We start from the raw sequence: 122,472 nt of genomic DNA, 5'->3' as shown, positions 1-122,472 counted from the left end.
TTATTTAGAAATTTAACAGTAGCTGCTGCATTTCTCACCCTAGTCTTATACTTGAGTCAATAAGTTTTCCTAGTTTTTTGGGGTAAAATTAGGGGCCTCGGCTTATATTCGGGTCGGCTTATACTCGAGTATATACGGTAAATGATTGCACTCACAAAAGCAGTTTGATTGAAGGCATATCATGAATAGTGATGTATTGACTTCAGGACTTGTGGAGCATCGATAGCATGCATAGGGGGAAATAAATAAATAATAGTGCAGAGTATCCAAGTAAAAAATGACACACTTTATTATCAGATACACTTACAAGATAGAAGTGTCAAATAGGCACATCAAGCTCAGATGAAAAAGAATCCCAGTAGCAGGGTCCAGAGGAGCAGGAAAGCCGGATGGAAAATAAAATAAATAAATAAAAAATACTCTAAACACTAAAAAACAAGCCCTACGCGTTTCGTTCACTGGTGAACTTCTTCAGGGTTTCTAACAAGATACTGTCCATATGCATAAAATGAAATAACAAAACTTCTCCCTTTTAAATCCGTCCGGTTTTGGCGCGAAGAAATCAGCTGGATGGCATACTTCCGGGTTCGGACTCCAAAGTACTTCCGGTTGTGTCATGCGTTCCGGGATTGCTAGCCAAGCCTCACTTTGATCTTCATTCAAATGGACGGCGGTCAAAGGGGGAGTGCGTTCCACTTGCGTTCCAATGTTCATAATTGAACATATAAGTCCATAATATATGATAAATAGAACGAATATCATACAAAGGTTAATTATCAACATATCCCACATAAAAATAAAAAACAATAACATTAAAAAGACCTCTATCAAATAGAAGGACACTGAAGTGGATAATGTAATAAAATGAAATATAACAAAATACAAATAATAAAAAAATAAATATAAATAAAAGTAAATAAATAAAAATAAAAGTAAAAAGAGAAAAATAAAATTTATAAATAAAATCACAAAAAACAAATCAAATCAAAATCCACATTCAGACCCCTTGGTTTCATGTTTTTTAATGTATGGATCCAGTAACCCTCTCTTTTCCTTAAAGCCATCATGAGGTCTCCACCTCTTTCATTCAGGCTTACAGCGTATTAAAATTAAATAAGGGACAGTTGTTACAGTGCACTGGCACTGACCCTTTTTGATATTATTTCTATGTTCTTGAAGTCTAATTTTTAATTTTCCCCCAGTTCTCCCCACATACTGTATCCCACACCCACAGGTGAGAAGATATACTACATGGGTAAAGGAGCAGGATACCTTATTTTTAATTTTAAATTTCACTTGTGTTTGTGTACGAACGAAATCATACACAGTGTTAAATTGATGGCCACAGCTTTTACAATTTCCGCATGTATAGAAACCTCCCACATGTTTGGTTTGGTCCTTCTCAGATCGAAAGGTACTGGGTGCAAGGATCTGTTTCAAATTGGTGCCTTTTCTAAAGATGACTTTCGGAGCCTGAGGAATTTGTTTACTTAAAAATTCGTCTTCAACTAACAGTCCCCAATGTTTTCTGGTTATCCTCTGTACATCAAAAGCTCTTCCATTATATTGAGTGTTAAAAGAAAAATCAAAAATAAGATTTCTAGTCATATCCTTTTTCTTATTTAAGAGTAAATTGTTATGACTAATCTTCCCAACTCTATCAATCTCTGAATCTATAAATCCAGAAGAATAGCCCTTCTCCAAAAAAATGTTTTTTAAGAACTTCTGCTTGGTTTTTTTTAGTGTTTAGAGTATTTTTTATTTATTTATTTTATTTTCCATCCGGCTTTCCTGCTCCTCTGGACCCTTTTACTGGGATTCTTTTTCATCTGAGCTTGATGTGCCTGTTTGACACTTCTATCCTGTAAGTGTATCTGATAATAAAGTGTGTCATTTTTTACTTGGATACTCTGCACTATTATTTATTTCTTTCCTCCTATGCATGCTATCGATGTTCCACAAGTCCTGAAGTCAATACATCACTATTCATGATATGCCTTCAATCAAACTGGTTTTGTGAGTGCAATCATTTATATTTATAACCTATATTCTGCAACATTATTGCACTATGTCCGTCTCTATTATTTTTTGTATTGTAGATTGCCATTTTATGGTACTTTGTCATTATTGTCTTGAGGATATAAGAGGAATCCTTTTATCTGCAATACAGTTAATTAAGGGTAATTCTTTGTGTTTTTCCACTAAGTGTGTTTTCTATCTGCACACGGGTGAATTTGAATTTATTGTTGCTTGCTGTTTATTCAAATTATAATTGTAGTGAATGCTCACAAATATAGAGCAGGCAAACTGCTCTATGGACAAGGAGCCGGAGGTATGATCCCCACCTAGGTTTTTATTTGGAGTAGTCAGGAGGTAAATAGGATAAGAAAAAATAATTTAAAATACAAATCCTTTGTTAGATAAAAAAAAACAAAGTATATATGGAAATTATTACTTTCTTGATTTTTTATGAACTGAGAAAGTTCCACTACTGTTAAAGACGCCTTCCAACATACTACTGCAACTACCAATATACCCACACACAGGGATTATACCGTCCAGGCGCAAACATCTGGAGTCAAACATAGGCTCCAGAAAATTGGAAGTATCTTTAGTACACCAAACTCCGCTCCCTTCTCTTATATCCTATATAGGCTCTCCCCTATCTGGATCTCATGATATTCCTGCATTTCTTTTTCTATCTACAACATTTCCAGAAAGAAGAGACTCTGGTTTGGGAAGCTCAAGCTGCCACAAGTATTACAAAACAAGCGCCAGAAGTCCTATCCTTTTATCTACTTCCTGTAAAGAGTCATCTAATGTTTGCACTTCCTTTATTACAAATTCTGTTTAATTTAGAATTTCTTAATTCCTGCTCTGTTAATAGCTTTTATAACCCTGCAGGAGTTTACTGTATGTAAATTAAAGTTCAACTTACAGAGCAGGAGATAAAAACGATTATAGCAAGTTAACATCTGATTGATATGAAACCATTTTGTTTTCATGCTGGCTGTCAGTCAGAGCCAGGGGGTGTGGCTAGGGCTGCATAAACATAAAGGGATTTAACCCCTTAAGGACCAAACTTCTGGAATAAAAGGGAATCATGACATGTCACGTGTCCTTAAGGGGTTAACTCCTAAATGGCAGAAAATTGAGCAGTGAATCTTCACTCCACACCAAAACTGCTTCATTCAGCTAAAGCTGTTTTGGTGATTATAGTGTCCCCCTAGCTGAATTATATACATTCTCTGCTATTTATGCCTCCAGTTCAGCTACTTTGTGATAATATTCAAAACTCACTTTGAATGTCTGACAATTCCCCCTTTATTGAATAACGGTATTAGATTGTAAGCTCAGCGAGCCAGGTTTTGTGGTTTATTCAAATTGATTTGTAGTGAGGCGGTCTAGGACGTGAAATGTGAGGTAAACCCAGGCTGCTGTCATGTTGGAGACAGTTCTCATATTTTCTGCCATGTTGGAGACATTCTCACATTTATATATGTGAGAGATAAATCGATGTATGTGTGTAAACATTTATATTGTATTTTTGTAATATTGTATGCTATTGTAACAATGTAATAATTTGTGGAGTCAGGACATTCTTGAAAAGGAGAGAAATCTCAATGCATCCTTCCTGGTAAAATACTTTATAAATAAATAAATTTTCCGACATGTTGGAGCCATTCATTTTCTGCCATGTTGGAGCCAATTCTCACATTTTCCGGCATGTTGGAGCCATTGTCCGCCATGTTGGAGCCATTTCTCCCATTGACCGCCATGTTGGAGCCATTCATTGTCCGCCATGTTGGAGCAATTCATTGTCCGCCATGTCTCCCATTGTCCGCCATGTTGGAGCCATTGTCCGCCATGTTGGAGCCATTCATTGTCCGCCATGTTGGAGCCATTGTCCGCCATGTTGGAGCCATTTCTCCCATTGGCCGCCATGTTGGAGCCATTCATTGTCCGTCATGTTGGAGCCATTCATTGTCCGCCATATTGGAGCCATTCATTGTCCGCCATGTTGGAGCCATGTCTCCCATTGTCCGCCATGTTGGAGCCATTCATTGTCCGCCATATTGGAGCCATTCATTGTCCGCCATGTTGGAGCCATGTCTCCCATTGTCCGCCATGTTGGAGCCATTCATTGTTCGTCATGTTGGAGCCATTCATTGTCCGTCATGTTGGAGCCATGTCTCCAATTGTCCGCCATGTTGGAGCCATTCATTGTCTGTCATGTTGGAGCCATTCATTGTCTGTCATGTTGGAGCCATTCATTGTCTGTCATGTTGGAGCCATTCATTGTCCGCCATGTTGGAGCCATTCATTGTCCGCCATGTTGGAGCCATTCATTGTCCGTCATGTTGGAGCCATTCATTGTCCGCCATGTCTCCCATTGTCAGCCATGTTGGAGCCATTCATTGTCCGTCATGTTGGAGCCATTCATTGTCCGTCATGTTGGAGCCATTCATTGTCCGCCATGTTGGAGCCATTCATTGTCCGTCATGTTGGAGCCATTCATTGTCCGTCATGTTGGAGCCATTCATTGTCCGTCATGTTGGAGCCATTCATTGTCCGCCATGTTGGAGCCATTCATTGTCCTCCATGTTGGAGCCATGTCTTCCATTGTCCGCCATGTTGGAGCCATTCATTGTCCGTCATGTTGGAGCCATTCATTGTCCGTCATGTTGGAGCCATTCATTGTCCGTCATGTTGGAGCCATTCATTGTCCGCCATGTTGGAGCCATTCATTGTCCGCCATGTTGGAGCCATTCATTGTCCGCCATGTTGGAGCCATTCATTGTCCGCCATGTTGGAGCCATTCATTGTCCGCCATGTTGGATCCATTCATTTTCCTCAAGCTGCCACAAGTATTACAAAACAAGCGCCAGAAGTCCTATCCTTTTATCTACTTCCTGTAAAGAGTCATCTAATGTTTGCACTTCCTTTATTACAAATTCTGTTTAATTTAGAATTTCTTAATTCCTGCTCTGTTAATAGCTTTTATAACCCTGCAGGAGTTTACTGTATGTAAATTAAAGTTCAACTTACAGAGCAGGAGATAAAAACGATTATAGCAAGTTAACATCTGATTGATATGAAACCATTTTGTTTTCATGCTGGCTGTCAGTCAGAGCCAGGGGGTGTGGCTAGGGCTGCATAAACATAAAGTGATTTAACCCCTTAAGGACCAAACTTCTGGAATAAAAGGGAATCATGACATGTCACGTGTCCTTAAGGGGTTAACTCCTAAATGGCAGAAAATTGAGCAGTGAATCTTCACTCCACACCAAAACTGCTTCATTCAGCTAAAGCTGTTTTGGTGATTATAGTGTCCCCCTAGCTGAATTATATACATTCTCTGCTATTTATGCCTCCAGTTCAGCTACTTTGTGATAATATTCAAAACTCACTTTGAATGTCTGACAATTCCCCCTTTATTGAATAACGGTATTAGATTGTAAGCTCAGCGAGCCAGGTTTTGTGGTTTATTCAAATTGATTTGTAGTGAGGCGGTCTAGGACGTGAAATGTGAGGTAAACCCAGGCTGCTGTCATGTTGGAGACAGTTCTCATATTTTCTGCCATGTTGGAGACATTCTCACATTTATATATGTGAGAGATAAATCGATGTATGTGTGTAAACATTTATATTGTATTTTTGTAATATTGTATGCTATTGTAACAATGTAATAATTTGTGGAGTCAGGACATTCTTGAAAAGGAGAGAAATCTCAATGCATCCTTCCTGGTAAAATACTTTATAAATAAATAAATTTTCCGACATGTTGGAGCCATTCATTTTCTGCCATGTTGGAGCCAATTCTCACATTTTCCGGCATGTTGGAGCCATTGTCCGCCATGTTGGAGCCATTTCTCCCATTGACCGCCATGTTGGAGCCATTCATTGTCCGCCATGTTGGAGCAATTCATTGTCCGCCATGTCTCCCATTGTCCGCCATGTTGGAGCCATTCATTGTCCGCCATGTTGGAGCCATTGTCCGCCATGTTGGAGCCATTTCTCCCATTGGCCGCCATGTTGGAGCCATTCATTGTCCGTCATGTTGGAGCCATTCATTGTCCGCCATATTGGAGCCATTCATTGTCCGCCATATTGGAGCCATTCATTGTCCGCCATGTTGGAGCCATGTCTCCCATTGTCCGCCATGTTGGAGCCATTCATTGTCCGCCATATTGGAGCCATTCATTGTCCGCCATGTTGGAGCCATGTCTCCCATTGTCCGCCATGTTGGAGCCATTCATTGTTCGTCATGTTGGAGCCATTCATTGTCCGTCATGTTGGAGCCATGTCTCCAATTGTCCGCCATGTTGGAGCCATTCATTGTCTGTCATGTTGGAGCCATTCATTGTCTGTCATGTTGGAGCCATTCATTGTCTGTCATGTTGGAGCCATTCATTGTCCGCCATGTTGGAGCCATTCATTGTCCGCCATGTTGGAGCCATTCATTGTCCGTCATGTTGGAGCCATTCATTGTCCGCCATGTCTCCCATTGTCAGCCATGTTGGAGCCATTCATTGTCCGTCATGTTGGAGCCATTCATTGTCCGTCATGTTGGAGCCATTCATTGTCCGCCATGTTGGAGCCATTCATTGTCCGTCATGTTGGAGCCATTCATTGTCCGTCATGTTGGAGCCATTCATTGTCCGCCATGTTGGAGCCATGTCTCCCATTGTCCGCCATGTTGGAGCCATTCATTGTTCGTCATGTTGGAGCCATTCATTGTCCGTCATGTTGGAGCCATGTCTCCAATTGTCCGCCATGTTGGAGCCATTCATTGTCTGTCATGTTGGAGCCATTCATTGTCTGTCATGTTGGAGCCATTCATTGTCTGTCATGTTGGAGCCATTCATTGTCCGCCATGTTGGAGCCATTCATTGTCCGCCATGTTGGAGCCATTCATTGTCCGTCATGTTGGAGCCATTCATTGTCCGCCATGTCTCCCATTGTCAGCCATGTTGGAGCCATTCATTGTCCGTCATGTTGGAGCCATTCATTGTCCGTCATGTTGGAGCCATTCATTGTCCGCCATGTTGGAGCCATTCATTGTCCGTCATGTTGGAGCCATTCATTGTCCGTCATGTTGGAGCCATTCATTGTCCGTCATGTTGGAGCCATTCATTGTCCGCCATGTTGGAGCCATTCATTGTCCTCCATGTTGGAGCCATGTCTTCCATTGTCCGCCATGTTGGAGCCATTCATTGTCCGTCATGTTGGAGCCATTCATTGTCCGTCATGTTGGAGCCATTCATTGTCCGTCATGTTGGAGCCATTCATTGTCCGCCATGTTGGAGCCATTCATTGTCCGCCATGTTGGAGCCATTCATTGTCCGCCATGTTGGAGCCATTCATTGTCCGCCATGTTGGAGCCATTCATTGTCCGCCATGTTGGATCCATTCATTTTCCTCAAGCTGCCACAAGTATTACAAAACAAGCGCCAGAAGTCCTATCCTTTTATCTACTTCCTGTAAAGAGTCATCTAATGTTTGCACTTCCTTTATTACAAATTCTGTTTAATTTAGAATTTCTTAATTCCTGCTCTGTTAATAGCTTTTATAACCCTGCAGGAGTTTACTGTATGTAAATTAAAGTTCAACTTACAGAGCAGGAGATAAAAACGATTATAGCAAGTTAACATCTGATTGATATGAAACCATTTTGTTTTCATGCTGGCTGTCAGTCAGAGCCAGGGGGTGTGGCTAGGGCTGCATAAACATAAAGTGATTTAACCCCTTAAGGACCAAACTTCTGGAATAAAAGGGAATCATGACATGTCACGTGTCCTTAAGGGGTTAACTCCTAAATGGCAGAAAATTGAGCAGTGAATCTTCACTCCACACCAAAACTGCTTCATTCAGCTAAAGCTGTTTTGGTGATTATAGTGTCCCCCTAGCTGAATTATATACATTCTCTGCTATTTATGCCTCCAGTTCAGCTACTTTGTGATAATATTCAAAACTCACTTTGAATGTCTGACAATTCCCCCTTTATTGAATAACGGTATTAGATTGTAAGCTCAGCGAGCCAGGTTTTGTGGTTTATTCAAATTGATTTGTAGTGAGGCGGTCTAGGACGTGAAATGTGAGGTAAACCCAGGCTGCTGTCATGTTGGAGACAGTTCTCATATTTTCTGCCATGTTGGAGACATTCTCACATTTATATATGTGAGAGATAAATCGATGTATGTGTGTAAACATTTATATTGTATTTTTGTAATATTGTATGCTATTGTAACAATGTAATAATTTGTGGAGTCAGGACATTCTTGAAAAGGAGAGAAATCTCAATGCATCCTTCCTGGTAAAATACTTTATAAATAAATAAATTTTCCGACATGTTGGAGCCATTCATTTTCTGCCATGTTGGAGCCAATTCTCACATTTTCCGGCATGTTGGAGCCATTGTCCGCCATGTTGGAGCCATTTCTCCCATTGACCGCCATGTTGGAGCCATTCATTGTCCGCCATGTTGGAGCAATTCATTGTCCGCCATGTCTCCCATTGTCCGCCATGTTGGAGCCATTGTCCGCCATGTTGGAGCCATTCATTGTCCGCCATGTTGGAGCCATTGTCCGCCATGTTGGAGCCATTTCTCCCATTGGCCGCCATGTTGGAGCCATTCATTGTCCGTCATGTTGGAGCCATTCATTGTCCGCCATATTGGAGCCATTCATTGTCCGCCATATTGGAGCCATTCATTGTCCGCCATGTTGGAGCCATGTCTCCCATTGTCCGCCATGTTGGAGCCATTCATTGTCCGCCATATTGGAGCCATTCATTGTCCGCCATGTTGGAGCCATGTCTCCCATTGTCCGCCATGTTGGAGCCATTCATTGTTCGTCATGTTGGAGCCATTCATTGTCCGTCATGTTGGAGCCATGTCTCCAATTGTCCGCCATGTTGGAGCCATTCATTGTCTGTCATGTTGGAGCCATTCATTGTCTGTCATGTTGGAGCCATTCATTGTCTGTCATGTTGGAGCCATTCATTGTCCGCCATGTTGGAGCCATTCATTGTCCGCCATGTTGGAGCCATTCATTGTCCGTCATGTTGGAGCCATTCATTGTCCGCCATGTCTCCCATTGTCAGCCATGTTGGAGCCATTCATTGTCCGTCATGTTGGAGCCATTCATTGTCCGTCATGTTGGAGCCATTCATTGTCCGCCATGTTGGAGCCATTCATTGTCCGTCATGTTGGAGCCATTCATTGTCCGTCATGTTGGAGCCATTCATTGTCCGTCATGTTGGAGCCATTCATTGTCCGCCATGTTGGAGCCATTCATTGTCCTCCATGTTGGAGCCATGTCTTCCATTGTCCGTCATGTTGGAGCCATTCATTGTCCGCCATGTTGGAGCCATTCATTGTCCGCCATGTTGGAGCCATTCATTGTCCGCCATGTTGGAGCCATTCATTGTCCGCCATGTTGGAGCCATTCATTGTCCGCCATGTTGGATCCATTCATTTTCCTCAAGCTGCCACAAGTATTACAAAACAAGCGCCAGAAGTCCTATCCTTTTATCTACTTCCTGTAAAGAGTCATCTAATGTTTGCACTTCCTTTATTACAAATTCTGTTTAATTTAGAATTTCTTAATTCCTGCTCTGTTAATAGCTTTTATAACCCTGCAGGAGTTTACTGTATGTAAATTAAAGTTCAACTTACAGAGCAGGAGATAAAAACGATTATAGCAAGTTAACATCTGATTGATATGAAACCATTTTGTTTTCATGCTGGCTGTCAGTCAGAGCCAGGGGGTGTGGCTAGGGCTGCATAAACATAAAGTGATTTAACCCCTTAAGGACCAAACTTCTGGAATAAAAGGGAATCATGACATGTCACGTGTCCTTAAGGGGTTAACTCCTAAATGGCAGAAAATTGAGCAGTGAATCTTCACTCCACACCAAAACTGCTTCATTCAGCTAAAGCTGTTTTGGTGATTATAGTGTCCCCCTAGCTGAATTATATACATTCTCTGCTATTTATGCCTCCAGTTCAGCTACTTTGTGATAATATTCAAAACTCACTTTGAATGTCTGACAATTCCCCCTTTATTGAATAACGGTATTAGATTGTAAGCTCAGCGAGCCAGGTTTTGTGGTTTATTCAAATTGATTTGTAGTGAGGCGGTCTAGGACGTGAAATGTGAGGTAAACCCAGGCTGCTGTCATGTTGGAGACAGTTCTCATATTTTCTGCCATGTTGGAGACATTCTCACATTTATATATGTGAGAGATAAATCGATGTATGTGTGTAAACATTTATATTGTATTTTTGTAATATTGTATGCTATTGTAACAATGTAATAATTTGTGGAGTCAGGACATTCTTGAAAAGGAGAGAAATCTCAATGCATCCTTCCTGGTAAAATACTTTATAAATAAATAAATTTTCCGACATGTTGGAGCCATTCATTTTCTGCCATGTTGGAGCCAATTCTCACATTTTCCGGCATGTTGGAGCCATTGTCCGCCATGTTGGAGCCATTTCTCCCATTGACCGCCATGTTGGAGCCATTCATTGTCCGCCATGTTGGAGCAATTCATTGTCCGCCATGTCTCCCATTGTCCGCCATGTTGGAGCCATTCATTGTCCGCCATGTTGGAGCCATTCATTGTCCGCCATGTTGGAGCTATTGTCCGCCATGTTGGAGCCATTTCTCCCATTGGCCGCCATGTTGGAGCCATTCATTGTCCGTCATGTTGGAGCCATTCATTGTCCGCCATATTGGAGCCATTCATTGTCCGCCATGTTGGAGCCATTCATTGTCCGCCATGTTGGAGCCATGTCTCCCATTGTCCGCCATGTTGGAGCCATTCATTGTCCGCCATATTGGAGCCATTCATTGTCCGCCATGTTGGAGCCATGTCTCCCATTGTCCGCCATGTTGGAGCCATTCATTGTTCGTCATGTTGGAGCCATTCATTGTCCGTCATGTTGGAGCCATGTCTCCAATTGTCCGCCATGTTGGAGCCATTCATTGTCTGTCATGTTGGAGCCATTCATTGTCTGTCATGTTGGAGCCATTCATTGTCTGTCATGTTGGAGCCATTCATTGTCCGCCATGTTGGAGCCATTCATTGTCCGCCATGTTGGAGCCATTCATTGTCCGTCATGTTGGAGCCATTCATTGTCCGCCATGTCTCCCATTGTCAGCCATGTTGGAGCCATTCATTGTCCGTCATGTTGGAGCCATTCATTGTCCGTCATGTTGGAGCCATTCATTGTCCGCCATGTTGGAGCCATTCATTGTCCGTCATGTTGGAGCCATTCATTGTCCGTCATGTTGGAGCCATTCATTGTCCGTCATGTTGGAGCCATTCATTGTCCGCCATGTTGGAGCCATTCATTGTCCTCCATGTTGGAGCCATGTCTTCCATTGTCCGCCATGTTGGAGCCATTCATTGTCCGTCATGTTGGAGCCATTCATTGTCCGTCATGTTGGAGCCATTCATTGTCCGTCATGTTGGAGCCATTCATTGTCCGCCATGTTGGAGCCATTCATTGTCCGCCATGTTGGAGCCATTCATTGTCCGCCATGTTGGATCCATTCATTTTCCGTCATGTTGGAGCCATTCATTGTCCGTCATGTTGGAGCCATTCATTGTCCGCCATGTTGGAGCCATTCATTGTCCGCCATGTTGGAGCCATTCATTGTCCGCCATGTTGGAGCCATTCATTGTCCGTCATGTTGGAGCCATTCATTGTCCGTCATGTTGGAGCCATTCATTGTCCGTCATGTTGGAGCCATTCATTGTCCGCCATGTTGGAGCCATTCATTGTCCGTCATGTTGGAGCCATTCATTGTCCGTCATGTTGGAGCCATTCATTGTCCGCCATGTCTCCCATTGTCCGCCATGTTGGAGCCATTCATTGTTCGCCATGTTGGAGCCATTGTCCGCCATGTTGGAGCCATTTCTCCCATTGTCCGCCATGTTGGAGCCATTCATTGTCCGCCATGTTGGAGCCACGTCTCCCGTTTCCCGCCATTTTGTGTCGGTGCAGGTTTGGTTATGGTAACTTTATATTAATGTGAGTGGCGCTCTCTCTCTCTGAGAGCCCCGGGCTGTGTATAGTATACCGCGCTGGGCGGCCCCCGGTGGCTGCGAGCAATGCATGTTGGGTACTCACAGGAAGCACGTGATGCAATGGCTCAGTAACACGAGTCAGCGCCTCCCCGCGGAGCATGCCGGGTAATGTGGGCGGTGATTGCGGACACGGACTACAGCTCCCGTCATGCTGTTCGGGTCAGTCTGGGCCGCTAGCGGCGCTGTGACGCCCGTTGCATGCCGGGTAATGTAGTCCCATGGTGGTGACACCGGAAGTGGAGGAAGAGTTTCCGGTTGGTATTATCGGCCGGCTCTGCGCATGCGCGCTCATTCTTCGGCCTTCCCAGCCAGCCAGGCCCAGCGTGCGGCTCCAGGAGGTGAGAGATAGAGAGAGAGACCGGGGCCACAGCGCGCTCACTGATAGAGGGGGGAGACCGGGGGGAGAAACCATTATACTGACTGACTGAGAGACACTATACCAGCGTGCGGCTCCGGGAGGTGAGAGAGAGACCGGGAGGGGGGATACAGCATACTGACTGAGAGGAGGGAGCCGGGGGACCCGCCATGCTGCTTACTGCCAGGGAGGGATCGGGGCTTCTGGGGCCCCACATCCTAAATCACTGACCCCAAGAGCTGGCAATCTATAGTCATTTACTGAGAGGGTCCCATCCCAGTATACTGACCCCAAGAGCTGGCAATCTATAGCCATTTACTGAGAGGGTCCCCAGTGCAGATGCAGCTACCCCATCCCAGTATACTGACCCCAAGAGCTGGCAATCTATAGCCATTTACTGAGTGGCTCCCAGTGCAGATGCAGCTACACCCATCCCAGTATACTGACCCCAAGAGCTGGCAATCTATAGCCATTTACTGAGAGCGTCCCAGTGCAGATACAGCTACACCCATCCCAGTATACTGACCCCAAGAGCTGGCAATCTATAGCCATTTACTGAGAGGGTCTCCAGTGCAGATACACCTACCCCATCCCAGTATACTGACCCCAAGAGCTGGCAATCTATAGCCATTTACTGAGAGGGTCCCCAGTGCAGATACACCTACCCCATCCCAGTATACTGACCCCAAGAGCTGGCAATCTATAGCCATTTACTGAGAGGGTCCCCAGTGCAGATACACCTACCCCATCCCAGTATACTGACCCCAAGAGCTGGCAATCTATAGCCATTTACTGAGAGGGACCCCAGTGCAGGTTCAGCTACACCCATCCCAGTATACTGACCCCAAGAGCTAGCAATCTATAGCCATTTACTGAGAGCGTCCCCAGTGCAGATACAGCTACCCCATCCCAGTATACTGACCCCAAGAGCTGGCAATCTATATCCATTTACTGAGTGGCTCCCAGTGCAGATACAGCTACCCCATCCCAGTATACTGACCCCAAGAGCTGGCAATCTATAGCCATTTACCGAGAGGGTCTCTGGTGCAGATTCAGCTACACCCATCCCAGTATACTGACAGAACATACACATATTGGCGGTAGTCAAGGTTTATGTTTCCCATTTTGCATCACATGAAATCCTTGTTTACGTCTACAGACTTCATTGGTGACCAAACTTTTCATAAAATGCCTGAGGTATTAGTCAGCCACTCTGACTGGAACCCCACATTTCTTGTGATATATTAGTGACCAGTCTCGCCTCTGATACAGATATTCACCACTCTCGGTCAGTGAATGGGGTTCAGAAGAGGGTTATCCTGTCCTATGATATACTCACTGGGAAACTGGTGGAAAGCCATTTTTAGTCACTAAATAGAAAGTTACTTATCAGTTCATCGCTTGGCTTAGCCTTGCTGCATGGGTGCGGCTATCTTTAAGTCCTCCTTGGTGGGAAGCATAGTGACAAGGCCAAGCACATGATATCCAAAAAGTATTCTCTGAGCCAGCTTCATTCGTTTTACAAAATGCCGCGACCCGCTCACATATATTGCTTTTCAGCAAAGAGGGCACACAGAGGGCTACTCCCATGGCTACAGTTTTATATTTCAATGGTTTATGTAAAATAAGATGTTGTGCACTCAGTTGATGATTTGGAGCTCAGCGTGGTTGAGTGCGAAGGGGATGTATTTGCTAAACCCTGGAGTGAATATACAGCCATCTTGGCTCTCAGTTTAGAGCAATTAGTTTTGTAAGTGGACCGTAAAGCTCTGTTTCAGTGGGATGTAGTATGCTGCTTTGGGTACATGGTCAGCTGTTACATTGCATCAATGTGTGTGTTGCCCTTTTTTATTTCTGTTTGGTAACCTGCTTTTTGTGGTGATGAGGGATATTCTGGGATTTTGCTGTAACATTTTTTTTTTTTTTTAAATCCACACCAATTACTTTGCTCACCATAAGGAACGTTACCTGTCCTATTATCCGACACACAGGCTGAAGGCTGGGTCACTGTGCCCTATTGATCTGCTTCAAGCAGATCTGATGCTTTCCAGTATTTCATAAAGATATAGAGGTACTTACTAAAGGGAGGTACTTACTGAGGGGGAATTCAAAGTGAGCTTCAAATTTAAGGCCAAAGTAGCCGAACTGAAAGACTAGCGAACTTGGAGAAATATTCCTGTTCAGCTAGTTTGAATGTAAATTGGAAATTCACTTTGAAATCTCACGTTAGTGAATAACCCTAATAATCTGTATGAAATATTAATTAAAGGAATAGTTTAGTCACCATAACACATTTAACTAAATTAAGTTGTTATGGTGTCAGAAGGATCCTCTGGTGCACTGTTACCTTGAGGGATTAAACCCCAAAGTGAGCCTTCAGTGCCAATCTTCAGGTCTTCTGAAATTTCAGGTTCAGTAAGAGCGGAGTGCCGCTGGGCAGGGGCGCCTCTGTCTGAGAGCGGTCAGCTGATGTTTTCAGCCGATTAGTGACTTCTCATTCATAAAACTGGCTTAAAAAGGGTACGTCTCTTTTCTAACCAGTTTTGTAAATGGGAAGTCACTGATTGGCTGAGAGCGTCAGCGAACCACTCTCAAACAGCGGTGCTCCTGCCCGGTGGCACGCCCAGGTTCCTGAAAGGTTTAGATGAGGTTATGGTGCCCGGAGTGCCTCTTTAGAAGTGCATTGGAATTCCAATGAAATCCTAAGTAGGGAGTACTTTGCCTTTTGGCAAAGCTTGGGTTTCAGCTGTGGGTTTCAGGCTTTGTTTATGGAGGGTCTCATTGGATCCTTCCTAGCCCTCAGTGTTGTTCTCTCGCGGCTCCTGGCAACTGAAATGACAAGAGCCAAAGGGCACCTGAATAGTGAAAATTGCTTCAGCCACGGGGCAGCCGGAGATAAGTAAAACTCCCCTCCCCAGCATCCTGTGGCCACCAGACCCCAAGTGGATCTGTACGTTTCTGTTTCTATGAAATATGCAGACACATCCAAAATTGGTAGATCCACTTTAAATATACAGTATAGCCCTAATCGGATGTAGCTGTGCTGCGTTGTTTTATGTTAATCTAAGATCAATGTTCCATAGTGTGTGTTTGACTGTTACACATTGTAATCGTCCACATATAGAATGTGACGGCAGATAAGAACCATTCGGCCCATCCAATCTGCCCAATTTTCGAAATCCTTTCATTAGTCCCTGGCCTTATCTTATAGTTAGGATAGCCTTATGCTTACACTCCTTCACTCTGTTAACCTCTACCACAGGCTTCACCAAACTCTGGCCATCCATATGTTGCTGAACTCCAACTCCCATGATTCTATGAATGAAATAGGCTGAGAATCATGGGAGTTGTACTTCAGCAACATGTTCAGGGTCGGCGTTTGGGGAAGGCTATTCTATATGACCAGAGTGTTTGAACTGCTGTTGTAATTCTTTACTTCATGATGTATTTTAAACGTTGCAAAACGAACGATACACACTTTAAATGTGTCTGAAGTTTGCTTAGCTGACATTGGTTTCCTTTATACTCTGCCCCCACTGTTGCCCCAGATTACTGAGATTTGCTGAGCTTGGCATTGTGGGAAGGCACGGGTACCTATTCTTTTGTGCTGGATTTTTTTTTTTCTAAATCTCTTTTCATGACCTAAGCGACAATATGAACTTTTAAAATTTAAACAAAAAGTGTTATCTTTGCATAAAAAAAAGATAGTATCACAGTCAGTGTTTGCTGTTATTTGTCTCAATATCGTATTTTTGTTTTTCTATAACTGTTATTTTCTTTTCTATATTGACAAAGTATTCATAACTTCCTTTACATTATCTACAGGTTTGTGTGACCTCAAAAAGACTTCAATATGTCTCGATTTTTCGCTACTGGCTCAGACAGTGAGTCTGAAGAATCCGTTTCTGGAGATGAGATTCTTCCTAAGCCAGTGGGAGGCACCTACGGCAAGCAGTGAGTGTCTCCTTAATATTACACCTAGCACAGGACCTAAAGGCAGGCAGAAACTTTACATACCGTTTATTATTCATAACGCGCCAACAAATTCCGCAGCGTTGTACAATAAGTGGACTCACAAACAAGTAGTTGCAACAAGACGTGTTACACATGCAGGAACAGAAGGTGCAGAGGACCCTGCTCAAACAAGCTGATAATGGCACTCAGGGAAATGGCAAACACTCTTATATTTGGTGTTCAGTATAATTTACAGATATATTTTATGTTAAGTAAAAATGCGAATATATCCAAGAGACTTAGAATTGCTTGCAGTAAAGATTTAGTTTTTAAATGTTGCCTTTTTTTTTAGTAGAAATATGTGAACACTGTAGCAATAGTTTTTCTGCCCTGGTTAGATAATCATGCTTTTCTCTTCCCTGTCTCATTCTTCTTTACGTCTTTTCTTCCAAACCCGCAGGCCTCTCCTCCTCAGTGACGATGAAGAGGACACGAAGCGAGTGGTGCGCAGTGCCAAGGATAAGAGGTGGGTTCCCTTATTCTGCCCAGGCTGTGATTTAGTTTCATCTTTGCCTCAGCCAGACTATTTCGTAGACCTCTAGTTTGAAATCAGTTGTGTCTACATATGTCCCCGTTGCTCAGTGTCTTAGAACAAGGATGTCAAACAGCCCTTCTTATGGCTGTCAGGGAATTATGTCAGTGGTACGCCAACAAATTGTAAGGTTTTGGAACTTTCTATATTAGAAAAGGCCATCTTTGTGCTTACTGGATGACTTGTAATGGCTAAAAAAAATATATTTTTGCCGAGGTCTGATGAGATTTCCTATGATGTCTTTATATAATAAATGTAGGGAATTAGGATCTGACTGGCAAACTCTATGGCAACCGTAGCATGTTTGGAAAAATTCTCCTTTACTATGGTCAAAACTTGGCTTTTACAGCCTACATTTTGCTGTTCAGTGTTATTTGTAAATGTGTTTCTATGTTACTGGGGGTTACATGATTACAGGTGTGGCCCATGGTTTTCTAATAGTGTCTGTCCTTCCTAGATTCGAGGAGCTGACAAACCTTATTAAAACCATCCGCAATGCTATGAAGATTCGGGACATGACGAAATGTCTGGAGGAGTTTGAGCAGCTCGGCAAAGCCTACGCAAAGGCCAAGAACATTGTGGATAAGGAGGGGGTTCCCCGCTTTTACATCCGCCTCCTCTCTGATTTGGAGGATTATTTGAATGAGGTGAGACCCAGCTGTTGGGCTTAATGTCGGGTCTCATTCAGCTTTGCACAGTGCATTTGAGCTTTATAGTTTCAACACACAGTCCCATTTCCAGAACTGAGGGTATAATCAGGCTGATTACTGCCGTGGTATGGCCGCTATCATGTTACTCACTATATCTCACAACCTCATGCTGGCCAGGAGTCTATGGGACTGGAACAGACCACAATGACTGAGGTTTGACTGTAGCTTTTGTTTATTTTATGCATTTTTATATAATGCACACCACCTCCAGCATGGAGTGACCTGAAGCTAGGATTGGGTAAACTGCGATGCTCCCCCTGCTTCTCTTGTTTTTTTATTTCACTGTGGTCCATCCGTTCCTAAGCTTGCCATTCCTGGTTGCAAAAACCTGTACATATTATCAGTGATACTGAGATATGTATAATTATCCTGACTCTGATCCCAATTTATCTGATACATAATTGTTTATCCATAAGAGAGAGGAACGTTGTAACCAGTGCTGATGGGTGTTACTTGTTTCACAGCTATGGGAGGACAAAGAGGGAAAGAAGAAGATGAATAAAAACAACGCTAAAGCCCTGAGCACACTGCGTCAGAAACTGCGCAAATACAACCGTGACTTTGAGACATCAATCAGTGCCTACAAACAGGTAAGGAACCAGGTCTTGTGTATTATACACCTTTTACACTATGTGAAAATGCCATTTTTAATGATTGCTTCTTGTAAACTGACTGGTGTCATTCTGTACTCAGTAAACCATTATTTTGTCTCTCAGAATCCCGAAGAGTCGGCAGATGAAGACCAGGAAAAAGATGATGATGATTCAGATGGTGAGAAATCTTTAAATTCACTTTAGTGTTGTGTTTAGGGTGCAGAGGTTTAGAATTTTTTCCATGTAATATATTTTTCTTGGGAGATGGACATTTTAAATGTGTTCTGTTTTGGGGTTCATTGGTAAACTGCATCATATGGGAAAGAATGCTGTCGTAATGTGACTGGCATCTATGTCAAGCCTAGAGTCTCTTCGCTGTCACTTTGAATGATGGGGGTTATTTTTTTCTTTATAATACAAACATAATTATCGCTTTTGTATCAGCTTCATCTTCCAGTGATGACGACGACGATGACGATAAGGATGAAGGGATGAGTGCCAGCAAGTTTCTGAAGAAGGTGGAATCTGCCCCGCCTGATACTCGCAATAAATTCTTGAAGAAAGCAGAGGTAGGCCAGATTCTCCTGCGCTAGCGTCTCTCTTGCTTGTTAATCTTAGATTTACCTCCTCCTTTCACGCTTATACACGGTCATGTCTTTCATCTGCAAAAGTTAATTACTTCAGTACCCTCATAACCACACTCTCCTGCCAACCCAAACTACTATTTCACACTTCTAACTCTCCTCTTAGCCCGGTTGCTCCTCCTACTGACTTAACAGGTACGAACTTTGCTGACAAGATCTCTGCAATCAGGGAAGAGATCTCTTCTCTCTCCTTCCCCTTACCCTTACAAAACTTCCCCCAGCCTCACTCCCTCTGCTGTTTTATGTTCATTCACATCCGCTACAGCGGAAGCGGTTTCTGCTCTGCTCCAGTCCTCCCGCCCCACCACCTGCTCCCTAGATCCAATTCCCTCGCATCTCATTCATACTCTGTCTTCTTCTCTTTCTCCACCTCTCACTAAAATTCTCAATCTCTTCCTCTCATCTGGCATATTTCAATTACCCTTCAAACATGCGAATATCACCCCGATTAAAAAAAAAAAAAAAAAAAAGCCCAACCTTGACCCTAAGTCCCCGTCCAACTATCGTCCTATCTCGCTACTGCCTTTTGCGTCCTAGATCCTTGAAAGAGTTGTGTATGCGAGATTGACAGACTTTGAGTCCGATTCTCTGCTAGACCTGCTTCAGTCTGGTTTCCGCGCTACGCACTCTGTGGAAACGGCTCTGACCAAAGTATCCAATGATCTACTCTCTGCAAAATCTCGTGGTCACTACTCTATCCTAATTCTCCTTGACCTGTCTGTGGCTTTTGACACTGTTCATCAGCAACAGCTTCTTCTCATCCTCCGCAATATCGGTCTACAAGATATTGCTCTCACCTGGTGCTCCTCCTATCTCTCCCAGCACTTTTTTTTTTTATTGTCTTTCTCTGGCTCTGCCTCTTCCTCCCAACCTCTCTCTGTTGGTGTCCCTCAAGGTTCAGTCCTTGGTCCCCTACTTTTCTCCATCTATTCTGCCTCCCTTGGTAAACTCATCAGCTCCTTTGGCTTCCAATATCACTTCTATGTGGATGACACGCAATGACACGCAAATCTATCTCTCCTACCCTGATCTCTCCCTGTCCCTCGTGACTAGTGTCTCTGACTGCCTCTCTGCTATTCCTAACTGGGTGGCTGCCCACTTCCTTTAAGCTCAACTTGTCCAAAACAGAACTTCTGGTCTTTCCTCCCTCAAGTGTTGCTACTCCCGTTTCTGTCTCCCTTCACGTTAATGGTGCTACCATCCGCTCCACCACGCAGGCTCGCTGCCTAGGTGTTCTCTTTGACTCCGACCTCTCCTTCACCCCTCATGTTCAGTCGATCGCCAAATCCTGCCACTTCCACCTCAAAAAACATTGCATGCATCCGCCCCTACTTAACGCCAGATGCGGCTACGGTGCTGGTCCATTCCCCTGTCCTTTCTCACATTGACTGTTGCAATCCGCTTCTCAGTGGTCTTACGTGCTCCCAACTTGCCCTGGTACAGTCTATAATGAATTCGTCGGCAAGGCTTATCTTCCTGTCCGCCCACGCCTCATCCCTCTGTCAGTCCCTATATTGATTTCCCATAAAATATAGGGATCTACATAAAATTCTGGTTCTTGCTTTCACATCTCTACATAATGCTGCTCCCACCTATCTATCCTCCCTAATACACAAGTATGTCCCATCTAGGCCCCTACACTCTGCCGAAGACCTACGTCTATTCTCTGTTCGTACTCCCACCTCTGCTCGCATTCAAGACTTCTCTAGGGCTGCACCGTTCCTGTGAAACTCCCTTCCCTTTTCCATTAGATGCCCACCCAGTCTCCACTCCTTAAAAAAAAAAAAATAACGAAAAACCCCATTTATTCACAAAAGCGTATCAAACTGTTAATGGCACCAAAAAAAAAAACCCCACACTAAGTCTTCATTGAATAATATTCTACCTACTTCCCTTACCTTTTGTGTCACTTTACCTCACTCCCTCTAGCAATGTAAGCTCATGCACTCAATCCCTCTGTTTCTGTGCGTCAAACTTGTCTGATTACAATTTCATGTTTGTTAGTCCACCCATTGTAAAGCGCTACAGAATTTGTTGGCGCTATATAAATATAATAATCAAGCCATTTTTTTCTTCGTTTGCTTGTGTATCTTAATGTTCCTTCCATGGCCCCACTGGTAACTCACGTTCCCTTTCTACAGGATGAGGAAGATGAGGAGGAATCGTCAGATGATGAAGATTGGGGTTCAGATTCTGAAGACTCTGACTCAGAGTCAGAAGATGATCAAGGGAATCGAACATCCCTGGCTTCAAAATTCCTTAAAAAGTGAGTAGCGCAACTTGCATTGGCCAAATATCCAAGATTAACCTGTTGAATGTAGAAAGGCCATGTTAACGCAATGAAGCGCTACTTTTTCATCCCTCTGGTGTTTTTCATATTCACATTTGGCTTCAGTTTAAGTAGACCGTCCCGTTACTTTATTCAAAGGCTTTTCTGTGTGGTGTCCATAAGTTTCTGTAGAACGCCTTCCACTACCAGGGTAATGTCTATAATCTGGTCTGTGAATTTAGTTATTTTTGTCATGAATTACAAACATTCTAGTTCGGGTAGTTGGTCGCTCTCACCCCCATAATTAATTTTGATTGTGCCATTTCATGATTGTAGGGTAGCTACTGAGGGTGACCGCCAGGCTCAAGAGAAGAAGAAAGAGGACAAAGCCAAGAAGAAGCAACATCGCAAAGTAAAAAGCAGAGAACATGAGGATGACATAGAGGAAGAGGATAATGAAGCAGGTGGCGAGTGGGAGAAGGTGAAAGGAGGAGCTCCCATGGTCAAGGTAAGCGAGAGCCTGAATCATGCCCTGACCTTTCATGTTCTTTTGTTTCCACACTCATTCCTTTCCATCTCTCTCTTCACAAGGAAAAACCCAAGATGTTTGCTAAAGGCACAGAGATTACACCAGTGATTGTGGTCAAAAAACTCAATGAAATTCTGCAGGCCAGAGGGAAAAAAGGCACTGACAGGTGAGCACCGATGGAAAGTAAGTTGCAAATTGCTGGGGTCTGATTTATTGCAAGTTTTCACTAAACTTTGACTTTCCTCCTCCAGAGCTGCTCAGATAGAGCTCCTTCAACTTTTGGTGGGAATCTCCGAGGAGAACAACCTGGGTCAGGGTATCTCCATCAAAATAAAGTTCAACATCGTTGCCTCTCTGTACGATTATAATCCCAATCTGGCTGCCTTCATGAAGGTATATAGATTGTCTACACACTGTCACGACTGACTTGATTCATTGAATGCTTCGTTGTCTCATTAATGGACATGATGGTGGAATTCCTGGTGGCCAACTGATTTTTTTTTTTTTTTTCTTGAATTTTCAGGCTGACATGTGGAAGAAGTGTCTGGAATGTATCCATGATCTGCTTGACATCTTGTTTTCCAATCCCAATATTTTTATCGGGGAGAATATTGCTGAAGATTCAGAAAACCTTGCAAACCTAGATCAGGTATTAATATAAACTAATGAAAAGAAAAAATTACCTGCGCTCTCTCCTTAATCCCTATGTATATTTAGACAAATGGAGGTCATTTAGTTGCTCCAATGGCCATTGGAGGGAATGCCCGCCTGCCAACGTAAAGGCAGACCCCCCTAAGCGGGTCCTACACTGACCCTTCAGCCTGCTTCCTTGAGCTTCTGGCAAAGATATCTCTGAGACAGAGAGGGGGTATTTTTTATATACACCCCTATATATTTATTAACCCTTAATAGGGAACACATGGGATGGGCGGCAGCATTGTAACCAGGCTGTGTGATACTAAGTAAATACAAAAAGAGAAGTCCTGCGCTCACTCCCATCACTAATGGGCCGGCAGCAAGGACTACAGTACACATCAGCCCCAATATATAGTAAAAAACAAAGAAAATAAAAATGTACCTGCGCTCTTTCCTTAATCCCTATGTATATTCAGACAAATGGAGGTCATTTAGTTACTCCAATGGCCATTTAATATAAACTACTTTATTGTGATTATCTTCTGCCTTCAGGTATCATACACCACTACGATATTGCCTACATGGCGATTCTGGATACAGTATATAACATTTATATTCTAATTTGTCTGTTATGTATGCCTAGAAGCAGACAAATTGCTCCCAAACCTCTCTGGAACTCCGGCCTGCAATAATGGTGTATTATTATATAATATATATATATTTTTTTTTTTAGCCCATTCGTGTGCGTGGCTGTATTCTCACATTGATTGAAAGGATGGACGAGGAGTTCACTAAAATCATGCAGAACACGGATCCACATTCTCAAGGTATGCTGAAAGCCCCGTTCTAGGTGTGCTCCGATCAGGCAATGGGTGAGAAGGGCCAGGAGAGTTTTTATAACTTTATTTTTACAGACGTGTTTTAAGGAATAAGTAGAAACGAATGCAGCCTTTCCCTACGCTTTGCTTCCTTAATATCAATGTTCTCGAAACTTTTGCACATGCCCTTGTGTCACTGTCAGGCTTTATATTTCAAAATAATATATTTCATGATGGTTAGGTTTTAACACAAGGGATAATGGGCATTATAATTAATCGTAGCAAGCCAGATTTTGCAGGCTTTGAGCATTTAATTTGCTTTCGGTTGGTGATGGGCCTTCCCAACATGTGCTATGTTTATACATTTCTTTTGCCTGTCAGATTGAGTGCCCTGGCAGGCTCTGTGAAATCGTGCTAAGAGCTAACCTCTTCTCTCCAATGTCTCTCATGCAGAGTACGTGGATAATCTGAAGGACGAGGCTCGGGTGTGTGAAGTGATCGAGCGGCTTCAGCGTTACCTGGAAGAGAAAGGAAGTACGGACGAGATCTGCAGGGTCTACCTCCGCAGGATCATGCACACTTACTACAAATTCGACTACAAAGCCCACCAGAGGCAAATGAGCAGTGAGAGCGATTCTAAGGTAACCTCCCCACTACTCCTGGGTTCTGTCAGGCTTTATCCATCATAACTTGTTTGGGACAGGAACCAGAAGTCAAACTCCCCATTTCTGAATGATCCCACCAAGCCCTGGCAGACTCCATCCGTCCTCGCGTGTCTGGTTTAGAACTGGAGTTTGACATAACCTTTCCCTATATTCCACCAAGCTCTATCTTAATGCGAAGAAGGATAAAAGCACATTTTATAGAACACTATTACAATACCAGCTCTCCACGTGTACCTATTGCCTTGACACATGCCTGCCTTCCTTTGCCAATAATAATAATCTGGTTCCACTTAGTTGTAAAATAAAATGTCTGTCACCTGTGTCCACGAGTTGACATTCCCTGAGGACTGTGCATCTGATTTTGTTTTTTTGATACAAGAAACAAAAATTGAATTAAAGTGGGCTGAGAGCCTTTGCTCTTAGCAGCAAAATCTAGTGTAACTGCTGCCACGGAAAACCAGTTCCATGTTGTATTGAAGTTTTGTTTGTGTTTGCAGTCTGAGCAGGACCAAGCTGAGAACGAGGCAGAAGACAGTGCCATCCTCATGGACAGACTCTGCAAGTATATTTATGCCAAAGACAGAACAGACAGAATTCGAACCTGTGCCATACTTTGCCATATTTACCACCACGCTCTTCACAACCGCTGGTTCCAAGCCAGAGACCTGATGCTCATGTCCCACCTACAGGACAACATCCAGCACGCAGACCCTCCTGTGCAGGTACTGGGCCATTATATGGAAGACAAAACATTCACATGAATTCAGAGAGAGAATTGTCAGGATGTACATTTTTGGCTTGTTTTGAAAACTTTTAGAGAGTTAAACAAGTGAGTTCCAGTAATTGAAGCGATGGCTCCTAACAGACGGAGTTTGATGTGTTTCTTGGGGGGGGGGGAGACAAGGGGGGGTGAGGAAATGCCAGATTATCAATTCTGTAATTGGAACTCTAACCTTTATCAAGCTAAAGCTTATGTATGTTGTAAACTGAAGGAGTAAAAAAACACATTTTTAAACTGCAACCTGTCCATTTTGGCCTGAATGTTGCCACTAGGTTTTCAGTTTAACAAAATTACTGTATAGAAAATTAACCTTCATTATAGACTGCTTATGTTATATAAACACGTGTTTGTATTTAATGCACTAACACTACAACATTTTACTTCGTGATTTTCTAAGGATTAGTATTTAAAACGGTCAGGATTTTAAGCTTAAATAGTTTGTGTAATACTAGCAAATCGAGCAGAACTTTAAATCTTGTGAGATGTACTTTTGGTTTATTTAATTTATTGTATTTCAGCTCTGTGAAAGAAATCTGTGTTAGTCATGTTTAAATGCTAATGTTGCATTTATTTATTTTTTTTATAACCCAATTTATTTCTTATATCCTTCTAGATTTTATATAATCGAACCATGGTGCAGTTGGGCATATGCGCATTCCGGCAGGGAATGATTCGAGACGCCCATAATGCACTGCTTGATATCCAATCCAGTGGACGAGCCAAAGAGCTCCTGGGCCAGGGATTGTTAATGAGGACCATGCAGGAGAGGAACCAGGAGCAGGAGAAGATCGAGAAGAGGCGACAGATCCCATTCCACATGCACATTAACCTGGAACTGTTAGAATGCGTGTACCTAGTGTCTGCAATGCTGCTGGAGATCCCATACATGGCCGCACATGAGTTTGATGCACGCCGGAGGATGATCAGCAAACAGTTTCACCACCAGCTGCGTGTGGGAGAGAGACAACCTCTACTGGGTGAGGAACAGGGCTGGAAAGCAAGGTCCAGGGCTGTGTACGCAGCAGTATTAATACAGTCTTCAAAAAGAAACGGAAAAGTTTATGGTTCACATTTTTTGGCATTTAAAATAAAAAAATGGTTGCTCTTCACCTGTTCGTTTCTGGAGTTCTCTTGGGTTCTTCAGGCGATATTGGCAGTGTAGATATTAGATTTTGACTTTTTATTTTATTTCTTTTTAGGACCTCCTGAGAGCATGAGAGAACACGTGGTGGCTGCCTCCAAGGCCATGAAAATGGGAGATTGGAAGACCTGTAAGAACTTTATCATCAACGAGAAGATGAATGGGAAGGTGTGGGACCTGTTCCCCGAGGCTGAGCGAGTGCGGAACATGCTCATTAGGTGAGGGAAAGGGGTCTTCACTGAATGGCACTGCTGTTCTGGATTGTGGGGGGACAACGACGACTTTTAATCTGCCTTATTTTATTCTAAAACATATTGCATATTTAAATGTTTCTTCTGCAGGAAGATACAGGAGGAATCGCTGCGCACTTACCTTTTCACCTACAGCAGTGTGTATGACGCAATCAGGTAAGACTTTGGAATCCCTGGTTTTGTTGTTGGCCATATTTCCTCCACACTCTGAGCTGTAAAGTTAAATGATCTGTATCTCTTGCAGGATGGGGATTTTAGGGGAAATGTTCCAGCTGGAGATCCCGACTGTACATAGCATTATCAGCAAGATGATCATTAGTGAGGAGCTTATGGTGAGTTGGACTTCAGTGCCCAGCAATCTTTACAGGACTTTTCTGGTCCATTGTTTGGGGAGATTCGTTCTTTTTCAGCTGACTGTTACTTACTCCATGCTTGTCCATTTAGGCATCTCTTGACCAGCCCACCCAGACTGTGGTGATGCACGGCACAGAGCCCAGCTCCCTACAGAACACGGCACTGCAGCTGGCTGAGAAGCTTGGCAACCTGGTAGAGAATAATGAAAGGGTATTTGACCATAAGCAAGGCAGCTATGGTGGATACTTTAACAGAGGTGAGGATAACTGCTGGTCTCCTGCCTTTTTAAACATCTTCTCATCTCCCGAATATTTGACTTGCTCTAAAGGATACGCCATACTGTCTGATATCCTGTAAGATCCTCTCTTCCATACTTTCTGATGTCCTTGAAGAGCCCCCTCCCCCATACTTTCTGATGTCCCGAAAGACGGCCCACCATAGATACTGGTGGCTTGCAGGTGGTCTCCCCCATACTACTGTCCTCTTTACTATTAATTTGCTTGTTTTGCTTGATTCTAATTGTATCCAAATGCATATAACTCCTGCAATGCTGTCTTGTCTTCTCTTTTCCAGACCAGAAAGATTCCTACCAGAGGAAGGAGGGAGGCGGCGGAGGTGGATATGGCGGTGGAGGATATGGTGGCGGCGGAGGTGGTTACGGTGGTGGAGGACATGGCGGAGGTGGTTACGGTGGTGGAGGACATGGCGGAGGTGGTTACGGTGGTGGAGGACATGGCGGAGGTGGCTACGGTGGTGGAGGACATGGCGGAGGTGGCTACGGTGGTGGAGGACATGGCGGAGGTGGCTACGGTGGTGGAGGACATGGCGGAGGTGGATACGGTGGTGGAGGACATGGCGGAGGTGGCTACGGTGGTGGAGGACATGGCGGAGGTGGCTACGGTGGTGGAGGACATGGCGGAGGTGGCTACGGTGGTGGAGGACATGGCGGAGGTGGATACGGAGGTGGAGGATATGGCGGTGGTGGAGGTGGATACGGCGGTGGAGGATATGGAGGCGGTGGATACGGGAGGAGAGGATACAACAGACGTGACCAGCAAAAGTCCTAGACTATGCTACCATTTAGATGGTGTGATCAGCGCTTTCTGTTCCAATTTCTATATCAATCTTTATTTAGTAAATAAAGGGATATGGCTGTAAGTTACAGACTTATGTCTTTGCTGTCTGCCTATCACAGGCTGTTTTTCCAGATCCTTCCAAGTCCTCGCTCTGCCTGGCTCTGTTAATGTTTATTTTCGAGATCCTTAATCTCTTTGCGATTCCTGTTTATTGCTTTGAAGATTAAACTCCCAAATAGTGAATTTTAACGGAGATGTTCTTCATTTCAATAATGTCAAATGGATCTGAGGTCTACGAGCTCTACAATCACCGTGGAAACAATTGGTTATGAATGTGGTTTTTGGCCCATTTTTTCGTCAATCTTGCTATTCTACATCTCCCCGATTTTATTTTTTTAAAAGGCCTTGCCCTTCCATCTCCAAGCTTGCCAGATCCACAACCTTTTATAAATGGTTTTAACAGAAAGTATTTTGTTTTCATTCGTTTATTTACAAGTCTGTAATTTGCATTCTGTGCTGCTTCAGTTCATTTTGAAGATGGTTGGCAGATTTAAAGAGGAAACACAATGTATTTTTTCACCTTTAAAAAATAAGACTATAATTACTGCAGATCAGTAGGCTGTGGGTAGGAGCACTTCCTTTAGATTACCCTAACCCTCAAAGAGTAACAATGAGAAGTGAAACATGACTAAAAGTGCTCTGCAAACCCTGGGGTCAAGCAATCTTGGGTAATTGCATTATTGACCTAAAGTCAAAGGGCTTCTGCACACAAGTAAAGTGTACGTATGAGCTCTGTGGAGAGGAAGTCCGCTGCCCACCTGAAATAGCTCAGTAGTAGAAATCCAAAGGCATCACAACGCAGGTTGTAATCCATCAAAGGACCAAAAAATATACATTTCTTCCAGAGGGCATTGATGCATTTTTGACATTCCATAGAATAGAACAAGTTTAGTATAGTGTTCTCTGTCACGGGCCTGAGGCTCTGAGTTTTGAAAACCAGAAAAAGTGGTTCTTTATCGCTTGTGATTCCAGTTATGGTGAATTTTGGTTTACTACAGCGACGCGTTCACACTGACATTGTGCACACGCAGCGACGCGCTCACACTGACATTGTGCACACGCAGCGACGCGCTCACACTGACATTGTGCACACGCAGCGACGCGCTCACACTGACATTGTGCACACGCAGCGACGCGCTCACACTGACATTGTGCACACGCAGCGACGCGCTCACACTGACATTGTGCACACGCAGCGACGCGCTCACACTGACATTGTGCACACGCAGCGACGCGCTCACACTGACATTGTGCACACGCAGCGACGCGCTCACACTGACATTGTGCACACGCAGCGACGCGCTCACACTGACATTGTGCACACGCAGCGACGCGCTCACACTGACATTGTGCACACGCAGCGACGCGCTCACACTGACATTTTATACTCTACTTCAATTGCGCTCACAGACAAACATAAACACTCTTACACAAACAGCCATGCTCTGACACATATTGTACACAAACTATAAACAGAGGGAAATGTCTAATATTGGGCATTCCGTGTACCTATTCATGTTTGTTATGAATGTCTAATACATATACAAAAAATAGATTTGCTCTTCAGTACCGTGAGAAGTCTGGGATGTGGGTGTTTAATGAGAAGATTGAGGGACTTCCTATGTGGTTTTACATATGTATTGCTACCTGCATCTTGAGTATGTTTTATAAAGAACGTCCGATTACTTATTAATAATTGTGGGGGATAAGTATATTATGACGAGCTATTAAAGGGATACTATAGTGCCAGGAAAACAAACCAGTTTTCCTGTCACTATAGGGTTATTAGGTCTCACCCGTCCCGCAAGGCTGAAGGTGTTAAAACCCCTTTAACCTACTTACCTGAATCCAGCACCGATGTCCCTTCGCGGGGGAGACCTAATGCGCATGAGCGGGAATGGCCGCGCACCCATTAGACCTCACCATAGGAAAGCATTATTCAATGCTTTCCTATGGTGAGAAAGTGACGCTGGAGGTCTGTGAGTCTGTGTAAAAAGGGTCAATTAGCCGAATTGGTCTGGGTGCCTACAGTGTCCCTGTAATAAAGGATCTATTCACAAAGACCTTCCAGTCACCTTTAACATACACATAATTATCACAGTTAGTGCTCCTAGCCAGGATTTATTTTATTTTCTGGTATTTTCACACTTTTTAAAGGTGAGGGAGGGGAGGAGAGATCAAATTACTCTTTGGAAACTGCTTAAATTTGTGAACGTAGCTGCTGGAGAGGAAAAGAAGTTAGTTTGTGAGAGGTGACTGTAGTTATTTTCTGCACCTGAGAAAAGGATCTTATACAGAAAAAAAAGCACAAGACACAACGTGAATTCTGCAAGCAAGCACGTGACACATGGGAGACCGTCCAGAGTGAAATCCACAATGCGCAGCTGTATGAGTGAAAGCAGGCCGTAAAATGTATTGTGAGTAATAATGGACTTTATTACTGATATTGCACAGCAAAGTAGTGAATAGCAGATGTTCAGATGGTGAACTGTTGGCTAGTTTGCATGATCAATGTAAAGAAGCAAATGCATTGATCAATTATTTTGTGTAAGTAAAAAGAAACCCAAGATTAGACATGTTTTAAAATTAACATTCAGCGTGATTTAAAACGGCAGTAGATGTGCAAGATTTAAATAGACATTTAAGATAAATCTGTGTGTAATTGTGACTTTGAAGAGCAGTTGAATCTAAAACTTACAAAGCAAGTGAAAGCATGGTGTGGGATTACAAGGAGCGATCATAATTTAATACCAGAACCAGATTGTCACAGAAATTCAATGTGGACATGAACGAGGTAAATTAACCCCTTAAGGACCAAACTTCTGGAATAAAAGGGAATCCTGACATGTCACACATGTCATGTGTCCTTAAGGGGTTGAAGGAGATGGAGGCCGGTGAGATCGCTTAGCGAGCTAATACATCATCAGTAGAATCTGTTTCCATTTCTTGGGTGTTGTAGGTTCAAATCCTTTTAGGATACATTATGGTTTTCCCAACATTTGTTCTATCACCATGATTTTTATCCTACGCCTTTTCTGTGGGTTCAATCTGTTCTTAAGTCTCTTGCTTCTTTAACCAGGCTAGCGGTATTCCCGAGTGTGACTCGGGGTTAATTTTCGCTGCCAGAAGCGGTAACCCCGAGTCACGCTCGGGGTAGATAACAGAGCTGGCAGCGGAGTCTCCTTATCTTCTCCTTGCGATCCAGCGATGTCCCTGCGCTGTGATTGCCGGGGAGAGCCCCGGCGGATGCCTCCATCTGACTTCCTGGTTCCGTCTCTGTGAGCCGCAGAGGCTCATGGGGGCGGAACTGGGCGGGTAATTCAAATGTTTCAAGCATAAAAGTGACACACACACATAAAGTTAGGTGATACAGTGAAATCCTGTCAGATTACTTTGTATCACCTCAGATTTGAAATTTGATCATCCTACACTGCCTTGCCTGCCCTTTTTGCTGTAATTTCTGCCCATAAAATAAATTTTTTACCATGGCATCAAAGCGTCACTTTAGCATCTCCAAAGCGGGTTTGGATCAGATGAGTGACAGCGGCAGCGACACAGAGCCCCTCGCAGAATTGAGCGACTGCGATAGCGATTTGTGGCAAGATTCGTCATCCGACTCTGACAGTGACCAGAGAAGTGGCGACAGCGACGATTCTGCACCCGAGCTCAGTGATGTGCGCACTTGGTGCCTTATTGATTGCGGTATGGATGAGGTACCGCCGCCAAGATTTCCGTTTACTGGATCACCTGGGATGAAGGTAGACGTTGAGCACATTGATCCTTTGGCATACCTAAAATTATTTCTCACAGATGACGTCATTGAAAAGATTGTCACGGAGACAAATCGCTACAACGAGCAGCAATCAGCTACTCTGCATAGCAAGTTTTCCAGGAACATAAAATGGGAACCGGTATATTATTTATTAGATTATAATTCATGATTTTATGTTTCGAACTTTATCACATCTGAGAGTACTTTTGGTCAGGTTTAAGAAAGTAATTACTGGCCTACAATACATAACACCAAATTTCCATGCAAAAAAATGGTACCGCTTTTGGTACAAAATTCCTGACATAATCATACCGTCAGGGAGGTTAAAGATTGGTGTACGCATATTTTAATTAAATGTAAAATCACAATACCGTGAATAAAATAAACTTCCCACATAATAAACGCTGGCCTTACTAGGACCCCTGTATGCCATAGCTGGCCCCCCAGCCTGATCATAGACAATCCCCTATGGTTGATATGCTGTGCTGCTATGTCCATGTTCCATGTGAAGGGGTTTGAACGGTCTATTGTTTGTCTGCTGTGAGAACCACGCAAGCTGGTCGCTGTCAGGAGACAGGTGGAAGGATTCTCATAGCCACAATGTGACCCTGACCTGCCACGGCTCTGGGCCACATAGAGGCTGCCGGGTGGATGGCTGTATACTCTCAAACCATCACTCAGTATGAGAGAGGGAAAATACCGCCGTCATCCGTTTTCCATTTTGTCCCATAGTAGGGGTTCACTAATTAAACTGATGACAAATAAGGAAATGACCCTAGTGGAAACATGCTATTACTCGGCTAGTTTAGCTTGTACATTGCAGTTCCACAAATCCCAATATAGTGAATACTCCATACTGCCATGTGAGATTAATTCCCACTTGTGTTGGTGAATGGTGCCCCCATACTGCAGATGGAATTAGAATATAGTCTGTTTTAGCGTGTTTCATTCATTAGAAAAGCCCTAATAATAACAAATAATAACAAAGTATTTAACCAGGAAAGGTACATTCAGATTTCCCTGGTTTCCAAGTCCGTCCTGGGGAAGTTACTATTACCCAATTTAATGGTATTCCATTTATCTACCTGGGAAGGATGAAGGGCCTAATGAGTGTTTGCTGTGTAGGTTTGTTTGTTTCCGTCTATTAATTCTTTTCTCAATTAGTAACAAGTGTTTTGTTTTTTCTTGGCTGGGCTTTACACAAGATGTTGTCTCCTGGGTAAATTATAAACTCAGTCTTCTACATCAGCACATTATGAGTTAACTAATCCTGGTTAATAGAAGATTGTTCTCAGGAGATCCGTTAGTACTTTAGTCTGTTAACCCTTGCCTGTCTCTGGTGAGCCGTGCACTGTTGTGTCTGCCTTTTGTAGATTATAGAACATGTCATTGGGTCCCACCAGGATAATGTGCTTATCGCAATGGTTGAACAGTTAGGGGTCACCGACCTGTGTACTCAGCAAACAGCTGGTGACTTGCCTGTCTCTCCCAATCTGGGTGTTACCTCCTGTAATTGGTCGCCCTCCTCCTTTACCTGTTTTCAGAACCAGGTTATCTGAGTTGTTCGAGAAGAGTTGGGCAGAACGAAGAGTTCAATATGACGCTGTTGTGCAAATGTTTCCGTTTGGCTTCTCGCCCTTCTCAGGCAGTATGGGCCCTCGGACAAACCTGCAGAGCAAGCGCCACTCACAGACCTTTAGCCCAGGAGTTGGAGGGACCACTAAACTTTTCTGATGGCAAAGTCTTCAAGCTTAAAAGTGGATGGGAGGTTGTCCGAGGTCTTCTGATATTTAGGATGTGCTCCTTCCCAACTCTGGTGAAACACTCTGAAAAGGTGAGTGAGGGCATATGGAAAGTATAAGGACATTTTAGCCCCCAGTAAACTGTTTTTTGCTTTTGTGTAGATCTCAAATGGCACTTATTACATAGTAATCAAGGTTCATGAAGTTTGGCTTCCCAGATGTCATTTAATAATTGACTCTGAAAAAGGAGAAAATAAACAATGAGAATCTTTACTAATTTGGTTTCAAACATTTAAAAAAATCCTCATAGAATCCTATGTAGTAATCTGGTTAATTGGCCAATGACATTGCACTGTATCATCCCAATCTGGTACAAGGTGACCCGATGCCAATACGGAATGTTCAGATCCATCGTAAATTCCACAATGTGTTCCATACAACCCCGGGTAACGCTGAGTAGAATATACGGAGAGAGAACAAGGCAAATACTGGGATATTCGAACCTATATAAGCAGCTAAATGTATGTCGTGAATCTTGTTAATGAGCCTAATTCAAAATACTGAATGAGGTGTACAGGATATGTAATATGCAGAATAAGACCGTAAAAAAAATATATTTAATAAAGTCCTACTTATTGAAGTGTCATGGGTCTGATCCGGAAGGGGTGCTGGCCATAGCCTGTAACCCAAAATGCAAGAAAACAAGAATACACACAATCAAGACAAAACACAAGTGTATTATTATTTAGAAGAAACAGATAACTGCATTGGAGAAGGAAGCAGGACCTCTGGATACAGGAGAATCAGGATAGCAGCTTGCTCAGGAACACCAAGGGGCTGCACAGGAACACCGAGGGGTTGCACAGGATAGCGGCTTGCTCAGGAACACCGAGGGGCTGCACAGGATAGCGGCTTGCTCAGGAACACCGAGGGGCTGCACAGGATAGCATTTTACTCAGGAACACATAGGGGCTGCACAGGATAGCAGCTTACTCAGGAACACCGAGGGGCTGCATAGGATAGCGGGTTACTCAGGAACACCGAGGGGCTGCACAGGATAGCAGTTTGCTCAGGAACACCGAGGGGCTGCACAGGATAGCGGCTTGCTCAGGACCACCGAGGGTCTGCACAGGATAGAGGCTTATTCAGGAACACCGAGGGGCTGCACAGGATAGCGGTTTACTGAGGAACACCGAGGGGCTGCACAGGATAGAGGCTTATTCAGGAACACCGAGGGGCTGCACAGGATAGCGGTTTACTGAGGAACACCGAGGGGCTGCACAGGATAGCGGCTTACTCAGGAACACCGAGGGGCTGCACAGGATAGCGGCTTACTCAGGAACACCGAGGGGCTGCACAGGATAGCGGGTTACTCAGGAACACCGAGGGGCTGCACAGGATAGCGGTTTACTGAGGAACACCGAGGGGCTGCACAGGATAGCGGCTTACTCAGGAACACCGAGGGGCTGCACAGGATAGCGGGTTACTCAGGAACACCGAGGGGTTGCACAGGATAGCGGGTTACTCAGGAACACCGAGGGGCTGCACAGGATAGAGGCTTACTCAGGAACACCGAGGGGCTGCACAGGATAGCAGCTTACTCAGGAACACCGAGGAGCTACATAGGATAGCGGGTTACTCAGGAACACCGAGGGGCTGCACAGGATAGCAGTTTGCTCAGGAACACCGAGGGGCTGCACAGGATAGCGGCTTGCTCAGGACCACCGAGGGTCTGCACAGGATAGAGGCTTATTCAGGAACACCGAGGGGCTGCACAGGATAGCGGTTTACTGAGGAACACCGAGGGGCTGCACAGGATAGAGGCTTATTCAGGAACACCGAGGGGCTGCACAGGATAGCGGTTTACTGAGGAACACCGAGGGGCTGCACAGGATAGCGGCTTACTCAGGAACACCGAGGGGCTGCACAGGATAGCGGCTTACTCAGGAACACCGAGGGGCTGCACAGGATAGCGGGTTACTCAGGAACACCGAGGGGCTGCACAGGATAGCGGTTTACTGAGGAACACCGAGGGGCTGCACAGGATAGCGGCTTACTCAGGAACACCGAGGGGCTGCACAGGATAGCGGGTTACTCAGGAACACCGAGGGGTTGCACAGGATAGCGGGTTACTCAGGAACACCGAGGGGCTGCACAGGATAGCGGCTTACTCAGGAACACGAGGGGCTGCACAGGATAGCGGCTTACTCAGGAACACCGAGGGGCTGCACAGGATAGCGGGTTACTCAGGAACACCGAGGGGTTGCACAGGATAGCGGGTTACTCAGGAACACCGAGGGGCTGCACAGGATAGAGGCTTACTCAGGAACACCGAGGGGCTGCACAGGATAGCAGCTTACTCAGGAACACCGAGGAGCTACATAGGATAGCGGGTTACTCAGGAACACCGAGGGGCTGCACAGGATAGCAGTTTGCTCAGGAACACCGAGGGGCTGCACAGGATAGCGGCTTGCTCAGGACCACCGAGGGTCTGCACAGGATAGAGGCTTATTCAGGAACACCGAGGGGCTGCACAGGATAGCGGTTTACTGAGGAACACCGAGGGGCTGCACAGGATAGAGGCTTATTCAGGAACACCGAGGGGCTGCACAGGATAGCGGTTTACTGAGGAACACCGAGGGGCTGCACAGGATAGCGGCTTACTCAGGAACACCGAGGGGCTGCACAGGATAGCGGCTTACTCAGGAACACCGAGGGGCTGCACAGGATAGCGGGTTACTCAGGAACACCGAGGGGCTGCACAGGATAGCGGTTTACTGAGGAACACCGAGGGGCTGCACAGGATAGCGGCTTACTCAGGAACACCGAGGGGCTGCACAGGATAGCGGGTTACTCAGGAACACCGAGGGGTTGCACAGGATAGCGGGTTACTCAGGAACACCGAGGGGCTGCACAGGATAGCGGCTTACTCAGGAACACGAGGGGCTGCACAGGATAGCGGCTTACTCAGGAACACCGAGGGGCTGCACAGGATAGCGGGTTACTCAGGAACACCGAGGGGTTGCACAGGATAGCGGGTTACTCAGGAACACCGAGGGGCTGCACAGGATAGCGGCTTACTCAGGAACACCGAGGGGCTGCACAGGATAGCGGCTTACTCAGGAACACCGAGGGGTTGCACAGGATAGCGGTTTATTCAGGGAAGCAGCTAGCTCTGGGACACCTAGGATAACAAGCTCTGGAACACGGAAGTTTACGCAGGACAGAAGGACTAAACCAAAACCAAAATGAATGAACTGGCAAACAAGAAGGGGTGAGACTAGACTAAATAGGGAGATGATAATTGCAAGGTTGGGCCAACTGGGAACAGAGTCAGACCTCTCAGTCAGGGAGCAGCAGCCTACAACAGCGCCACAGTCAAGCAGTGGCAGTGTGAGGTACTGTACCAGACTAAAGAGAGAAAATCGTGACACTAAGAGCCTCCGGGCAGATATCCCCACTTTATAGAAGGCGGATAACCCCACTTTATAGAAGGCGGATAACCCCACTTTATAGAAGGCGGATAACCCCACTTTATAGAAGGCAGATATCCCCACTTTATAGAAGGCAGATATCCCCACTTTATAGAAGGCAGATATCCCCACTTTATAGAAGGCGGATAACCCCACTTTATAGAAGGCAGATATCCCCCACTTTATAGAAGGCAGATATCCCCCACTTTATAGAAGGCAGATATCCCCACTTTATAGAAGGCAGATATCCCCACTTTATAGAAGGCAGATATCCCCCACTTTATAGAAGGCAGATATCCCCACTTTATAGAAGGCAGATATCCCCACTTTATAGAAGGCGGATACCCCCACTTTATAGAAGGCAGATATCCCCACTTTATAGAAGGCAGATATCCCCACTTTATAGAAGGCAGATATCCCCACTTTATAGAAGGCAGATAACCCCACTTTATAGAAGGCAGATATCCCCACTTTATAGAAGGCAGATAACCCCCACTTTATAGAAGGCAGATAACCCCCACTTTATAGAAGGCAGATAACCCCCACTTTATAGAAGGCAGATATCCCCACTTTATAGAAGGCGGATATCCCCACTTTATAGAAGGCAGATATCCCCACTTTATAGAAGGCAGATATCCCCCACTTTATAGAAGGCAGATATCCCCACTTTATAGAAGGCAGATATCCCCACTTTATAGAAGGCAGATACCCCCACTTTATAGAAGGCAGATATCCCCACTTTATAGAAGGCAGATATCCCCACTTTATAGAAGGCAGATAACCCCCACTTTATAGAAGGCAGATATCCCCACTTTATAGAAGGCAGATATCCCCACTTTATAGAAGGCAGATATCCCCACTTTATAGAAGGCAGATATCCCCACTTTATAGAAGGCAGATATCCCCCACTTTATAGAAGGCAGATACCCCCACTTTATAGAAGGCAGATATCCCCACTTTATAGAAGGCAGATATCCCCACTTTATAGAAGGCAGATAACCCCCACTTTATAGAAGGCAGATATCCCCACTTTATAGAAGGCAGATATCCCCACTTTATAGAAGGCAGATAACCCCCACTTTATAGAAGGCAGATATCCCCACTTTATAGAAGGCAGATATCCCCACTTTATAGAAGGCAGATATCCCCACTTTATAGAAGGCAGATATCCCCACTTTATAGAAGGCAGATATCCCCACTTTATAGAAGGCGGATACCCCCACTTTATAGAAGGCAGATAACCCCACTTTATAGAAGGCAGATATCCCCACTTTATAGAAGGCAGATATCCCCACTTTATAGAAGGCAGATATCCCCCACTTTATAGAAGGCAGATATCCCCACTTTATAGAAGGCGGATATCCCCACTTTATAGAAGGCGGATACCCCCACTTTATAGAAGGCAGATAACCCCACTTTATAGAAGGCAGATATCCCCACTTTATAGAAGGCAGATATCCCCACTTTATAGAAGGCGGATACACCCACTTTTTAGAAGGCAGATAACCCCACTTTATAGAAGGCAGATATCCCCACTTTATAGAAGGCAGATAACCCCCACTTTATAGAAGGCAGATAACCCCCACTTTCTAGAAGGCAGATATCCCCCACTTTATAGAAGGCGGATATCCCCACTTTATAGAAGGCAGATAGCCCCACTTTATAGAAGGCAGATATCCCCCACTTTATAGAAGGCAGATATCCCCCACTTTATAGAAGGCAGATATCCCCACTTTATAGAAGGCAGATAACCCCACTTTATAGAAGGCAGATATCCCCCACTTTATAGAAGGCAGATAACCCCCACTTTATAGAAGGCGGATATCCCCACTTTATAGAAGGCAGATACCCCCACTTTATAGAAGGCAGATATCCCCACTTTATAGAAGGCAGATATCCCCACTTTATAGAAAGCAGATATCCCCCACTTTATAGAAGGCGGATATCCCCCACTTTATAGAAGGCAGATATCCCCACTTTATAGAAGGCAGATATCCCCCACTTTATAGAAGGCAGATATCCCCCACTTTATAGAAGGCAGATATCCCCCACTTTATAGAAGGCAGATATCCCCCACTTTATAGAAGGCAGATATCCCCACTTTATAGAAGGCAGATAACCCTCACTTTGTATAAGATTTGCACCGGCAGATGCCAAAAGGAAGATCTGTGAGAGAAAATGGGGACAATCGCTCACCTTGTGCAAGCCCCGTGCCAGAACCTCTCCTCCTGGTCCAGGAAAGCTGCGTCTCCCAGGAGTGTCTGGAGAATCTCGCTTGACCCAAATCAGTTGTCCACCATCCCGCGCAGAATGTGGACACGCTTCTTCTGTTCTACTAAGAATAACTTGCCAGATTGTTCCCCAGAATGGACCGTAATAAACCTATTTGTTTAATATGGGGTTTGGTTAAACAAACACTATTCTTTCCCCACAATTATTGTAACATATATCAGACCGCAATGAAGAGTAGCAAGCTCTGTGAATACAGATTGAGGAGACTGATGGGAGTTGCCATTCATGTGTTGGGAGAGGTTACTCGTTTACTTGCAGTGTATGTTAGTGTCTTACCTGCTGCAATGTTACCATCTGATTCCTACCTGGAAGACTCCTATCCAGGAAAACCGAAGTCCGAAATGATGATACAATGTATCCCAAGACACGAATCTAAATAAAAAGTGGCATTGCCCCAACAGTGGACTATTCTTTCTAAGCATGTGTTTTCTCTTCACTGGTCTCGTTTCTCTGTTCTCTTATAGTTAATGTCACTGTCACGCAGACTGCTAGGCCGCCGTCTCTTTGAGTTGGGTATGAGACGGTCGGTTTATGGACAGTTTGTGGCCGGGGAGACAATTCCTGAGATCAAAGATAGCGTCAGTCGGCTGAGAAAGATGGGGATTCGTCCCATGTTGGCAGTTCCCATTGAGGAGGACCTGGGCGAGAGCAAAAGCGGGTGAGATTGGGCACAATGTTTGTATTTCTAACACAGTCTGTCTCCATGTATTGGGATCAATCCCACTATACACACAAAGGGGGGAAGCAGTTTGTGCAGCCCTTAGAAGGGTCACATGACTCACACCATCTACCTTATCAGAGTATAAAGTAAATTCTAATAATTAAAGGGACACTTCAGACCTGTAGAGCACCTGAGCTTTCCGAAAACCTTTATGTGTGTACTCTTTTTTAATTTTGCAAAAAGTGCAGATTTCAATAGAAATTGAACCTTGTTACACCCCCCTGGCTGTCAGTCAAAGAACCGGACCTGTTATTTCCTGGTTTGGTTAGCTGAGTGTAACTAAACTCAAGAGGCAGCAATTGCCCAGAGCACCTGCCTTGCAAAGACTTCTCATTGAGCTGCATTGGGAAGTCTCTGATTGGACAGCCACAAAAAGTCTGGGCGGGGTTAGAGGGGGAGGGTTTCTAAAAGCTGCAGACAAGAGATCTGCATGTATTGCATGCTCTTTTCTGATATAGCCTAATGAAAAAAAATGCATATTTAAATGCATGCGTTTGCTTTTGGGGTTTATCTACTAAATGGTGATTTTGTAAAAGTTATTGTGCATTTGGGCAGTGGAGTGTCCCTTTAAGGTAATCTCATTAGACAAGAACGACAAGAACGTAGGCTTGACGCTTTGCCAGCATTATTTACCCAGAGCTCATCCAACTATCAGTATCGATAAGTTAAGAAGTTTGTGCAATGCGATATCTAATACCCGGTGAGGCCGGAATCAGCAGTAATTCCTGTAACACTGAGTTCATCACTCACAAGGTTTTGAAGAATTATGACCCATTCTTCTTTAAAGACCCGTTTCATTTCAGTGACAATTACTTTATTCTATACTAGTTTATACTATGAGAATTGGGAAGAAGATATCATTTTATATATTTCAGGCCAAAAAAGCTGAACGCGAAAAATGTTCTCCAGTAAAATCTAATTGCCCAATTCTGGCCCTAAATTTCCAGACTTCTGGTTTGAAGAAAAGGGGAAAAAGTTAGTTTGAAATATTATAACTGGAAACTTGATAAACATAAATATAATTCTCAAAAGATTATTTAAATCTGTTTTTATTTAGCAAAAACATTCAAAAACATAAATAATCCTCATGAGTCTTCTGTTATTATGTAGATAAATGAAACCTCTCGAGTGAATGGCTTTCTGCTAGACGCCCTTTGTAAGATATTGTTGCCCTGGTCAGGATGTTTCTGTGAATCTCTGTCGGAGTCCTGTCTTCTCTCCCCTCGCAGAGAGCGCTGGTATGAGCTAAACGAAGAGGTCATGCGGGACTGCGTCAATCTCTCGGCTGCTGGTGGAGACCGACCCATGATGCAACTCAAAATCACTGCGCTAATGAGTGCCGACCTGTGTGTGAGTGAGACGGGAGGCAGCTGGAAAATGAGCAAACACTCAGACACTGAGATGGGTGACACACGGGGTGACATTACAGGATTTAGAATAAGGAGAGGGAATGGTGAGATACAAAGAAACCTGGATAACAATAATTATTAATAACATACACCTATAGAGACACCGCTGAATTGAATAGAAATATGAATTTACTAGGACGGAGCAGAGGTGACTTCTGAAGGTTTGCTTCACATTTCCCTGAACAAAGCTTCAAAATCTCTCTAGGCTAAGCGTCCGTCCTGCTCAGACAAGGGGTTTCTGGGACTTGTAGTTTTGTTGTCAGATGTCTACTCATAAAAACTACAAACTCCCATGAACCTTTGCTGTGCTTCCTTTTGACATGCTATGTTATTGGACAGTACAGCTTAGGAGGGTGGGACAGAAAGTTAGATGTACATCGGTACAAGAGCCAGCAAGAAGGAAGTATTCTACCACGAGGAAGGAGAACAGAGGAGGCGGGTCTAGCATACAGAATGCTGAAAAACATTATTTCTTTATATAAGACTAGACTAGCATAGAAAATATTTGAAAACTGATTGGGATGTGTATAGGGCAAACACAGTCAAGCAGGGTTGCTCAAAAGGTACATCCGCAGATGTTGAAGAACTACAACTCCCATGATGCTTTGCATGCCTTCGAATGCTTTTTAAAATGACAAAGCGTCATGGAAGTTGTAGTTTTAAAACATCTCGGGATCTACCCTCTGGGCACCCCTGCAGTAAAGGGATTAAAGAATGTTGCCTTATTTCTATTCAGTTGTATAAATCCTGTTTTTTCTCTTCTGTTTCTGGATCCCATCAGAAGCGGCTGTCTGCGTGTCTATCTGACCCGTCGCTTGAAAGAGAACTCAGGGTGCAGAGAATTGTCTCAGTCATGGAAAGGGAGGTGAGTGGGCACTGGAATTAGCTATGATCTCTTATTGATCTTGTGCCACTCTGATGCCCTGAGTTACCATGTGTCATGGCCGCCTCCATTCGATGGCCCCCCATTCCTCCCTTGACTTGTCTTATTTGATTACAGGACTCTTCTTTCCCCTTTCTGTCCGAGGAGCAGAACTTGCACCTGCAGAATGCTGTGCGCAGACTGAGCCGGATTGGGAAGGTAGGTTCTGTCTAGCTCGATGGATTACAGAGGAAAAAATATCACACCACTTTGTTACTTTGGCTTTAAGCAGAAAGATAACATTAAAGCTTCTGTCTGCTGGCTCTTTGTGTTCAGACCTCGTTTATCACAGAATTCTACGTTGGATAAATATACAAGGTGCAACATATAACAATAAACCCTGAAACGCCAATGTAGACGAATATGTATGTTGATAACAGATGATATGAACTACCTCTCTGCTGCTCAGAAATTAACGCAGACATTTCTCACATTGTGGCTGACTGAACATCACAGGAACACAAACATCTGGGATGCCCATCGGTGACCAAGGCCATTAAATGGCATCCGTGTGACTAGAGGGACATGCATTTTTTTATATACAGTATCTCACAAAAGTGAGTACACGCCTCACGTTTTTGTAAATATTTTATTATATCTTTTGATGTGACAACGCTGAAGAAATGACACTCGGCTACAATGTAAAGCAGTAAGTGTACAGCCTGTATAACAGGGTAAATTAGCTGTTGCCTCAAAATAACAACACACAGCCATTAATGTCTAAACCGTTGGCAACACAAGTGAGTACACTTGGACATTTAATCAGCTCCTGCACCGTGCCGGCTCAGAATGTAAGATAATTATATCTGTAAGGTGAAATGTAATTTCTATAAGGAAATGGTTATATATCGTTTAATGGTTTCCTCTCCGCTAGTCTGATTTATTGCTGTTAAAATCCATTTATTATGTGATTTATGTTATTTCAGACATTGCATGGTGAGGGTCATTCTCTATAAACGTATTCCTGTGTAATACATGACCAATGATGGTGTCTTTTTCCCAGCATGCTAGAGCCAGCCGGGTCTGTGTTTTGGTGGATGCAGAATATACGTATATGAACCCTGCCCTTAGCCTGGTTACCATGGCGATGATGGCTCAGTGTAATGAATCCGAACCGTGGATATGGAATACATACCAGTGTTATCTGACGGTATGGACCTACCTTCCTAATGACGTCCACACACACTACATGCCCGGTAACAACCAACACTCAGTCATCTCACTTTACCCCATGTCCTAATGAGGGTCCCACTGAATGCTGAAACCTGGATGTAAATAGAGGTTTATAAACTGCACATCTTCACTCTGACTTACAAAGCACCCCAGAAATCTCTGGGCGACAGGAAGGAACCATTATTCTAGAGTTAGGAAAGTGCTGATATTTCTTCCCTTTGAGATAAGTAAGACGAGTGTTTTCCCTGTATCCCGGCTATCGGCCTTGTTAATCTCTGACAATACTTCTCTCATTTGTGTGTCCTCAATCACAGGAGACTTTCTCAAACCTCTCCCATGATTTGGAAGTGATCCAAAGACTGGGTGTGTGTTTCGGAGTCAAGCTGGTACGCGGCGCCTACATGGACAAAGAACGTAGGTTGGCACGAGAGAAGGGTTACAGTGACCCCATACAGCCAGACTGGGAGGCTACCAATCAGAGGTAAGTGGCCAGCAACAGGAATCTCTACACTACCATACAAGGTACATATATAAGTCTCATCGTCTTCTTATCCATGCCAAAGGAGGAGAAGGGAAGCAGAGCATTTAGAGGCAGTATTCTAAGAAGGGATGGGGGAGAGAGTCAAGATATATATCTGGGAACCCCAAAATCTGACCCTTTATCGTATCTTATCACCCCAGTTACCAGCGGGCACTGGACAAAATGCTGGATCTGATCGGAAAAGATGGGAAGAGATATAACCTCATCATCGCCAGTCACAACGAGAATTCTGTTCTGCACGCCACTCGGAGGTGAGTGCAATAATCTAGGAAGAATATTGTATAATGGAACACGGTGTATACCGAGTCTTAAAACTTACACAAATGGATTAATTACTAGGTATCTTTTTATTGTTTATTGGTATTGGCCCTTACAGGATGGCAGAACTGGATATTGATAAGGACAGTGGAGCTGTGTGCTTCGGACAGCTGCTGGGCATGTGTGACCACGTGTCCCTTACTCTAGGTACGTGTCTGAAAAATGTCAGAAATGTTTCGAAATCAGTCCTAACTGATTTAAAAGTTCAGGTTTTCCAGGTTAACCAACTTTCTCGAAGTGAAAATATCAATAAAACATTCCATAGATCCGTGCGGACTGGTTTGGGATCTGCGGCTCTAAAACATCTTTCTTTGCATTACATCACTCTCATACCGTTATTTAATCAATACTCTCTAATTAATACGTCTCCCAATGCTGGACATACTGTTATTTAATTAATACTCTCTAATCAATACTTCTCCCAATGCTGGAATACCGTTATTTAATTAATACTCTCTAATCAATACTTCTCCCAATGCTGGAATACCGTTATTTAATTAATACTCTCTAATTAATAAGTCTTCCAATGCTGGGCACCAAATTATTATTTAATCAATACTCTCTAATCAATACTTCTCCCAATATTCTACATACCGTTATTTAATTAATTCTCTCTAAACAATCCTTCTCCTAATGCTGGAGATACTGTTATTTAATCAATAAATAAGGAATGGTAGGTTTCTAGTGCTTGTAGTTGAGTTGCAAAGGTAGCTCAAACATCCCAAACCAGAGTCTCTCTTTTCCGATCGTCGATAAGATGTACAAAGATAAAGGAGGGTGCAGCGCCTTGTAAAGTCCTCGGGTATGGGCATATATGCAACGAGACAAAGAGATAATACAGCAGGTATTTAGTGTAATATGCCAACTATTGGTTGAAGATAAAATAAAAGGAGGTATACTTACAGTGTACAGAGCTATCAGTTTGTTTTTCTTCTGTACGCCTGTGGGTATAATCCCTGCCTAAGGAAATGCGGCGTGTCCCTGGGTCCGGTGGTAGGTGATCCGGAAGGTATGCAAAATAGACATGATATAGTGTAGTATATTTGGTGTTATAAGTAGGGTAAATGCATGTGTGAAAATGCACTCACATACTATGGAGCCTCCTACTGGCTCCCAGTAAACAGTGTATGTGATACGTGGCTGAAGTTCTCACAGTGGTCATATGTGCATAAAAGAAGAAATAAAATATATTGCTCGCTGTAGTATAAAAAGTGTAAATTAAATTGGAAAAGTCCTCACTGGTGTAGAACAAAATTACGGTTTTGCTCTATCCTCGAGGAAATTGGTCTAGGGTGTTGGAGTGTTATTTGAATAAACTAACTGTTTATTCAATAGACCTCTTATTTTCTGCTTGCCACAGACTAATTATTTTTTAATAAACTTTTCAAATTATTTAATATTTTAAATCAAACTTTGAAATAGATTTTTTTTCTTCAAAATATTAAAAGATCTAATAATATATCATATATAAAACATATCAAATAAGCAAAAAATATCCAATCATTTGAAAAGCTTATCAAAAATATTAGGTTGAGGCCCAAGATTGCAAAATGACCTTTAAACTATCAAACATCGTGACTCCATGCGCCCCTCCCACCCCACAGTGCCTGCCCTTTAGTAGTTTAGTTGGGAAATTATGGTGAGTTTTGGATTGTTGTGTTTTCACCCATCTGATATCCAATCTTGACCTCCATTGTGTACAAATATCTCCATTTCTTCTCACTCAGGTCAGGCAGGTTACCTCGTGTATAAATCAATTCCCTACGGGTCCGTCAATTCTGTGCTGCCATATCTGGTCCGAAGAGCGCAAGAGAACCAGAGTGTCCTTCAAGGGATTAGAAAGGAGAGGGAACTTCTACGCCGAGAGCTGAGGAGGCGATTGCTTGGCAAACGATAGACAATCTGCAGTCTAGGCCAAAGGCAGAAGAGGACTTCAGGCTGATGTTCAAATCACGGCAAAGAGAAGAGTCAATATCTCCAAAACAACGTCTAGAACAATACGTAGACGGACATTTAATTGGAAGAGCATATAATGTGCGAGACCCACCAAGGTCTCCGAAGACAGAAAAAAATATCTACATTTTTAACAGTGTCTGGAATAAATAAAATTTTATTAGTAAAAATCTGTGTCTCAGAAACAAATAACATTTATAGTATGATTTAAATTTAAAACATACCGGTGGGATATAATATATAGGGATAATATGTCTAACACTTATAATATGATCTAAATATTAAAACATACCGGTGGGATATAATATATTGGGATAATATGTCTAACATTTATAATATGATCTAAATATTAAAACATACCAGTGGGATATAATATATTGGGATAATATGTCTAACATTTATAATATGATCTAAATATTAAAACATACCGGTGGGATATAATATATAGGGATAATATGTCTAACACTTATAATATGATCTAAATATTAAAACATACCGGTGGGATATAATATATTGGGATAATATGTCTAACATTTATAATATGATCTAAATATTAAAACATACCAGTGGGATATAATATATTGGGATAATATGTCTAACATTTATAATATGATCTAAATATTAAAACATACCGGTGGGATATAATATATTGGGATAATATGTCTAACATTTATAATATGATTTAAATATTAAAACATACCGGTGGGATATAATATATTGGGATAATATGTCTAACATTTATAGTATGATTTAGATTTTAAAACATACCGGTGGGATATAATATAATACATTGTGGAATAATATGTCTATATAACTGGTTTCAGCCAGAGGTCCATTGGTAATGGCTGAGTGCCTGTCCTGTGTCCTGATATAGTACAGGAATGTGCTGACCTAATAGACAGTTCACATCACATGGCAGCCAGAGAGGGAGTCAGTCAATTGTAGGGAGTAAAATAAGAGAGAAGGGGCGGGCGGTGAATGAAAGGGGGGTGAAGTAAGAGGGAGAAGGGGGGGGGGGGCAGTGAATGAGAGGGGGTGAAGTAAGAGAGATGGGGAGCAGTGAATGAAAGGGGGGAGAAGTAAGAGGGAGAAGGGGGAGCAGTGAATGAAAGGGGGGTGAAGTAAGAGGGAGAAGAGGGGCAGTGAATGAAAGGGGGGGAAGGAAGAGGGAGAAGGGGGGCAGTGAAAGAAAGGGGGGTGAAGGAAGAGGGAGAAGGGGGGCAGTGAATGAAAGGGGGTGAAGTAAGAGGGAGAAGAGGGGCAGTGAATGAAAGGGGGAGAAGGAAGAGGGAGAAGGGGCAGTGAAAGAAAGGGGGTGAAGGAAGAGGGAGAAGGGGGAGCAGTGAATGAAAGGGGGTGAAGTAAGAGGGAGAAGAGGGGAGCAGTGAAAAAAAGGGGGTGAAGTAAGAGGGAGAAGGGGGGCAGTGAAAGAAAGGGGGTGAAGTAAGAGGGAGAAGGGGGGCAGTGAATGAAAGGGGGGTGAAGGAAGAGGGAGAAGGGGGGCAGTGAAAGAAAGGGGGTGAAGTAAGAGGGAGAAGGGGGCAGTGAATGAAAGGGGGGTGAAGGAAGAGGGAGAAGGGGGGCAGTGAAAGAAAGGGGGTGAAGTAAGAGGGAGAAGGGGGGCAGTGAAAGAAAGGGGGGTGAAGTAAGAGGGAGAAGAGGGGCAGTGAATGAAAGGGGGTGAAGTAAGAGGGAGAAGAGTGGCAGTGAATGAAAGGGGGTGAAGTAAGAGGGAGAAAGGGGGGCAGTGAATGAAAGGGGGTGAAGGAAGAGGGAGAAGAGGGGCAGTGAATGAAAGGGGGGAGAAGTAAGAGGGAGAAGAGGGGCAGTGAATGAAAGGGGGTGAAGTAAGAGGGAGAAGAGGGGCAGTGAAAGAAAGGGGGGTGAAGTAAGAGGGAGAAGGGGGAGCAGTGAATGAAAGGGGGTGAAGTAAGAGGGAGAAGGGGGGCAGTGAATGAAAGAGGGAGAAGAGGGGCAGTGAATGAAAGGGGGAGAAGGAAGAGGGAGAAGGGGGGCAGTGAAAGAAAGGGGGGTGAAGGAAGAGGGAGAAGGCGGAGCAGTGAATGAAAGGGGGTGAAGTAAGAGGGAGAAGAGGGGAGCAGTGAAAAAAAGGTGTTGAAGTAAGAGGGAGAAGGGGGCAGTGAAAGAAAGGGGGTGAAGTAAGAGGGAGAAGGGGCAGTGAATGAAAGGGGGGTGAAGGAAGAGGGAGAAGGGGGGCAGTGAAAGAAAGGGGGTGAAGTAAGAGGGAGAAGGGGGGCAGTGAATGAAAGGGGGGTGAAGGAAGAGGGAGAAGGGGGGCAGTGAAAGAAAGGGGGTGAAGTAAGAGGGAGAAGAGGGGCAGTGAATGAAAGGGGGTGAAGTAAGAGGGAGAAAGGGGGGCAGTGAATGAAGAAGGGGTGAAGGAAGAGGGAGAAGAGGGGCAGTGAATGAAAGGGGGGAGAAGTAAGAGGGAGAAGAGGGGCAGTGAATGAAAGGGGGTGAAGTAAGAGGGAGAAGAGGGGCAGTGAAAGAAAGGGGGGTGAAGTAAGAGGGAGAAGGGGGGCAGTGAAAGAAAGGGGGTGAAGTAAGAGGGAGAAGGGGGCAGTGAATGAAAGGGGGGTGAAGGAAGAGGGAGAAGGGGGGCAGTGAAAGAAAGGGGGTGAAGTAAGAGGGAGAAGGGGGGCAGTGAATGAAAGGGGGTGAAGGAAGAGGGAGAAGGGGGCAGTGAAAGAAAGGGGGTGAAGTAAGAGGGAGAAGGGGGGCAGTGAAAGAAAGGGGGGTGAAGTAAGAGGGAGAAGAGGGGCAGTGAATGAAAGGGGGTGAAGTAAGAGGGAGAAGTGGGGCAGTGAATGAAAGGGGGTGAAGTAAGAGGGAGAAAGGGGGGCAGTGAATGAAAAGGGGTGAAGAAAGAGGGAGAAGAGGGGCAGTGAATGAAAGGGGGGAGAAGTAAGAGGGAGAAGAGGGGCAGTGAATGAAAGGGGGTGAAGTAAGAGGGAGAAAGGGGGCAGTGAATGAAAGGGGGTGAAGGAAGAGGGAGAAGAGGGGCAGTGAATGAAAGGGGGGAGAAGTAAGAGGGAGAAGGGGGGCAGTGAATGAAAGGGGGTGAAGTAAGAGGGAGAAGAGGGCAGTGAATGAAAGGGGGTGAAGTAAGAGGGAGAAAGGGGGCAGTGAATGAAAGGGGGTGAAGGAAGAGGGAGAAGAGGGGCAGTGAATGAAAGGGGGGAGAAGTAAGAGGGAGAAGAGGGGCAGTGAATGAAAGGGGGTGAAGTAAGAGGGAGAAGGGGGGCAGTGAATGAAAGGGGGAGAAGTAAGAGGGAGAAGGGGGGCAGTGAAAGAAAGGGGGGTGAAGTAAGAGGGAGAAGGGGGAGCAGTGAATGAAAGGGGGTGAAGGAAGAGGAAAAAGGGGGGCAGTGAAAGAAAGGGGGTGAAGTAAGAGGGAGAAGGGGAGCAGTGAATGAAAGGGGGTGAAGTAAGAGGGAGAAGTGGGGCAGTGAATGAAAGGGGGGTGAAGGAAGAGGGAGAAGGGGGGCAGTGAAAGAAAGGGGGTGAAGGAAGAGGGAGAAGGGGGGCAGAGAATGAAAGGGGGGTGAAGTAAGAGGGAGAAGAGGGGCAGTGAATGAAAGGGGGGAGAAGTAAGAGGGAGAAGGGGGAGCAGTGAATGAAAGGGGGTGAAGGAAGAGGGAGAAGGAGAGCAGTGAATGAAAGGGGGTGAAGGAAGAGGGAGAAGGGGGGCAGTGAAAGAAAGGAGGTGAAGTAAGAGGGAGAAGGGGAGCAGTGAATGAAAGGGGGAGAAGGAAGAAGGAGAAGGGGGGCAGTGAATGAAAGGGGGGGTGAAGGAAGAGGGAGAAGGGGGGCAGTGAATGAAAGGGGGGTGAAGTAAGAGGGAGAAGTGGAGCAGTGAATGAAAGGGGGGTGAAGTAAGAGGGAGAAGGGGAGCAGTGAGTGAACTCTAGGGGGTGGGGGAAGTTGCAGTAAGAGAGGGGGAGAGAGGGGGGCAGTGAGTGACCTGTTATGCAGACAGACAGAGGGTGAAGTTCACACATATACAGAGAAATACGGGAGGGGGAGGAGACGGAGAGACAGAGTTAGACTGACATTATTGCTTATACAGAGAGAGAGAGAGAGGGAGAGAGAGGGAGACCCCATTTAATTCGCCATCTACATCACCCAGAGGAAAGGGGTCACCATGGAGGACAGGTAAGTACCCCAGAACTCAACTCCCCCCCTCTCTTGACCCTGTAACTCCTGGGGTGCACCCCCCCCCCTCTGTTGATACTGTAACTCGTGGGGTGCACTCCCCCCTCTATTTATACTGTAACTCCTGGGGTGCACCCCCCCCCCCCTCTATTTATACTGTAACTCCTGCGGTGCACCCCCCCCCCCTCTCTTGATACTGTAACTCCTGGGGTGCACTCTCCCCCTCTGTTGATACTGTAACTCCTGGGGTGCAGCCCCCCCTCTGTTGATACTGTAACTCCTGGGGTGCACCCCCCTCTGTTGATACTGTAACTCCTGGGGTGCACCCCCCCTATTGATACTGTAACTTCTGGGGTGCACCCCACCCTATGTTGATACTGAAACTCCTGGGGTGCACCCCCCCTCTATTGAGACTGCAACTCCTGGGGTGCACCCCCTTCTATTTATACTGTAACTCCTGGGGTGCACCCCCCCCCCCTCTGTTGATACTGTAACTCCTGGGGTGCACCCCCCCTCTGTTGATACTGTAACTCCTGGGGTGCACCCCCCCTCTGTTGATACTATAAATCCTGGGGTGCACCCCCCCTATTGATACTGTAACTTCCGGGGTGCACCCCACCCTCTGTTGATACTGAAACTCCTGGGGTGCACCCCCCCTCTATTGATACTGCAACTCCTGGGGTGCACCCCCTTCTATTTATACTGTAACTCCTGGGGTGCAACCCCTTCTATTTATACTGTAACTCCTGGGGTGCACCCCCCTCTATTGATACTGTAAGTCCTGGGGTGCACTCCCCTCTATTGATATTGTAACCCCTGGGGTGCACTCCTCCCCTATTAATACTGTAACTCCAGGGGTGCACTCCCCCCCTCTATTAATACTGTAACTCCAGGGGTGCACTCCCCCCTCCCCTCTCTATTGATACTGTATCTCCTTGGGTGCACTCCCCCCTCTCCTCTCTATTGATACTGTAACTCCTGGGGTGCCCTCCCCCTCCCCTCTCTATTGATACTGTAACTCCTGGGGTGCTCCTTCCCTCTATTGATACTGTAAATCCTGGGGTGCACCCCCCCTATTGATACTGTAACTCCTGGGGTGCACCCCCCCCTCTATTAATATTGAAACTCCTGGGGTGCACCCCCGCCGCCTCTGTTGATACTGTAACTCCTGGGGTGCACCCCCCCTCTATTAATATTGAAACTCATGGGGTGCACCCCCGCCGCCTCTGTTGATACTGTAACTCCTGGGGTGCACCCCCCCCCTCTATTGATACTGTAACTCCTGGGGTGCATCCCCCCCTATTGATACTGTAACTCCTGGGGTGATTCCCCCCCCTCTATTGATACTGTAACTTCTGGGGTGCACTCCCCCCCCTCTATTGATACTCCTGATGTGCATGACACTCATTCCACCACAATAACTACTTATTGAATAAGTCCTTCTATTTGAACCTCTCTTGTGCCCCCCGTTACATTAACATTTAATTATCTCAGCCCACCACCCCGTGAACGCTATGTGTCCGCCATGTTGCTGAGCGGCGCTGGAGATGCTCTGGGGTACAGAAACCAGCTCTGGGAATACTGTAAATCCGGACCCCAAATCCACACTGAACTGCACGAGTTGGGGGGGCTGCCAAATATAAAGGCTGCCCTTCCTGATTGGCCGGTCAGTGATGACACCGTTCTGCACCTGGCGACGGCGGAGAGTCTGGCCACCGGTGAGGATCCATTTATTCCAGATAACCGATGTTTAATATTGTGTGTGTGTGTATTATATAGGAACAGCCAGCACTTTGTTTGAGGCTGTGTTTGGGGCTGCTTTATATTGGGGTGTACTATAGATTCATAGTGGGGTTCTGTTTGTTTCTGTTGATGCAGGGAAGGTGGAGGAAGAACTGTACCATGAACTCGCTACAAGATACATATCAGCAATGTCCGATATGGAGGGGAGGAAACCTGGGCCCACCAGCATTCTGGGTAAGTAGGGGGCCACTTCATGGATAGGGGAGGTTCATTGTGTGTGGCAGAAAGTCCAGCTATATATCCTGGCGGGAGTACTTCACATAGACAGTAAGTACAGCTATATATCCTGGTGGGAGTACTTCACATAGACAGTAAGTACAGCTATATATCCTGGTGGGAGTACTTCACATAGACAGTAAGTACAGCTATATATCCTGGCGGGAGTACTTCACATAGACAGTAAGTACAGCTATATATCCTGGTGGGAGTACTTCACATAGACAGTAAGTACAGCTATATATCCTGGTGGGAGTACTTCACATAGACAGTAAGTACAGCTATATATCCTGGCTGGAGTACTTCACATAGACAGTAAGTACAGCTATATATCCTGGTGGGAGTACTTCACATAGACAGTAAGTACAGCTATATATCCTGGTGGGAGTACTTCACATAGACAGTAAGTACAGCTATATATCCTGGTGGGAGTACTTCACATAGACAGTAAGTACAGCTATATATCCTGGCGGGAGTACTTCACATAGACAGTAAGTACAGCTATATATCCTGGTGGGAGTACTTCACATAGACAGTAAGTACAGCTATATATCCTGGTGGGAGTACTTCACATAGACAGTAAGTACAGCTATATATCCTGGTGGGAGTACTTCACATAGACAGTAAGTACAGCTATATATCCTGGTGGGAGTACTTCACATAGACAGTAAGTACAGCTATATATCCTGGCGGGAGTACTTCACATAGACAGTAAGTACAGCTATATATCCTGGTGGGAGTACTTCACATAGACAGTAAGTACAGCTATATATCCTGGTGGGAGTACTTCACATAGACAGTAAGTACAGCTATATATCCTGGCTGGAGTACTTCACATAGACAGTAAGTACAGCTATATATCCTGGTGGGAGTACTTCACATAGACAGTAAGTACAGCTATATATCCTGGTGGGAGTACTTCACATAGACAGTAAGTACAGCTATATATCCTGGTGGGAGTACTTCACATAGACAGTAAGTACAGCTATATATCCTGGCGGGAGTACTTCACATAGACAGTAAGTACAGCTATATATCCTGGTGTGAGTACTTCACACAGACAGTAAGTACAGCTATATATCCTGGTGGGAGTACTTCACATAGACAGTAAGTACACCTATATATCCTGGCGGGAGTACGTTACATAGACAGTAAGTACAACTATATATCCTGGAGGGAGTACTTCACATAGACAGTAAGTACAGCTATATATCCTGGCGGGAGTACTTCACATAGACAGTAAGTACAGCTATATATCCTGGCGGGAGTATGTCACATAGACAGTAAGTACAGCTATATATCCTGGCGGGAGTACGTTACATAGACAGTAAGTACAACTATATATCCTGGCAGGAGTACTTCACATAGACAGTAAGTACAGCTATATATCCTGGCGGGAGTATGTCACATAGACAGTAAGTACAGATATATATCCTGGCGGGAGTACTTCACGTAGACCGCAAGTACAGCTATATATCCTGGTGGGAGTACTTCACATAGACAGTAAATACAGCTATATATCCTGGCGGGAGTACTTCACATAGACAGTAAGTACAGCTATATATCCTGGCGGGAGTACGTTACATAGACTATAAGTACAGCTATATATCCTGGTGGGAGTACTTAACGTAGACAGTAAGTACAGCTATATATCCTGGCGGGAGTACGTTACATAGACAATAAGTACAGCTATATATCCTGGTGGGAGTACTTCACGTAGACAGTAAGTACAGCTATATATCCTGGTGGGAGTACTTCACATAGACAGTAAGTACAGCTATATATCCTGGCGGGAGTACTTCACATAGACAGCAAGAACAGCTATATATCCTGGCGGGAGTACTTCACGTAGACAGTAAGTACAGCTATATATCCTGGCGGGAGTACGTTACATAGACAGTAAGAACAGCTATATATCCTGGCGGGAGTACTTCACGTAGACAGTAAGTACAGCTATATATCCTGGCGGGAGTACTTCACATAGACAGTAAGTACAGCTATATATCCTGGCGGGAGTACGTTACATAGACAGTAAGTACAGCTATATATCCTGGCGGGAGTACGTTACATAGACAGTAAGCACAACTATATATCCTGGTGGGAGTACTTCACATAGACAGTAAGTACAACTATATATCCTGACGGGAGTACTTCACATAGACAGTAAGTACAGCTATATATCCTGGTGGGAGTATGTCACATAGACAGTAAGCACAACTATATATCCTGGTGGGAGTACTTCACATAGACAGCCAGTGCAACTATATATCCTGGTGGGAGTACTTCACGTAGACAGTAAGTACAGCTATATATCCTGGTGGGAGTACTTCACGTAGACAGTAAGTACAGCTATATATCCTGGTGGGAGTACTTCACGTAGACAGTAAGTACAGCCATATATCCTGGCGGGAGTACTTCACGTAGACAGTAAGCACAACTATATATCCTGGCGGGAGTACTTCACGTAGGCACTAAGTACAGCTATATATCCTGGCGGGAGTACTTCACGCAGACAGTAAGTACAGCTATATATCCTGGCGGGAGTACTTCACGTAGACAGTAAGTACAGCTATATATCCTGGCGGGAGTACTTCACGTCGACAGTAAGTGCAGCTATATATCCTGGTGGGAGTACTTCACATAGACAGTAAGCACAACTATATATCCTGGTGGGAGTACTTCACGCAGACAGCAAGTACAGCTATATATCCTGGCGGGAGTACTTCACGTAGACAGCAAGTACAGCTATATATCCTGGCGGGAGTACTTCACATAGACAGTAAGTACAGCTATATATCCTGGTGGGAGTACTTCACGTCGACAGTAAGTGCAGCTATATATCCTGGTGGGAGTACTTCACATAGACAGTAAGCACAGCTATATATCCTGGCGGGAGTACGTTACATAGACAGTAAGTACAGCTATATATCCTGGCGGGAGTACTTCACATAGACAGTAAGTACAGCTATATATCCTGGCGGGAGTACGTTACATAGACAGTAAGTACAGCTATATATCCTGGCGGGAGTACTTCACATAGACAGTAAGCACAACTATATATCCTGGTGGGAGTACTTCACGTAGACAGTAAGTACAGCTATATATCCTGGCGGGAGTACTTCACGTCGACAGTAAGTGCAGCTATATATCCTGGTGGGAGTACTTCACGTAGACAGTAAGTACAGCTATATATCCTGGTGGGAGTACTTCACGTAGACAGTAAGTACAGCTATATATCCTGGTGGGAGTACTTCACGTAGACAGTAAGTACAGCTATATACCCTGGCGGGAGTACTTCACGTAGACAGTAAGAACAGCTATATATCCTGATGGGAGTACTTCACGTAGACAGTAAGTACAGCTATATATCCTGGCGGGAGTACTTCACGTCGACAGTAAGTGCAGCTATATATCCTGGTGGGAGTACTTCACGTAGACAGTAAGTACAGCTATATATCCTGGTGGGAGTATGTCACGTAGACAGTAAGTACAGCTATATATCCTGGCGGGAGTACTTCACGTAGACAGTAAGTACAACTATATATCCTGGCGGGAGTACTTCACGTAGACAGTAAGTACAGCTATATATCCTGGTGGGAGTACTTCACATAGACAGTAAGTACAGCTATATATCCTGGCGGGAGTACTTCACGTAGACAGGAAGTACAGCTATATATCCTGGCGGGAGTACTTCACGTTGACAGTAAGTGCAGCTATATATCCTGGCGGGAGTACGTTACATAGACAGTAAGTACAGCTATATATCCTGGCGGGAGTACTTCACGTTGATAGTAAGTGCAATTATATATCCTAGCCGGAGTACGTCACATAGACAGTATGTGCAACTTTATATCCTGGCGGGAGTACTTCACGTAGACAGTAAGTACAGCCATATACCCTGGCCGGAGTACGTCACATAGACAGTAAGTGCAGCCATATACCCTGGTGGGAGTACGTCACATAGACAGTAAGTGCAGCCATATACCCTGGTGGGAGTACGTCACATAGACAGTAAGTACAGCCATATACCCTGGTGGGAGTACTTTACACAGACAGTAAGTACAGCCATATACCCTGGTGGGAGTACGTCACATAGACAGTAAGTGCAGCTATATACCCTGGTGGGAGTACGTCACATAGACAGTAAGTACAGCCATATACCCTGGTGGGAGTACTTTACACAGACCGTAAGTACAGCCATATACCCTGGTGGGAGTACGTCACATAGACAGTAAGTACAGCCATATACCCTGGTGGGAGTACGTCACATAGACAGTAAGTGCAGCCATATACCCTGGCGGGAGTACGTAACATAGACAGTAAGTGCAGCCATATACCCTGGCGGGAGTACGTCACATAGACAGTAAGTGCAGCCATATACCGTGGTGGGAGTACGTCACATAGACAGTAAGTACAGCCATATACCCTGGTGGGAGTACGTCACATAGACAGTAAGTGCAGCCATATACCCTGGTGGGAGTACGTTACATAGACAGTAAGTGCAGCCATATACCCTGGTGGGAGAATGTTACATAGACAGTAAATGCAGCCATATACCCTGGTGGGAGTACGTCACATAGACAGTAAGTGCAGCCATATACCCTGGTGGGAGTACGTCACATAGACAGTAAGTGCAGCCATATACCCTGGTGGGAGTACGTCACTTCCATGTGCAATAAGTGCTGCTATATACCCTGGCGGGAGTACGTCACATAGACAATAAGTGCTGCCATATACCCTGGCGGGAGTACGTCACATAGACAGTAAGTGCAGCCATATACCCTGGTGGGAGTACGTCACATAGACAGTAAGTACAGCCATATACCCTGGTGGGAGTACGTCACATAGACAGTAAGTGCAGCTATATACCCTGGTGGGAGTACGTCACATAGACAGTAAGTACAGCCATATACCCTGGTGGGAGTACGTCACATAGACAGGAAGTGCAGCCATATACCCTGGTGGGAGTATGTTACATAGACAATAAGTGCTGCCATATACCCTGGTGGTAGTACGTCACATAGGCAATAAGTGCTGCCATATACCCTGGTGGTAGTACGTCACATAGGCAATAAGTGCTGCCATATACCCTGGTGGGAGTACGTCACATAGACAATACGTGCAGCCATATACCCTGGTGGGAGTACGTCACATAGACAGTAAGTACAGCCATATACCCTGGTGGGAGTACGTCACATAGACAGTAAGTGCAGCCATATACCCTGGCGGGAGTACGTAACATAGACAGTAAGTGCAGCCATATACCCTGGCGGGAGTACGTCACATAGACAGTAAGTGCAGCCATATACCGTGGTGGGAGTACGTCACATAGACAGTAAGTACAGCCATATACCCTGGTGGGAGTACGTCACATAGACAGTAAGTGCAGCCATATACCCTGGTGGGAGTACGTTACATAGACAGTAAGTGCAGCCATATACCCTGGTGGGAGAATGTTACATAGACAGTAAATGCAGCCATATACCCTGGTGGGAGTACGTCACATAGACAGTAAGTGCAGCCATATACCCTGGTGGGAGTACGTCACATAGACAGTAAGTGCAGCCATATACCCTGGTGGGAGTACGTCACTTCCATGTGCAATAAGTGCTGCTATATACCCTGGCGGGAGTACGTCACATAGACAATAAGTGCTGCCATATACCCTGGCGGGAGTACGTCACATAGACAGTAAGTGCAGCCATATACCCTGGTGGGAGTACGTCACATAGACAGTAAGTACAGCCATATACCCTGGTGGGAGTACGTCACATAGACAGTAAGTGCAGCTATATACCCTGGTGGGAGTACGTCACATAGACAGTAAGTACAGCCATATACCCTGGTGGGAGTACGTCACATAGACAGGAAGTGCAGCCATATACCCTGGTGGGAGTATGTTACATAGACAATAAGTGCTGCCATATACCCTGGTGGTAGTACGTCACATAGGCAATAAGTGCTGCCATATACCCTGGTGGTAGTACGTCACATAGGCAATAAGTGCTGCCATATACCCTGGTGGGAGTACGTCACATAGACAATACGTGCAGCCATATACCCTGGTGGGAGTACGTCACATAGACAGTAAGTGCAGCCATATACCGTGGTGGGAGTACGTCACATAGACAGTAAGTGCAGCCATATACCCTGGTGGGAGTAAGTCACATAGACAGTAAGTGCAGCCATATACCCTGGTGGGAGTACGTCACATAGGCAATAAGTGCTGCCATATACCCTGGTGGGAGTACGTCACATAGACAATACGTGCAGCCATATACCCTGGTGGGAGTACGTCACATAGACAGTAAGTGCAGCCATATACCGTGGTGGGAGTACGTCACATAGACAGTAAGTGCAGCCATATACCCTGGTGGGAGTACGTCACATAGACAGTAAGTACAGCCATATACCCTGGTGGGAGTACTTTACATAAGACAGTAAGTACAGCCATATACCCTGGTGGGAGTACTTTACATAGACAGTAAGTGCAGCTATATACCCTGGTGGGAGTACTTTACATAGACAGTAAGTGCAGCTATATACCCTGGTGGGAGTACGTCACATAGACAGTAAGTACAGCCATATACCCTGGTGGGAGTACGTCACATAGACAGTAAGTGCAGCCATATACCCTGGTGGGAGTACGTTACATAGACAGTAAGTGCAGCCATATAGCCTGGTGGGAGTACGTCACATAGACAGTAAGTGCAGCCATATACCCTGGTGGGAGTACGTCACATAGACAGTATGTACAGCCATATACCCTGGTGGGAGTACGTCACATAGACAGTAAGTACAGCCATATACCCTGGTGGGAGTACGTCACATAGACAGTAAGTACAGCCATATACCCTGGTGGGAGTACGTCACATAGACAGTAAGTACAGCCATATACAGTGCTGGGAGTACGTCACATAGACAGTAAGTGCAGCCATATACCCTGGTGGGAGTACGTCACATAGACAGTTAGTACAGCCATATACCCTGGTGGGAGTACGTCACATAGACAGTAAGTACAGCCATATACCCTGGTGGGAGTACGTCACTTCCATGTGCAATAGGTGCTGCTATACATATCCTGGCGGGAGTACTTTAATAGGTACAATTCATGCTGCCGTACTCCCAGACGGTAGTGCATACTGTGTGCAGTAGATCCTGTAATATTCTCAGATAAGAGTTCTTTACTGACACCGTTAGTAATGATCTTACCATTAACACAATAATTACAGCGTTGGATAACGACAGCGAGATGTGTCTGAGCGCTCTCTTTGCGCAGTTCTAATGACTCGTTCCCTCTGTGCAGGAACCTCCCAGCTGCGCCCAGGAGAGCCTGGAGGGTACCGAATTCCTTTTAACCCCACGGGGACTGGCTGTGGGGCAGCAATGCGCTCTATGTGTATCGGGCTGAGGTATGTTCTGATTGTGGAATAATGTGCTGGGTGCTAGAGTTATGTGAGGTGGTTGTCTCTAGACTGAAAGGTACTGCCCCACGTTGCGGTGGCAGGCGTGCTATTACCTGTGATATACTGTCTCCAGGTATCCACGGCCCTCGGAGCTGCCTCTTTTGGTCGCTGTCAGTGTGGAAAGCGGAAAGATGACCCACAATCACCCTACAGGTCAGTCTCTCCAAAATGTAATCCGTCCTCGTAACTCGGCTTATAATATCCTTTACTTATTAAATAGCAGCATCAATTATAGGCAATGTCTAAATATTCACAATGGGAAAGTCTGTGTCCTCATGGCTTATAGCCGATCCTATATATAATATAATATGATATAAAGCTAACAACGCGTCTGATATCTACAAAACAAAGGCCAATCTTACTGGTGGACGCAATAAAAACTGTACTAAGCAAACTATATTTCGTGTTTTTAAGAATGATTTGTTAGATTATGAGTGCCAATCATTTAGATTTGTATTATGGTCTATAAACCAGACTAGACCAGAAGTATATGCACCATATTTCATATATTGAAATCTTCCCTAATGTGTTTTCTATCCTGGATACACAGCCTAGAACGGGCGCTCTCTGATATGGAGATTTGCCATTTCTAACACACTCTGTTCAATCTGTCATCATGTCTCCAACACGGTCTCATCGTACACATTATTTGTTTAACATATTCTAGCTGCAAAGCATTGTCATTTGTTTTTCTCAGGGTACCTGGGCTCCCTCGCCTCTGCTCTGTTCACTTCTCTATCTGTGCAGGGGGTCCCCCTGGAACTTTGGGGTTCCCGCTTGCTGGAGTCTCTGCCACTTGCTTTTGAATATGTAAGCTGTACTGAGCCTGGCGTACAGTCTCACTTGGACACATGGGACTACTTCCGGGAGAGCTGGGAGAGGTGAGACACATCCCCCACAAATTTACCCCAATTCTTCAAAGTTACATTGCTATTCATGGCAGGAAGCTGAGATATTCTTCTGCCTAGGTACCTGAGGGAGAGAGGGCTTCTCCAGGGATCTGGGCCAGCAGTCTTTCCAGCTCAATATGGACCTGCGGAGAGAGATGCAGAATATGCCAAGTGGAGCTTGGATGGTTGGGCAGGAAGGAGTGGGCACGATGCACCGATTATTGCCTACGATGCATTGCTAGGAGCCGGAGACTCCTGGGAAGAGCTGTGTAGCCGTGCCATGTTTCATGGGGGTGAGTTGGACAGAAGTGAAAGTCAGCTATGAGATCCTTGTTCCATTAAACACTCTGATACTCTGTATGTTCCAATGATCTATCTTTATGTTTGTTTCCCTTTTCTGAGCAGGAGACAGCGATTCGACAGGTGTGATTGCTGGCTGCTGTTGGGGTGTTCTCTATGGTCTTGCTGGGGTCCCTAAAGGGAACTACAATGAACTGGAATACAAAGAACGTCTGAAAGCTGCTGCAGAATCCTTACACAAGCTGGCCTGGAAGGGACATTAAATATGGATTCAAAGTGTTACAATTTCATCTAATCTGTACCGCCACCTGGATGGGCCTGTACCGCCACGTATACTGTCAGCCACCTGGACGGGTCTGTACCGCCATGTATACTGTTAGACACCTGGACGGGTCTGTACCGCCATGTATACGGTCAGACACCTGGACGGGTCTGTACCGCAACGTATACTGTCAGCCACCTGGACGGGTCTGTACCGCCATGTATACTGTTAGACACCTGGACGGGTCTGTACCGCCATGTATACTGTTAGACACCTGGACGGGTCTGTGCTGCCTTAAAAACTTTACTTGCTGGATGATATCTCCTTGGAACAATCACATTGCTGATAGACTCCCCTGTCCTGGGTGGATCTTTACCTCCCTAAAACCTTGACTAGTAATAGCAGAGTCACCTGGAAGGATGATTTAATAACACATTAATTATCAAATTCCCAACTGAATGAAATCGTTCAAGAACCGCAGTCACACTGTACACCTTATGTGAATACTGCCACCATATGAACGGCTTATCCCAGTGCCTAAATCCTTACTCTGTTGGCCACATGAGTAAGCAGCCTTGTTTTCTAAGCTGAAAGCTAGGTGCAGATGCCATAAATTTACTAAAGGTTTACTGAATAAAGAGCATATTGGAATAAATCTCCTCCTAGATTGTCACAGCTTGGCTATTCTAGCCTCAGTTTTGCAGTTCGGCTTATGACACTTCATTTTAGAAAACGCCACTCTGTCTCATAGATCGTAAACTGCACATAACCAAAATGGTGGGTTATGAACCCAGACAGCAGACTCAGCGTTTATTGCCAGGTAACAATGGTGGCCAAGTTCTTTAGATGTACAGCTCCTCCTCCTAGTGGCCTGAGTGAAAAAAAATTCATTATCTTTGCAAACTTTAATAAATCATGTACAGTGTGACGTCAGCCAAGAGTTTTTTGCTCTATAACGGTTTATGGTGATTAGGAAGGAGAAATTGTTACTTGTTCAGAAATATTTTTGTGTTTGTCTCTAGTGTCCAGGTGAAATCATATATTTGTTTACTAAATGATCTCATTGGTCACTTTCCGTGTCCGTCACTGAGGTTTAATAGAGAATTAAAACTCCCATTTTGGGGTCCTTGTCTGATTGCGGGCCCCTGTTAGTTATCTGCCTTTACCTCCGTGATGACTATTGCAGTGAAGTTCTCGGTGTATTTCTTCCCAGCCCTGATTGACACTGAGCAAACTACAAATTACTCTTTGAGAGTGAAGGTTCCTGGGGAGCTTCATCTCTTAACACACACAAAGCATTGTTTGTAAAGTCCTTTATTGGTTTCAAACCACATGGAGATACATTTACCAGGGCAATAAATAATGGCTATTCGATGCAGATCTTGCTCCAGTCCTGGATGCTTCCTCTATATGGGATTCTCCTCTGACGAATAACTAAAAAAGGAATCAGTGCTAGTGGCGTTAACTCTTAGCGTTGAGCGCAGCAGGAAGATGCTCTGACCAGAGGTCACCGCTATAAGTGGGGAGACTGTGGGACTGAAGGAAAAGACATCCATGCTGTAAATCCCGCTTGGTAGGTCAATCAAACGGCCTCGAGTCTGCAGGATAGAAAGAAGATAAACACAATAGACGCAGAACTGGGATAGTAAGACATGGGGCTTCAGGAAGGGAGAAGGACATCTGGGGGCAAATAAAACGTCATAAGTACAAAATGTTTAGCAGTACTAATACATATCACATGACACATGGCAGGGAATGCACTTTATTCCACTAAAACCTTGAGAGTCGGAAACTATTAAGTAACCTTCGTTGTGGCAGGAACATGACAGAATCTATAAACAAGGTGGACATACCAAAAAAGAATTGCAATCAATAATTCGGCACATGTTGATGTCACTTCCGGCTGCAATCATGTGATCAGAGCCAAGCCAACGACAGCTGTATACCTTAGAGACAAGATATAATAATTGTAGACATAAAAGGCAGAAATAAACAGAGCGGGTACAGGAGTCAGAAGAATTTAGTTTTCATAGAATTAAGCAATTTTCTCAGACCAGCTATGCTCACCCTGCAGGGACCCCTGTAATCATCAGGCACGGTGCTAATTTTCTGTCCAGTGGCATAATCCCAAATCTGATGGAACAATATAAGAGAAAATAATATAAATACCTATAGCCACACACACATATACGTCCCAGCACTCAATGCTCCGGTGCTGTCTCCAACCAAATTGTATACGATACCAGTAGAGAGCACTCAGGAGTCTTTCGAGGTAAATTTCATCTGCTGCTTTATTGAGCAATTACAAATTCACACAACGTTCCAATCGACGTTTCAGAAACGTTGTGTGAATTTGTAATTGCTCAATAAAGCAACAGATTAAATTTACCTTGAAAGACTCCTGAGTGCCCTCTACTGGTATCGTGTGTATATATATATATATATATATATATAGTAAAACACTTCTGCGCTGCTACCTCCAGCCTAGACGATACCAGGTGCCCAGCCACACTGTGATATAAAAGTAGATAAATACCGGCACTCCTGGATTTGTACAGCACAACGATTTATTGTCACAAGTCAGTCCTGGAGTGCCGGTATTGATCTACTTTTATATATATGTATATTGTAAGAGACAGCAACTGCTACGTCTTGGTTTGACAAATAAATGAAGCGGAAATAACTATTAACATGCTCCAAAAATCCACCTGATTACAATAGTAACTGGTTATAGCTGCAAGTTTCCTCTCTGCCTTTCCCCATGGGTTCAAATCACTAATGCACCCATTGACGTCCTCGGATTTCCATTCTGCAATCTGTCCGTCCTCTGGTTTCCATTCGGCAATCTGTCCGTCCGTCCTCTGGTTTCCATTCGGCAATCTGTCCGTCCGTCCTCTGGTTTCCATTCGGCAATCTGTCCGTCCGTCCTCTGGTTTCCATTCGGCAATCTGTCCGTCCGTCCTCTGGTTTCCATTCGGCAATCTGTCCGTCCGTCCTCTGGTTTCCATTCGGCAATCTGTCCGTCCGTCCTCTGGTTTCCATTCGGCAATCTGTCCGTCCGTCCTCTGGTTTCCATTCGGCAATCTGTCCGTCCGTCCTCTGGTTTCCATTCGGCAATCTGTCTCCCTCCCTTTATTTGTGATCATTACTCTATCTGATCCAATCCGACTTACCTGTAGATTTTCCGCTTTCCGCCAGGATCCGATTAGGATCTGATTGGTTACTGGATCAATATGCAGAGAGTCCCCACAAACATGAGGGCCGCAGATTTTTCTGATAGGAAATAAAGAAGATTTTAAAACCCAGGGTAATAAGCAGTAAGTAGAGCAGCATTCAGTAGAAATAAACATATTACCGCAGTGAATGTTGTTGGTGGATGTTCCAAAACTGGAAAAGTTAAAGAAATAGTTTGAGTACATGAAGGGCTTTTCTAACTGAATCTCCTGATAATATAATCTGAAACTCACCTGTATAGTGTCATCCCAACCTCCAGATATGAACTCTTCTTCACTGTTTGGGTTAAAGCTCAAGCCGAAGATACGAGATCGGTGTCCGTCCATAACGGACAGAGAGGAACTGAGGGTGACAAGGGGAGCAATTAGAAAAAAATATTAGGTCTAAATGTTCTATCAATCAATCTATCAATCTATGGCGGACACCCCGATGGGAAGAGGGTTTTTTTTGCCCTTAGTGTGAGTAGAGCTGCGATAATCCTAAAACGTAGTGAAATAGCTTTTATAGCTGTTCCCTACAAGCACGAGACAAGTCTGTGTTGAGGGTAAAACTGGAACTAATTTATTGGTAGCCACAACTGGCCTTGTATGGCAGCTCCCAATGCAAGGGGCACTCACCCCTGGACCTGAGAGTAAACCACAGTATAAATAAATACACAATTACATTGGCTTTCAGGTCCAGGACATTCCCATACATAATGAGACAATCCCTCCTCTGTGCCTGGGACACAATTGGATCGGGAACTGTATTAATCTAATCCAATTATCTCCAAGCACAGAAAAACACTTTTTTCCCAAACACCCCAAAAGTACCTTAAAAATATATAAAACCCCACAGTTCCATCCCCTGATAGCCCTGATCTGGGTGACCAACATATCCAAAAGTCATCCATATCAGTTCAGGAATTTCCTGGAAGTCATTTATTTGACCGACCGAACGCATGGTCCCATGCCCAAAACAGTTCCATAGAATCAGGGCTTGCGGTCGGTCTAGTTCGGTATTTTAAAAAGTGAACAAACTACCGAACGGAATCCATAGTTCTACCCTGGAGCTTGTTCACCTTATTCATACGGACGATTCCACCGAACATTGTCGTCCTAAGTGTTATAAAACCGAACACAGGTGATCATGGAAGTCAAGCGGTGTTCGGGAGTTTCAGTGTCCAAAAATAGTTCCATGAACTCGACGACCAAACACCGCTGCCTGTTTTCATGTGAACAAGATGGCCGCCACCTCGTGGTCGCCCATAGGAATTGCGGCCAACCAGACAAACACTTATAACACTGCGGTGGAAATGTTAAACAGTATCAATTAGGCTTAACAAGCTCCAGGGTTGTCTCCGGTTTGTTGACAACAGGCTCCTCCAAAAGCCTGTGGTGAGGTTCTGTTCGCCACACTATCTATACTGTATCTATCCATCCATTATCTATGTATCTATCCATACAGTATCTATCGATCTATCTCTACAGTATCTATCGATCTATCCATCTATCTATAAATAAAAGATCCATGTGCTGTAAAATTTACAACTAGACTAAAATTGTCCTACAACATTGTTTAAGAATGCAATGAGATGGATTGTTTAAGTAAGAATTGGAAAGACGTGGAGTGTAGACGACCAGTCAGACCTTGGTTGGCAGATGTTCACGCATGTCATAGACTCTGTGTCATACACAAGGATATCGTCACTGGAGCCTGCCGTAAGGAAGTGGCTGCCAGATGGATTGATGGCAATTGTGAGTGTCTGTCTGTCCTCAGAGAGGGTACGGACGCAGCTCTGAGTGGGTATGTGCCAGAATTTCACATGGCCCCCAGCATCTGTGAGTGGAGAACAAACAGCAGGAGAAATGAAATACTCAGTGTGTAAGGATAGACAAGATATGGAATTAGGAGGAAACAGGATGCAAAGAGTACGGGATGAGACAGAGAGAGTTGGGATCAGATACAAGACTAGATTCAATAGGCGACACTCGTCCCTTGTCATTGAAATGAATGTTTCCCGTAGAAGTTATCAGAATATAGAATCTAGCTCTTAGACTGAAGGTGGACAAACATAGTGAACGTACATGAGGCGAGTAGCAGGTCTCCCTGAGACATATGACGGTGGGGTAGAAATCGAAGGGCAGTGACAGCTGTGACCGACTGATCATCCTGCAAAGTGTGCACGCAGGTCCCATCAGACACTGAGTATACCTGCAGAGACAAAAAGTGTTATCTATTGCTCTCACCTCACACAGAGTATACCTGCAGAGACAATGAAATACTCCCACCTGCAGAGACAATGAGATAATCCCACCTCACACTGAGTATACCTGCAGAGACAATGAGATCCTCCCACCTCACACGGAGTATACCTGCAGAGACAATGAGATCCTCCCACCTCACACTGAGTATACCTGCAGAGACAATGAGATATTCCCACCTCACACGGAGTATACCTACAGAGACAATGAGATACTCCCACCTCACACTGAGTATACCTGCAGAGACAATGAGATCCTCACACTGAGTATACCTGCAGAGACAATGAGGTACTCCCACCTCACACTGAGTATATCTGCAGAGACAATGAGATCCTCCCACTTCACACTGAGTATACCTGCAGAGACAATGAGGTACTCCCACCTCACACTGAGTATACCTACAGAGACAGTGAGGTACTCCCACCTCACACTGAGTATACCTGCAGAGACAAAGAGATACTCCCACCTCACACTGAGTATACCTGCAGAGACAATGAGATACTCCCACCTCACACTGAGTATACCTGCAGAGACAATGAGATATTCCCACCTCACACGGAGTATACCTACAGAGACAATGAGATACTCCCACCTCACACTGAGTATACCTGCAGAGACAATGAGATACTCCCACCTACAGGGACAATGAGATCCTCCCACCTCACACGGAGTATACCTACAGAGACAATGAGATACTCCCACCTTACACTGAGTATACCTGCAGAGACAATGAGGTACTCCCACCTACAGGGACAATGAGATCCTCACACGGAGTATACCTACAGAGACAATGAGGTACTCCCACCTACAGAGACAATGAGATACTCCCACCTTACACGGAGTATACCTACAGAGACAATGAGCGTTATCTACTACTCCGACCTCACACCGAGTATACCAGCGTGTCTTATATACAGCATTATACACCAGTCAGATCTGATACTGGGACCCCCCAGTGACCCTGATGAGGTTAGACACTGGAGGACATTTCTAATTCAGCTATTTTGTTATAAAATGTGACTTTACTTGAATTATGTAACCCAGTGAGTGATACAGCTGTACTCCCATCTTATACAGTGTATAACCACAGAGACAATACTCCACCTCATCGCTCCTCTAGAACAGGCATTCTGACCTAAAATATAAAATCCCAATTTAGTAAATAAATCTGACTCTCCCACCCAGAACATATTCTCTGTATTTAGCTCTGCTCCATTTGGCGCTGCATGTTACCTGTATTAAGCCATTGATTAGTCCAACAGCTAGCATGACCCCAGACGGGTTAAACTGGCAGCTCAACATCTCCTTCCCACATTCACTGAAAGAAAGAAAATCCAGCACGTCAAACAAGGATGGAAACTAAGAGAGTACAAATGGAGTGTCAGACAGAACGATATTTATCAGGTAAGAAAAAGTATCAGTGTTACAAACTAACCTGGGACACAGTATCAGACAGTACTAGCCTGGCACAGAGTATCAGACAGTACTAACCTGGGACACAGTATCAGACAGTACTAACCTGGGACACAGTATCAGACAGTACTAACCTGGGACACATTATCAGACAGTACTAACCAGGCACAGAGTATCAGACAGTACTAACCTGAGACACAGTATCAGACAGTACTAACCTGGGTCACAGTATTAGACAGTACTAACCTGGCACAGAGTATCAGACAGCACTAGGCTGGCACAGTATCAAAGAGAGTTACAATCTAACCTGGCACAGAGTATCAGACAGTACTAACCTGGCACAGAGTATCAGACAGTACTAACCTGGGACACAGTATCAGACAGTACTAACCTGGGACACAGTATCAGACAGTACTAACCTGGGACACAGTATCAGACAGTACTAACCAGACACAGTATCAGACAGTACTAGCCTGGCACAGAGTATCAGACAGTACTAACCTGGGACACAGTATCAGACAGTACTAACCTGGGGCACAGTATCAGACAGTACTAGCCTGGCACAGAGTATCAGACGGTACTAACCTGAGACACAGTATCAGACAGTACTAACCTGGGGCACAGTATCAGACAGTACTAACCAGGCACAGAGTATCAGACAGTACTAACCTGAGACACAGTATCAGACAGTACTAACCTGGGACACAGTATCAGACAGTACTAGCCTGGCACAGAGTATCAGATAGTGTTACAAACTAACCTGGAACACATTATCAGACAGTACTAACCAGGCACAGAGTATGAGACAGTACTAGCCTGGCACAGAGTATGAGACAGTACTAGCCTGGCACAGAGTATCAGACAGTACTAACCTGGGACACAGTATTAGACAGTACTAACCTGGCACAGAGTATCAGACAGTACTAACCTGGGACACAGTATTAGACAGTACTAACCTGGCACAGAGTTTCAGACAGTACTAACCTGGGTCACAGTATTAGACAGTACTAACCTGGCACAGAGTATCAGACAGCACTAGGCTGGCACAGTATCAAAGAGAGTTACAATCTAACCTGGCACAGAGTATCAGACAGTACTAACCTGGCACAGAGTATCAGACAGTACTAACCTGGCACAGAGTATCAGACAGTACTAACCTGGCACAGAGTATCAGACAGTACTAACCTGGGACACAGTATCAGACAGTACTAACATGGCACAGAGTATCAGACAGTACTAACCTGGCACAGAGTATCAGACAGTACTAGCCTGGCACAGAGTATCAGACAGTACTAGCCTGGCACAGAGTATCAGACAGTACTAACCTGGCACAGAGTATCAGACAGTACTAACCTGGCACAGAGTATCAGACAGTACTAGCCTGGCACAGAGTATCAGACAGTACTAACCTGGCACAGAGTATCAGACAGTACTAACCTGGCACAGAGTATCAGACAGTACTAGCCTGGCACAGAGTATCAGACAGTGTTACAATCTAACATGGCACAGAGTATCAGACAGTACTAGCCTGACACAGAGTATCAGACAGTACTAGCCTGGCACAGAGTATCAGACAGTACTAGCCTGGCACAGAGTATCAGACAGTACTAGCCTGGCACAGAGTATCAGACAGTGTTACAATCTAACATGGCACAGAGTATCAGACAGTGTTACAATCTAATCTCCACTTGATAAAGCCTAAGGGCGAAACGCATTGTGGGTTATTATAATAACAGTGTTGTTTTAATAAAGGTATTTTGGCCACTTTCTTACTGTGAGTTAGCCATTTTACTTTTTTTATTCTTTTAGTATCTTATTACTATTATCACCATCCTTTTTAACTGGTACCAGAAGTTTTTACTTTCCAGTTAGGATATTACTCCAAAGAATCCTAGGTGGGGATTATACCACTCAAGCTGTATTAATTGCGCAGTTAGCCTGCTCAATTAAATGTGAGTAACCAGTTGGTATTTTATTCTCTCACCTCTGGCTTTTTTTACTTTGAGCACTAATGCGTTCTGTTTTTATTCCCCATATGGTTCCTAAATCAAGCAAGACTACACAGACCTCACGTATCCCATAAGTGGAGATTGTACCACTGTACGTTATCAACACTAGAGCTAAGTTCAAAGCTCTATTAAATGTGAGTAGGACCACATATCTTTTATACTGCACTCTACCCCTTTTTTGTGACATACTGCACCATCAGTTGTCAAAGACTGTACCATCTTCCACAGAGAATACCCTGGTATTGGATTTATCCACCATACAGACTTTTTACCATCAACTTTTAGTTTCTATCCATATATTCTCTGTTATCTCTTAGCCTGTTTATGCTATATATTTATCTCATTTGGTTTTTAGTGGCGCTACCTTCTCTTTATCTGTTTTTAGTATTTCTGCTGTAGGTCCTCTTAGAAAGACCTATTTTAGGTGTGCTGCCATGTTTCATCTATTTTGTTGTGTATTGTGTAGATAGAGAGCGCAGATCCTTTTTTCTGTTTTCTTTTCCTTTTTTCCAGCGTTACAATCTAACCTGGCACAGAGTATCAGACAGTACTAGCCTGGCACAGAGTATCAGACAGTACTAGCCTGGCACAGAGTATCAGACAGTACTAGCCTGGCACAGAGTATCAGACAGTACTAGCCTGGCACAGAGTATCAGACAGTACTAGCCTGGCACAGAGTATCAGACAGTACTAGCCTGGCACAGAGTATCAGACAGTACTAACCTGGCACAGAGTATCAGACAGTACTAACCTGGCACAGAGTATCAGACAGTACTAGCCTGGCACAGAGTAACAGACAGCGTCACAATCTAACCTGGCACAGAGTATCAGACAGTACTAACCTGGCACAGAGTATCAGACAGTACTAGCCTGGCACAGAGTATCAGACAGTACTAGCCTGGCACAGAGTAACAGACAGCGTCACAATCTAACCTGGCACAGAGTATCAGACAGTACTAGCCTGGTACAGAGTATCAGAGAGAGTTACAATCTAACCTGGCACTGAGTATCAAACAGTGTTACAATCTAACCTGGCACTGAGTATCAGACAATACTAGCCTGACACAGATTATCAGACAGCGTTACACAGTAGTGAAGCACAGGGAGGGTAATTAGCAAGTGATAACGGGATTGGAGTATGTGCCACTAACATGACTTTGTGAATTTGCAGGTTCCCCTCGGTGCTTGGCTGAGGAGGGGGTTCCTGGGAATCTCCAATTTCTTCTGGGAAGGAGATAAAAGTGGACACTCTGCGCGGTATACCCTTCCATTGCGATTCCACCAGCAACCCAGACATCTTCTGCCAATGTTTCTTCTAGAATATGGTTCCCTTTAAATAGTGAGAAGAGTGAATTACATACTGCTATATAAACACAGTGGGTGCAAATCCCTGTAACTAGTGAAACAAAGATACAGAGGGCTTTAATCACTAAACAATGCAGTGTCACAAATGAACAACTGACATGTAATATGCAGACTATAGCGGGGTGGCTAAATGGGCGATACCTTGCAATATAATTTCAGCCCACCAGGAGTTATTTACTAAGAGGAGAATGGCTGGGAATTCAGTAGATAAAACAGAAATCGAAACAGAGCTGGATGGAATGTTTTACCTGATTGGACTAAAATAAAGTATACAGATACAGAGCAATGCCCGGCCGGGGATATCGTATGGTTATTTAATAATACTATATATTTATATACAGAGCAATGCCCGGCCGGGGATATCGTATTGTTATTTAATAATACTATATATTTATATACAGAGCAATGCCCGGCCGGGGATATCGTATTGTTATTTAATAATACTATATATTTATATACAGAGCAATGCCTGGACGGGATATGGTATTGTTATTTAATAATACTATATATTTATATACAGAGCAATGCCCGGCCGGGGATATCGTATTGTTATTTAATAATACTATATATTTATATACAGAGCAATGCCCGGCCGGGGATATCGTATTGTTATTTAATAATACTATATATTTATATACAGAGCAATGCCTGGACGGGGATATGGTATTGTTATTTAATAATACTATATATTTATATACAGAGCAATGCCTGGACGGGGATATGGTATTGTTATTTAATAATACTATATATTTATATACAGAGCAATGCCCGGCCGGGGATATCGTATTGTTATTTAATAATACTATATATTTATATACAGAGCAATGCCCGTCCGGGGATATGGTATTGTTATTTAATAATACTATATATTTATATACAGAGCAATGCCTGGACGGGGATATCGTATTGTTATTTAATAATACTATATATTTATATACAGAGCAATGCCCGGCCGGGGATATCGTATTGTTATTTAATAATACTATATATTTATATACAGAGCAATGCCCGGCCAGGGATATCGTATTGTTATTTAATAATACTATATATTTATATACAGAGCAATGCCCGGCCGGGGATATCGTATTGTTATTTAATAATACTATATATTTATATACAGAGCAATGCCCGGCCGGGGATATCGTATTGTTATTTAATAATACTATATATTTATATACAGAGCAATGCCCGGCCTGGGATATCGTATTGTTATTTAATAATACTATATATTTATATACAGAGCAATGCCCGGCCGGGGATATCGTATTGTTATTTAATAATACTATATATTTATATACAGAGCAATGCCCGGCCGGGGATATCGTATTGTTATTTAATAATACTATATATTTATATACAGAGCAATGCCTGGACGGGGATATCGTATTGTTATTTAATAATACTATATATTTATATACAGAGCAATGCCCGGCCGGGGATATCGTATTGTTATTTAATAATACTATATATTTATATACAGAGCAATGCCTGGACGGGGATATCGTATTGTTATTTAATAATACTATATATTTATATACAGAGCAATGCCCGGCCGGGGATATCGTATTGTTATTTAATAATACTATATATTTATATACAGAGCAATGCCCGGACGGGGATATCGTATTGTTATTTAATAATACTATATATTTATATACAGAGCAATGCCCGGCCGGGGATATCGTATGGTTATTTAATAATACTATATATTTATATACAGAGCAATGCCTGGACGGGGATATCGTATTGTTATTTATTAATACTATATATTTATATACAGAGCAATGCCCGGCCGGGGATATCGTATGGTTATTTAATAATACTATATATTTATATACAGAGCAATGCCTGGACGGGGATATCGTATTGTTATTTATTAATACTATATATTTATATACAGAGCAATGCCCGGCCGGGGATATCGTATGGTTATTTAATAATACTATATATTTATATACAGAGCAATGCCTGGACGGGGATATCGTATTGTTATTTATTAATACTATATATTTATATACAGAGCAATGCCTGGCTGGGGGACATACTAAAAGGAATGACCGATTGGAATGCACATAGACTTTAACAAGGCAGCAATGCCCATAGACAATAATGGAAGTGAAAGGAATGCCCATAGAGAATAATGGAAACAAAATATTTCGATTAGAGACAAAACTATTAGACATATGAAATAAATATTTTGCAGTAATAATACTCTCCAAATTCAGTGGCAATTTTTAAAATTAAGATTAATTGGGATTATCAATGTTTTCTATGGAATGACAAGGGTGAATGACTAAAGAGTATAATGGGAGGTAACGCATAAACTCATTTGCAGGCAAATCTGTGTTCAAAGGTCAGCAGATGGTGGTCAGATAGAGGAAATAGAACATTGGAGAGATTAGAGGTAGTACAGAGATTGGTGAAGATGAGGTCAAGAGTGTTTCCTGCTAGCCAATGCCTCCCGGGGCAAGCACAGCAGCTATGCAGGCAGTCACAGTAAGACCGGCCTAACCAAGAAAAGTCCACCTGGGCGGCACCACAATATACCAACACAACGACGGGCCTGAGCAGGGGTGCCACATGACCACACAGAACAGACCAGCTGATACAATACTCCCACTACATGGACCAAAGCCCACAGGGGACACTGCAATACCACCCCAAGCAAAGCTAGACGCTCAAAAACAAAACTAACACAGGGACCCATCACCTGATTAGTTTAAGGTTCACATGGTTATGTTGAAGTTTATAAGTTAAAAAGTTAAGTGGTAACAAAACAAAACGGGAAGCTTAGCAACAGACCCACAATTGGGTAAAACACACACCAGAGCGAGACGCTATCAAAGCTATACGACAACACACAGAGGCTCACTACAAAACCACAACCTCTACCATGGCAAACTCTACCCCCACCATCTCCCTAACTAGTCAATCCACGCACCCCACCACTCCGTAAACCCCCCCCCCCCCTTTCCCCCGGGGCTCGGACAACTGACACAAACAATAGGTAGGACATGCACGCACCTCTCACTCCACAACTCCCGGACTCAATACACCGGCCTACATCGGCAGATAGGAGTCCCCCACCCACTCACCAACTGGCCAGATAAATAAGCCCAGTTAGTATTCTAACCACAACCTTTATGGCGCCGCGCCCCGCGCACCTGGCCTGACCGTAGCTTACATGAACCCACCCTCCCTCTCCCCACGCCCCCCATCCCCTGCAAACCGATAACACTACAGTCTCACCTTCTGCCATCGCCCAATCTCTACCTCCCCTTTACCCCAACGCCCGCAATTTCCTCCTACCGAACAACCCACAGCGCAGAGATAGCCGACTCAAACCGAGAAATAACACTACCGGCCCTCAACCTCCGGAATCACCTCCATAAACGCGAAAGGCATCAACATCCCCGGCAAACGCCACGGCATACTCAGATGGGTGAACCACATAGGAGCAGACATCATCCTGACCCAAGAGACGCACTACACTTACTTATCTTCACAGGACAAATAGGCACCCACAAACTATCAATATGCTCCATGTACACCCCAACTACCCCAGAGACGTCTGTTTGAAACCTATTCAAAACCCATCTAAGCTGCATACCAGCTAAACACCAGATAATAGGGGGAGACTTCAACGCGACCCACACCCCCACCATTGATCGGAGAACGCAAGACGGCCGAACGCCAACCACAACGAGTAACGTCAAACTCAGCCAAATTTTAAGAAACCACACCTCTACTAGACGCCTGGAGGACCCAGCACCCCCAACAAGGAATTACACTTTCTTTTCTCACACACATCAATCCTACTCCAGAATCAACGGTTTTCTCATCTCACCCACGACACAACCCTGGTGCACCCAAACACAAATAGGCAACATAGGATGGTTAGACCACGAGGAGGTCTCCTTGACCATAACAATACCCAACATAACCCAACCCTGGGCATGGCGCCTCAACCCCATGCTGCTATGGGACTAGACAACTATCCACACCCTCACGGCACACATTCAAGACTACTTTGAAACGAACGCAATAGGAAATGTCTCACCAGCGATAATGTGGGCTGCACACAAGGCGACGATCAGGGGCCGACTGATATCGATAGCCACTTCTCACAAAAAACAACGCCTCTGGGACCTGACCAAGACCTTAGCCGAACTGCACAGACTCGAAACGCGCCACAAACACCAACCAACCGAAGCCCTACAGGTCCATTTAGCAACTACGAGGGACCAACTGAAAACACTATCGGCGACCGACATGGCACGCAACCTCATGTGGACCAAGCAGAAGTTTTACGAAAGAGGTAACAAAGCCGACTCCCTACTGGCCCACTGCCTCAAAAAGCGACAGGAGGAAAAGAAAATCTCCAAAATCCGCACACAAATTGGAGAAACAACCGACCACCCAGATAAAAATCGCACAGGAATTCCTACGATACTACACCAACCTATCTAACCACTCCCCAGAGATACCAGCCTGGGAAGCAGAACACCCCCAGCGGATATATGCAATGGCCATTCCCTCACTCCCATTATTCTCTATGGCAATTCCCTCACTCCCATTATTCTCTATGGCCATTCCCTCACTCCCATTATTCTCTATGGCCATTCCCTCACTCCCATTATTCTCTATGGCCATTCCCTCACTCCCATTATTCTCTATGGGCATTCCCTCACTCCCATTATTCTCTATGGCCATTCCCTCACTCCCATTATTCTCTATGGCCATTCCCTCACTCCCATTATTCTCTATGGCCATTCCCTCGCTCCCATTATTCTCTATGGCCATTCCCTCGCTCCCATTATTCTCTATGGGCATTCCCTCACTCCCATTATTCTCTATGGGCATTCCCTCACTCCCATTATTCTCTATGGGCATTCCCTCACTCCCATTATTCTCTATGGCCATTCCCTCACTCCCATTATTCTCTATGGCCATTCCCTCACTCCCATTATTCTCTATGGCCATTCCCTCACTCCCATTATTCTCTATGGCCATTCCCTCACTCCCATTATTCTCTATGGCCATTCCCTCACTCCCATTATTCTCTATGGCCATTCCCTCACTCCCATTATTCTCTATGGCCATTCCCTCACTCCCATTATTCTCTATGGCCATTCCCTCACTCCCATTATTCTCTATGGCCATTCCCTCACTCCCATTATTCTCTATGGCCATTCCCTCACTCCCATTATTCTCTATGGCCATTCCCTCACTCCCATTATTCTCTATGGCCATTCCCTCTCTCCCATTATTCTCTATGGCCATTCCCTCACTCCCATTATTCTCTATGGGCATTCCCTCACTCCCATTATTCTCTATGGGCATTCCCTCACTCCCATTATTCTCTATGGGCATTCCCTCACTCCCATTATTCTCTATGGGCATTCCCTCACTCCCATTATTCTATATGGCCATTCCCTCACTCCCATTATTCTCTATGGGCATTCCCTCACTCCCATTATTCTCTATGGGCATTCCCTCACTCCCATTATTCTCTATAGGCCATTCCCTCACTCCCATTATTCTCTATGGCCATTCCCTCACTCCCATTATTCTCTATGGCCATTCCCTCACTCCCATTATTCTCTATGGCCATTCCCTCACTCCCATTATTCTCTATGGCCATTCCCTCACTCCCATTATTCTCTATGGGCATTCCCTCACTCCCATTATTCTCTATGGGCATTCCCTCACTCCCATTATTCTCTATGGTCATTCCCTCACTCCCATTATTCTCTATGGCCATTCCCTCACTCCCATTATTCCCAATGGGCATTCCCTCACTCCCATTATTCTCTATGGGCATTCCCTCACTCCCATTATTCTCTATGGACATTCCCTCACTCCCATTATTCTCTATGGGCATTCCCTCACTCCCATTATTCTCTATGGGCATTCCCTCACTCCCATTATTCTCTATGGGCATTCCCTCACTCCCATTATTCTCTATGGGCATTCCCTCACTCCCATTATTCTCTATGGGCATTCCCTCACTCCCATTATTCTCTATGGGCATTCCCTCACTCCCATTATTCTCTATGGCCATTCCCTCACTCCCATTATTCTCTATGGGCATTCCCTCACTCCCATTATTCTCTATGGCCATTCCCTCACTCCCATTATTCTCTATGGGCATTCCCTCACTCCCATTATTCTCTATGGGCATTCCCTCACTCCCATTATTCTCTATGGCCATTCCCTCACTCCCATTATTCTCTATGGCCATTCCCTCACTCCCATTATTCTCTATGGCCATTCCCTCACTCCCATTATTCTCTATGGCCATTCCCTCACTCCCATTATTCTCTATGGCCATTCCCTCACTCCCATTTTTCTCTATGGCCATTCCCTCACTCCCATTATACTCTATGGGCATTCCCTCACTCCCATTATACTCTATGGGCATTCCCTCACTCCCATTATTCTCTATGGGTATTCCCTCACTCCCATTATTCTCTATGGGTATTCCCTCACTCCCATTATTCTCTATGGCCATTCCCTCTCTCCCATTATTCTCTATGGCCATTCCCTCTCTCCCATTATTCTCTATGGCCATTCCCTCACTCCCATTATTCTCTATGGCCATTCCCTCTCTCCCATTATTCTCTATGGCCATTCCCTCACTCCCATTATTCTCTATGGCCATTCCCTCACTCCCATTATTCTCTATGACCATTCCCTCACTCCCATTATTCTCTATGGCCATTCCCTCACTCCCATTATTCTCTATGCCCATTCCCTCACTCCCATTATTCTCTATGGGCATTCCCTCACTCCCATTATTCTCTATGGGCATTCCCTCACTCCCATTATTCTCTATGGCCATTCCCTCACTCCCATTATTCTCTATGGCCATTCCCTCACTCCCATTATTCTCTATGGCCATTCCCTCACTCCCATTATTCTCTATGGCCATTCCCTCACTCCCATTATTCTCTATGGCCATTCCCTCACTCCCATTATTCTCTATGGCCATTCCCTCACTCCCATTATTCTCTATGGCCATTCCCTCACTCCCATTATTCTCTATGGGCATTCCCCCACTCCCATTATTCTCTATGGCCATTCCCTCACTCCCATTATTCTCTATGGCCATTCCCTCACTCCCATTATTCTCTATGGCCATTCCCTCACTCCCATTATTCTCTATGGCCATTCCCTCACTCCCATTATTCTCTATGGCCATTCCCTCACTCCCATTATTCTCTATGGCCATTCCCTCACTCCCATTATTCTCTATGGCCATTCCCTCACTCCCATTATTCTCTATGGGCATTCCCTCACTCCCATTATTCTCTATGGCCATTCCCTCACTCCCATTATTCTCTATGGGTATTCCCTCACTCCCATTATTCTCTATGGCCATTCCCTCTCTCCCATTATTCTCTATGGCCATTCCCTCTCTCCCATTATTCTCTATGGCCATTCCCTCACTCCCATTATTCTCTATGGCCATTCCCTCTCTCCCATTATTCTCTATGGCCATTCCCTCACTCCCATTATTCTCTATGGCCATTCCCTCACTCCCATTATTCTCTATGACCATTCCCTCACTCCCATTATTCTCTATGGCCATTCCCTCACTCCCATTATTCTCTATGCCCATTCCCTCACTCCCATTATTCTCTATGGGCATTCCCTCACTCCCATTATTCTCTATGGGCATTCCCTCACTCCCATTATTCTCTATGGCCATTCCCTCACTCCCATTATTCTCTATGGCCATTCCCTCACTCCCATTATTCTCTATGGCCATTCCCTCACTCCCATTATTCTCTATGGCCATTCCCTCACTCCCATTATTCTCTATGGCCATTCCCTCACTCCCATTATTCTCTATGGCCATTCCCTCACTCCCATTATTCTCTATGGCCATTCCCTCACTCCCATTATTCTCTATGGGCATTCCCCCACTCCCATTATTCTCTATGGCCATTCCCTCACTCCCATTATTCTCTATGGCCATTCCCTCACTCCCATTATTCTCTATGGCCATTCCCTCACTCCCATTATTCTCTATGGCCATTCCCTCACTCCCATTATTCTCTATGGCCATTCCCTCACTCCCATTATTCTCTATGGCCATTCCCTCACTCCCATTATTCTCTATGGGCATTCCCTCACTCCCATTATTCTCTATGGCCATTCCCTCACTCCCATTATTCTCTATGGGCATTCCCTCACTCCCATTATTCTCTATGGGCATTCCCTCACTCCCATTATTCTCTATGGCCATTCCCTCACTCCCATTATTCTCTATGGCCATTCCCTCACTCCCATTATTCTCTATGGCCATTCCCTCACTCCCATTATTCTCTATGGCCATTCCCTCACTCCCATTATTCTCTATGGGCATTCCCTCACTCCCATTATTCTCTATGGCCATTCCCTCACTCCCATTATTCTCTATGGCCATTCCCTCACTCCCATTATTCTCTATGGCCATTCCCTCACTCCCATTATTCTCTATGGCCATTCCCTCACTCCCATTATTCTCTATGGCCATTCCCTCACTCCCATTATTCTCTATGGGCATTCCCTCACTCCCATTATTCTCTATGGCCATTCCCTCACTCCCATTATTCTCTATGGGCATTCCCTCACTCCCATTATTCTCTATGGGCATTCCCTCACTCCCATTATTCTCTATGGGCATTCCCTCACTCCCATTATTCTCTATGGCCATTCCCTCACTCCCATTATTCTCTATGGCCATTCCCTCACTCCCATTATTCTCTATGGGCATTCCCTCACTCCCATTATTCTCTATGGGCATTCCCTCACTCCCATTATTCTCTATGGCCATTCCCTCACTCCCATTATTCTCTATGGGCATTCCCTCACTCCCATTATTCTCTATGGGCATTCCCTCACTCCCATTATTCTCTATGGCCATTCCCTCACTCCCATTATTCTCTATGGGCATTCTCTCACTCCCATTATTCTCTATGGGCATTCCCTCACTCCCATTATTCTCTATGGCCATTCCCTCACTCCCATTATTCTCTATGGCCATTCCCTCACTCCCATTATTCTCTATGGCCATTCCCTCACTCCCATTATTCTCTATGGCCATTCCCTCACTCCCATTATTCTCTATGGCCATTCCCTCACTCCCATTATTCTCTATGGGCATTCCCTCACTCCCATTATTCTCTATGGGCATTCCCTCACTCCCATTATTCTCTATGGGCATTCCCTCACTCCCATTATTCTCTATGGGCATTCCCTCACTCCCATTATTCTCTATGGCCATTCCCTTACTCCCATTATTCTCTATGGGCATTCCCTCACTCCCATTATTCTCTATGGGCATTCCCTCACTCCCATTATTCTCTATGGCCATTCCCTCACTCCCATTATTCTCTATGGGCATTCCCTCACTCCCATTATTCTCTATGGCCATTCCCTCACTCCCATTATTCTCTATGGCCATTCCCTCACTCCCATTATTCTCTATGGGCATTCCCTCACTCCCATTATTCTCTATGGCCATTCCCTCACTCCCATTATTCTCTATGGCCATTCCCTCACTCCCATTATTCTCTATGGGCATTCCCTCACTCCCATTATTCTCTATGGCCATTCCCTCACTCCCATTATTCTCTATGGCCATTCCCTCACTCCCATTATTCTCTATGGGCATTCCCTCACTCCCATTATTCTCTATGGCCATTCCCTCACTCCCATTATTCTCTATGGCCATTCCCTCACTCCCATTATTCTCTATGGCCATTCCCTCACTCCCATTATTCTCTATGGCCATTCCCTCACTCCCATTATTCTCTATGGCCATTCCCTCACTCCCATTATTCTCTATGGCCATTCCCTCACTCCCATTATTCTCTATGGCCATTCCCTCACTCCCATTATTCTCTATGGGCATTCCCCCACTCCCATTATTCTCTATGGCCATTCCCTCACTCCCATTATTCTCTATGGCCATTCCCTCACTCCCATTATTCTCTATGGCCATTCCCTCACTCCCATTATTCTCTATGGCCATTCCCTCACTCCCATTATTCTCTATGGCCATTCCCTCACTCCCATTATTCTCTATGGCCATTCCCTCACTCCCATTATTCTCTATGGCCATTCCCTCACTCCCATTATTCTCTATGGGCATTCCCTCACTCCCATTATTCTCTATGGCCATTCCCTCACTCCCATTATTCTCTATGGGCATTCCCTCACTCCCATTATTCTCTATGGCCATTCCCTCACTCCCATTATTCTCTATGGCCATTCCCTCACTCCCATTATTCTCTATGGCCATTCCCTCACTCCCATTATTCTCTATGGCCATTCCCTCACTCCCATTATTCTCTATGGCCATTCCCTCACTCCCATTATTCTCTATGGCCATTCCCTCACTCCCATTATTCTCTATGGCCATTCCCTCACTCCCATTATTCTCTATGGCCATTCCCTCACTCCCATTATTCTCTATGGCCATTCCCTCACTCCCATTATTCTCTATGGCCATTCCCTCACTCCCATTATTCTCTATGGGCATTCCCTCACTCCCATTATTCTCTATGGCCATTCCCTCACTCCCATTATTCTCTATGGGCATTCCCTCACTCCCATTATTCTCTATGGGCATTCCCTCACTCCCATTATTCTCTATGGCCATTCCCTCACTCCCATTATTCTCTATGGCCATTCCCTCACTCCCATTATTCTCTATGGCCATTCCCTCACTCCCATTATTCTCTATGGGCATTCCCTCACTCCCATTATTCTCTATGGGCATTCCCTCACTCCCATTATTCTCTATGGCCATTCCCTCACTCCCATTATTCTCTATGGGCATTCCCTCACTCCCATTATTCTCTATGGGCATTCCCTCACTCCCATTATTCTCTATGGCCATTCCCTCACTCCCATTATTCTCTATGGGCATTCCCTCACTCCCATTATTCTCTATGGGCATTCCCTCACTCCCATTATTCTCTATGGCCATTCCCTCACTCCCATTATTCTCTATGGCCATTCCCTCACTCCCATTATTCTCTATGGCCATTCCCTCACTCCCATTATTCTCTATGGCCATTCCCTCACTCCCATTATTCTCTATGGCCATTCCCTCACTCCCATTATTCTCTATGGGCATTCCCTCACTCCCATTATTCTCTATGGGCATTCCCTCACTCCCATTATTCTCTATGGGCATTCCCTCACTCCCATTATTCTCTATGGCCATTCCCTTACTCCCATTATTCTCTATGGGCATTCCCTCACTCCCATTATTCTCTATGGGCATTCCCTCACTCCCATTATTCTCTATGGCCATTCCCTCACTCCCATTATTCTCTATGGGCATTCCCTCACTCCCATTATTCTCTATGGGCATTCCCTCACTCCCATTATTCTCTATGGGCATTCCCTCACTCCCATTATTCTCTATGGGCATTCCCTCACTCCCATTATTCTCTATGGCCATTCCCTCACTCCCATTATTCTCTATGGCCATTCCCTCACTCCCATTATTCTCTATGGGCATTCCCTCACTCCCATTATTCTCTATGGCCATTCCCTCACTCCCATTATTCTCTATGGCCATTCCCTCACTCCCATTATTCTCTATGGGCATTCCCTCACTCCCATTATTCTCTATGGGCATTCCCTCACTCCCATTATACTCTATGGGCATTCCCTCACTCCCATTATTCTCTATGGCCATTCCCTCACTCCCATTATTCTCTATGGGCATTCCCTCACTCCCATTATTCTCTATGGCCATTCCCTCACTCCCATTATTCTCTATGGGCATTCCCTCACTCCCATTATTCTCTATGGCCATTCCCTCTCTCCCATTATTCTCTATGGGCATTCCCTCACTCCCATTATTCTCTATGGGCATTCCCTCACTCCCATTATTCTCTATGGGCATTCCCTCACTCCCATTATACTCTATGGGCATTCCCTCACTCCCATTATTCTCTATGGCCATTCCCTCACTCCCATTATTCTCTATGGGCATTCCCTCACTCCCATTATTCTCTATGGCCATTCCCTCTCTCCCATTATTCTCTATGGGCATTCCCTCACTCCCATTATTCTCTATGGGCATTCCCTCACTCCCATTATTCTCTATGGCCATTCCCTCACTCCCATTATTCTCTATGGGCATTCCCTCACTCCCATTATTCTCTATGGCCATTCCCTCACTCCCATTATTCTCTATGGGCATTCCCTCACTCCCATTATTCTCTATGGGCATTCCCTCACTCCCATTATTCTCTATGGCCATTCCCTCACTCCCATTATTCTCTATGGGCATTCCCTCACTCCCATTATTCTCTATGGCCATTCCCTCACTCCCATTATTCTCTATGGCCATTCCCTCACTCCCATTATTCTCTATGGCCATTCCCTCACTCCCATTATTCTCTATGCCCATTCCCTCACTCCCATTATTCTCTATGGCCATTCCCTCACTCCCATTATTCTCTATGGCCATTCCCTCACTCCCATTATTCTCTATGGGCATTCCCTCACTCCCATTATTCTCTATGGCCATTCCCTCACTCCCATTATTCTCTATGGGCATTTCCTGTTAGAATGTCTCCTGGCTGGGGATAATTCTAATAATGATTGACAGGAGCAGCCGTGGTTGCTATGGTAGCGGTAGGTGTGTGTGTGTGTGAGGCGGTAAGTACCCCCCGGTAAGTGCACAGAGAGCGGTACCTGGAGAAGGTGTCGGACTCGGTAACCAGCAGCGTCCCAGTGTCTCCTAGCAACCGACCGGAAACACGTCACACGGCAGCTACAGGAAGAAGGGCAATGAGGCCGGAGGGCGGGGCCTCAGTTACCATAGCAACACTCACTGTAACAACCTACCTACCTCACTGTAACCACCTACCTCACTGTAACAACCACCTACCTCACTGTAACAACCTACCTCACTGTAACAACCACCTACCTCACTGTAACCACCTACCTCACTGTAACAACCACCTACCTCACTGTAACCACCTACCTCACTGTAACAACCACCTACCTCACTGTAACAACCTACCTACCTCACTGTAACCACCTACCTCACTGTAACAACCACCTACCTCACTGTAACCACCTACCTACCTCACTGTAACCACCTACCTCACTGTAACAACCACCTACCTCACTGTAACCACCTACCTCACTGTAACAACCACCTACCTCACTGTAACCACCTACCTACCTCACTGTAACCACCTACCTCACTGTAACAACCACCTACCTCACTGTAACCACCTAACTCACTGTAACAACCACCTACCTCACTGTAACCACCTACCTACCTCACTGTAACCACCTACCTCACTGTAACAACCACCTACCTCACTGTAACAACCACCTACCTCACTGTAACCACCTTCCTCACTGTAACAACCACCTACCTCACTGTAACCACCTACCTCACTGTAACAACCACCTACCTCACTGTAACCACCTACCTACCTCACTGTAACCACCTTCCTCACTGTAACAACCACCTACCTCACTGTAACCACCTACCTCACTGTAACAACCACCTACCTCACTGTAACCACCTACCTCACTGTAACAACCACCTACCTCACTGTAACCACCTACCTACCTCACTGTAACCACCTTCCTCACTGTAACAACCACCTACCTCACTGTAACCACCTACCTCACTGTAACAACCACCTACCTCACTGTAACCACCTACCTACCTCACTGTAACCACCTACCTCACTGTAACAACCACCTACCTCACTGTAACAACCACCTACCTCACTGTAACCACCTACCTACCTCACTGTAACCACCTACCTCACTGTAACCACCTACCTACCTCACTGTAACCACCTACCTACCTCACTGTAACCACCTACCTACCTCACTATCACTGACTGTAAAAAACTACCTACCTCAGAGGGTCACTTACTGTCTGGTTCACTCAGTGCAGAGTGTCACTTGCTGTCTGGCTCACTCAGTGCAGAGTGTCTCTCGCTGTCAGTCTCACTCAGTGCAGAGTGTCTCTCGCTGTCAGTCTCACTCAGTGCAGAGTGTCTCTCGCTGTCAGTCTCACTCAGTGCAGAGTGTCTCTCACTGTCAGTCTCACTCAGTGCAGAGTGTCTCTAGCTGTCAGTCTCACTCAGTGCAGAGTGTCTCTCGCTGTCAGTCTCACTCAGTGCAGAGTGTCACTTGCTGTCAGTCTCACTCAGTGCAGAGTGTCACTTGCTGTCAGTCTCACTCAGTGCAGAGTGTCTCTCACTGTCAGTCTCACTCAGTGCAGAGTGTCTCTCACTGTCAGTCTCACTCAGTGCAGAGTGTCTCTCGCTGTCAGTCTCACTCAGTGCAGAGTGTCTCTCGCTGTCAGTCTCACTCAGTGCAGAGTGTCTCTCGCTGTCAGTCTCACTCAGTGCAGAGTGTCTCTCGCTGTCAGTCTCACTCAGTGCAGAGTGTCTCTCACTGTCAGTCTCACTCAGTGCAGAGTGTCTCTCGCTGTCAGTCTCACTCAGTGCAGAGTGTCTCTCGCTGTCAGTCTCACTCAGTGCAGAGTGTCTCTCGCTGTCAGTCTCACTCAGTGCAGAGTGTCTCTCGCTGTCAGTCTCACTCAGTGCAGAGTGTCTCTCGCTGTCAGTCTCACTCAGTGCAGAGTGTCTCTCGCTGTCAGTCTCACTCAGTGCAGAGTGTCTCTCACTGTCAGTCTCACTCAGTGCAGAGTGTCTCTAGCTGTCAGTCTCACTCAGTGCAGAGTGTCTCTCGCTGTCAGTCTCACTCAGTGCAGAGTGTCACTTGCTGTCAGTCTCACTCAGTGCAGAGTGTCTCTCGCTGTCAGTCTCACTCAGTGCAGAGTGTCTCTCGCTGTCAGTCTCACTCAGTGCAGAGTGTCTCTCGCTGTCAGTCTCACTCAGTGCAGAGTGTCTCTCGCTGTCAGTCTCACTCAGTGCAGAGTGTCTCTCGCTGTCAGTCTCACTCAGTGCAGAGTGTCTCTCGCTGTCAGTCTCACTCAGTGCAGAGTGTCTCTCGCTGTCAGTCTCACTCAGTGCAGAGTGTCTCTCGCTGTCAGTCTCACTCAGTGCAGAGTGTCTCTCGCTGTCAGTCTCACTCAGTGCAGAGTGTCTCTCGCTGTCAGTCTCACTCAGTGCAGAGTGTCTCTCGCTGTCAGTCTCACTCAGTGCAGAGTGTCTCTCGCTGTCAGTCTCACTCAGTGCAGAGTGTCTCTAGCTGTCAGTCTCACTCAGTGCAGAGTGTCTCTCGCTGTCAGTCTCACTCAGTGCAGAGTGTCTCTCGCTGTCAGTCTCACTCAGTGCAGAGTGTCACTTGCTGTCAGTCTCACTCAGTGCAGAGTGTCTCTCACTGTCAGTCTCACTCAGTGCAGAGTGTCTCTCACTGTCAGTCTCACTCAGTGCAGAGTGTCTCGCTGTCAGTCTCACTTAGTGCAGAGTGTCTCTCACTGTCAGTCTCACTCAGTGCAGAGTGTCTCTCGCTGTCAGTCTCACTCAGTGCAGAGTGTCTCTCACTGTCAGTCTCACTCAGTGCAGAGTGTCTCTCACTGTCAGTCTCACTCAGTGCAGAGTGTCTCTCGCTGTCAGTCTCACTCAGTGCAGAGTGTCTCTCACTGTCAGTCTCACTCAGTGCAGAGTGACTCTCGCTGTCAGTCTCACTCAGTGCAGAGTGTCTCTCGCTGTCAGTCTCACTCAGTGCAGAGTGTCTCTCGCTGTCAGTCTCACTCAGTGCAGAGTGTCTCTAGCTGTCAGTCTCACTCAGTGCAGAGTGTCTCTCGCTGTCAGTCTCACTCAGTGCAGAGTGTCTCTCGCTGTCAGTCTCACTCAGTGCAGAGTGTCTCTCGCTGTCAGTCTCACTCAGTGCAGAGGGTCTCTCACTGTCAGTCTCACTCAGTGCAGAGTGTCTCTCGCTGTCAGTCTCACTCAGTGCAGAGTGACTCTCGCTGTCAGTCTCACTCAGTGCAGAGTGTCTCTCGCTGTCTGGCTCACTCAGTGCAGAGTGTCTCTCGCTGTCAGTCTCACTCAGTGCAGTGTGTCTCTCGCTGTCAGTCTCACTCAGTGCAGAGTGTCTCTCACTGTCAGTCTCACTCAGTGCAGAGTGTCTCGCTGTCAGTCTCACTCAGTGCAGAGTGTCTCTCGCTGTCAGTCTCACTCAGTGCAGAGTGTCTCTCGCTTTCAGTCTCACTCAGTGCAGAGTGTCTCTCGCTGTCAGTCTCACTCAGTGCAGAGTGTCTCTCGCTGTCAGTCTCACTCAGTGCAGAGGGTCTCTCACTGTCAGTCTCACTCAGTGCAGAGTGTCTCTCGCTGTCAGTCTCATTCAGTGCAGAGTGTCTCTCGCTGTCAGTCTCACTCAGTGCAGAGTGTCTCGCTGTCAGTCTCACTCAGTGCAGAGTGTCTCTCACTGTCAGTCTCACTCAGTGCAGAGTGTCTCTCACTGTCAGTCTCACTCAGTGCAGAGTGTCTCTCGCTGTCAGTCTCACTCAGTGCAGAGTGTCTCTCACTGTCAGTCTCACTCAGTGCAGAGTGTCTCTCGCTGTCAGTCTCACTCAGTGCAGAGTGTCTCTCACTGTCAGTCTCACTCAGTGCAGAGTGTCACTTGCTGTCAGTCTCACTCAGTGCAGAGTGTCTCTCGCTGTCAGTCTCACTCAGTGCAGAGTGTCTCTCGCTGTCAGTCTCACTCAGTGCAGAGTGTCTCTCGCTGTCAGTCTCACTCAGTGCAGAGTGTCTCTCGCTGTCAGTCTCACTCAGTGCAGAGTGTCTCTCGCTGTCAGTCTCACTCAGTGCAGAGTGTCTCTCGCTGTCAGTCTCACTCAGTGCAGAGTGTCTCTCGCTGTCAGTCTCACTCAGTGCAGAGTGTCTCTCGCTGTCAGTCTCACTCAGTGCAGAGTGTCTCTCGCTGTCAGTCTCACTCAGTGCAGAGTGTCTCTCGCTGTCAGTCTCACTCAGTGCAGAGTGTCTCTCGCTGTCAGTCTCACTCAGTGCAGAGTGTCTCTCGCTGTCAGTCTCACTCAGTGCAGAGTGTCTCTCGCTGTCAGTCTCACTCAGTGCAGAGTGTCTCTCGCTGTCAGTCTCACTCAGTGCAGAGTGTCTCTCGCTGTCAGTCTCACTCAGTGCAGAGTGTCTCTCGCTGTCAGTCTCACTCAGTGCAGAGTGTCTCTCGCTGTCAGTCTCACTCAGTGCAGAGTGTCTCTCGCTGTCAGTCTCACTCAGTGCAGAGTGTCTCTCGCTGTCAGTCTCACTCAGTGCAGAGTGTCTCTCGCTGTCAGTCTCACTCAGTGCAGAGTGTCTCTCGCTGTCAGTCTCACTCAGTGCAGAGTGTCTCTCACTGTCAGTCTCACTCAGTGCAGAGTGTCTCTCACTGTCAGTCTCACTCAGTGCAGAGTGTCTCTCGCTGTCAGTCTCACTCAGTGCAGAGTGTCTCTCGCTTTCAGTCTCACTCAGTGCAGAGTGTCTCTCGCTGTCAGTCTCACTCAGTGCAGAGTGTCTCTCGCTGTCAGTCTCACTCAGTGCAGAGGGTCTCTCACTGTCAGTCTCACTCAGTGCAGAGTGTCTCTCGCTGTCAGTCTCACTCAGTGCAGAGTGTCTCTCGCTGTCAGTCTCACTCAGTGCAGAGTGTCTCGCTGTCAGTCTCACTCAGTGCAGAGTGTCTCTCACTGTCAGTCTCACTCAGTGCAGAGTGTCTCTCGCTGTCAGTCTCACTCAGTGCAGAGTGTCTCGCTGTCAGTCTCACTCAGTGCAGAGTGTCTCTCGCTGTCAGTCTCACTCAGTGCAGAGTGTCTCTCGCTTTCAGTCTCACTCAGTGCAGAGTGTCTCTCGCTGTCAGTCTCACTCAGTGCAGAGTGTCTCTCGCTGTCAGTCTCACTCAGTGCAGAGGGTCTCTCACTGTCAGTCTCACTCAGTGCAGAGTGTCTCTCGCTGTCAGTCTCATTCAGTGCAGAGTGTCTCTCGCTGTCAGTCTCACTCAGTGCAGAGTGTCTCGCTGTCAGTCTCACTCAGTGCAGAGTGTCTCTCACTGTCAGTCTCACTCAGTGCAGAGTGTCTCTCACTGTCAGTCTCACTCAGTGCAGAGTGTCTCTCGCTGTCAGTCTCACTCAGTGCAGAGTGTCTCTCACTGTCAGTCTCACTCAGTGCAGAGTGTCTCTCGCTGTCAGTCTCACTCAGTGCAGAGTGTCTCTCACTGTCAGTCTCACTCAGTGCAGAGTGTCACTTGCTGTCAGTCTCACTCAGTGCAGAGTGTCTCTCGCTGTCAGTCTCACTCAGTGCAGAGTGTCTCTCGCTGTCAGTCTCACTCAGTGCAGAGTGTCTCTCGCTGTCAGTCTCACTCAGTGCAGAGTGTCTCTCGCTGTCAGTCTCACTCAGTGCAGAGTGTCTCTCGCTGTCAGTCTCACTCAGTGCAGAGTGTCTCTCGCTGTCAGTCTCACTCAGTGCAGAGTGTCTCTCGCTGTCAGTCTCACTCAGTGCAGAGTGTCTCTCGCTGTCAGTCTCACTCAGTGCAGAGTGTCTCTCGCTGTCAGTCTCACTCAGTGCAGAGTGTCTCTCGCTGTCAGTCTCACTCAGTGCAGAGTGTCTCTCGCTGTCAGTCTCACTCAGTGCAGAGTGTCTCTCGCTGTCAGTCTCACTCAGTGCAGAGTGTCTCTCGCTGTCAGTCTCACTCAGTGCAGAGTGTCTCTCGCTGTCAGTCTCACTCAGTGCAGAGTGTCTCTCGCTGTCAGTCTCACTCAGTGCAGAGTGTCTCTCGCTGTCAGTCTCACTCAGTGCAGAGTGTCTCTCGCTGTCAGTCTCACTCAGTGCAGAGTGTCTCTCGCTGTCAGTCTCACTCAGTGCAGAGTGTCTCTCGCTGTCAGTCTCACTCAGTGCAGAGTGTCTCTCGCTGTCAGTCTCACTCAGTGCAGAGTGTCTCTCGCTGTCAGTCTCACTCAGTGCAGAGTGTCTCTCACTGTCAGTCTCACTCAGTGCAGAGTGTCTCTCGCTGTCAGTCTCACTCAGTGCAGAGTGTCTCTCGCTGTCAGTCTCACTCAGTGCAGAGTGTCTCTCGCTTTCAGTCTCACTCAGTGCAGAGTGTCTCTCGCTGTCAGTCTCACTCAGTGCAGAGTGTCTCTCGCTGTCAGTCTCACTCAGTGCAGAGTGTCTCTCACTGTCAGTCTCACTCAGTGCAGAGTGTCTCTCGCTGTCAGTCTCACTCAGTGCAGAGTGTCTCTCGCTGTCAGTCTCACTCAGTGCAGAGTGTCTCGCTGTCAGTCTCACTCAGTGCAGAGTGTCTCTCACTGTCAGTCTCACTCAGTGCAGAGTGTCTCTCGCTGTCAGTCTCACTCAGTGCAGAGTGTCTCTCGCTGTCAGTCTCACTCAGTGCAGAGTGTCTCTCACTGTCAGTCTCACTCAGTGCAGAGTGTCTCTCACTGTCAGTCTCACTCAGTGCAGAGTGTCTCTCGCTGTCAGTCTCACTCAGTGCAGAGTGTCTCTCACTGTCAGTCTCACTCAGTGCAGAGTGTCACTTGCTGTCAGTCTCACTCAGTGCAGAGTGTCTCTCGCTGTCAGTCTCACTCAGTGCAGAGTGTCTCTCGCTGTCAGTCTCACTCAGTGCAGAGTGTCTCTCGCTGTCAGTCTCACTCAGTGCAGAGTGTCTCTCGCTGTCAGTCTCACTCAGTGCAGAGTGTCTCTCGCTGTCAGTCTCACTCAGTGCAGAGTGTCTCTCGCTGTCAGTCTCACTCAGTGCAGAGTGTCTCTCGCTGTCAGTCTCACTCAGTGCAGAGTGTCTCTCGCTGTCAGTCTCACTCAGTGCAGAGTGTCTCTCGCTTTCAGTCTCACTCAGTGCAGAGTGTCTCGCTGTCAGTCTCACTCAGTGCAGAGTGTCTCTCGCTGTCAGTCTCACTCAGTGCAGAGTGTCTCTCGCTTTCAGTCTCACTCAGTGCAGAGTGTCTCTCGCTGTCAGTCTCACTCAGTGCAGAGTGTCTCTCGCTGTCAGTCTCACTCAGTGCAGAGTGTCTCTCGCTGTCAGTCTCACTCAGTGCAGAGTGTCTCTCGCTGTCAGTCTCACTCAGTGCAGAGTGTCTCTCGCTGTCAGTCTCACTCAGTGCAGAGTGTCTCTCGCTGTCAGTCTCACTCAGTGCAGAGTGTCTCTCACTGTCAGTCTCACTCAGTGCAGAGTGTCTCTCCTGTCAGTCTCACTCAGTGCAGAGTGTCTCTCGCTGTCAGTCTCACTCAGTGCAGAGTGTCTCTCGCTGTCAGTCTCACTCAGTGCAGAGTGTCTCTCGCTGTCAGTCTCACTCAGTGCAGAGTGTCTCTCACTGTCAGTCTCACTCAGTGCAGAGTGTCTCTTGCTGTCAGTCTCACTCAGTGCAGAGTGTCTCTCGCTGTCAGTCTCACTCAGTGCAGAGTGTCTCTCGCTGTCAGTCTCACTCAGTGCAGAGTGTCTCTCGCTGTCAGTCTCACTCAGTGCAGAGTGTCTCTCGCTGTCAGTCTCACTCAGTGCAGAGTGTCTCTCGCTGTCAGTCTCACTCAGTGCAGAGTGTCTCTCGCTGTCAGTCTCACTCAGTGCAGAGTGTCTCTCGCTGTCAGTCTCACTCAGTGCAGAGTGTCTCTCGCTGTCAGTCTCACTCAGTGCAGAGTGTCTCTCGCTGTCAGTCTCACTCAGTGCAGAGTGTCTCTCGCTGTCAGTCTCACTCAGTGCAGAGTGTCTCTCGCTGTCAGTCTCACTCAGTGCAGAGTGTCTCTCGCTGTCAGTCTCACTCAGTGCAGAGTGTCTCTCGCTGTCAGTCTCACTCAGTGCAGAGTGTCTCTCGCTGTCAGTCTCACTCAGTGCAGAGTGTCTCTCGCTGTCAGTCTCACTCAGTGCAGAGTGTCTCTCGCTGTCAGTCTCACTCAGTGCAGAGTGTCTCTCGCTGTCAGTCTCACTCAGTGCAGAGTGTCTCTCTCTGTCAGTCTCACTCAGTGCAGAGTGTCACTTGCTGTCAGTCTCACTCAGTGCAGAGTGTCTCTCACTGTCAGTCTCACTCAGTGCAGAGTGTCTCTCACTGTCAGTCTCACTCAGTGCAGAGTGTCTCGCTGTCAGTCTCACTCAGTGCAGAGTGTCTCTCACTGTCAGTCTCACTCAGTGCAGAGTGTCTCTCGCTGTCAGTCTCACTCAGTGCAGAGTGTCTCTCACTGTCAGTCTCACTCAGTGCAGAGTGTCTCTCGCTTTCAGTCTCACTCAGTGCAGAGTGTCTCTCGCTGTCAGTCTCACTCAGTGCAGAGTGTCTCTCGCTGTCAGTCTCACTCAGTGCAGAGGGTCTCTCACTGTCAGTCTCACTCAGTGCAGAGTGTCTCTCGCTGTCAGTCTCATTCAGTGCAGAGTGTCTCTCGCTGTCAGTCTCACTCAGTGCAGAGTGTCTCGCTGTCAGTCTCACTCAGTGCAGAGTGTCTCTCACTGTCAGTCTCACTCAGTGCAGAGTGTCTCTCACTGTCAGTCTCACTCAGTGCAGAGTGTCTCTCACTGTCAGTCTCACTCAGTGCAGAGTGTCACTTGCTGTCAGTCTCACTCAGTGCAGAGTGTCTCTCGCTGTCAGTCTCACTCAGTGCAGAGTGTCTCTCGCTGTCAGTCTCACTCAGTGCAGAGTGTCTCTCGCTGTCAGTCTCACTCAGTGCAGAGTGTCTCTCGCTGTCAGTCTCACTCAGTGCAGAGTGTCTCTCGCTGTCAGTCTCACTCAGTGCAGAGTGTCTCTCGCTGTCAGTCTCACTCAGTGCAGAGTGTCTCTCGCTGTCAGTCTCACTCAGTGCAGAGTGTCTCTCGCTGTCAGTCTCACTCAGTGCAGAGTGTCTCTCGCTGTCAGTCTCACTCAGTGCAGAGTGTCTCTCGCTGTCAGTCTCACTCAGTGCAGAGTGTCTCTCGCTGTCAGTCTCACTCAGTGCAGAGTGTCTCTCGCTGTCAGTCTCACTCAGTGCAGAGTGTCTCTCGCTGTCAGTCTCACTCAGTGCAGAGTGTCTCTCGCTGTCAGTCTCACTCAGTGCAGAGTGTCTCTCGCTGTCAGTCTCACTCAGTGCAGAGTGTCTCTCGCTGTCAGTCTCACTCAGTGCAGAGTGTCTCTCGCTGTCAGTCTCACTCAGTGCAGAGTGTCTCTCGCTGTCAGTCTCACTCAGTGCAGAGTGTCTCTCGCTGTCAGTCTCACTCAGTGCAGAGTGTCTCTCGCTGTCAGTCTCACTCAGTGCAGAGTGTCTCTCGCTGTCAGTCTCACTCAGTGCAGAGTGTCTCTCGCTGTCAGTCTCACTCAGTGCAGAGTGTCTCTCGCTGTCAGTCTCACTCAGTGCAGAGTGTCTCTCACTGTCAGTCTCACTCAGTGCAGAGTGTCTCTCACTGTCAGTCTCACTCAGTGCAGAGTGTCTCTCGCTGTCAGTCTCACTCAGTGCAGAGTGTCTCTCGCTTTCAGTCTCACTCAGTGCAGAGTGTCTCTCGCTGTCAGTCTCACTCAGTGCAGAGTGTCTCTCGCTGTCAGTCTCACTCAGTGCAGAGGGTCTCTCACTGTCAGTCTCACTCAGTGCAGAGTGTCTCTCGCTGTCAGTCTCACTCAGTGCAGAGTGTCTCTCGCTGTCAGTCTCACTCAGTGCAGAGTGTCTCGCTGTCAGTCTCACTCAGTGCAGAGTGTCTCTCACTGTCAGTCTCACTCAGTGCAGAGTGTCTCTCGCTGTCAGTCTCACTCAGTGCAGAGTGTCTCTCGCTGTCAGTCTCACTCAGTGCAGAGTGTCTCTCACTGTCAGTCTCACTCAGTGCAGAGTGTCTCTCACTGTCAGTCTCACTCAGTGCAGAGTGTCTCTCGCTGTCAGTCTCACTCAGTGCAGAGTGTCTCTCACTGTCAGTCTCACTCAGTGCAGAGTGTCACTTGCTGTCAGTCTCACTCAGTGCAGAGTGTCTCTCGCTGTCAGTCTCACTCAGTGCAGAGTGTCTCTCGCTGTCAGTCTCACTCAGTGCAGAGTGTCTCTCGCTGTCAGTCTCACTCAGTGCAGAGTGTCTCTCGCTGTCAGTCTCACTCAGTGCAGAGTGTCTCTCGCTGTCAGTCTCACTCAGTGCAGAGTGTCTCTCGCTGTCAGTCTCACTCAGTGCAGAGTGTCTCTCGCTGTCAGTCTCACTCAGTGCAGAGTGTCTCTCGCTGTCAGTCTCACTCAGTGCAGAGTGTCTCTCGCTTTCAGTCTCACTCAGTGCAGAGTGTCTCTCGCTGTCAGTCTCACTCAGTGCAGAGTGTCTCTCGCTGTCAGTCTCACTCAGTGCAGAGGGTCTCTCACTGTCAGTCTCACTCAGTGCAAAGTGTCTCTCGCTGTCAGTCTCACTCAGTGCAGAGTGTCTCTCGCTGTCAGTCTCACTCAGTGCAGAGTGTCTCGCTGTCAGTCTCACTCAGTGCAGAGTGTCTCTCACTGTCAGTCTCACTCAGTGCAGAGTGTCTCTCGCTGTCAGTCTCACTCAGTGCAGAGTGTCTCTCGCTGTCAGTCTCACTCAGTGCAGAGTGTCTCTCACTGTCAGTCTCACTCAGTGCAGAGTGTCTCTCACTGTCAGTCTCACTCAGTGCAGAGTGTCTCTCGCTGTCAGTCTCACTCAGTGCAGAGTGTCTCTCACTGTCAGTCTCACTCAGTGCAGAGTGTCACTTGCTGTCAGTCTCACTCAGTGCAGAGTGTCTCTCGCTGTCAGTCTCACTCAGTGCAGAGTGTCTCTCGCTGTCAGTCTCACTCAGTGCAGAGTGTCTCTCGCTGTCAGTCTCACTCAGTGCAGAGTGTCTCTCGCTGTCAGTCTCACTCAGTGCAGAGTGTCTCTCGCTGTCAGTCTCACTCAGTGCAGAGTGTCTCTCGCTGTCAGTCTCACTCAGTGCAGAGTGTCTCTCGCTGTCAGTCTCACTCAGTGCAGAGTGTCTCTCGCTGTCAGTCTCACTCAGTGCAGAGTGTCTCTCGCTGTCAGTCTCACTCAGTGCAGAGTGTCTCTCGCTGTCAGTCTCACTCAGTGCAGAGTGTCTCTCACTGTCAGTCTCACTCAGTGCAGAGGGTCTCTCACTGTCAGTCTCACTCAGTGCAGAGTGTCTCTCGCTGTCAGTCTCACTCAGTGCAGAGTGTCTCTCGCTGTCAGTCTCACTCAGTGCAGAGTGTCTCTCGCTGTCAGTCTCACTCAGTGCAGAGTGTCTCTCGCTGTCAGTCTCACTCAGTGCAGAGTGTCTCTCGCTGTCAGTCTCACTCAGTGCAGAGTGTCTCTCGCTGTCAGTCTCACTCAGTGCAGAGTGTCTCTCGCTGTCAGTCTCACTCAGTGCAGAGTGTCTCTCGCTGTCAGTCTCACTCAGTGCAGAGTGTCTCTCGCTGTCAGTCTCACTCAGTACAGAGTGTCTCTCACTGTCAGTCTCACTGAGGTTGCAGTCTGTTAGGACCCATCTCTCAGAGATAGTACCCCCTTCTGTCTCATTATATACTTATTAACTCACCCAAACACAGGGTAGATGGGTAGATAATATCTGTATTATATTCTATATGTTTAATATATAAAGCCTTCCACCAGTGACATCCGATGCCCACACCGCTGGTAATGAATCCAGCCATCCGAGCAGTGAATGGAGGGCTCACTAGCTAGCATTCTTATTGAATAAACGGCATTCTGATGGAATTACTGTGTCACGATTGTTTTACTACAATTTACTGATTGTTTGTGAATAACGTACACTTAGTCCATGATAATGTATGTGACCCTGCGTGCTCACCAGGCCATTACAGACAATCGATGGGAGTCACTAAACTGTGAATGGACAGGAATTCAGAGAGAACTTAAGCTGTTAGATAAATGTAGATGAACTGAATTTACTTCCTGCAGAAAGATAAGTCCTGCGCTCACTCCCATCACTACTGGGCGGCAGCAAAGACTACAGTACACATCAGCCCCAATATATAGTAAAAACCAAAGAAAAACAAGTTACTTGCGCTCTCTCCTTTATCCCTATGTATTTTTAAACAAATGAAGGTTTTTTAGTTACCTCCAATGGACATGAGAGGATGAGCCCACCTGCCAACGTCAAGGCAGACCCCCCCCCCCCAGGTGGGTCCTAACTCTAACCATTCACCTTGCTTCCTTGAGCTTCTGGCAAAGATCTTTAACGAGACAGAAAGGGGTATTTTTTTATATACACCCCTATATATTATTAACCCTTAATAGGGAACACATGGGATGGGTGGCAGTATTGTAACAAGGCTGAGTGATGCAAAAAATGGATCCAAAGGCAGAAAGATAAGTCCTGCGCTCACTCCCATCACTGGGCAGCAGAAATGACTACAGTACACATCAGCCCCAATATATAGTAAAAACCAAAGAAAAACAAGTTACCTGCGCTCTCTCCTTAATCCCTATGTATTTTTAAACAAATGGAGGTTTTTTAGTTACCTCCAATGGCCATGAGAGGATAAGCCCACCTGCCAACGTCAAGGCAGACCCCCCTCCATTTGTTTAAAAATACATAGGGATTAAGGAGAGAGCGCAGGTAATTTCTTTTTCTTTGAATTTACTTCCTGTCAGATATGTCTCCAGTTCACCCGTTTTGGGCTAAAATATAGAACCTGTGTTTCACATGAATTCCTGCGGGCGCTAACCTGGAGAGTAACCTACAGTTCACGTAGTCACATCCCCCTGAGGTGGTTATAGTTGCTAGCTGCCCCATGCCCATGGATCATGTTAAGTTCAGGCTCCTGGTAGGAACTGCAGGAGAAATCAGTGCAGGAGCTAATTAAATGGCTTATTTGGGCCACGTCAGGTGACTATAACGAGCTGTGAAGCTTTATTTTCTCAGCCCCATGTTTATCTGTTTCTCTCTATCAATCTGGCATCTCCATCTGTCACTGTCGCCATTCCCTCCCCTCCCTTCTGTCTGTGGCTGGCCCGGTGTGGCACTTTCTCATGTAGGACACCCCCTTGAACGTGTCCATGTAAGCCCCTGTCAGACAGTTTCTGTCATTCTTTCTTAGCTCGGATTCAGATTCACACCCGGGTTCCCCACCGTTCACAGAGCCAAGGGTCTATGAAATGCCGCTATAGGTGCGTTCATACAGCCAGGAGATCTCCATGTACAGACAGCCACGCCATGCCACGCTTCACAGAATCAGTCCCACGGGGCAACGAGTGACCGCAGAGGCATGGGAAATCTGGGCACCCATGGGCCAGTTGGTAATCCGGTGGGCACGTTAAGAGTAAGTAATCTCCGGCAACCATTTGGGAATCTCTCACCTAGAACCTGTTACATATCGTATTTATTTCCAGTTTATTTCGATAATATTGCTGTTATTATTATTGTTTTTAAATATACACAGCCATCTTGAAACCAACTTCATTGCTGGAAACAGGTTAGCCTTCGTTAACCCTCTCAGCTCTGGGAATATTACCAGCTATCCTTAGAACCCCCTTTAAACTTGTTATCAGCGTGAAACATCTCAAGACTCCTAGAACCTTTCATGTTTTATGTCTCTATCCGGATAAGAAAGTACTAGAATTATCTGTATTCTCCATTAGCATCTGTCCCCCTCTAGAAATGACTCCACTGTACTTTAATGCCCACTAGAGATGACTCGAGCCTCCTATAGGACCTGCCGCCTGTTAGATATGCCTCCATTAGAGCCAGCCTCCCTTAGAACCTGCCGCCTGTTAGAAATGCCTCCAGCCTCCATTAGAGCCAGCCTCCCTTAGAACCTGCCGCCTGTTAGAAATGCCTCCAGCCTCCTACAGATCCAGCCTCCCTTAGAACCTGCCGCCTGTTAGAAATGCCTCCAGCCTCCATTAGAGCCAACCTCCCTTAGATCCTGCCGCCTGTTAGATATACCTCCAGCCTCCTACAGATCCAGCCTCCCTTAGAACCTGCCACCTGTTAGATATGCCTCCAGCCTCCATTAGAGCCAGCCACCTGATATAAATGTCTCCAGCATCCTATAGATCCTGCCGCCTGTTGGAGATACACAAGATGGGAACAGGTGTATTGGGGTTGTAGTTACCCAGTAATTGAAAGGCTGGCTATTAGAAATCAGTAATGGAATCAGAAAAGGTAACTAATACATGTGGCATTTTCTAAAAGAGAATGGAGGCTGGAGACATTTCTAACAGGCGGCAGGATCTAAGGGAGGCATTTCTAACAGGTGGCAGGTTCTAAGGGAGGCTGGTTCTAATGGAGGGTGGAGGCATATCTAACAGGTGGCAGGATCTAAGGGAGGCTGGTTCTAATGGAGGCTGGAGGCATTACTAACAGGTGGCAGGATCTAAGGGAGGCTGGCTCTAATGGAGGCTGAAGACATTTCTAACAGGCGGCAGGATCTAAGGGAGGCATTTCTAACAGGTGGCAAGTTCTAAGGGAGGCTGGCTCTAAGGGAGGCATTTCTAACAGGTGGCAGGTTCTAAGGGAGGCTGGCTCTAAGGGAGGCATTTCTAACAGGTGGCAGGTTCTAAGGGAGGCTGGTTCTAATGGAGGCTGGAGGCATATCTAACAGGTGGCAGGATCTAAGGGAGGCTGGTTCTAATGGAGGCTGGAGGCATTACTAACAGGTGGCAGGTTCTAAGGGAGGCTGGCTCTAATGGAGGCTGGAGGCATTTCTAACAGGCGGCAGGTTCTAAGGGAGGCTGGCTCTAATGGGAGGCTGGCTCTATCAGGTGCTCTATCAACTGCCACCCGATAGAGCCAGCCTCCCTTAGAACCTGCCACCTGTTAGAAATGCCTCCTTTAGAGCCAGCCTCCCTTAGAACCTGCCACCTGTTAGAAATGCCTCCTTTAGAGCCAGCCTCCCTTAGAACCTGCCACCTGTTAGAAATGCCTCCCTTAGAGCCAGCCTCCCTTAGAACTTGCCACCTGTTAGAAATGCCTCCCTTAGAGCCAGCCTCCCTTAGAACTTGCCACCTGTTAGAAATGCCTCCCTTAGATCCTGCCGCCTGTTAGAAATGTCTCCAGCCTCCATTCTCCTTTAGAAAATGCCACATGTATTAGTTACCTTTTCTGATTCCATTACTGATTTCTAATAGCCAGCCTTTCAATTACTGGGTAACTACAACCCCAATACACCTGTTCCCATCTTGTGTATCTCCTTCAATCCTTCATTCATGATATACCCACTCTTGTCTCCCCTCTCAATGTATATCCGTATGTATATTCTTGACATATGGGAGCTATTAGAAGACTGTATAAGAGAGCGGTGGGATGCTCTAATTGCAGTGGGTATTTAGGGGTGGAGGGCATGGCTAGCACCTCGTTAATGAATTTGAATCAGCAGATGTTCCACAAAGCCAGTGGGAGGGGGGCTGTTAATTCGACAGATGCTTGGAGTTGGAGAGGAGGATATAATCTGCTTAATCCGTCCTGCCTCTGGTCCTGTGATCTCTGATACCAGCACGCAGTGATCCCTATCCTCCGTCAGACTCCCTGCTCTCTGTCTGCCCAGCACAGAGCAGATCATCACCTTGATCTCCACGTTTCCTCCTCTTCGCACTCTGAGCCAGCTAGACCCATCGCCCGTCCTTTTTATATCATTTCAGTACGCAGCATTTTCCATTTCCTTCACCCAAAAAAAAACACCTTTTTGTATGTTTCATGTCACCGTGTTCATAAGCTTGTAATTTCTGTTGGTTCTCCCCCCATCTGTAATACTCTTTTCATACTTTCTCACTTGGCCCTTCTGTGTTTGTACTGGTTTCTCTCTGACAGTCTGCTTGGTGGTCTCACTTAAGGAAGAAGTGTCCCGTTTCTACAGAAAGGTGCGTTCCCACCCCAGTTTAACCCTTTGAGTTTGTCGTGGTGTGTTCTGGCTTGCTTGCCCAAATAGTCCATCGCTCTCCCACCTCAAACTCACAGGGTTATGCTGATGACCTTGTGGTGACTTGACTTGACCTTGATGTGTCTCTTGATGGCTTCTTTGAATTCACTGCCATTGCCATATCCAAGGATCTTCATGTCATTATCTGCTCCTAACTTCTTCTTTGTGTCTTTTACTCACTCAAGGCGGTGGGAGCTGTCTCAAAGTTCCGCCGAAAGCTCACAGTCACTGACCCTGAGTTGACATTACCGGTTCTCCATTTCGCTAACGGCATGCAGGGTCTGGGCCCTGCCTGTATCTTCCTGAGGAAGGGCATTGCTGAAAAGCAAGGGGTGAGTTTTAGATGTGATCAGGATTGAGAAATTGAAGTTTAATTAAATTAACTAATTGCTAATTGCGAGTTTCTGTCACACAGTGCAATTTGTTGGGTGATTCTGACTCTGTGTATAAATTATTTATTTATTTTATTTATAAAATATGTTACCAGGATGGATACATTGAGATTTCTCTCGTTTTCAAGTATGTCCTGGGTCCACAAATCATTGCATTGATACAACAGGGTACAATAAAATACAAAAACAATATTAATACACAATATATACAAAATTTAACATAGAACAGGTAGGAAATATATAATCAACCATAACAGGTGCATTCTGTTTTGAGGTATGGCTTGGGGAAGATTTAAAAGTGTGCGGGAGGTCGTTCCCAAATTGCGGTGCTCTGTAGGAGAAGGAGGATCGGGCCGCTTTCTTTTTGTATTGAGGTAGACTAAGTAAAGTGCTGGTACCGGATCGGAGGTTATAGGAGGTGGGAACAGCCAGGGAGAGCATTCTGTTCAGGTAGGGTCGGAGCTTCCCAGAAAAGCTCTTAAACACAAGGCTGGAAAAACGACAGTTTAGTTCTTTTAGCATGTCACAATGGTGAGTCCTGTAATTACATTGTAGCACAAATCGGCAGAACGAGTTATACAATGTATTAAGTTTATTAATGTGGGATTGCGATGCAGGTGCATATACTACATCCCCATAATCAATGATTGCCATCAGCATTTGCTGTACAATCTTTTCCTTTACTGTAGGGCTTAGGCAGGATTTGTTTCTGTACAGGGCACCTAGTTTTGGATAAAGTTTAGATGCAGGTTTTTCTATGTGGAGGCCAAAAGATAGATTGGGGGTCTAACATCATACCCAAGTATTTGAAAGAGTGGACTGCGGTCAGTGTGCCATTTGATTTTGTTTTGATGGATAGCTGGGAATTGTGTAATTTGGGTACAGTTCCAAAGATCATTGTGACAGTTTTGTCAATGTTTATATAGAAGCATTCTGAAGCAAAGCCAGCAGGAATATCCATTGGTTTCCATGGTAACTGCTCCACTTTAAGCACTTTGCCCGAGATTTCTCTTTCTACATAGGATCCTTTGCTCAATGTATTCTGTAGCATAGTGGTGACCGCGTTGTGTAAGGTTTTAGTGTATATCATGTAACATTATCGCTACTGTACGACATTTAAAGTGCTATACTTCATGTATTATGACTTGTCTCCGTTTATCTATGTAACCGCAATGGTGGTATCCCCGGGGGAGCTTTCCTCCAACGTATCTCTCCCCATTGTCATTGCATTTCATTGATCAGATTATACTCTAACAGTTACACTCATCAGTAATACGTTAGCGTAAGAGTAACATACCGTATTTATTCGAATCTAATGCACATTCCATTTTTGAAACCTGGAAGCTGGAAAGTGTTTTTGCTGGCGAAGGTAATGCACATTTATATAAGAAGATACCACTATGCAACATTGTGCTACAATGGAAATGTTTATTGCCGTATACCATAGTAACATTGATGGAATTTACATTTTACTGATTGATGTTAAGTCTATATTTTCTCACGCCCTCTTTCTGGAATGCAATTTGCCTGCGTGAATCCGCCAGAATTAAATTCAACAGAAAATTCGAAATTTTGCCCCGAATGTAATGCGCCATTGAATCTAATGCGCATAAAATGTTTGGATATTTTATATATAAAAAAAAAAAGTATGTTAGATTTGCGTAAATAAGATAATTTTAAAAAAGTCAAGAAAAAAAAAAGACAAAACCTATTTTGTCAATTCATGAGACTGATCAGTGAGTTTGCTCTGTTTATTCCTTCAACTCGAAACGAAACGAGAGCGTTGACGTTCTTCAAGTTCCTCCAGATTATGCTAAACATAGTTAGCGTTGCAGACCATTACATAACATTAAATAACCGCATTCAGCGAGGCGTTTTATTTGTGTTTATTGTTATACAGGCTGTTAGATTGCAATGCACTTTGCACACTGTCTAACAAGGTTATTTGTGGCTCTCGGTATCTGCAGGAGTTATTTCTGATGCTCCTGGTTTCATACCTATCTTAACGCACCGAGATCCAATTCTGGTTATCTGTTGCTCATCATTGTCCTTCTGGCCAGCTATTGGCATCCACCTTGGTCACTGAATGTTACATTGTCAGACTCAGAGTTATTCCCTGAAGGGAGAACTGAATGGGAATTTCACTATAGCCCAACTGGAAACAAGTTCTTTAGCTCAGCTTTCGGATCGGCTAATCTGGCCTTAAATTCACTGTGAATTCTCACTCTAATAAATAACCGCGTCTGACTTCCCGGTTACAATCCGATTTCTGCACAGAAAGTGCTGAGTTCACTTTTTAGGCTGGTTTCGGCTGCGTTTATGTTTCTTCCTTTGTATTCCCTTATTTGAGCTGACCTTTTTCTTTCTGAGCTTTTTCCGTTGTTTTCTTTTCCCATTCACTGTTCGTTATTTTCTTGTTTCATAATTTGTCACTCGCAGTGTCTAAAAAATGTACCCTGTTATTCATACATTTCCCCCACTATCAGCGTGGTGGGTTTTATTTAACTGAACTATATACACCGCGTTCGCCATCTTCTTTTCGGCTTAATTTATAAAATAAATTAGTAGTAATATTACTCATTTATCCAATTATGTGAATGCGACCAATGGAAAAAAAATCAAAACCAAAAAAAAGAGAAAAATGAGACAGAGGAAGAAAACGTGTCGGAAGGTCAGATTATTTTAACGCAATACAGAAAAGAAGAAAAGTACTCAGTGTATAAAGACGGGAGTACTAGCTTTACACATTAAAAAATCAACCACGCGCAGAAAATTGGCGCAAACATGAAAACGAATGCGACATTTTTATACATAACCCCCATTGTATCTTTTTGAAAAGTCAGATCTCTGCTCATCGAATGCCCCATCTCGTGAACCTTTGTTGAACAACAGATTGTAGTGAGAAAGAATGATGAGAGTTGTAGTCCATCAATATCTCGGGATGAGTTAATACCAGCTGCCCTGAATGTTGCTCACATCTCAGTAGCGCTGTACGGTGACAGAAGACGCTATTTAATGCTCCAGGAAGTGCTTTATAAACCTTAGCCACATAAAAACCAAATATCATCACAGTCTGATTGCTGCAGTCCTTATGGTTGCTTGTAATATCTGCCTGTTTAGCTTTTGCCGTTCTGTTCTCTTTGCTGTCCTTAAAGAGTTAAAGAATCTGTTTATAAAATTCTGCATTTTAGTTTTGTGTTAAATCAAGAATTCAGTTGGAATCGGCATCAGAAATCTGCTAGTAAAAAAATTATTTGACTTCAGAAATTCCCATAGACTTTACTGGTGACTAAATAACAGATTGTGATAATTTGTGAAATCGAGGTCAATGTCGCACATTCTGCTGAATTCTGCACAATTCGCTGCTTTGTGTCTGCTGATCGAGCCGGCCCATAGATGTATTATCACTGCTCACATGATGCAGGGGGCCACCAGAATTATTCACTAACATGGAAACTGAGGAGAATGTAAATATTTTGGGCAGAAATTCTCAGTCTTGTTCTCTCAGTCTGGACTCTGTCACTTTATGGCCAATTCTTCACAATTTCTTGTAAACATGCAGATACCGAGAGATCTGGCTATTAACCCTTACTTTCTGTCAATACATTTTGGGGGAGCGACCGTAAGTTTGTCAGGGAATTAAAGAGATGTTTAACCCCTTTCAGTAACCAGGTTTAGTAAATACGTGGAGGCAGCAGGCTGGCATTTTAGCTGTAGTTATCATCCATCATGCTGGCTAAGGATGGTAGGATTTGTAGTCTGCTGAAACTGGTGTACCAGAGCTTGGCATCCCCTGCTGACATTACCACTTACCTCTCATGTACTAACTGTTCTCTCTTCTCCCTCCAGTACCGCGAGCCGGGGACCGATGAGATTGAAGGTAAATATTTCTGATTCAGTTCTATAATAGTAGAGTAATGGCACTCCATCTATTTATAAATTACATTTCCCATGATGCTCCAGCAGTCAGGGACAGCTTATTGCAGTGGTTATGGTGCAAGTAGGATATGGGCGCATTCCGTCTAATTTTTTGTCAAATTGTTTGACACTCACATCCCATCATTGCCACCCAAATGGACAAATTCATACAGATAATGAGTGAATTTTCTCCATTATCTCAGTAACGTCAGACAAGGCAACAGTTTTATTTAAACCGTTTATACAGTTTAACAACAACTTGAGGAACTGCACCCAAACTCAGTTTACAATAAGCTGCAGTGGTTATGGTGCTTAGAGTCTCCCTATTAGGGGTCAGTGTAAGGAAAGGGTTAAACCATTCAAATACGATTTAACTGCTTGCCGTAGGACAGCGCGAGGCAACACCTGCTACCACAACCACTACAACACTCGATAGCAATTACTGTGCTTAGACTGACCCTCTAACGACTGTATGAAACAATTGGGTTTTTATATATTGTAAAATCTGTGAGCACTGGGTATATATTCCCTGTGATTGAAGACTTACAGGGTAACAACACGTTTCACAAAGAGACTCTATATTATTTATTTTAAATGAAGCTATCACAGTAATGTGACGGGTAAATCGGGCACACACTGTGATGTAGATCCCAATCAAGATTGAACTTTCACTAATTGAAATCACATTTTGTCAGATCCCCTTCCCAACATTCCATTTAGGCTGTCATTAAAACGTCGGGCTCTAACTTTGGATCCATGAAGAATCATTGTATTCTCTGTAACATAATTACAGTCACTGAAATCCCCAAACGCATTATGTCTGGCATCACATGGTCACTTATACGATTTGCAAATACAACTAGACACAGGAAGAGTTCTGTTCTATGAGCATGTTTATTACGTTATCATATTTAATAAATTATCTGGGAATAACGTTTCCCTTTTACCAACACTGAGCCCATATTTTTCTGATAGAGAATATTTATTTGTCCATATTTTTCTATAAATGTGAATTCTCTTGTCAATCCCACTTTTAATGTATAATCGTTTCTCTGCCTTGGCTGCTGGCAGTGTACGTACATTATTCTATATTATATCGTTCATTCTCTCTTGGTTTATGTAGAACTACGTGATGCCTTTGTGGAGTTTGACAAGGACAAGGATGGGTTTATCACCTGCAAGGATTTGGGGAACCTGATGCGTATTATGGGGTACATGCCAACCGAGATGGAACTCATAGAACTCTCTCAGCAAATCAACATGAACCGTACGTCCAGCGGGAAGCAGAGCTTACACTTCTTTCTTCTGTCTTTCTAGACTTACCAGTCTCTTCTTTCTCCTACATCATTGATGGATGTCCTTGTCTCCTCAACTGTGCACTGCCTCTGATCCCATATATTTCTCTTGTCTCCAACAGTTGGAGGTCGTGTAGATTTCCAAGACTTTGTAGACTTGATGACTCCAAAGCTCCTGGAAGAGACAGCTGGGATGATCGGTGTTAAGGAGCTGCGAGATGCTTTCAAAGAGGTGAGAGTTTTAATGGGACGGTGAGATGTTTTGGTTGGGTTGTTAGCTCCTGGTGTCTGAAGTCCGCACAACGGTGACTGAGGGAAACTCTGTGGTTGGGTGGCGGGCTTTTGGAGACAAAGGGACAAAGCCCTTTCCCGCATTAGGTTCCCGGGGAGGGGGAGGACCCTGGGAGGGCACATTGTATGCTGTGTGTTACACCCTTTGCACGAGGTTATGCTTAAAAGACGTGTGTGGCCAATAAAGTGTTGTTGTACCTCCAGAACTGTGTGCCATCCAATTACTGGGGGGGGGGGGGGGGGAATGGGTCTATTTGTCCATTACATGGTTCCTGACCGGCTGGAGGAAGGGAATTAGCGGAGGTAATCGGTCGTGGTAAGCGTGGTCCGCTACAGTGACATTTTCCTATCTCTGCAGTTTGACGCCAATGGAGACGGGGAGATCACATTGGATGAGTTACAGCAAGCGATGCAGAGACTGCTGGGAGAAAAACTAACAAACAGTGAAATCGCAGATGTGGTGAGGGAAGCAGATCTGAATGGGGACGGGACGGTGGACTTTGAAGGTAAGTTTTTATTCTTTGGGGATTTAATATGATATCATATTGTCAGGATACACTAATATGCCAAACACGCAGGACTTAAATAAAAATAAAGATAACCCCGAAGCGTATTACCGGACCTTAGAACTGCCGGATTTAACGTATAAAAAGAAAAGTATGTGAAGGGCCGAGGTCAGCAATACAGAGTGTACGTAAATACACTGCCTGTGTGCAGGGAGACAAGGGACCTGCTTGACTAAACCTGCACACCCCCCTAATCTAAATTTACCACACCTTCCTGTCAAGGGCGCACCTCTTTCTGATTAAGAACCCACCCCTTCCTCTTTAGACTCCACCTTTTCCTGCTCCTTTTAAAGGGACACTATAGTCACCTGAACAACTTTAGCTTAATGAAGCAGTTTTGGTGTATAGAACATGCCCCTGCAGCCTCACTGCTCAATCCTCTGCCATTTAGGAGTTAAATCCCTTTGTTTATGAACCCTAGTCACACCTCCCTGCATGTGACTTGCACAGCCTTCCATAAACACTTCCTGTAAAGAGAGCCCTATTTAGGCTTTCTTTATTGCAAGTTCTGTTTAATTAAGATTTTCTTATCCCCTGCTATGTTAATAGCTTGCTAGACCCTGCTAGAGCCTCCTGTATGTGATTAAAGTTCAATTTAGAGATTGAGACAATGACAATGAATTGAGCAGTGAAATTGCAGGGGAATGATCTATACACTAAAACTGCTTTATTTAGCTAAAGTCATTTAGGTGACTATAGTGTTCCTTTAAAGAAATACTATAGTGCCAGGAAAACAAAGCTGTTTTCCTGGCACTATAATTCCCTATTGTCACGATTCCGGGAAGCTAACACACACACAGAAAAGGTGCAGTACCGGACCTTAGAGTGGCCGGACTAAGCACACAAAGAATAGTCAGGAGACAAGCCGAATAAGGGGAATCAGAAGACAGAATAACGAGAAACAAGCCGAGGTCAAAGGGTAGGAGAAAGTCACAAAGTCAGATAAACGAGCCAGAAAGTACGTAACCAGAAGCACAAGTTCAGTAGCAATACTAGCAAGCAAAGACCACAACAGGGCAGAGAGGAACAGGAAAGGTAAGTATTTAAATCCATAGGTTAATTCTGATTGGATAATTTCCAATCAGAATTAACAATCCCACGTGGGAGATATCTAGACCTCCCACTGTGATTGAGGCACTGTGCCTTTAACGCCGGGTCAGGTGACTGACCCCGGCGATTATTAAAATGAGCGGTCTCCCAGCGTGCAGCGTCATACATGCTGCCGCTGGGGGACGTAGAGGAAGACGCGGGCGGCATCCGTGGCTGGGAGGATGCCGCCTGCCGAGCGCACGCCAGGAAGGGGACCGCGGACAGCTGGAGGGTGAGTACCACGAGCGGACTGCAGCCTCCCCTCGCAGCCGCCCGCGGGATCCTGACACCTATAGGCAGGCGGCTGTCTCCCTGTCACACGCGGTGAAGGAGCTGTGTTCTCTCTGCTCTGCTCCCTCGCGCGGGCTGTCTACTGATGCCGGGAGCCGGAATAAGATGTCATATTCCAGCTCTCGGCATCAGCAAACAGCCTACGAGGGAGCAGAGCTGGGAGAACACAGCTCCCTCGCCGTGTGTGACAGGGAGACAGCCGCCTGCCAGGGGGGTCCATCAGGTGCCCCCCCCCATGACAGGGGAAACACAGGGCATGTGGGGGCGGCATTTTCTGCCGCCCCCTGGTTAGTACTTGCAGGGGGAACAGCGTTTCTGCTGTGAAAAAAGTGCAGGAACGCCTTTCCCATGCGTTCCTGCAGGACTCAAGCCCTGACCTGCTTACACCATAAGATTATAGCTGCCGTTATAATACACTGTGTGCGGGGAGACAGGAGACCTCCTTACACCATAACCTTATAACTGCCGTTTTTTATACACTGTGTGCGGGGAGACAGGAGACCTCCTTACACCATAACCTTATAGCTGCTGTTATAATACACTGTGTGAGGGGAGACAGGGGACCTCCTTACACCATAACCTTATAGCTGCAGTTATAATACAGAGTGTGCGGGGAGACAGGGGGCCTCCTTACACCATAACCTTATTGCTGCAGTTATAATACAATGTGTGCGGGGAGACAGGGGCCTCCTTACACCATAACCTTATAGCTGCAGTTATAATACACTGTGTGCGGGGAGACAGGGGATCTCCTTACACCATAACCTTATAGCTGCAGTTATAATACACTGTGTGCGGGGAGACAGGGGACCTCCTTACTCCATAACCTTATAGCTGCAGTTATAATACACTGTGTGCGGGAAGACAGGGGACCTCCTTACACCACAACCTTATAGCTGCAGTTATAATACACTGTGTGCGGGGAGACAGGGGACCTCCTTACACCATAACCTTATAGCTGCAGTTATAATACACTGTGAGCGGGGAGACAGGGGACCTCCTTACTCCATAACCTTATAGCTGCAGTTATAATACACTGTGTGCGGGAAGACAGGGGACCTCCTTACACCACAACCTTATAGCTGCAGTTATAATACACTGTGTGCGGGGAGACAGGGGACCTCCTTATACAATAACCTTATAGCTGCAGTTATAATACACTGTGTGCGGGGAGACAGCGGACCTCCTTATGCCATAACCTTATAGCTGCAGTTATAGTACACTGTGTGCGGGAAGACAGGGGACCTCCTTACACCACAACCTTATAGCTGCAGTTATAATACACTCTGTGCGGGAAGACAGGGGACCTCCTTACACCATAACCTTAGAGCTGCAGTTATAATACACTGTGTGCGTGGAGACAGGGGACCTCCTTACACCATAACCTTACAGCTGCAGTTATAATACACTGTGTGCGGGGAGACAGGAGACCTCCTTACACCATAACCTTATAGCTGCCGTTATAATAGTCTGTGTGCGGGAGACAGGGGACCTCCTTACACCATAACCTTATAGTTGCAGTTATAATACACTGTGTAAGGAGACAGGGGACCTCCTTACACCATAACCTTATAGCTGCAGTTATAATACACTGTGTGCGGGGAGACAGGGGACCTCCTTACACCATAACCTTATAGCTGCAGTTATAATACACTGTGTGCGGGGAGACAGGGGACCTCCTTACACCATAACCTTATAGCTGCTGTTATAATACACTGTGTGCGGGGAGACAGGGGGCCTCCTTACACAATAACCTTATAGCTGCAGTTATAATACACTGTGTGCAGGGAGACAGGGGACCTCCTTACACCATAACCTTATAGCTGTAGTTATAATACACTGTGTGCGGGGAGACAGGGGACCTCCTTACTCCATAACCTTATAGCTGCAGTTATAATACACTGTGTGCGGGGAGACAGGGGACCTCCTTACACCATAACCTTATAGCTGCAGTTATAATACACTGTGTGCGGGGAGACAGGGGACCTCCTTACACCATAACCTTATAGCTGCTGTTATAATACACTGTGTGCGGGGAGACAGGGGGCCTCCTTACACAATAACCTTATAGCTGCAGTTATAATACACTGTGTGCGGGGAGACAGGGGACCTCCTTACACCATAACCTTATAGCTGTAGTTATAATACACTGTGTGCGGGGAGACAGGGGACCTCCTTACTCCATAACCTTATAGCTGCAGTTATAATACACTGTGTGCGGGGAGACAGGGGACCTCCTTACACCATAACCTTATAGCTGCAGTTATAATACACTGTGTGCGGGGAGACAGGGGACCTCCTTACACCATAACCTTATAGCTGCTGTTATAATACACTGTTTGCGGGGAGACAGGGGGCCTCCTTACACCATAACCTTATAGCTGCAGTTATAATACACTGTGTGCGGGGAGACAGGGGACCTCCTTACACCATAACCTTATAGCTGCAGTTATAATGCACTGTGTGCGGGGATACAGGGGACCTCCTTACACATAACCTTATAGCTGCAGTTATAATACACTGTGTGCGGGGAGACCGGGGACCTCCTTACACCATAACCTTATAGCTGCAGTTATAATGCACTGTGTGCGGGGATACAGGGGACCTCCTTACACATAACCTTATAGCTGCAGTTATAATACACTGTGTGCGGTACTAGTTGCAGTTATAATACACTGTGTGCGGGGATACAGGGGACCTCCTTACACCATAACCTTATAGCTGCAGTTATAATACACTGTGTGCGGGGAGACCGGGGACCTCCTTACACCATAAGGTTATAGCTGCAGTTATAATACACTGTGTGCGGTACTAGTTGCAGTTATAATACACTGTGTGCGGGGAGACCGGGGACCTCCTTACACCATAACCTTATAGCTGCAGTTATAATACACTGTGTGCGGGGAGACAGGGGACCTCCTTACACCATAACCTTATAGCTGCAGTTATAATACACTGTGTATGGAGACAGGGGGCCTCCTTACACCATAACCTTATAGCTGCAGTTATAATACACTGTGTGCGGGGAGACACAGACAGTATGTCCTGAGTTTTATTTTTAAAATGACTTTGTATAATTTATTCTCGTGATCAGACTAAGGATTTAAATAAATTTCTCTCCCAACAGAGTTTGTCCGAATGATGTCCCGCTGATATCCCAGAACACCCTCCATAAGAGAAGATACTATCTACGCTTCAAACTGGGATCATTCTACAGATTTCCAGATCATCGGCAGACCACTGGAAGCCACTCTCATTAAGTGACCTAGATATGAATAGGACTTCATGCTGTTATATAAAACCCTATTCTTCAGATCTGTCCATATTTCCTTTTTCAGAAATGCTGTTAATAAATGAACCTTTTTTTAAATACATTTTTGGTGCATTGACTGGATATTTGTAAGTGTTGAGTAAAGAATTAATAAAGCTGATGCCGTATAGTAAGTTTGTGCAGTACTGTCATTGTGTTTGTGTAGTACTGTCATTGTGTTTGTGTAGTACTGTCATTGTGTTTGTGTAGTACTGTCATTGTGTTTGTGCAGTACTGTCATTGTGTTTGTGTAGTACTGTCATTGTGTTTGTGTAGTACTGTCATTGTGTTTGTAGTACTGTCATTGTGTTTGTGTAGTACTGTCATTGTGTTTGTGTAGTACTGTCATTGTGTGTGTAATACTGTCATTGTGTTTGTGTAGTACTGTCATTGTGTGTGTAGTACTGTCATGCTGTTTGTGTAGTACTGTCATGCTGTTTGTGTAGTACTGTCATTGTGTGTGTAATACTGTCATGCTGTTTGTGTAGTACTGACATTGTGTTTGTGTAGTAGTGTCATTGTGTTTGTGTAGTACTGTCATTGTGTTTGTGCAGTACTGTCATTGTGTTTGTGTAGTACTGTCATTGTATTTGTGTAGTACTGTCATGCTGTTTGTGTAGCAGTGTCATTGTGTTTGTGTAGTACTGTCATTGTGTTTGTGTAGTACTGTCATTGTGTGTGTAATACTGTCATGGTGTTTGTGTAGTACTGTCATTGTGTTTGTGTAGTACTGTCATTGTGTGTGTAATACTGTCATGGTGTTTGTGTAGTACTGTCATTGTGTTTGTGTAGTACTGTCATTGTATGTGTAATACTGTCATGGTGTTTGTGTAGTACTGTCATTGTGTTTGTGTAGTACTGTCATTGTGTTTGTGTAGTAATGTCATTGTGGTTGTGTAGTAATGTCATTATGTTTATGCAGTACTGTCATTGTGTTTATGCAGTACTGTCATTGTGTTTGTGTAGTACTGTCATTGTGTGTGTAATACTGTCATGCTGTTTGTGTAGTACTGTCATTGTGTTTGTGTAGTACTGTCATTGTGTGTGTGTAGTAGTGTCATTGTGTGTGTGTAGTAGTGTCATTGTGTTTGTGTAGTACTGTCATTGTGTGTGTAATACTGTCATGCTGTTTGTGTAGTACTGACATTGTGTTTGTGTAGTACTGACATTGTGTTTGTGTAGTAGTATCATTGTGTTTGTGTAGTACTGTCATTGTGTTTGTGTAGTACTGTCATTGTGTGTGTAATACTGTCATGGTGTTTGTGTAACACTGTCATGGTGTTTGTGTAACACTGTCATGGTGTTTGTGTAGTAGTGTCATTGTGTTTGTGTAGTACTGTCATTGTGTTTGTGTAGTACTGTCATTGTGTGTGTAATACTGTCATGTTATTTGTGTAGTACTGTCATGTTGTTTGTGTAGTACTGTCATGGTGTTTGCGTAGTACTGTCATGCTGTTTGTGTAGTAGTGTCATTGTGTTTGTTTAGTAGTGTCATGTTTGTGTAGTACTGTCATGTTTGTGTAGTACTTTCATTGTGTTTGTGTAGTACTGTCATTGTGTGTGTAATACTGTCATGCTGTTTGTGTAGTACTGACATTGTGTTTGTGTAGTACTGTCATTGTGTTTGTGTAGTACTGTCATTGTGTTTGTGTAATACTGTCATTGTGTTTGTGTAGTACTGTCATTGTGTGTGTAACACTGTCATGCTGTTTGTGTAGTAGTGTCATTGTGTTTGTGTAGTACTGTCATTGTGTTTGTGTAGTACTGTCATTGTGTGTGTAATACTGTCATTGTGTTTGTGTAGTAGTGTCATTGTGTGTGTAATACTGTCATGTTGTTTGTGTAGTACTGTCATTGTGTTTGTGTAGTACTGTCATTGTGTGTGTGTAGTAGTGTCATTGTATGTGTAATACTGTCATGCTGTTTGTGTAGTACTGTCATGCTGTTTGTGTAGTAGTGTCATTGTGTTTGTTTAGTAGTGTCATGTTTGTGTAGTACTGTCATGTTTGTGTAGTACTTTCATTGTGTTTGTGTAGTACTGTCATTGTGTGTGTAATACTGTCATGCTGTTTGTGTAGTAGTGTCATTGTGTTTGTGTAGTAGTGTCATTGTGTTTGTGTAGTAGTATTGTGTTAGTGTAGTACTTTCATTGTATTTGTGTAGTACTTTCATTGTATTTGTGTAGTAGTCATTGTGTTTGTGTAGTACAGTTGGAGAGTTTGTTCTATACTGGTTGTGTAGCAGAAAAGAGTTGTGTCTGATGTATTGGAGTATGTGTTTTTTGGTGTGGAAACGTGTAAGAGTGTAGGACAAAGACACATTGTTTGGGAGTGTTGCATGCAGTGTGTAAGAATAGTGTATGGGGGTGAGTGCAGTGTTATTGGGGTGAGCGCAGTGTTATTGGGGTGAGCGCAGTGTTATTGGGGTGAGCGCAGTGTTATTGGGGTGAGTGCTGTGTATTTAGGTAAGTGCAGTGTATTGGGGTGATTGCAGTGTATTGGGGTGAGTGCAGTGTATTGGGGTAAGTGCAGTGTGCAGCCTGTACAGGAGATTTGTGTACAGTGAGTGTTGGGGTTAATTCAGAGCTGGTATGAGAATATTATTCACATGATTAAGAGCAATCTCTAATCTCCGGTCATTTTGTGCCTAATATAAGCTGTATCCCTCATCAAGCGCACGCAATGTGTTAATGTCTAGTGAACCCCACTAGATGACAAATTGCTTGGTTTTGGGATTCTGAGCTGTTCTGCCTCACGCGAAATGTACCATGTTCTTGGTAATCACTGGCAGATTTACTCTGAGAGGTTTAACCCATATTCCTACCCAGGGAGATTCCTGTAACCCCGTGTGCACCTGGCAGGTGGGTCACCTGGAAGATGCCCCACGTGAAGGAGCCATTCAGGGCCAGCGAGGGGAGGGGTACACTGAGGGTGATATATTAGGGTGCAGGAGATCTGTATCTTCCACTGATATTATAAATATATTGATTTAATGTGTTTAACCCTGTAAAACCCAGAGCAAATCCCTTTATATCATCACATGTTGGACATGGCGTCGGCTATTTACCTATTAAAGAGAAAATGCTGTGAAATGATTCCACGTTAATACAGCTTAAATCTGAGATATATAAAACACAGTTATAATACCTCGCTGTGCGCAACAGGGGGACATCCTCATCTACCCTTTAACAGCACGATTCGCTGGAAACTATAACTACCACAAGACAAAATCGTGAATTTCGCAAAATGGAAACTCCTAGTGCGAAATTCAAAAGATGTTTGGTGGGTGTTTAGTTTTTTTCCTTACAATTCTTATTTCCAGTTATTTTTCCCAAAGTACATAACCACCGAGAGTTCATTGTGTTTTAATACATTTTGGGTCATTCAGTAAACATTCTATTGCAGTGAATTGAAATTCAAATTTCAAATTTGCCAGAATCCTCTGTATGATCATAGCTTGGCTATTTTAGCATAATTTGTGCAATTTTTTCTTCAATTTACTAATACATTCTCAAACTGTAACTTTTTAGGATTTCAAAGTAAATTTCAAATTATCCAATAAGCTAGTTATGGTTAGGATAATGGTCTGTATACTAAGAGCTGGTCTGTACTTTCTCTTTTCGTACGACTTATTATTTTTACGAGTATTATTGCTGTGGAGCTCTGTTATACACTGTGGCGAAACCAGCTTCGCCACTGTGAACTGGAGAGGCCTGGTTGCTAGCCTCCTGCCCGCTGACTATGGCCCCTGGACATGTTGCACTTTAAAAACTATATTTGGGCATGTAATAATTTATATTGCTGCTACTGGCCCTTTAAAATCAGCGATGGACATTTTGGGACTACTGTCCCTTTAAGACTGTGAAGCATATTCTATTGTACTGCCTGTATATTGTATATGTATTCATGTGTTAAGTTTAACCTGGGTGATATGTATGCAGCATTCATCTGATTGTTCGGTAGAATCACTCCATTCATTATATTGAGTGAAACTACCGAACAACCAGACCACCCAGGAATAAGTGTGCCTCCAATTACCGTTTGCAACAATGTTGCAAACAGGTAATTGGCAATCCATGTAATGTATTCTTTGTCCTCTGGGTGGCCGCCATTCGGGAAACAAACACGTGGCGGCGGCCATCTTAAACTACCGAACAGCGGTGTTTTGCCGTCGAGTGTCTGGAACTGAAATCGGACACTTGACTAGGCAAACACCGCTGAGACCTCCATACTCCCAGAAATTCGTATAGAAACTACCGAATGACCCGCCGTTCGGTAGAAAGAAACATACGAACTAGGGGATTCATGCGAATCCCCCTTAGTCTCCTCTCTATAACCCAAGTAATTCGTCTGTTTCATTCACTTGTTTGTGACCGACCGCAGGGCCAAAATGCATGGAACTGTTTTCGGATACTTTACCCATGCGGTCGGTAAAATCTTTGGAACCTCATATCTCCCGAACCATTCATCCGAATGACCTGATTCTTGGATATGTTGTCCCCCTGAATAAGGGCTATCAGGGGATACCTGTTTTGGAGGTGTAGCATATGTATTTGGGGTACATCCAGGAATTGGGGAAAAGGGTGTACGGTATAATTATGTTAAGTGCTAATCTAAGGGGAGGAAATGTGGGGGAGGTACATCCATGTGATTGGTTAAATTCATCCTCCCCCTGGGAGTGTCCTGTATGTACTTGTTTGTAATAAAAGCCAGACTGGGTGTCCCAGTCCAGAGTTCTTGCTTAACCCTCAAAGCGATGTGTCGTCTCGTTCTTTGGGGGAATGGGATTGTTTGCTGACTGCCAGGAGTGTAAGCCGATGTCTGCTTTTCTTGTTCAGCTGTCCCAGTGTTCGTGTGGTTCCAGTCGGGAGAATGGTGTTTGCCGTAGCTGCCTGTGCATCTGGAAAGGGGATTATCGCCTAAACTGGGTTTTATCCTCTTGTAAGTGAAACGGTCCGTTACATACACTCAGACACATTACTGGGAGTATTATTGCTGTGGAGCTCTGTTATACACTCAGACACATTACTGGGAGTATTATTACTGTGGAGCTCTGTTATACACTCAGACACATTACTGGGAGTATTATTGCTGTGGAGCTCTGTTATACACTCAGACACATTACTGGGAGTATTATTAGTGTGGAGCTCTGTTATACACTCAGACACATTACTGGGAGTATTATTGCTGTGGAGCTCTGTTATACACTCAGACACATTACTGGGAGTATTATTGCCGTGGAGCTCTGTTATACACTCAGACACATTACTGGGAGTATTATTGCTGTGGGGCTCTGTTATACGCTCAGACACATTACTGGGAGTATTATTGCTGTGGAGCTCTGTTATACACTCAGACACATTACTGGGAGTATTATTGCTGTGGAGCTCTGTTATACATTCAGACACATTACTGGGAGTATTATTGCCGTGGAGCTCTGTTATACACTCAGACACATTACTGGGAGTATTATTGCTGTGGAGCTCTGTTATACACTCAGACACATTACTGGGAGTATTATTACTGTGGAGCTCTGTTATACACTCAGACACATTACTGGGAGTATTATTGCTGTGGAGCTCTGTTATACACCCAGACACATTACTGGGAGTATTATTGCTGTGGGACTCTGTTATACACTCAGACACATTACTGGGAGTATTATTGCTGTGGAGCTCTGTTATACACTCAGACACATTACTGGGAGTATTATTGCTGTGGAGCTCTGTTATACACTCAGACACATTACTGGGAGTATTATTGCTGTGGGGCTCTGTTATACACTCAGACATATTACTGGGAGTATTATTGCTGGGGAGCTCTGTTATACACTCAGACACATTACTGGGAGTATTATTGCTGTGGAGCTCTGTTATACACTCAGACACATTACTGGGAGTATTATTGCTGTGGAGCTCTGTTATACACTCAGACATATTACTGGGAGTATTATTGCTGGGGAGCTCTGTTATACACTCAGACACATTACTGGGAGTATTATTACTGTGGAGCTCTGTTATACACTCAGACATGTTACTGGGAGTATTATTGCTGGGGAGCTCTGTTATACACTCAGACACATTACTGGGAGTATTATTACTGTGGAGCTCTGTTATACACCCAGACACACTACTGGGAGTATTATTGCTGTGGAGCTCTGTTATACACTCAGACACATTACTGGGAATACTATTGCTGTGGAGCTCTGTTATACACTCAGACACATTACTGGGAGTATTATTGCTGCGGAGCTCTGTCATACACTCAGACACATTACTGGGAGTATTATTGCTGTTGAACTCTGTTATACACTCAGACACATTACTGGGAGTATTATTGCTGTGGGACTCTGTCATACACTCAGACACATTACTGGGAGTATTATTGCTGTGGAGCTCTGTTATCCACTCACACATTACTGGGAGTATTATTACTGTGGAGCTCTGTTATACACTCAGACACATTACTGGGAGTATTATTGCTGTGGAGCTCTGTTATACACTCACACATTACTGGGAGTATTATTGCTGTGGAGCTCTGTTATACACTCAGACACATTACTGGGAGTATTATTACTGTGGAGCTCTGTTATACACTCAGACACATTACTGGGAGTATTACTGCTGTGGAGCTCTGTTATACACTCACACATTACTGGGAGTATTATTGCTGTGGAGCTCTGTTATACACCCAGACACATTACTGGGAGTATTATTGCGGTGGAGCTCTGTTATACACTCAGACACATTACTGGGAATACTATTGCTGTGGAGCTCTGTTATACACTCAGACACATTACTGGGAGTATTATTGCTGCGGAGCTCTGTCATACACTCAGACACATTACTGGGAGTATTATTGCTGTTGAACTCTGTTATACACTCAGACACATTACTGGGAGTATTATTGCTGTGGGACTCTGTCATACACTCAGACACATTACTGGGAGTATTATTGCTGTGGAGCTCTGTTATACACTCAGACACATTACTGGGAGTATTATTGCTGTGGAGCTCTGTTATATACTCAGACACATTACTGGGAGTATTATTGCTGTGGAGCTCTGTTATACACTCAGACACATTACTGGGAGTATTATTACTGTGGAGCTCTGTTATACACTCAGGCACATTACTGTGAGTATTATTGCTGTGGAGCTCTGTTATACACTCAGACACATTACTGGGAGTATTATTGCTTTGGAGCTCTATTATTCACTCAGACACATTACTGGGAGTATTAATGCTGTGGAGCTCTGTTATACACTCAGACACATTACTGGGAGTATTATTGCTGTGGAGCTCTGTTATACACTCAGACACATTACTGGGAGTATTATTGCTGTGGAGCTCTGTTATACACTCAGACACATTACTGGGAGTATTATTGCTGTGGAGCTCTGTTATACACTCAGACACATTACTGGGAGTATTATTGCTGTGGAGCTCTGTTATACACTCAGACACATTACTGGGAGTATTATTGCTGTGGAGCTCTGTTATACACTCAGACACATTACTGGGAGTATTATAGCTGTGGAGATCTGTTATACACTCAGACACATTACTGGGAGTATTATTGCTGTGGAGCTCTGTTATTCACTCAGACACATTACTGGGAGTATTATTGCTGTGGGGCTCTGTTATACACTCAGACACATTACTAGGAGTATTATTGCTGTGGGGCTTTGTTATACCCTCAGACACATTACTGGGAGTATTATTACTGTGGAGCTCTGTTATACAGACACATTACTGAGAGTATTATTGCTGTGGAGCTCAGTTATACACTCAGACACATTACTGGGAGTATTATTGCTGTGAAGCTCTGTTATACACTCAGACACATTACTGGGAGTATTATTGCTGTGGGGCTCTGTTATACACTCAGACACATTACTGGGAGTATTATTGCTGTGGGGTTCTGTTATACACTCAGACACATTACTGGGAGTATTATTGCTGTGGAGCTCTGTTATACACTCAGACACATTACTGGGAGTATTATTGCTGTGGAGCTCTGTTATACAGACACATTACTGGGAGTATTATTGCTGTGGAGCTCTGTTATACACTCAGACACATTACTGGGAGTATTATTACTGTGGAGCTCTGTTATACATTCAGACACATTACTGGGAGTATTATTGCTGGGGAGCTCTGTTATACACTCAGACACATTACTGGGAGTATTATTACTGTGAAGCTCTGTTATACACTCAGACACATTACTGGGAGTATTATTACTGTGGAGCTCTGTTATACAGTCAGACACATTACTGGGAGTATTATTGCTGTGGAGCTCTGTTATACACTCAGACACATTACTGGGAGTATTATTACTGTGGAGCTCTGTTATACACTCAGACACATTACTGGGAGTATTATTGCTGTGGAGCTCTGTTATACACTCAGACACATTTCTGGGAGTATTATTGCTGTGGAGCTCTGTTATACACTCAGACACATTACTGGGAGTATTATTTCTGTGGAGCTCTGTTATACACTCAGACACATTACTGGGAGTATTATTACTGTGGAGCTCTGTTATACACACCAACAATACAGAGCACTTAGAAAAGAGGGATATTAGGAGACAAAAGATGGTCTGGGGGATTTGGGGCCAAAATAGGGACTATCCCTCCTAAATAGGGACACTTGGGAGGTATTTACTTGAACGAACAAGTTCCCACAGCAGAGTTGCCTACAAGTCCCGGTCAGTACATTGGGCAGAGCAGAGCCTGCAGGTGGTTCGCGCTTCGCCTTAAAGTTCTAATTTGTCAGTTTGATTAATCTGTAGGCACAGGATCCTCACACCATAACAACTTCAATAAACCGAAGTAGTTTATTGAATCTCAAAGCTCTACTTTAAGAAACAGACAATATCTGTGTCACTGTGTCTGCGGTCAAAGTACAGTTGTTATAACTGTTAATGTGTAATTGTTTTGTGTCTGTTATCGGTTCCGACGTGTTATGTTTCATTTTCCTGCTTTCCATAGATGGTTGTAAACAAGACAAATGACACAAATGTCACCTTCTCTCTCAAACCACCAATAAACTGCACGTGTTTAGGAAATTATTGTAACTTTCCTGTCACTTTCTCTTCCTGTCACTTTCTCTTCCTAAGAGTTAAAACAGCCCAACTGGTTCTGAAGAAATAGATACACGACATACATCACGTATCATATCTTCAGATACATAACACGTATCATATCTTAATACAGATAACACGTGTCATACCTTCATACAGATAACACGTATCATATCTTCATACACATAACACGTATCATATCTTCATACACATAACATGTATCATATCTTCATACAGATAACACGTATCATACCTTCATACAGATAACACGTATCATATCTTCATACAGATAACACGTATCATACCTTCATACACATAACACGTATCATATCTTCATACACATAACACGTGTCATATCTTCATACACATAACACGTATCATATCTTCATACACATAACACGTGTCATACCTTCATACACATAACATGTATCATATCTTCATACACATAACACGTATCATATCTTCATACACATAACACGTGTCATACCTTCATACACATAACACGTATCATATCTTCATACACATAACATGTATCATATCTTCATACACATAACATGTATCATATCTTCATACACATAACATGTATCATATCTTCATACAGATAACACGTATCATACCTTCATACACATAACACGTATCATATCTTCATACACATAACACGTATCATATCTTCATACACATAACATGTATCATATCTTCATACAGATAACACGTATCATACCTTCATACAGATAACACGTATCATATCTTCATACAGATAACACGTATCATACCTTCATACACATAACACGTATCATATCTTCATACACATAACACGTGTCATATCTTCATACACATAACACGTATCATATCTTCATACACATAACACGTGTCATACCTTCATACACATAACATGTATCATATCTTCATACACATAACACGTATCATATCTTCAAACACATAACATGTATCATATCTTCATACACGTAACATGTATCATATCTTCATACACGTAACATGTATCATATCTTCATACACATAACACGTATCATATCTTCATACACATAACACGTATCATATCTTCATACACATAACATGTATCATATCTTCATACACATAACACGTATCATATCTTCATACACATAACATGTATCATACCTTCATACACATAACATGTATCATATCTTCATACACATAAGACGTATCATATCTTCATACACATAACATGTATTATATCTTCATACACATAACACGTATCATATCTTCATACACATAACACGTATCATATCTTCATACACATAACATGTATCATATCTTCATACACATAACACGTATCATATCTTCATACACATAACATGTATCATACCTTCATACACATAACATGTATCATATCTTCATACACATAACACGTATCATATCTTCATACACATAACATGTATCATATCTTCATACAGATAACACGTATCATATCTTCATACACATAACACGTATCATACCTTCATACACATAACATGTATCATATCTTCATACACATAACACGTATCATATCTTCATACACATAACACGTATCATATCTTCATACACACATAACACGTATCATATCTTCATACACATAACACGTATCATACCTTCATACAGATAACACGTATCATATCTTCATACAGATAACACGTATCATACCTTCATACACATAACACGTATCATATCTTCATACACATAACACGTGTCATATCTTCATACACATAACACATATCATATCTTCATACACATAACACGTGTCATACCTTCATACACATAACATGTATCATATCTTCATACACATAACACGTATCATATCTTCATACACATAACACGTATCATATCTTCATACACATAACACGTATCATATCTTCATACACATAACACGTGTCATATCTTCATACACATAACACGTATCATATCTTCATACAGATAACACGTATCATATCTTCAAACACATAACATGTATCATATCTTCATACACGTAACATGTATCATATCTTCATACACATAACACGTATCATATCTTCATACACATAACACGTATCATATCTTCAAACACATAAGATGTATCATATCTTCATACACATAACATGTATCATATCTTCATACACATAAGACGTATCATATCTTCATACACATAACATGTATCATATCTTCATACACATAAGACGTATCATATCTTCATACACATAACACGTATCATATCTTCATACACATAACATGTATCATATCTTCATACACATAACACGTA

General features: G+C 44.9%; 5 protein-coding genes across 6 annotated transcripts; 4 read left to right on the top strand and 1 right to left on the bottom strand.

Moving 5' to 3' along the window:
• The first annotated feature begins 16,286 nt into the window (after nucleotides 1–16,286).
• On the top strand, nucleotides 16,287–27,556 carry EIF3CL (eukaryotic translation initiation factor 3 subunit C like). The gene is made up of 20 exons (XM_063430882.1): nucleotides 16,287–16,411; nucleotides 16,872–16,937; nucleotides 17,461–17,650; nucleotides 18,178–18,303; nucleotides 18,430–18,484; nucleotides 18,751–18,875; nucleotides 21,092–21,216; nucleotides 21,556–21,727; nucleotides 21,811–21,914; nucleotides 22,000–22,141; nucleotides 22,272–22,397; nucleotides 23,118–23,211; nucleotides 23,656–23,843; nucleotides 24,365–24,589; nucleotides 25,262–25,625; nucleotides 25,848–26,007; nucleotides 26,131–26,196; nucleotides 26,285–26,372; nucleotides 26,485–26,650; nucleotides 26,968–27,556. Exons 1-20 carry the CDS (start codon nucleotides 16,311–16,313, stop codon nucleotides 27,459–27,461), a joined length of 3,177 nt encoding a protein of 1,058 aa, XP_063286952.1. The 5' UTR covers nucleotides 16,287–16,310; the 3' UTR covers nucleotides 27,462–27,556.
• A 5,169-nt stretch (nucleotides 27,557–32,725) lies between these two features.
• PRODH2 (proline dehydrogenase 2) lies at nucleotides 32,726–46,077 on the top strand. Its single transcript, XM_063429090.1, has 10 exons — nucleotides 32,726–33,136; nucleotides 39,274–39,467; nucleotides 40,760–40,880; nucleotides 41,721–41,804; nucleotides 41,940–42,020; nucleotides 42,865–43,011; nucleotides 43,349–43,515; nucleotides 43,716–43,826; nucleotides 43,952–44,040; nucleotides 45,621–46,077. Exons 1-10 carry the CDS (start codon nucleotides 32,900–32,902, stop codon nucleotides 45,788–45,790), a joined length of 1,401 nt encoding a protein of 466 aa, XP_063285160.1. The 5' UTR covers nucleotides 32,726–32,899; the 3' UTR covers nucleotides 45,791–46,077.
• Nucleotides 46,078–49,813: 3,736 nt separating this feature from the next.
• On the top strand, nucleotides 49,814–62,124 carry LOC134572074 (ADP-ribosylhydrolase ARH1-like). The gene is made up of 8 exons (XM_063430881.1): nucleotides 49,814–50,022; nucleotides 51,517–51,740; nucleotides 51,901–51,999; nucleotides 59,348–59,453; nucleotides 59,581–59,660; nucleotides 60,205–60,388; nucleotides 60,476–60,690; nucleotides 60,803–62,124. The coding sequence occupies exons 1-8, from the start codon at nucleotides 50,012–50,014 to the stop codon at nucleotides 60,958–60,960; spliced, it is 1,077 nt and encodes a 358-aa protein (XP_063286951.1). The 5' UTR covers nucleotides 49,814–50,011; the 3' UTR covers nucleotides 60,961–62,124.
• Nucleotides 62,125–62,259: 135 nt separating this feature from the next.
• On the bottom strand, nucleotides 62,260–84,002 carry LOC134572073 (uncharacterized WD repeat-containing protein alr2800-like). The gene is made up of 11 exons (XM_063430880.1): nucleotides 83,935–84,002; nucleotides 71,010–71,188; nucleotides 67,670–67,754; nucleotides 66,260–66,386; nucleotides 65,822–66,011; nucleotides 64,427–64,535; nucleotides 64,315–64,346; nucleotides 64,133–64,232; nucleotides 63,027–63,092; nucleotides 62,813–62,905; nucleotides 62,260–62,557 (listed from the first exon to the last, which is right to left on the bottom strand). Exons 2-11 carry the CDS (start codon nucleotides 71,153–71,155, stop codon nucleotides 62,366–62,368), a joined length of 1,140 nt encoding a protein of 379 aa, XP_063286950.1. The 5' UTR covers nucleotides 71,156–71,188; nucleotides 83,935–84,002; the 3' UTR covers nucleotides 62,260–62,365.
• Nucleotides 84,003–97,080: 13,078 nt separating this feature from the next.
• LOC134571047 (calcium-binding protein 5-like) lies at nucleotides 97,081–111,191 on the top strand. Of its 2 annotated transcripts, none has more exons than XM_063429088.1 (7): nucleotides 97,081–97,382; nucleotides 100,166–100,312; nucleotides 104,222–104,252; nucleotides 105,414–105,557; nucleotides 105,708–105,817; nucleotides 106,235–106,382; nucleotides 110,950–111,191. In XM_063429088.1, exons 1-7 carry the CDS (start codon nucleotides 97,329–97,331, stop codon nucleotides 110,973–110,975), a joined length of 660 nt encoding a protein of 219 aa, XP_063285158.1. In that variant the 5' UTR covers nucleotides 97,081–97,328; the 3' UTR covers nucleotides 110,976–111,191. The 2 variants fall into 2 exon arrangements, with proteins under 2 accessions (XP_063285158.1, XP_063285159.1); XM_063429089.1 differs by lacking the exon at nucleotides 97,081–97,382 and adding an exon at nucleotides 99,785–99,921.
• Nucleotides 111,192–122,472: the final 11,281 nt, after the last annotated feature.

Source organism: Pelobates fuscus, chromosome 8 (genome assembly GCF_036172605.1).
Source record: "Pelobates fuscus isolate aPelFus1 chromosome 8, aPelFus1.pri, whole genome shotgun sequence".
NCBI lineage: Eukaryota > Metazoa > Chordata > Amphibia > Anura > Pelobatidae > Pelobates > Pelobates fuscus.
The sequence above is the reverse complement of the archived record's forward strand: the minus strand, read 5'-3'. Positions and strand labels throughout refer to the sequence as shown.

Bases quoted from the DNA above. Each gene is read 5' to 3' on its own strand.
- EIF3CL (XM_063430882.1), top strand. From the start codon at position 16,311: ATGTCTCGATTTTTCGCTACTGGCTCAGACAGTGAGTCTGAAGAATCC. The intron at 16,412-16,871 runs GTGAGTGTCTCC...CCAAACCCGCAG, and splicing joins GGAGGCACCTACGGCAAGCA to GCCTCTCCTCCTCAGTGACG. The intron at 18,304-18,429 runs GTAAGGAACCAG...TTTGTCTCTCAG, and splicing joins CAATCAGTGCCTACAAACAG to AATCCCGAAGAGTCGGCAGA.
- PRODH2 (XM_063429090.1), top strand. From the start codon at position 32,900: ATGACGCTGTTGTGCAAATGTTTCCGTTTGGCTTCTCGCCCTTCTCAG. The intron at 40,881-41,720 runs GTGAGTGAGACG...GGATCCCATCAG, and splicing joins TAATGAGTGCCGACCTGTGT to AAGCGGCTGTCTGCGTGTCT. The intron at 43,827-43,951 runs GTGAGTGCAATA...TGGCCCTTACAG, and splicing joins GTTCTGCACGCCACTCGGAG to GATGGCAGAACTGGATATTG.
- LOC134572074 (XM_063430881.1), top strand. The intron at 60,389-60,475 runs GTGAGACACATC...TCTTCTGCCTAG, and splicing joins TTCCGGGAGAGCTGGGAGAG to GTACCTGAGGGAGAGAGGGC. The intron at 60,691-60,802 runs GTGAGTTGGACA...TTTTCTGAGCAG, and splicing joins CCGTGCCATGTTTCATGGGG to GAGACAGCGATTCGACAGGT.
- LOC134572073 (XM_063430880.1), bottom strand. From the start codon at position 71,155: ATGTCTGGGTTGCTGGTGGAATCGCAATGGAAGGGTATACCGCGCAGA. The intron at 64,233-64,314 runs GTAATATGTTTA...ATTTCCTATCAG, and splicing joins CACCAACAACATTCACTGCG to AAAAATCTGCGGCCCTCATG. The intron at 62,906-63,026 runs GTGAGCATAGCT...CTTGTCTCTAAG, and splicing joins ATTACAGGGGTCCCTGCAGG to GTATACAGCTGTCGTTGGCT.
- LOC134571047 (XM_063429088.1), top strand. From the start codon at position 97,329: ATGGGAAATCTGGGCACCCATGGGCCAGTTGGTAATCCGGTGGGCACG. The intron at 97,383-100,165 runs GTAAGTAATCTC...TACTCACTCAAG, and splicing joins ATCCGGTGGGCACGTTAAGA to GCGGTGGGAGCTGTCTCAAA. The intron at 104,253-105,413 runs GTAAATATTTCT...TGGTTTATGTAG, and splicing joins GGGGACCGATGAGATTGAAG to AACTACGTGATGCCTTTGTG.